Source organism: Lampetra planeri, chromosome 45, assembly GCF_965212315.1.
Source record: "Lampetra planeri chromosome 45, kcLamPlan1.2.h2, whole genome shotgun sequence".
Taxonomy (NCBI): Eukaryota; Metazoa; Chordata; class Hyperoartia; order Petromyzontiformes; family Petromyzontidae; genus Lampetra; species Lampetra planeri.
This window is the reverse complement of record NC_136151.1, coordinates 5,798,224-5,942,402: the sequence shown is the minus strand read 5'-3', so window position 1 is coordinate 5,942,402 and position 144,179 is coordinate 5,798,224. Positions and strand designations below refer to the sequence as shown.

Sequence of the window (144,179 nt, the reverse complement as noted above, 5' to 3'; positions counted from 1 at the left end):
GAGGTAATGCTGACACCTCATGCGGAGTTGGCGGCACAGTATGCGGTTGTGGGGTCAGCCACGCTAGTAAGCGGAGATGGGGGCCGACTGTTTATGTGGATATTTAACCCCCACACTACCCTGGCAATGCTGTGATGGCGCACCACGGTGACACATTTGACAGCCTCGTAGGCGCGCGGTATTTTTCCACGCTCGATCTAGCGTCTGGGTACTGGCAGGTGGAGATGGCAGAGGAGCATTGGCCAAAGACCGCATTTACCACCCTGATGGGACTGTTCGAGTTCCGAGTACTCCCGTTCAGACTCACTAACGCGCCTGCGACATTCCAGCGGTTGATGGAATTGACCATTATTATAACGCAGTGGGCTCGCATGATATTGTTTTTTCCGAGAACAAGGTAGATGCACTGATTGAAGGCAAGACATTAATTAAAATCAACACACGGGGTACTACCCCTTAACACGGTGTAATACGAGCGTAAATGGGCAGGTCGGATGTGACGAAACGGGAGGGAGGAATCAGGGTCATGTGGTAGAGGGAGGAGTCAGGGTCACGTGGGGGAGAGGATTTAGGGAGAGGAACCGGAAGGGTTCGGGGAGGGGAGACGGAGCGACGCGGGAGGAGGCCACGCTGGGCAGTACTGAGAGGGTGGCGCGATCGCCACGTATTGGAGACCTCGGCACTGTCGGCCAGTGGTGTCCGAGCATAGAGGGCCATAGTGGAGCAGCAGTGGGGTCTGCATATCGGGCAGCAGTGGGGCTGCATAGTGGAGCAGCAGTAGGGCTGCATATCGGGCAGCAGTGGGGCTGCATAGCGGAGCAGCAGTTGGGCTGCACAGCGGAGCAGCAGCAGTGGGGCTGCAGCAGCGGGGCAGAACGGTGTGGCTGCCGGGCGTGCGACAGAGGAAACGCGGCCTAAGCGAGGACGCCGTGGGAGCGAGGTTTACACGAACCCAAATAAAGGACAACGGAGATCGACACTGTGGAAGAGTCCTTTATTACAACATTAACAACTTATGGCGGTGGACCACCTGGCTACCTACTCTAATTACACTGGAGTTACAGTGAGGGAAAAAAGTATTTGATCCCCTGCTGATTTTGTACGTTTGCCCACTGACAAAGAAATAATCAGTCTATAATTTTAAAGGTAGATTTATTTGAACAGTGAGAGACAGAATAACAACAACAAAATCCAGAAAAACGCATGTCAAAAAATTGATAAATTGATTTGCATTTCAATGAGGGAAATAAGTATTTGACCCCCTCTCAATCAGAAAGATGTCTGGCTCCCAGGTGTCTTTTATACAGGTAACGATCTGAGCTTAGGAGCACACTCTTAAAAGGGAGTGCTCCTAATCCCAGTTTGTTACCTGTGTAGTACCGTTGAAGAGGCTTGGACACTCGGGGTTGAGGCACACGTATTTATTCCGCAACAGTGGTTACAATCGCGGGCATACAATACTAGAGGGGGTAGCGGCCCCCTCACCCGTCTAGCTAAGAATACACTCCTAGCTATCTCTGTCCTACCTCCTAGTCCTCCACTCAAGAGCTAGGGGAGGCTGACTGGCCCGACACTGGTAAGTCGGGCTACGGTACCCGGAGTCCCAGAGCACTAGCTCTGGTTCTCGGGACCACGCCGCTGGCTCGGTCCTGCGCGGCCCTGACAAGGGCGGCGTCCCAGGGGAGTCCAGGGCTCTAGCTAGACGATCTTGGTCTTCACTCCTTTAGCTGTAACATTGTGTCCCGAGCCCTCTGGCTCACCCCTCTTTATACCCCAACCCCCCGCTGAGGGGTGGGGCCCCCGGGGGATCACAACTCCGGGCCAGCCCCCCAGGCTGCCCGGTGTGGACGTCGCTGCGAGCACCTCCCCGTGTGCTTACGGAGCCCCGCCCACTGTGTTTGTTTCCCGTGTGATCCTATGTATATATAGCCCCTCCGTAACACCCCTACATATATATAGCCCCTCCGTAACACCCCTACATCACCCCCCCCCTACATACCTCGCAGCCGTCCCGGCTGCAACAACAACAATAAAAGTTTATTTACCCCTTGACCCCGCGTGTGCCTCACAATTTTTGAACTATAACGCAACGAGAACAACAAGAAAAACCAGAAAAGCCAGAAGGGAAAATAAGCCGACGCACCCCACCCCCGAATAAATACGAATTCCGTAAAAGCAATGTATATACAAATTCCAGGGAACCCCAGCACACACACAACACACAAGGAACACAACATGCGTACGAACCAATGTGGCAGGAACACACCACCGATGCAGCACACCGTGAACACAACGTGTGAGAAAATAAAAAATAAAAATTCTTCTTTTTTTTTTCCCATCACAAAAGTCTGCGCATTCTTGCGCGCGTCCTTGCCGCTGGCCCGTCACACGGGGCAACCCCGGATGGCGGCCCGCCGGGCGGCAACAGTCCATTTCCGAGTGGGTCTGTTGTCGATGTCTCGGGACCTTCGGCATCCCCCGTCGGGGTTGTCGGGCGTGAGCCCGTCATTCCTGGTGCACCTGGGGGCGGGACAGCCGGCAACACGTCAGGCGAGAGCAACGGAGATGGACCCTTTGAGTCGGTCGACCCCCCGCATGTTTGGCCACGCGTGTGTGGAGTGGGACCTCGCACCGCAACGAAGGGTTTCAGTCTGGAGGGGTGTACAAACCACCGGCGCTTCCCCCATTTGATGCGCACGCACTGAGGCCGCAAGACCTCAACCACCTCGACAGGGCCCAGCCACGGCCGTACCAGTTTTGAGGAGGTCGCGAGTGGTACCTGGGGACAGTGCAGCCATGCCCTGTCTCCCGGCTTCCACTGTAGCACGTGCGCGCGAGCCAGTCTGAGCCGCTCATTAGCTTTCTGCCGCATGTCGGAATTTTGCATGGCCGCATCCCGCGCCTCTGTCAATTTCGCAAGGTTAAATTTAACATGGTCTGCCAATTTAGTTTTTCCCTGCGGCGCGGGGATCTGCAGCTGGGCCCGAACAGGTGGGTCAGGTTCGCGGCCATACATGAGGAAGAAGGGGGAAAATCCCGTCGCAGCATGGGGGGCCAATCTGTATGCTGCGAGGACCCCTTGAATTTGCAAGTCCCAATCGGTCTGTGAGTCCGAAACCTGCTGAGACAACATAGATGTGATGGTTCGGTGCAGACGCTCGACCATCCCGTCAGTTTGCGGGTGATAGGGAGAGGTACGAATTTTTTTCGTGCCCAGGAGCTCACAGACCTGTTGGAGCAGTTTGCCGGAAAAATCTTTGCCCTGGTCGGTCAGCAGCCGCTCCGGAGCACCTTTGTCCAGGACGTATCCCTGGACAAACGCCTCCACGATGGCTGCTGCCGACTGGTTGGCCAGGGGCCAGGCCATAGGCCAGCGCGTAAAATACTCCACCCCGGTCAACAAATATCTATTTCCCCTGGGGGTGGCGGGGAATGGGCCCAGAATATCCAGCGCGACAAGTTCGTTCACTCTGGAGACTCTGATAGACTGCAAAGGCGGGTTTGACTCCCGTGCTGGTGGTTTTCGCTGCGCACACTGAGGGCATGACCCCAACAGATCTGCGACGTCCCTCGTCATGCCCGGCCAAAAAAAATCAAGCTGGAGCAAGGCGAGGGTCTTATAGGTCCCCAGGTGGAGGAGGCGCTCATGAGCGGCCCACACCACCCTACCCCATAACCCCGAAGGGACCACCAGCCGGTGTCGATGGGATTTCCCATCCCAATGCATCAGCAGACCCGTGTGCATTTCCCATGCGTCGGCATCACCCCTCCCCCGTCCAGCATCCCCGACGCGACGATGCAACGCGAGGAGGGAGGTATCCTCCATCTGCAAGCGCCCCCATTCAGTGACAGGCAACCCCAACAGGGAATCTGATCCCTGTTGTGCGATCGAATTCGTCATCGACGCTGCGTCGTCCGCGGCCGCCAAGACCGGAACAGATATTTCAGCGGGATGCCTGCAACGACCCGACCCCAGGAGGCATGCGCATTCGGGGGTGGTTGGCATGCGCGACAGAGCGTCCGCATTGGTGTGGCGAACGCCCTTACGGTACGTGGTTTGAAAATCAAAGTCCTGGAGAACCTCCAACCATCGAGACAATTGTCCCGATGGTTGTTGAACTCGCAGGGCGTACTGTAGTGCCGCATGATCTGTATGGACGGTGAAACGCTGACCATACAGATATGGCCGGTACTGTTGGATGAAATAGACAATTGCCAACAGTTCCTGGCGGGTGACACAATATCGTTGCTCCGCTGGAGACAACACCCGACTGCCATACGCGACCACCCTTTCCACGCCATCAACCACCTGGGAAAGCACGCCCCCAATACCTGTGTTGCTCGCATCGGTGTCGAGCACAAAGGGTTTAGAAAAATCGGGGTAAACCAAGGGAGGGGCTTTAACCAAAGCGTCCCGAAGGGAGCTGAAAGCGGCCTCCTCCTCCTGTCCCCAATGGAAGCGGACCCCCTTAGACGTTAAAGCATGAAGGGGCTTAGCAATTGTGGCAAAATCCGCGACAAAGCGTCGGTAATATGACGCGAATCCAATGAAACTCCTGACCTCTCCCACCGAGGTGGGAGTCGGCCAGGAGCTGACGCACTGCGTTTTGGCGGGATCGGTAGCAATACCTGAGCGTCCGACGATGTGCCCCAAATAACGCACCGATTCGCGTAACAGGTGACATTTTTGGGGTTTAAATTTCAAATTAGCAGCCCGCATTTTGAGGAAAACCGCCCGCAACCTCTGGAGATGCTCGTCAAATGTTCTGCTAAAGACGATAACGTCATCCAAATAAATTAAGCACGAATCCCATTGCAATCCAGCCAAAACCAATTCCATCAATCGCTGGAAAGTCGCCGGCGCCGAGTGGAGTCCCATCGGCAACCGGTTGAATTGGAAGAGACCGTGCGGTGTACGGAATGCAGTTTTAGGCTTAGAATCATCGTCCAGAGGAAGCTGCCAGAATCCCTAAAGTAAATCCAATGTGGAGAAGAATCGCGCTCCAGCCAGGGCGTCCAGCGATTCGTCAATCCGTGGGAGCGGGTATGCGTCGGCAACGGAAATTTTGTTGAGGCGGCGAAAATCGACGCAAAACCGTAACGAGCCATCCTGTTTTTTAACCAGGACGATCGGCGCTCCCCACGGGCTGGTAGAGGGAGAAATGATGTCGGCGGCTAACATGTCATCAACAGCCGATTTGACATGGTCCTTTTCGGCGGGACTTAACCGAAAAGGATTTTGGCGTATTGGCGCGCTGTCACCTGTATCAATATGGTGACGCAGCAGATGGGTACAGCCTAAATCGAATTTGTTCCGACTGAAAACGTCGGAAAATTCGCGCAGCAGGGTTCTAAGTTTTTGACGCTCTAAATCCGACAGGTCCGTCGATCCCGCACAAAGCGCCTCGAGCCACCCTTCATCGGTGTCCGAATGTGGACGCGGCAGAGGGACAGTGCCGACGTGATTCGCGACAGGTTCCTCACAGGGCACCGGCGTTGCGTGAGCAAGCACGGTCCCTTGAGGAACTATCACTGTCTGCGACCCCACATTGAGGACCGCGATGAAAGGGTCCCCGTCCCCTTTTACGATGGTCTGGGCCGGAATTAAATGAGGTCCGCTAACCCCAGCCCTAGATGGTCCCAGCAGAATTCCCTGGTCCCCAATGCCCTTAGCGAAGGGCCGACGAAGTTTGAGAGGCACCAACATTTGTGCCCCTGGCGGTACGCGAACCGTTTTGACGACGAACGCCGGTACTGTCGCGAACGCCGTCCGAGCCGCAGTAGGGGAAGGCAGAAACGCCATGCGTCGCCCCGACGGGAGCTCAATGCAGCCCTGGTCTATTAAAATACGAATCGGCATTTTGCCCAAGAAGTCCGTCCCCAGCAGGCACGGAACCGCCAGCGAGGAGGAAACAAAAATCGGGCCGGACAATTTGATATCACCGATACAAATTTGGGCTCGAATCTGTCCAATGATGCCAAGCGAGCCCCCGTTAGCAGCATAGAATGGGACGTTAACCGGAAGTAAGGGACGGCTCTGGACAGGGAGAATATTGTAAATGAGTTCCGAAATGATGGTCGCCGATGCTCCTGTATCGACGAGGATGCGCACCTCGACCCCGTCAATGTGCCCTACCATGGCCGACGAGCCCGACGACGCAGCCACAACACGATGGGCCAACATGGACCACTGACTGGGTTGGATTTGAGTCCCCATAGTGGTGCGTGTTGGCCCGACGGTGCGCAATGTCGGCCCCCCATTCGTTGCGGTGTGCGAGTGTGTGACGGGTGTGTGCACGGGCCAAACATGAGGGGTGCCGCGACTCGCCGGGTTATGTTGATGGAGCTTGGGAGGAGGAGGGCCGGCGTCCTGTCGAGGCGTCGCCCCGCGCTGCCGAGGAGAGCGGCACCCCGAGGCGACATGGCCCCGGACGCCGCAGTTGTAACAGCGCGGGAGCGCTGGCGGCGATGAGGGACGGTCGGAGCGGCTTGACCCGTCGTGGGCCGGCCGTACACCCGCCCTCTGCTGCTGTCGATGGTCGACGGCGTAGACGTCCTCCGTCGGAAGGGCGGCCGCAGCCACCGCACGCCCGGCCGCCGCTCTGGTGGCCTTCCGTCGCTGTGACAGCAGGTTGGCGTGGAGGAGCCGCGCCGCCTGGAGGGAACCCATTTCAGTGTCCTCCTGTGCAACGACGGCGATGTCCAGGTCGTCCGCAAGCAGGAGGATTTTTTCCGTAACCATCGCGTCCACGCCTTCGTCGTCCATGCGAGGGAAGGCCGTCTTCGCCAGCGCCAGGAGACTCGTACGATACGCGAGGGGCGACTCCTTCGCACCCCGTTTGCAATCGTAAAAGCGCTGCCTGCATTCCGCTGAAGGTCCGTAGACTGCAGCCAGCAACTGCAGCGCCATCGGAAGCGTGGAGCGTTTTTCCTTGGGCGCCGATGTAAGAGCGGCGAGGGCGTCGCCGTCGCGGAGCGCCGGCAGGTGATGACGCGGCAGCCCCTGCGAGGCCGATGTCGGACCCGAGGTTCAGGCCGGCCACGCCCTCAGCAGCTGCAGCGGCGATGGCGGGAGATTCAAAGTTGGCGTCCGTTGAAATGGCGGGAAGGCGCGCCGGTCGGCAGCTATCGTCGGCCCGTGGCGGTCCAGCAGCGCCCAGCCGTGTGATTTGTTCGAGCGTGGCGGCAGCAGCGTACAGCAGCTCCGCCAGCCTCGCGTGAGCCAGCCTCAGTCCGTCTGACGCCGGCTCCCCTTTGTCCCGACGCCAAGGTAAGGATGCGTCCGGCTCCGGCTGCTCGATGCCTCCTGCAGCCGTCTCAGGCTCCACAATATCAGCGGTGTCCTCCGCCTCCGGTACCCCGGCTCGAGCTGTTCGGCGCGTATCCATGTTCGTGGTCGTTCACTTCTGTCACCAGATGTAGTACCGTTGAAGAGGCTTGGACACTCGGGGTTGAGGCACACGTATTTATTCCGCAACAGTGGTTACAATCGCGGGCATACAATACTAGAGGGGGTAGCGGCCCCCTCACCCGTCTAGCTGGGAATACACGCCTAGCTATCTCTGTCCTACCTCCTAGTCCTCCACTCAAGAGCTAGGGGAGGCTGACTGGCCCGACACTGGTAAGTCGGGCTACGGTACCCGGAGTCCCAGAGCACTAGCTCTGGTTCTCGGGACCACGCCGCTGGCTCGGTCCTGCGCGGCCCTGACAAGGGCGGCGTCCCAGGGGAGTCCAGGGCTCTAGCTAGACGATCTTGGTCTTCACTCCTTTAGCTGTAACATTGTGTCCCGAGCCCTCTGGCTCACCCCTCTTTATACCCCAACCCCCCGCTGAGGGGTGGGGCCCCCGGGGGATCACAACTCCGGGCCAGCCCCCCAGGCTGCCCGATGCGGACGTCGCTGCGAGCACCTCCCCGTGTGCTTACGGAGCCCCGCCCACTGTGTTTGTTTCCCGTGTGATCCTATGTATATATAGCCCCTCCGTAACACCCCTACATATATATAGCCCCTCCGTAACACCCCTACACCTGTATAAAAGACACCTGTTCACAGAAGCAATCAATCAATCAGATTCCAAACTCTCCACCATGGCCAAGACCAAAGAGCTATCCAAGGATGTCAGGGACAAGATTGTAGACCTGCACAAGGCTGGAATGGGCTACAAGACCATCGCCAAGCAGCTTGGTGAGAAGGTGACAACAGTTGGTGCGATTATTCGCAAATGGAAGAAACAAAAAAGAACTGTCAATCTCCCTCGGCCTGGGGCTCCATGCAAAATCTCACCTCGTGGATTTGCAATGATCATGAGAACGGTGAGGAATCAGCCCAGAACTACACGGGAAGATCTTGTCAATGATCTCAAGGCAGCTGGGACCATAGTCACCAAGAAAACAGTTGGTAACACACTACGCCATGAAGGACTGAAATCCTGCAGCGCCCACAAGGTCCCCCTGCTCAAGAAAGCACATATACATGCCCGTTTGAAGTTTGCCAATGAACATCTGAATGATTCAGAGGGCAACTGGGTGAAAGTGTTGTGGTCAGACGAGACCAAAATGGAGCTCTTTGGCATCAACTCAACTCACCGTGTTTGGAGGAGGAATGCTGCATATGATCCCAAGAACACCATCCCCACCGTCAAACATGGAGATGGAAACATTATGCTTTGGGGGTGTTTTTCTGCTAAGGAGACAGGACAATTTCACCGCATCAAAGGGACGATGGACGGGGCCATGTACCGTCAAATCTTGGGTGAGAACCTCCTTCCCTCAGCCAGGGCATTGAAAATGGGTCGTGGATGGGTATTCAAGCATGACAATGACCCAAAACACACGGCCAAGGCAACAAAGAAGTGGCTCAAGAAGAAGCACATTAAGGTCCTGGAGTGGCCTAGCCAGTCTCCAGACCTTAATCCCATAGAAAATCTGTGGAGGGAGCTGCAGGTTCGAGTTGCCAAACGTCAGCCTCGAAACCTTAATGACTTGGAGAAGATCTGCAAACAGGTGTGGGACAAAATCCCTCCTGAGATGTGTGCAAACCTGGTGGCCAACTACAAGAAACGTCTGACCTCTGTGATTGCCAACAAGGGTTTTGCCACCAAGTACTAAGTCATGTTTTGCAGAGGGGTCAAATACATATTTCCCTCATTAAAATGCAAATCAATTTATAACATTTTTGACATGCGTTTTTCTGGATTTTCTTGTTGTTATTCTGTCTCTCACTGTTCAAATAAACCTACCATTAAAAGTATAGACTGATCATTTCTTTGTCAGTGGGCAAACCTACAAAATCAGCATGGGATCAAATACTCTGTTCCCTCACTGTAGCTACGATAGACTGGACCCTGCCTTTGGTCCCGGTCCACGTGTTGGTGACTTGCAGGGCGTAGAACATAGAACATAGATTCTGCAGGATGAACAACAGCAGCCAGTCCCTTTAGGGGACCTGGCTTTTATCCTCTGTGGTGGGGCTGGCTCCGCCCTTAGCCACGACCACCTTCTAGAATCCTCTAGCGGGTTCTCGACCCTGACACGTGACCACCCCTAGCCCCCACCTGGGGCCCTTCTGTAGACTTTACCGGTTATTTGTATTATTTGTTCTATGTACATGGCTTTACCGAAAGACCATGAATATGAATAAAAATGTATATTCAAACGAAGAAAAAAGTGGTCGGGGTCAATTAGTTGGGTGGGGGGTCACCAGACATCTGGACCACCCCTGTGCAAAGGCACACAATGGGATGGCCCCCGCAATATTGACAGCAGTTGTTCTTCACCTTTGTTGTCCACTGTTAGCCCCTTTGTTGAATTTAGTTTCAACCGAGTACCGCCCTTGTCTGACCCAACATGGTTCTGAAAAATAAATGCATGAAGAATGAACGTCAATATTTGAACCAATTGTCCATTTTGTGAGGTGTATTCTAACTCGCCAGTAACTGCAAGTGAATACAAACAATCCTACGGACGCTCTGCATGCGTGACGACTTACGAACAGACCTCTGGAAACCTCACTCGTTCATAAGTAGTGGCGTTCTTGTATTCGTTTTTTTGTTGGCAACTTGTCTGCAACATCCATTGCTAAATGGTCCACCTTGGAGGAAGGTTTTGGGGGGTCCTTTTGGAACGATATTAGAATAAGAAGAAACTAAGATTTAAAAATAAACATATAAAGGAATCTACGTTGTTTGCGTTTAAAAAGCAGAAGTTTTGTCATGCGAGTGTCAAAATGAAACTCAAAAGCAGAAGTTTAAATATTGTCTTCTGCTATTTTTTTTATCCTACTGTAAAATATGCTTTTTACATTACAGGGACACTGCTTACTATTTATCGTTTGCATATGACAACAACAACAATAATTAACACTTATAAAGTTGCGAATTGCGTCCGTAGCGTCCCGCCACCAACGCGCCCGCATATGGAAAGCAGATAATAGACAGAGCCTGCACTGTAGACGGGCAGGACTTGGCAGGAGGAGATAAAAGGTGATTTAGCCACCAAGCCACTCACTCACCTACTCACTCACCCATCCATTCACCAATTTACCTAACCATCTGTAATAAAGGACTCTTTCACTAGGTCTGTCTCCGTTGTCCTTTATTGTGGTTCGTACAACTTTGCCCGCACGGCGTCTCGCTCAGAGTCTCCTCCGTCTCCCGCTCGGCAGCCCCACTGCTGCCGTCGCTCCTGCAGACTTGCTGCTGGCTCACTATGCAGCCCCGCTGCTGGCTCTTCTCTCAGCCTCTCTGTCCCCGACCTGCAGCCCCACGGCTGCTCTCTATGCAGCCCTGCTGCTGGCTCTCCGCCTCCTCCGTGCCCGGACACCGCTGGCCAACGGTGCCGAGTCCCGACCTGTGGCGATCACGCCACTTTCCACCTCCTGCCCTGCGTGGCCTCCTCCTGTCTTTATTCCCACACTCTCCTCTAGCCCTTCCGGTTCCTGCCCTTAAAAGCTCTCCTCTCCCCCCACGTGACCCAACTCCTCCCCCCTTTTACGTCATATCCGCGAGGCCGTTCACGCTCGCATTACACCACCCTCCCCCGTAGAGAAAATTCCAGCCGTCCTCGGCTGAAACAGAACAAGTAATGCGAGCGACCACCAACCATCAGCCGTGAACGGACAATGGAGAATACAACGAATATAACAATAACAACAAGAACGAGAACAACAATAATCAGCGAAAAGAAAGGGACTTCGAACGCGTGCGGGTCGCCGGCCCGTCCCAGACGAGCGGCGGCCCCCCTGCAGACCGAGAACGCGACGGGGTTTTAGGAACGACAGGATCAAAACCGCCTGTCGCTATTGGAGGCCCGCCAACGCCAAGGTCCCATTTCCCCGAAGGACCAAAGTCCGGGGCGTCCCGCAACCGTGTCTGTGGTGGGGTTGGAGGGGCGGCGGGGCCAGGTGTCCCCGCAGCCGTGGTAGGCCCACCCAGAGCAGAGTCCTCTGCCTCCTGCAGTGTCACAGCCGGTTTGTCTGTAGAAGGCACGACAGGCGCTCTTGCAGGGTCAACAGGCACAGGCAAGGGTGCGTCGGCAGCATCAGACACCGGCAAGGCAACATCAGGAGATGACGCATCCGTTCGAGGGGCCACGTATGGTTTCAAGCGAGACGTATGGACGTACCAGCGCCGAGATCCGAACCGATCGCGCGCGGACTGCGGGTTAGGAACCTCAATGAGCTTAACAGGCCCCTGCCATGGTTTATGTAACTTAGGGGAGGTCCCTGCTCGCACCTGCGGGCAATGCAGCCAAGCCACGTCCCCCACCTTCCAGGGGCACTTCCCCTTCGAGCGTCGAGCGCAATGTTCGTTTCGGGCCTGGGTTTTGGCAGTAGCCATTCGGGCCCCCTCCCGCGCCTCAGCGATGCAGCGAACGGCGTCCTGAATGTAATCAGGGAGAGGCCTAGTAGGTCCTCTCACTCCTGTTCCCAACTGCACATCCATTGGCGGCACGTTTTCGCGACCGTACATGAGAAAAAACGGAGAATATCCTGTGGACGCGTGAGGCGTCATCCGGTATGCCGAGAGTACTCCAGGGATGTGCAAATCCCAGTCAGCTTGCTTTTCATTAACCGTGTGACACAGAATGGCGGACAGAGTCCGATTTAGTCGTTCCACCATCCCATCCGTCTGCGGGTGGTAGGGAGATGTCCGGATCTTTTTAGTCCCCAGAGCCGCGCACACCTCCCCCAACAATTTAGAAGAAAAATTCCGGCCCTGATCCGTGAGCAGCCTCTCCGGCGCCCCCTTGTCCATGACATATCCAAATAGAAAGGCGTCCGTAATGGACGCCGCCGACTGGTCGGGCAAGGGCCAGGCCATCGGCCAGCGGGAGAGATACTCCACCCCAACTAGCAAGTATTTATTACCCTTAGCGGATGGCGGGAAGGGTCCCAAAATATCCAACGCCACCAACTCGTTAACTCGAGACACTTGAATAGACTGTATAGGCGGCACATATGGGTGTTTAGGCGGCTTCCGCCGGGCACATTCGGGACACGCGCGAACGTGCCCGACGACATCCGTCGTCATGCCGTGCCAGAAGTAGTCTCGCTGCAACGTCAACAAGGTCTTCTGCACCCCCAGGTATAATAGCGTGTCGCAATGCAGAGTCCTAACCAATTCGTACCGTAACAATGACGGTACAACAAGACGCCAGCGATCCTGTAACCCCTCCCTCCACATCAGCAGTCCGTCGCGGAGAGCGGCCCCGGCGTCCCCCCGGAAACCAGTCCCCCCCCTCCCTTAACAGCCCGACTCCGCAGGGTCCCCAACGAGTCGTCAAGCATTTGTTCACGAATCCACACAGCCCGTGGAAGGTTCAAAACCCCATCGGCCGGTCCCGGGCACACTGGAGCCTCAGGCACCTCGACCGCCAACGCAATAGGCCGAGCGGGCTGCTGGATCGGCGTACACCTATGCGTCCCCGACGCGCAAGCGCAAGGGGATCCTTGCGGTAACCTGGAGAGCGCGTCCGCATTCGCGTGACGCGCCCCCTTCCGATGTTGAATTTGGAAGGAAAACTCCTGCAGAGTGTCCAACCATCGTGCCAGCTGGCCAGATGGTTGGTCTATCTTCAGAGCATATTGTAAAGCCGCATGATCCATGCGCACAATAAACGAACGGCCGTAGACATACGGCCGAAATTGGCGGAGAAAATAGACGATAGCCAAAAGTTCCCGGCGAGTGACGCAGTAGCGGGTTTCGGCGGGGGACAAAACGCGGCTACCGTACGCCACCACGCGTTCTACACCGCCTTTGGACTGTGACAGCACGGCCCCAATGCCCGTGTCACTCGCGTCCGTGTCCAGAATGAAAGGGTGATCAAAATCGGGATAGTCCAACGTCGGCGCCGTTGCCAACCGATCGCGCAGGCCCTTAAACGCCGCCTCCTCTGACGGTCCCCAACTGAATTTCCGTCCTTTACCCGTAAGGAGGTGCAGAGGCCTCGCGATCGTTGCGAAATTGGGAACGAACCTACGGTAATATGAGGCAAGCCCCAAAAAACGACGCACATCCCCCACCGTGGCCGGGGTTGGCCAGTCACGGACGCACGCCGTCTTTTCCGGATCCGTGGCAAACCCATCGGCACTGACTATATGTCCCAAATAGCGCACGGACCGTTGCAGTAGGTGACATTTCTTAGGTTTAAATTTCAGATTGGCGGAGCGCATCCTGGCGAACACCGCCTCCAGTCTCAGTAGATGTTCGTCAAATGTGCGGCTGAAGACGATAATATCGTCTAAATATATCAGATATGTCTCCCACTGCAACCCCGTTAATACCAGTTCCATCAACCTCTGAAATGTGGCGGGGGCAGCATTCAACCCCATCGGAAGACAATTAAATTTAAATAGACCCTGCGGCGTACGGAAAGCAGTCTTTTCTCGCGAGGACTCATCGAGGGGAAGCTGCCAGAATCCCGAAGAGAGATCCAGCGTCGAAAAGAACTTTGCCCCCGACAAGGCATCGAGGGAATCATCCATACGCGGCAGGGGGTACGCATCCGCCATGGACACTTTGTTTAATTTGCGAAAATCGACGCAAAATCGCAATTTCCCGTCTTTCTTTTTGACCAAGACTACAGGCGCGCCCCATGGGCTGTTAGACGGAGATATTATGTCCGCAGCCAGCATGTCATCCACTGCTCCACAAACATGGTCTCGCTCCGCCGGGCTCATCCGATGCGAGTTCAACCGAATCGGAGCAGCGTCCCCCATGTCGATATGATGGGAAAGCAGGGAGGTGCGTCCCAAGTCCAAATCGTTGGAGCTAAACACATTGGAATAACTCAACAATAGCGCGTGAAGCGCGGATCGCTGTTCCCCGGTCAGGGAAGAATTTTCGGCGCACAATTCGGTGATCCAGCGATCATATGGGGCCGCAGGACCCGAAACTCCGGCAACCATATCCCGGCGGCCCAGATGGTCCTGGGCCGTGAACGCCGTAGTGGCATGGGCCACGACCGTTCCGGCCGGCACGCAAACATTTTCCGTACTCCCATTAAGCACCTGCAAAAATGGCTGCTGGTCCGGCCGGATAATAGTTTGCGCCCCGACCAGCACCGATCCGGCCGTTATGGTTGCGGACGGCGATAACAAAACCCCAGGCGCTCCTTCCCAACCAGGCACCGGTTTCCGATATCGCAAGGGGATAAGCATCTGTGAGCCAGGTGGAATGTCAACAGATATCTCGGACAGCGCCTGCACCTGGCAGACCGGAGCGGGTCGCCCCCAGGGCAACGGCAAAAATGTAATTTTTCGACCCCCCGGTAATTCAATGCAATTTTGATTAACTCTTATTAGAATGGGCAATTTGGCCAGAAAATCAGTTTCCAACAAACACGGAACCGGCAGGGACCTCGAAATCAACACAGTCCCCGAGGCCGACACCCCCCCGATGGATATATTGGCGTCCACCTGGCCCACAATGCCCATACTTCCCCAGTTCGCTGCTACGCAGGAATCGTAAACCGGGCGCACTGCGCCTGGTGGGATGCCCAACAGATGGAAAATGACATCAGATACAATCGTGGCGGACGCACCGGAGTCCACTAAAATGCGCACGTCCACTCCTTGTATAGAACCCGGCACAGTGGACGAACCAGTAGCGGCCGCAACAACCCGCCGCGCCAATTTACGCCACTGCGTTACCGAGCGACATGGGCCAGTCGGTGGCCTCCCGTTATTAACGACACCCGGTTCGCGCGGCAACGGTGATGAATGAGGTGCCAAGCCTTGCCGGGTGTCTGGTGCGCACCGACTTGCCTGTCCAGGAGGATCCTTCCGCGGCACGTCCGTGGTCGAGGCCTCCTGCTGGGGCGGCCCCGGGATACGGGCCCAGCAATCCCTGGCGTAGTGGCCTTTGCGACCGCAGCGGAAGCACTCGACGTCATTACGATGCACAGCACTCCTCCCATCTCGACGCTCCCGCGTCGGCGGCGCAGATCGCGGCCCCGGTCCTCCGTGGGCCGGCCACTGCGCAGAGGCGGCCGTCAATTCCTGCGGGCCCCCCCCCCCCCCGTCAGGAACGTACACCACCCTCTTGGGATCCCAACCCACGGCACCCCCTTCCACGATGGGCCCCCCCGTCCACGCTGTCACCTGCTTCCAACGGCGCAGATTAAACTGGGCATCCAAACACTTCGCAGCCGCCCGAGACGTCAGCTTCTCATGGCCGCACACCGGCATAGGGATCCCCAAATCTCTCGACAGCTCAAGCATCTTGCCCAAAATCAGGGGTTCCAGTAGGTCAGGCTCCGTCTCAGGGTATGCGGCCATGGCCAATTCCAAGACAGCACCCCTGTATGCCACCGGCGACTCTTCGGGTGCGCGCTGGCGCTGAACGAATCGTCGGTGAGCGTCATCCGGTGGCTCGTACGCATCCGCCATCTCGTCAAAAACCCCTCTCAGTGTCTTCTTTGATGGAACGGAAAAATCTGACCGACTCATCGTCGAGAAGAGTTGGCAGAACTTCCAGGGCCTCTGCGTCACTCCATCTGGCGGAGCGCACCGTCGCCAAAAATCTGCAGGCAAATGCACTCCAATCGCCTCCAATCGAAAATTCTTTAACTGTTGTCAAGTGATGGCTGCGGCTCCTCGCTCCGCCGTCCTCCGCAGACGGCGCGTCGCGTGGCATATTCAAGATGGCGTCGCACCGCAACGTGTCAAAGATGGCGGCTTCCCGCCGTGGAGGGCACAAGATGGCGGCTTCCCGCGGTTCTTCTTCCGCCACGCCCAAGATGGCGTCCTCCCGCCACGTGGCAGAGGGCGCTGGCGGCGCAGGCAAGGCCCTGGTCTGTCGATCACCCTCGGGCCTCCCCGACGCCGTCGCCGGCGTGACGAGGTCGCACAGTTGCGCCAAGACGGTCTTCAAAGTCTCCAGCTGGGCCGCCATCTGTCTCCATCGCTGGTCAGCGTCCTCCGGCGCGGGCAAATCCACCGACGCGGCGACCTCTTGCACCCCGGCCCACCACTCGTTCCCGCTTCGATTTCCTCCTCCATTGTCGGCAGCCCCACTGCCTGAGGAAGGTCGTCGTCGTCGGAAGATGTAGCAGACGATGGTGCGGGGATATTCTTTCTTCTGAGCTGTTTTGACATGCCGTTTCACTTCTGACACCAGTGTAATAAAGGACTCTTTCACTAGGTCTGGCTCCGTTGTCCTTTATTGTGGTTCGTACAACTTTGCCCGCACGGCGTCTCGCTCAGAGTCTCCTCCGTCTCCCGCTCGGCAGCCCCACTGCTGCCGTCGCTCCTGCAGACTTGCTGCTGGCTCACTATGCAGCCCCGCTGCTGGCTCTTCCCTCAGCCTCTCTGTCCCCGACCTGCAGCCCCACGGCTGTTCTCTATGCAGCCCTGCTGCTGGCTGTCCGCCTCCTCCGTGCCCGGACACCGCTGGCCAACGGTGCCGAGTCCCGACCTGTGGCGATCACGCCACTTTCCACCTCCTGCCCTGCGTGGCCTCCTCCTGTCTTTATTCCCACACTCTCCTCTAGCCCTTCCAGTTCCTGCCCTTAAAAGCTCTCCTCTCCCCCCACGTGACCCAACTCCTCCCCCTGTTACGTCATATCCGCGAGGCCGTTTACGCTCGCATTACACATCTATCCACCTACCCACTAACCAACTCATCCAGTCACTCACTCACCCACCCAATTACTTAATCTCCAACTTACCTACTCGCTAACCGAGCCACTCACCCGCGCAAGCACACACTCAGCTACTCGCCCATTCACACACTTACCCACTCACCCACTACACTCCCCCACCCACTAATGCACCCACCCAAGCACCCACTCACCCATGCACCCACACACCCAGGCACCCACCCACCCTCTCACCTATCCACGCACCCACCCACGCACTTACGCACCCACTCCGTGTGTAGCGAGTTCAACTGAGTCGCAGACGCACTGATTGGAGGCAAGACATTCATTAAAACCAACACACGGGGTACTACCCCTTAACACATTAACAACTTATGGTGGTGGATCACCTGGCTAACTACTCTAATTACACTGGAGTTAGCTACGATGGACCGGACCCTGGCCTGGGTCCCGGTCCACGTGTTGGTGACTCTTGCAGGACGTAGAACATAGAACATAGATTCTTCAGGAAGAACAACAGCAGCTGGTCCCTCTCGGGGACCCGGCTTTTATCCTCGGTCGTGGGGCTGGCTCCACCATTAGCCACGATCACCTTCTACCCTGACACGTGACCACCCCTAGCCCCCACCTGGGGCCCTTCTGTAGACTTTACCAATCACTTGTCCTTCGGGGTCAACCAGAGTGCTGTTGTATATGTCGTGTTATGAAATTTTGATAAAAAATAATATTAATTAAATGAAGATTTGTAAATGCGTAAATCTAGGAAAGTATACAAATGTGTGTAATTATGCGCATAAATTATGCTAATTATGTAAATGTTTGCGATTATGGTACTGTGGGCGGTTATGATACTTAGGCTTAGCTTCGCTGCCAAGTGTTGTATCAATCGGGATAAAACAATTATTCTTGCTTAAACATTTATTGATTATATTTTAGTGTGTTATGTTAAGTTTCCAAATTCATATCTCAACGCAGGATAGAGTTCTTATAAATAAGATTGTTATGCATGAACTTAGGAAAGAAACACTCAAACACTTCTGTGTTAAGCAATTTTAATTTTAAACAAAAACATGTCACTCTAATATGCGAACTCTCATGCGTGGAATTATAATTTCCCTCTGTGAGCAACACATTTAACCATCAATGATTGCTTGTTTCACTTTGGCAACCACACATATCATTAATTCCACCGCGTAATGAGCATATCCGGCGACAGGTAGAGTCTTTAAAACAGGCATGCATACAAAAGGCAATAAGCAAATTTTTACATTCCGAAGGCAAAGTATACGTCAATAGATTCATCAGCAAGAATATATTTTTAACGAAATGTCTTGGAACAATGGTGTGCGACGGCGTGCGTGCCCTTTTATGGGAGATTCTTATCTCTGGCTAAGCTTTAATTACTTAATGGGCAAAGTTCTATGACAAAAAGTAGGTTTAACACAATACTGTCTCTCTGTGAGCATGTGGATTCGTGACGAAGGTTTCAAAAGTTTAGTTGACATCGATAAATCTATTGGTCGTTTATGCGATGATAAAAAAACGAAAAAATAACTAAGGCACTTATAAATGACGTATTCTAATCACTCGATGAGTCGCGATGCCTTCATGGCCAGCTGATGGTTCATGTAATATTATAATTAGTCTTCTGATAATTGGCTAGGGTTGATTCGATTGTGTGGGTGGGATGGATAGTCTCTTTGATAAGTTATTGTGTGCGTCTGGAGATGTAGATGTGTGCGTGTGTGGGTTTATGAGTGGGGGGGGGTGGGGATACGAATGGCTTCGAATAATTTCCCTCTCGCTCGGGCATGGCTGCAGTGAGCCGCTTACTTCCACTCTCCACAGCTAGATGAGCTGCGTCGGCACGATGTTGTCCTTGAAGAGGCTCGGTCGCTCGTGTTGGTGGTGCCCGGTGCTTGGCGGCGTTCGTTCACTCGTGCGCTGGCGGCTGGCTCCTGTGCTCTGTGGCCATTCGCTCGTGTGCTGGTGGCTGGCATCTTTGTGCTCTGGACACTGGGTGATGCGGTTGTGCGCGCTCTCCGGCTCTGGTTGCTCTGGCGATGAACGATGAACGATGCTCTCGTTCGGTGATGGCAGACGCTGGGCGCTTTCGCTATTTCACGAGGGATAACTGGAATCTTCGCCAGTCTCACTCGCACTGGAGCGGCTCGGTGTCGCGATACTTCTTCGGTTAGCGTTGAGCTCGCACTGAGTAGCAGGTGCTACTCAGCGAGCACCTTCTTTGTCGGTGGTGATGATCTCCTGCATCGGTGGTGATGACGTTGCTCCTCCGTTGGTGGTGATGATGATGATGATGATTCCGTCGTCGGATAGCTCGCGCAGCACGTCAGCTGTGCAGGTTCCTCACTCTTGTCTTGGTTCCCAGCTGGTGCTGGTCGATGTGTTTGTGTGTGTTAAACACACGGCGCTCTCGCTGACGCTGACACTCTTGCTCTCAGGCGGCTGGTCCAGGCTCTTTCCACTGCTCCGTTCTTCACACGGGCACCCGCTGGTGCCTCTACCGCCCTCACTTCAGGGCTGCGCTGGCTCAGGCTCTTTCACGAGAGTGATAGCTGGAATTTCGCAAGCTTCACTCGCACTTAAACACACATCGTCACTTCTCCCGGCAAGACATGACACCCATCGTTGGGGTCAGTGCCTGCTCCCTCGTGACGGCACTGCAAGCCTGAGCAAGGCTGAAAACCAGACTGAACTGCGTGACGTGCGTTTGTGCTTAAAACTATAACGTGAAACCCCCTCCCCTCTCTCTCTCTGTTCACAAAAAGTACAACTTTTCTTTGATGTTGCTGGCTGTGGGGAGGGGGGGAGTGGTGTGTCCGTGTGTGCATGTGTTTTATTGAGACATCTGTTAAATCTCCTTCCCCAAGCCATCTTTTCATCCGTGGAACACAGATGCCCAACCTGCAATGAAACTTTTTGTGAAAGCCACTTTTCTTGCTCTGGGCGTTACCTTCTTTGTTATCCCGTGTTGCGGGAAGACAAAGACGGTTGTGAGGCTCTCTTCCTATCGAGTACATTACATCTTTGTTAGGTATGACTGACTTATTTCGCCTTTAATTCTTCTAGATAACCATTTGTCTACAACTCGTACTTATTATTTTTTGTTTGTGTTTTATTCAAGATTGCTGATTTTAGCATTACACTGGTCAACAAAAAAAACGTTTCTTTTTCTGGCCTGGACTTTTGCAGCTGTTTTAGACAAATTTCAGGGTGCTGATTCCAAATCTGATCTCAGATTTGCTCTATCACATCTCATTTTTATGCTATCGCCACTCCGTTTTCATTGATTTTACCCGAAATTAACTCTGTCACTTATGATTGCAAGTTGTTGCGAGTCAGTGACTGCTTTAGTGTTAAAATATGGTGCTGTATTTTTAGAATAGTGTGTTTATAATATCATTTTATGTAGATATCCACATTTATTTAATATTTTTCTTCTGCAGGGTGTGATCGAACAATGGCTACAACATCCGAAAGAAGGAAATGCAGTAATGACCCAGATATCTTCTGCTACATCTGTGGCAGCTTCACTTTGCAGGATCAAAGGCACAACATCAATACCTTTGTCAAGAAGGTTTATCTTGCCTACTTTAAAGTACGACTTGGAGACCAAGACAAAAATTGGGCTCCTCACAAAGTGTGTAAACCCTGTGTTGAAACTTTGCGATCATGGTCTAAAGCAGGGGTCCTAAAACTACGGCCTGCGGGCCACATGCGGCCCGCCGAGGACATTTATCCGGCCCGCCGGGTGTTTTTGCCGCCACTGCCTGTCTGTTACTTTTTTTCTACATGAGAAGGACGGTCATTGGTGGAAGAGGGAGCGGAGTTCCCCCCAATCAGACTGCATTGATGGGCAGTGCAGTCTGTATGTCTCTGTGTGGGCAAAGTTATTGCAGGTATATTGCTTTTGTAGCGCTTTGTATATATATATATATATATTGGTATTTTATTAATAGCATTTGTAATGCGGGCGTAAACGGCTTGGGGGGAGATGACGTCATGGGGGGAGGAGTCAGGGTCACGTGGTAGGAGATGGTACAGCGGGGAGACAGGAAGACATCTGGGTCAGTCGGGGGAGAGAAGAGTGGAGACCAAGTTGGGTGGTCACCGTGCCTCAGCCTGGTGGCTGAGGGGCTCCTGACGGCGCCAGCCAGCGGGGTGGAAGAGAGAGTTGGGGATAGAGATGGAGAGTGGCGAGGTCGCCACAGAGGCCACGCAGGGCGAACGTTGGGGAGTGGCGAGATCGCCACACACGGTAAGACTCGGCACCACCAGCCAGCGGTGACCGAGCACTGAGGAACGGGGAGCAGCATGGAGCTGCTGTGAGAGCAGCCGGAACGCTGCACAAGGGGGACCTGCAGCGGAGCTGCAGGAGCGCGAAAGGCTACAGGAGCGAAGGCAGAGGTCGAGCTGCCAAGCGGGGGAGACTCTGAGCGAGGTCCGTGTGGGAAGAGTGTAAGAACCCAAATAAAGGACAACGGAGACAGACCCAGGATCGAGTCCTTTATTACACTGGTGTCAGAAGTGAAACGGCTTGTCAAGACAGCTCAGAAGAAAGAATATTCCTGCGCCATCATCTGCTACATCATCCGACTTACGATTGAGACAGATGGCGCAGCTGGAGACCGGGAAAATCGTGCTGGCGCATCTGTGTGAGCTCACCACGCCGACGACGGCAGTGGGGAGAGCCGATGGTGGTCTGCAGGCCGCCGCCTTGCCTGCGCTGCCAGCGCCATCGGCCACGCGGCACGAAGACGCCATCTTGGGCGTGGAAGGGGAGAAACGGCGGGAAGCCGCCATCTTGTCTTCACCGCGGCGGGGAGACGCCGCCATCTTCAACATCGCGGCGGAGAGGCAGCCTTGCGCTGCCATCTGGAGGTGCCGCGGGGAGAGCAGCCTGCTGTGAGCTGCTGTTTTGCGAGGGGGAGCTGCGAGGAGAGGACGCTGCAGCTGCTGGGGCGGGAGCTTCCCGTCCTGGCTCGGGTGCGAGACAACGGAGCAGTCAAGTCATCGTTCGAGTTCCGCGAGGCGTCTCAAGTTACCACCCTGCTGTCCTCTTCTTGCTGCAGCCCCGGGCGAGTCGTAACGATACACACCCGGCCTTAACACACACCTCACCCATCTTTCGAGGGCCGGGGGGCGATTTTTTGTCATGTCTCGAGCGTGTAGAGCGCGGTTCGGGCTGTGTGTGTGTGTGTGTTCTGGATGCACGCGCTATTTGCTTGTTGCTCGGTGTCAATTAGTGTGTATGAGTGTGTGTTGAGGAGGGAAGGAGAGTCTGCTGTGCTTGCTGAGTGTCAAATTGTGTGTGTGCGCTGCGGTGTGGAGTTGTTATCTTGATGGCGAAGTTAATTATTAACTCGGGAGCATCGGGTATCCTAAGCTGTACCATCTCGTGGGTTACCGCGTGCGACGGGCTTGATTGAAAAATATTTTTTTTTGGAGTATGGTGCTGCGAGATGCTGCGTACGATGTGGTTGGTTGCAAGAGAGAGAATATTTGTGTTGTTGCTGCAATGTTACGACTGGATTAATGGTGTGTTGGTTGCCTGCAGATCTGCTTGCTATTGTGCTTAAATGTACGCGTGTGATCGCGATATGATGACTGCATGTGCTGTTACACCGTTCTGTACGGTTATGGGGTGCGATGCATTGGTTGTCTATTGGGTTTGGGAGTGTTATTAATTGTGCGTACCTGTTGGAAATTGGTAACAAATTCGAGGGGGACCCAAAAATGTGGTTGTATGGGTGTTGTGCACACGAGATTGCGTGTATATTATAGGGGTAATTGAGCTTTTTGAAAATGAGGGTGCGCGATGACGCCGTTGTGGGTGGCTCAGATGTTAATGGTGATGGGGCCGTAAATTGGTGCCAAATGGCGTCGCTCATTCGGTTGATTGCATGCAGCCAGGAGTTGCTTTGCGAGTTGATGTGTGTAACCAATGTGTTTTGGTAAAATATTGGTTAAAATTTCCCCGATGTGACTGCTGTGCGCAGCAAGCTGGGGCTGTGCGTCTATCATTGGTGGGGTTGTTACAACGTGACGGGGGATGCATTTTGTGACCCCCAGCAAAGGGCAGCTGGGGTGCACGCACGGAGAAAACTGGCCACGTGTTCGCACGTTGGGCCGCCATTTTGTGCGCACGCGGGGTATGGCGACGATGCGCTTTGCGCAAGTGGCCGCCATTTTGAGTGCGCGCGAGATATTGCGTGAACGCGCTTGGCGCAGGGGGCCGCCATTTTCAGCGCGCGGGAAAAACCTCGGTGGGGCAAATATTCCATCTGTTATGCCTGCCATTGTTGATTGGGTGATGCACGAGTGGTGGTCACGTCGGCCTATGGCTGATGGCTGACCTGACAGCCTGGAGGCGAAACCTCCGTGGTATGTCTCAAACTAATGGGCCGTGTGCTCATATGGCTCGGGGAGTCATGGTTCAGTTGTGCGGTGGCAGACTGAACCTGGTGTGCCGGGGGCTCACGGGATTTGGGTTAGGGCGTTATTGTCTCTATAAGAGAACATTACCCCGTGGGGGGGGGGGGGTCGTTGGTGTCTGGCCTTGTCGAGGGATTGATCTTCCCTTGGCTATAAAGCGTCAGACTATAAGAGGCTGGTGTGTGTCCATCGCTGATGGGATAGTAAGGGAGGAGCATGGCCGAGTGCTGCTCATCCCCGAAATGGCACTAGCCGAGAGTATGGTAAATGGATGTTGCTGTGGGTTGACGACCACGGTGAGGGTTACGGCGAGTTAAACGTTACCGCTGGGGAGCGTGGCTCTCTCCACGCGAGGGTGTGCGATTAGGGGTTTGTTGGTTTGTTGAGAGTGACTGTGGGTACATGCTGTGTACGTCTGAGGTCTGTGCTGGTCCTCAAGGGAGGACTGCTGGTGGGTAAGAGCAGAATTTTTTTATGTTGTTGTTGTCACGTGTAAATAATATTGTTGTTAAAATGTAAATACTGGGGCATCCATCGCGTTATTTTGGGTAATTATTGGGGTTTTCTTAAACGGGCCGGAATTACATCATCTCCACTACCCTGGGGCCGGGTGGCTGTCGTGTACGACATGCGGATGTGCGTTGTTGTGCTGTGCCTCAGGGGATTGGATTCTCCTTCTCGTCACAGATCTTCGGCGCCTGCCACACTGGGTGTTACCTGGTGTGCTAGCTGGATGAGGACTTGAAGGAGCAATTGAGCGCCCGTTCGTCATTCTGCTCTACCACTTGTTCTTTGATGTTGGACTTGAGCCGAGTGGATGGAACAACAACATGGACACGCTCTAAGACACCACATTTCTGGGTTGTGCGCGTGTGCCATTCTTGCGTGTCGGTTGCCGTTGTTGCGCTTTGTGCTATTATTATTCTTGTTGTTCTGTTCCGGTTCCTGATCCCTCCCCTTTCGTTACTTGCGTTGTTGTTATAATCTCCGTTGTGTCTGGGGGACTCCTGTTTGTGATGCCTTCGCCCGCATTATTTTGTTCTGTTTCAGCCGAGGACGGCTGGAATTTTCTCTACGGGGGAGGGTGGTGTAATGCGGGCGTAAACGGCTTGGGGGGAGATGACGTCATGGGGGGAGGAGTCAGGGTCACGTGGTAGGAGATGGTATAGCGGGGAGACAGGAAGACATCTGGGTCAGTCGGGGGAGAGAAGAGTGGAGACCAAGTTGGGTGGTCACCGTGCCTCAGCCTGGTGGCTGAGGGGCTCCTGACGGCGCCAGCCAGCGGGGTGGAAGAGAGAGTTGGGGATAGAGACGGAGAGTGGCGAGGTCGCCACAGAAGCCACGCAGGGCGAACGTTGGGGAGTGGCGAGATCGCCACACACGGTAAGACTCGGCACCGCCAGCCAGCGGTGACCGAGCACGGAGGAACGGGGAGCAGCATGGAGCTGCTGTGAGAGCAGCCGGAGCGCTGCACAAGGGGGACCTGCAGCGGAGCTGCAGGAGCGCGAAAGGCTACGGGAGCGAAGGCAGAGGTCGAGCTGCCAAGCGGGGGAGACTCTGAGCGAGGGCCGTGTGGGAAGAGTGTAAGAACCCAAATAAAGGACAACGGAGACAGACCCAGGATCGAGTCCTTTATTACACATTTTTGACTCCCTAGGAAACAATGATGTCAAGAAAGAGAAAAATTGACTCGGAGTGTAGGATATTCAAAGAACAGTGGACTTATGATTACTTTTTCATGCAGTACAAGGAAAGAGCTGTGTGTCTGATATGCCAGAATATAGTGTCTGTGTTCAAAGAATACAGTTTACGTCGACACTATGAAACTCAACATAAAGATAAATATGATTGTTTGGTCGGAGAAGTGAGAAAAGATAAAATATTAAAACTGAAAAATACATTAACTCAGCAAAATACTTTTGTGAAGCAGAAGCAGCTAAATATTTCATCACTGCGAGCAAGTTTTCAAGTTGCCAAGCTAATAGCGTGCACTGGCAGACCATTCGTGGAGAGAGAATTTGTTAAAGAATGCCTTCTTTCTGTTGCCAAAGAGACGTGTCCAGAGAAGGCCGATTTATTTAGTACAGTGAGTCTTTCAGGACCTACAATTACACGGAGGAATGAAGAAATGGGAGACAATTTGCATCACCATTTGCAAAACTCCACAAAAAAACTTTCCTATTTTTCCTTGGCACTCGACGAAAGCAATGATGTTCGTGATTCTGCACAACTTCTAATTTTTATTCGTGGGACGAATGACTATTTCGAAGTCACAGAAGAGCTTGCTGCACTGCAAAGCATCAAAGGAACAACTACAGGAGAGGATATCTATAAAAAGGTTTGCCAAACTGTGAATGGTTTGGAGCTGAACTGGGCTAAACTAGCCAGTGTGACAACTGATGGTGCTCCTAGCATGGTGGGGTCTAAGAAAGGAGTAATTGCTCGCATTAACCAAGAGATGGACAAACATAACCATTCTCATCCAATAGCCATACACTGCCTCATCCACCAACAAGCACTGTGTAGTAAATCACTGAAGTGGGACTGTTATGAAAATTGTGGTATCTTGTGTTAACTTCATTAGAGCTCATGCACTAAACCACAGACAATTTCAGGAATTTCTGTCTGAGCTAAATGTTGACTATGAAGATGTTCTGTACCACACAGAAGTCCGTTGGCTGAGTCGAGGGAGAGTTTTGAAACGTTTCTATTACTTACTTCCACAGATTACAGCTTTTCTGCTTTCAAAAAACAAAGAAGTACCAGAGCTCAATGATGCAGAATGGAAATGGCACCTTGCCTTTCTGACAGATGTGTAACGGGTTCCGGAGACACTTGTAGAGGTAACTTCTTTATTACAATCCAACACCACTCCAGCACTCCAACTCTCCAACAGTCCAACACTCCAACTCTCCAACAGTCCTGATACTCTGTTACAGCCTAGGTACACAGCCTAGGTACACAGCCTAGATACTCTACTCTGGCTACGCTCTGGAACTCGCCCTCACAAGGTCGTAGAGTCGGGAGTTCCAGAGTCCCAACACTGGCTCTCACAGCGTCCCAGGGTCCTCCGATGGCTGGTCTTGGGTCTTGGGTCTTGAGCTACGACTGGCCCTGATCGTCCAGGGAGCTCCCCTTTTATGCCTAGTCCAACGAGGGGTGGGGCCGTGTGCGCCACCAGACATCCCACAGAGCACACACAGCCCCCCCCCCCCCCCCCCCCCGTTGGCGGCGCCAAGAGGCTTAAGCGCCTGGGAACCCAACGCCCGGCGCCAAGAGGCTTAAGCGTCTGGACCCGCCTGGGAACCCAGCGCCTGGTGCCAAGAGGCTTAAGCGCCTGGCCCACCCAGGGTCCCAGAGCCCCCAGCAGCCCCTCCCTTCGTATGGCACTACATTACCCTCCTCTATGTAGCCTCCAGCTGTCCCGGCTGTCAATAATTAGAAAGTTTAAATTAACGAAAGGGAGAGAGAGAAAAAAAATACGCGAGCCTCAACAGGAAAAGAAAAGAGAACAAGAAAGCAACCATAAATACCATAACCAACTTGTACAACTTTACACTATATACAAGCATCAATCAACAAAAAGGTGAAGCAATGACACGTGAACAAACGACCCGCGGCACACCTAGCCCTCCTCGGGATCCGCATAGAAACCGGGGAATTAACAACAACAAATATACAGATTCCGACGCGTTGGATGCACAACCAACACCGGTAATCGAACCGAATTCACACAACCACCGCATGGTTGGCAGGGATCTACACCACCCTGCCACCCTCCCATCCGTCAGGTGGTGAGAAGGCGAAGACCAACATGTCTAGCACCCCTCTACACACACTTATCCGGACGTCTGTCTACGTCCCGGGTCGAGAAGTTGTACTTCGGGCCGACCCATGTACTGGGCAAAGAAGTCGCACTTCAGGGCTGCTCCAGTATCTACATTTTAATATATATAAAATTGACATGACACAAACAAAATAAATCTGCCTGCTCCTGTCCAGAAATGGTGTCCGCACGCACGAACCGCATCTCCAAGGCATCCCGTGCTTGCGTCCCAGCAGCCCTCAAAGAGGACTACCACCGACATTACATGTCAACCATTAGCACCCCCCGCCTTTCCAACGTGGCATCTCCATCCTAAAACCGCGCACGTCGGCCATATCGGGGGGGAATTTCTGTATTACCACCCCACCGCCTTTCCGACGCGGCGTCACAATCAGTAGCACGCGTCGGCCATATCGGGGGAACTTCAACCCAGTCTCTCTCCAAGACTCGCATCGCAGCATATAGCTGTACCGACCGAGCTGAGACCCAGTCTCTCTCCAAGAGTTGCATCGCAGCATATAGCTGTACCGACCGAGCTGAGACGACCCAGTCTCTCTCCAAGACTCGCATCGCAGCATATAGCTGTACCGACCGAGCTGAGACAACCCAGTCTCTCTCCAAGACTCGCATCGCAGCATATAGCTGTACTGACCGAGCTGAGACGACCCAGTCTCTCTCCAAGACTCGCATCGCAGCATATAGCTGTACCGACCGAGCTGAGACGACCCAGTCTCTCTCCAAGACTCGCATCGCAGCATATAGCTGTACTGACCGAGCTGAGACGACCCAGTCTCTCTCCAAGACTCGCATCGCAGCATATAGCTGTACCGACCGAGCTGAGATGACCCAGTCTCTCTCCAAGACTCGCATCGCAGCATATAGCTGTACCGACCGAGCTGAGACGACCCAGTCTCTCTCCAAGACTCGCATCGCAGCATATAGCTGTACCGACCGAGCTGAGACGACCCATCGTTCACTCCCTGCACAACATGCACCCTAACAACTGAGAGATACAGTCCCAACGTAACGGGACAACTACACCTGAACACCACGAATCTCCAGCCCACTGTTTCAACGCGCCTCGGAGTGTTTCAATCTCCGGGCCGTCAGGGCGAGCCTACTGCGCCAGACGCACCACAGAGGGTCTCAACCTCCGGGCCGTCAGGTCAAGCCGTCAGCTATTCCATGACGGGACCACACTCTCCTTGCCATGTGAGCGCACAGCCCACTAGGCTAGACATGCCACGGAGTGTTTCAATCTCCGGGCTGTCAGGTCAAGCCGTCAGCCATAGCATGACGGGACCACACTCTCCGAGCCATGTGAGCGCACAGCCCATTAGGCTAGACATGCCACGGAGTGTTTCAGTCTCCGGGCTGTCAGGTCAAGCCGTCAGCCATTGCATGACGGGACCACAACTCTCGTGTTAGACACGCAACACCCGCTGGGCCATCCTGGTCAGGATCTGCACCCCAAGATATTTGAGAGCTAGCATGACAATTCCAAATCCTTGGCAGCATGTCACCATCTCAAGATAAATGCCCCATACAGTCTCTACATCGTTAACAATGACAGCACAAGCTATACATTAACAATCACAAACAAAGCGCAATACAAACCATACATTGTTAACAATCACAAGCAAAGTTTCGCACACACAAAAAACAACACTCACGAGCGAAGCTCCACGCAGTTTACCCAACAACAATCATGACTCCCCGACGACAACGAAGAAAATGTCAACAAAAATCATTAATCCGGAGCGCGTAAATTGACGAAGTGTCAGGGGCCTGGTCTCCCGACCTCCAACCTTTGGCCAGAGCAGCAAAGGCGGCGACCAGCGTGTCGGTCGATGTGCCGGCCCCGGTGCCGGTTACAGTAAGAATGGCGCCCTCACTGTCCGGTCGCAGCGCTGATGACGCGCTATGCTAGGTTTAAGCCAGCTGTCGACCGGCAGTGAAGGTCGCAGCGCTGATGACGCGGCGTTGTTTGATTGGACCACGCTGGGCCCGGAAGTGACGTTGCTCCCAGCGGTCATTGCTCCCCCGGGAGAAGTGACGACACACCCGGAAGCATCTCCCACATCCGTGGGGGGAACGCCGGTGGCGGGAATGGCGGCGGCGGGCTCGGGCGAGCACCGCGCCTCTTCTCTCCCTCCTGCCATCGCCCGCGAGCACCGCATCTCGCCCAGGAGGGAGGCGGTGGCGCAGAGCAGCTCTGCGAGGCGAAGCAGCGCCTCCTCCATCCCTGCTCCCGACGCTGGAGAGGGGACGGTCGGTGGAGCAGACAGCTGCTCAGCCGGCGGTGCAGCGTGGTTGTCGGCCGGCGGTGCGGCGTCGCTGTCGGCCGGCGTTGGCTGCCCCATTGCTGCTTGCTCCTCGACATCGCCGTCAGGACTGAAGGTACGTGGCTTACGTCTTGTCTGCATAGCCACTTCTGACGCCAAATGTAACGGGTTCCGGAGACACTTGTAGAGGTAACTTCTTTATTACAATCCAACACCACTCCAGCACTCCAACTCTCCAACAGTCCAACACTCCAACTCTCCAACAGTCCAACACTCCAACTCTCCAACAGTCCTGATACTCTGTTACAGCCTAGGTACACAGCCTAGGTACACAGCCTAGATACTCTACTCTGGCTACGCTCTGGAACTCGCCCTCACAAGGTCGTAGAGTCGGCAGTTCCAGAGTCCCACCACTGGCTCTCACAGCGTCCCAGGGTCCTCCGATGGCTGGTCTTGGGTCTTGAGCTACGACTGGCCCTGATCGTCCAGGGAGCTCTCCTTTTATGCCTAGTCCAACGAGGGGTGGGGCCGTGTGCGCCACCAGACATCCCACAGAGCACACACAGCCCCCCCCCCCCCCCCCCCCCCCCGTTGGCAGCGCCAAGAGGCTTAAGCGCCTGGGAACCCAACGCCCGGCGCCAAGAGGCTTAAGCGTCTGGACCCGCCTGGGAACCCAACGCCTGGTGCCAAGAGGCTTAAGCGCCTGGCCCACCCAGGGTCCCAGAGCCCCCAGCAGCCCCTCCCTTCTTATGTCACTACAGATGTAACAGAGCTACTCAACAGTTTCAATGTGCAACTTCAAAGAAAGGGGAAGCTCATCTGTGATATGCAATCACATGTCAAAGCATTTGAAGTAAAATTAGGCCTCCTCATCAAACAAGTGAAGGAGGAAAACTTCTGCCATCTCCCCACAACTCAAAATCTGTTAGCAGAAAAACCATTGGTTGCATTCCCAAACAAAACATGTGTGGATTCACTGGAAAAATTGCAAAAGGAGTTCCAATTTAGATTTAAAGAGCTTCAACTCCATGAACAGGACATACAGCTTGTCCGTAACCCATTTTCTATTGACATTGAAAATGTGGATACAATTTACAAAATGGAACTGGCTGAACTGCAGAATTGTGACTCTCTGAAAGACGCATTCAAGTCAAGCAGCCTTCATAATTTCTATGCATCTCTCCCCTCTGAGACATATCCTCATCTCAGGAACCATGCACTCAAAATGGCAACCATCTTTGGCAGCACTTATGTCTGTGAACAGACTTTTTCCAGAATGAAACATTTGAAATCTCCAAGCAGATCTAGACTAACGGATGCACACTTGCATCAATTGTTACGACTAGCAGTGACAAATATGGAACCGGACATTTACCATCTCATTAGCCAAAAGCAGGCCCATAGTTCCCATTGAAATACTGGCAAGTTTGTTGATTTAACTTTACTTGTTCTTCATTTTAAATATTGTATTTGTTCCCATTTTGTTTCTTCACTTCAAAATAAGATATATGCAGTGTGCATAGGAATTTGTTCATAGTATTTTTAACTATAGTCCGGCCCTCCAACGGTCTGAGGGACAGTGAACTGGCCCCCTGTTTAAAAAGTTTGAGGACCCCTGGTCTAAAGGAAAGAATGCTAAGCTGAAGTTTGGTGTGCCAATGGTTTGGAGAGAACCTACAAACCATTTGGATAACTGGTACTTCTACCTTGTCAATGTTAAAGGTTTCAATCAGAAAAACAAACAAGACTTTCAATACCCAGATATCCCATCTGCCAGACGACCAGTTGAGCACTGTGAGGAAATACCTGTGCCTGTATTTACTGAGCTACCAGAGATTGATGTTGAATCCCACAGTTTACCTGCATCTACAGATGATGATGATGCTCAGATCGAATGTACGCCATCTGATGCAGATTGTGATAACATTTTTCTGTTTTGTCAGCCTGAATTGAATTATCTTGTAAGAGATTTGTATTTGCCAAAGCAGTCTGCTGAATTGTTGGCTTCCAGGCTGCAAGAGGACTACTCAGACCTGGCACTAGTGTCTCTTTTTATCGTAACAGAGAAGCAGCACTGCGAAAGTACTTCCATTCAGATGGTCAACTTGTTTATTGTAATGATGTTGAAGGGCTTCTTCTCAATATGGGACTGCCCGCATATGATTCAAGTGAATGGAGACTTTTTATTGACAGTATTAAAAGGAGTTTGAAATGTGTGTTACTTCACAACAGAAATATATATGGTTCAATTCCAATAGGACACTCTGTAAAAATGAATGAAGAGTATGCCAACATCAAGATTGTTCTGGATAGATTGGAATACTATGCTCATGGGTGGCTAATTTGTGTTGATTTGAAAATGGAAAATTTTCTGCTGGGTCAGCAAGGAGGTCACACCAAATACCCTTGTTTCCTGTGCTACTGGGACAGTAGGGCTACATTAGAACACTGGGTTAAAAAGAACTGGCCACCAAGAATCAGTTTGACGCTTGGTGACAAGAAGATCAAGAATGAGCCTCTGGTTGATAGGAATAAAATTGTATTTCCCCCACTGCACATAAAACTTGGGTTAATGAAGAAATTCGTCACAGCTCTTGATCACACTGGAGACTGCTTCAGCTATATATGTTCAACCTTTTCAAGTCTCAGTGCCGAGGAGAAAAAGGCAGGAATATGTGATGGCCCACAAATAAGGACACTCATCAGGAATCCACACGTTGTTACAACAATGACTGCGGCAGAGGCTAGAGCTTGGAATGCATTCTCTGATGTGGTGCGGAATTTCATTGGGAATAGGAAAGCGGACAACTATCGAGAGATTGTGGAGGAGCTGCTCTTGAGTTTCCAAGCACTTGGATGTAGAATGAGCATCAAGGTTCACTACTTACATAGTTACTTGGCCCAGTTTCCAGAGAACATGGGTCACGTGAGCGAAGAGCAAGGTGAAAGCTTTCATCAAGACATTAAAGTTATGGAAAAACGTTACCAAGGCCGATGGGACTCAAACATGATGGCAGATTACTGCTGGTCCTTGATGAGAGACATTCCACAAGCTGCACATCTGAGATCGTCAAAGAAGAGGTCGTTTATGCAGATGTAACATCACTATTGAGAATGACCTTTTTGTATATATTTTTCTTATCTTCATAATTCAATTCTTACATGGTAATATGCATTCACTCACATTTATATGCAGTCACTCTCACAACTTTGTGCTACGGCTCATTAAATGTTTGTTTCATTATTATTGTATATTGTATCTTATCTTATTCTTGTATGGATGTCTTCTTCTTGGTTTTGTCGGTAAAGTAACGTAGAAGGGAAGTAATAAAATAATAAAAATAAAACATAATAAAATAATTCTCATCCTCAGGTGAAAACCAGGTCTGTCGAGGCGACAGCGTCTGAATGAAACAGCACACGAGCTTAGAGCATATATATAAGCTGGGCGCCTTGACAAAGGAATTTGCATATCAAGAGGAATTTAGAATATTTATGGGAAATGCAGGAATGTGATTAGTACTACATATGCATTTGCATTATTCAGGATTAACAGCATCAAAGGAAGAGGATATCGGAAATGCAGGTATGTGAATAGTATTAATTAGCATCAAAGGGAGGGGATAGGGGTAGCATTAATAAAGGGAAGGAGTGTTAATAGAATGTAGCTGCAGTAACTAAAACCAACACGTAAACAACTAAAGCATAAACTACATAGTATCATCAGTATACTTACTATACTCTACAATAAGCTGAGTTACTAACAGTAAGTAATACATTACAATTCTACGTCGTAAAAATTATATAATATGCTTCCATCTAAACTTTATTCTCTTACATCACACGAGTCTACACCGTACTATATACTGCCATAGACAAACCCAACAATAAATTATATACTGTATTGCTATAAACCACCCGATACCTTAGTATCTTTTGGGAAATGCGCAACACGTTCTACTTAAATTTCGATTTAAAGCTTTCGTGACTGCAGGGATTCATCTTCTTGGTTCTTTCGGTAAAGTCACGTAGAAGGGAAGTAATAAAATAATAAAAATAAAACATAATAAAATAAAATAATTCTCACGACGTTTCGGCTACAACGCAAGCAGCCGTCTTCAGGTGAAGAATGAGACACTGCCAAGCTAGAAGCTTATATATAAGCTGGGTTGGAGGTGGAAGAAGAGCGCCTTAACAAAAAGAATGTGCATATCAAGAGGAATTTAGCATATTCATGGAAAATGCGTAGGAGGTGGGCGGGGGGGTTTCAAAGTCATATTATGCCCATGCATTATGCAGGATCAGCAGCACCAAGGGAGGGTGCAGGGAGTAGCATTAACAAAGAAAAGGAATGTTAATAGTATGTAGCTGCAGTTACTAAACAACCACGTAGAAAACTAAAGTATAAACTACATAAAAAACTAAAGTATAAACTGCATAGCATCATCAGTATACTTACTATACTCTACAATAAGCTGAGTTACTAACAGCAAGTAATACATTACAATTCTACGTCGTAAAAATTATATAATATGCTTCCATCTAAACTTTATTCTCTTACATCACACGAGCATATGTAATGTAGTAACTCGGCGGGAGACGACTTCACGGGTAGCACACTCTTTTATTTCACCAAACTCGTTCACAGGTGACTAACACCTACTTAGCTACACGGGTGACCAACACCCACTTAGCTACTCGGCTATCTACTCGGGCGACTAACGCCACTTAGCTACCCGGGCGACTAACGCCCACTTAGCTACTCTGGCGACTAACGCCCACTGAGTTACTCGGGTGACTAACACCCACTTATCTACTCTGGCGACTAACGCCCACTGAGCTACTCGGGACACTCCCTGCCCGGGGTGTCCGTCTTGACTGTGGGTCCCCAGCCCGACCCACGTGGGCGTCGGACCCCGGGTCCCACAGCCTCGCCTCCGAGCCACACAGGGCCCCGGTCCCCACAAGGACGGCGGGACTAGGGGTCTCGGGCACTAGGTCTTCAACTCCGTCTTCGATCTTCAACTGGATAACTTCTCCCTGAGTGCTCTCGCGCGTCCCCCTTTATACCCCACCTGCGGACGTCGCTGCGAGCACCCATCCTATTCGACCAATCACTGGACGCTGGCTACGATCCTGTTTTCCCACATCTCAGCGTGCCTCACCACCCACGCCGCGCCGCCCCGTCATCTGTCACTCCCGGCGCGCGTGTCCATACCACGCCCACAACGCGTGCCCAACCCCGCACCCCGTGCCGCCACGTGATCCATCACTGTCACAGTCGGCGCACGTCAACACCACCACTACATCACCCCCTACCACATAGCTCGCAGCCGACCCGGCTGCTATAAAAATATACAAACCCCCCCTTCCCCCTGTGTGCCCCGTAACACAACAACAACAACAAGAACAACAACTAACGTAACAACACAACACAACGCGAACACTGCCATCCGCAACCATCAACCAATGCCACCACGACAACAGAACAATATATGCAATCCGGCGAGTGACAATACCAATGTGTATGCAGAAAGAAAAATAAACGTATTTTTTTTTTTTTTTTCAACTCGTGCAGCGTCCCATTCTTTCCGAGCGTCCCTAGAACGGGACATTACCCCGGCAGAGGGGAACACCGGGCGAGCTCGGTGTCGAAAAAAAACGTCTTCATGAAAATTTTTGTGCCCTAGCCCGAGTCCGCGTTGCCGGCCCGTCGTACGGCACCAGACGCGGTTGACCATCCGGTGGTGCCGGCAGTTCAGGAAGACATTGGCCAGGCATCGAGGACCCGCGTGTGCCGCGGGGTTCCAGTTCCCGACGGTCACCAGCCGTCAAGCCCGAGGCACCTGGGGGTGGGTCAGGTGGAGACACGTGAGGATCAGCCTGCGACACATCCCCCCCCAAGTCGACGGTCACATCACACGCCCGGTCGTTACGGCACAGAACGGGGTCACACGGTGCCGCATAGGGCTTCAGTCGGGAGGGGTGCACGTACCAACGGCGTTTTTCCCATTTAATCTGTATACTCTGGGGTCGTGCAACCCGCACAATTTCCACCGGTCCCCTCCAAGGTCTCAACAATTTGGGGGACGTAGCCAACGGTGCATGTGGACAATGCAGCCAGGCCTTATCGCCTGGTTTCCAATCGTGCATATGCACCTTCCGCCCATGCAATCTCTCGTTCGCGATTTGCCGAGACCGCAAATTCAACCTCGCCGCCTCCCGCGCTTCAGTCAATTTGGCGATATTAAATTTGATGTGGTCTGCCAATTTTGATTTTGCACGTGGCTGGGAAATCCCCAGTTGGACGTCCATGGCCGGATCGGCCTCCCGCCCATACATAAGAAAAAATGGGGAAAACCCCGTCGCCGCATGAGGGGCCATTCGATAGGCCGCGAGTACCCCCGGCACCTGTAAGTCCCAATCAACCTGATCGTCGCAGACCTGTTGGCACAGCATAGACGTAATCGTCCTGTTCAGACGCTCAACCATCCCGTCAGTCTGCGGGTGGTAGGGGGAAGTACGCACTTTCTTTGTACCCAACAGGTCGCATACCTCGCGCAACAAAACGCCCGAAAAATTCTTTCCTTGATCCGTCAGCAAGCGTTCGGGGGCGCCCTTGTCCAAAACATAACCCTGGACGAAGGCGTCCGCCACCGCTGCAGCCGATTGGTTGGCGAGTGGCCATGCCATGGGCCATCGGGTGAAGTATTCTACACCAACCAGCAGGAACCTATTTCCCCTCGGTGTAGCCGGAAAGGGCCCCAAGATGTCCAATGCAACCAATTCGTTTGTGCGCGAAACTTGAATGGATTGCAGCGGTGGATTAGCCGCCAATGGTGGCGGTTTTCTTTTGGCACACCCTACGCATCCCTTAAGAATGTTCGCCACGTCGTTACCCATTCCCGGCCAATAATAGTCTCGCTGGATTAGGGCGAGCGTTTTGTGAAAACCCAGATGCATGAGTCGTTCATGAGCTGCCAGAACGACCCTACCCCGCATAGCAACAGGCACAACGAGCACGTGACGCCGGGACATGTTGTCCCACTTCATCAAAAGGCCCTGTCTGCACACCCAGGAACCGACCCGCGCATCCCCTACCTCGGGAGCGCCAACTTTTCGACGTAGCGTAAGTAGGGAGCTGTCGGACATTTGGAGACGGCCCCACTCAATGAGGGGCAATGACAACAGCGAATCCCTCCCCGTGGGAGCGTCGACTCCCGGGGTGTCAGTGGCGGCGAGCGCAACTCCCTGTGTCTCCGCCCCCACCCCGAGTGGTTTCCTCAACCGAAGGGGTACCAACATTTGCGATCCCGGGGGCACCCGTACAGTCTGAGTTGCCAGCGCCTGCCTCGTCGCACAAACCGTGCGTATTTTGGTAGGGCTCGTCAAGAACGCAACCCGCCGACCCGACGGAAGCTCAATGCAGGCCTGATCTATGAGAATTTTGATGGGCATTTTGGACAAAAAGTCCGTACCTAGCAAACAGGGAACGGCCAGCGATGATGATACAAAAATAGGGCCCGCCAATTTGATGTCACCAATGCAAATAGTCGCCCGAATCTGGCCGATGATCCCCAGGGATCCCCCATTCGCCGCATAAAATGGCACGTCCACAGGCAGAAGGGGTCTACTTTGGACGGGAAGAATGTTATAAATAAGGTCCGAAATGATAGTGGCCGACGCACCCGTGTCCACAAGCACCCGGACCTCAACCCCGTCAATAAACCCCGTTACCACGGACGACCCGGCCGATGCAGCCACTATCCTGTGGGCCAATTCGGACAATTCGACTGCTTGCGGGCCGTGTACGGACCCCCGTCGCCGAAGTGAACCCCCGGCACCCAGCCGCGAACCCCCCACCGCCAAGCGGCGACCCGAACGTGCCGTGTATGTGGACCGAGCGTGTGAGGTGCCGCGACTCGCCGGGTTTTGTTGGGATGACTTGTGGGCCTGGTCGTCGTCCCGACGTGGTCCCGTGGCGCGCTGACGCGGGGCCCGGCACCCGGCTGCGACGTGACCCCGAAGGCCGCAGTTGTAGCAGACGACGAGGGATGTCGTAGGTTTCGGTTGCTCCAGCTTGCGGGATGAACGTGTGGGCGAACGACCTCCCGTTCTCCACTCCCCCGGACGCGATGCAGCGAAGGCCTGCTCCTGATCCGCAGCTGGCTGAGGTTCGGCGATCGTGGCGGCCAGTGCCGCGTTCCCCGCCAATTTGCAGACGACCGTCGGCTTGCGCTTGAGGACCTCGTACGCGTGAATGCTCGTGGCGATCGCCAGGGAGCAGATATCCATTTCGTCTGCCACATTGATGGGGACCCCCAACTCGTGGGCCAACGCCAGCAGCTGCTCCGTCACCATGGCGTCCTTCCCCTCCTTGTCCATGCGGGGAAAAGCTGCGTCCGCCAAGGCGAGCAGCGCCGTGCGATAGGCGAGCGTCGTTTCTCCAGCCACCTTTCGCCGATCGTAGAACTGGTGGCGACAGGTGGAGGGCGGCCCGAACACCTTCGCCATCAGGTGTAGAGCGGCCTGGAGCGTAGAGCGGGACGACCTTGCAGCAGATGTGAAGGCTGCAAGCGCGTCGTCGTCGAGCATCGCTGGCAACGCACGCAGGGCAGTGGTGTCGGACCACCCCGACATTTCCTGATGAGCGAGGAACCTTCGTCGGAAGGCTCCCCAGTCGCCCCCATCCGCCTTGAACGCCGACAGCGCGGGCAATCTTTGCTGGAGGACCCGATCGTCGTCGACGTCGGAGAGATGTTCCCGCGCTCCGCTGTAGTTGTGTAAAATGTCGGCTCGGTCGTCAGGCGCAAAATGGAGAGCTCCGGCGCGCGCTGATGACGTGGGCTGCGCTGAGCGGAGGTCTCCGGCCACGTGGTGTCCGTGCTTCCCGCCAATCGATGGCGGCCCCTCAAAAACGGCGGGAACTTCTAAACTTTTGGCGCGAAGCGCCTTTTGGCGGGATCCCGCCAGCCTCGCTCCTTCCTCCAACCCCGCAGCCGTTTTCTCGCCCGCTGGAACGGAGATCTCCGCCAAGATTGCAGCGGCGGCGAGCAGCAACTCCGCCAACCGGGAGTGTGCGTCCTGCAGGCTGGTGTCGGGGGCGAGCGGAGCGTCGGCCATCTCTGCGAAGGGCTGCATCGGCGGCAACTCCTCGTCCTCTCCTCCCGAGGTTGGTGTCCCCGGTACGCCGTCGTCTTCCCGACCTCGCTCGTGGGTACGGGTAGTCTTCCTAGTGTCCATTCTTCTTGAAGACAGGTTTACTTCTGACGCCAGTTGTAATGTAGTAACTCGGCGGGAGACGACTTCACGGGTAGCACACTCTTTTATTTCACCAAACTCGTTCACAGGTGACTAACACCTACTTAGCTACACGGGTGACCAACACCCACTTAGCTACTCGGCTATCTACTCGGGCGACTAACGCCACTTAGCTACCCGGGCGACTAACGCCCACTTAGCTACTCTGGCGACTAACGCCCACTGAGCTACTCGGGTGACTAACACCCACTTATCTACTCTGACGACTAACGCCCACTGAGCTACTCGGGACACTCCCTGCCCGGGGTGTCCGTCTTGACTGTGGGTCCCCAGCCCGACCCACGTGGGCGTCGGACCCCGGGTCCCACAGCCTCGCCTCCGAGCCACACAGGGCCCCGGTCCCCACAAGGACGGCGGGACTAGGGGTCTCGGGCACTAGGTCTTCAACTCCGTCTTCGATCTTCAACTGGATAACTTCTCCCTGAGTGCTCTCGCGCGTCCCCCTTTATACCCCACCTGCGGACGTCGCTGCGAGCACCCATCCTATTCGACCAATCACTGGACGCTGGCTACGATCCTGTTTTCCCACATCTCAGCGTGCCTCACCACCCACGCCGCGCCGCCCCGTCATCTGTCACTCCCGGCGCGCGTGTCCATACCACGCCCACAACGCGTGCCCAACCCCGCACCCCGTGCCGCCACGTGATCCATCACTGTCACAGTCGGCGCACGTCAACACCACCACTACACATACACCGTACTATATACTGCCATAGACAAGCCCAACATTAAATTATATACTGTATTGCTATAAACCACCCTATACCTTATACATTTTAATATAACACTATGTATTATTCTACCCACCCTAATGTGTATCACACTGCTATATATTTACTATACAATTACGATACTATATATTACTTTGTACATTGTATTAAGCATATAAATGTTATACTATTTGTTATTATACACTGTACCATTGACCGTCGTGTCAATGGGTGAGTAGTGTGGGGAAACTTGCAGCGGAGCAAAGAATCCATTCCCTGCGGAGAATACAATGCCAGTGAGTGGAACGCGGTCTGAAAGTCACCGTAAACGTGAACACAATCAGTTAAGATCCGAAATGGTTTATTACGTCCTTCCAATGATTGCTAAGCCAGAATCCATCTTCTCGGTTGAAATTGTCTCTGTGTTTGTATATGTGGATCGCCTCATGAACGAATCTCTCATGATAGCCAGATGGCTTGCAGAGAACCTCTGTCTTGGAGAAGTCAATGTCATGTGAGCCCACTGAATTGTAACAGTGATCTGCCACGGCTGAGGTGTTTGTCCTACCGTGTTTCAGGTCTGCTTAGCTATTCGTATATGAGCATAAATTTGCTGTTTTAATTGAAAATGCAATATTTGATATCTCAAAAACCTGATGTGATAGACAAAAACTTATGCCAGATTTGGAATCAGCACCCCAAAATGACCCTAAACCGTTGGAATACCTTATGCCAGAAAAAAGTGTGTTGACCAGTGTTATTATTATCACGTATTTTCATAGGGTTTGCTAACCTTCGTTTCACTGCCTGTATCCTGGGGTTGTGCTGTTTGTTCTCGAGTTATTAATATTATCTGATATCCCGAGGCTAGAGAATTCGTTTTGGCTTAGGAATGACCCTGACTGCCATAATTATTTTTTTTTTAATCAGGTCGCGTAGAAAATAATAATTAAAGGTAACCCTAACATTAGTATTGAATTAATAAACGAGGAGTCATGATCCAGTAGTGTAGATTGTAGCCTGTTTTTTTTTATTGGAGTGAGTGTGAGGATAGATAATGTTCACTTAATCTTGGTCGCTAAGTTTTGGAACTTTGTTAATTAAAATAACCCACAAACCCCGTCTGTTCGGTTTTCGCCATCCTGCTTGTGTGCACAGCTTTGAAGTCCGTGTTACAACGCCCCCTCTCTCTGCCCGTTGTAAGGGGAGGGGTTTATTATCTTTTATGGTTTGTCTCCGGCCTTTTGTTGCGAGCGTGTCACTGCAGCTGCTCGAAAGGGGGGGGGGGCGTTCGTTGTTTGCGCTTCCGAGTGACTATGTGAACCAAAAAAAAGATATTGGCAAAATTATTCTTAATATGAATTTTTAGAAAAAGGGGCATAAATACAACAGGAGACAATGAGGGTATCACGGTGGTTAGGAGATGTTAACTACCTGGCCCCTTATGCAAGAGATACGTGGGTTCGATCCCGACCCTGACCCCTGCTGATGTATATTCGGAGTTGTCGGTGTCTCTCCTCCCGTGGTCGCGTGGATTTTTCTCCGCGTCTTACCTGTTTTTCACTCCACATTTACAAACACGCGTTTAGAGTGTTTGGCTGCTAGACGTTTCCACGTGATGAGCCACATCGTTGAGCTACAATTTGTGGCCAGGTCGCTTCTGAAAAAGAGCTACTTAGCTCGAGTTGGGCCTTGACCGGTAAAATAATAATTGTTTAGTTTAACAAGTACGTGAAACGTGACGAATGTAAGCGCTACTATAATGCGTTCACCAGGCGAGATTGTCTGTGGCAACGCACACAGCCTCACTCCGGCCAGCCGGTCACACCGCTCGGGCTATGGAAGCGACCTTGATGGATAAACACGAATTTCTACCCCACCCCCATTCTGTCCCCAATTGTTGTATCGGTCCACTATCACCAAACAATTTCGTCACAGATGCATGGAAAGAGTGATGGATGCCATTCAGGACAACGGAACAGGATATATAAATATATGTGCAAGTAGAAAGAATAAATAACGCGAGATTCGCGGACGACATAGATGGGATGGAAGAAAGCTGCGTAGTTGTACTGCAGGGAATTGTTCATACCCCGAATGAGTCAGGAAAGGATTCAGGATGAAAGATTGACGTAGAAAAGACAGAGACGATGATGTTAGGAGGGGAGGGCATTGAGCAAGAAGTGGTAATAGAAAGAAGCAAGATTGTGAATGTAAATTAATTTGTATGCTTGGGCAATCTACTGACATGGGACAATGACTGCACCAAAGACACAATAAGAGCGAGGATCACAAAGGCAAAAATAGGAACGGCAGGATGCAATGATATATGAAAAGCCAGCAAATCAGCTACGAGACCAAATTGAACATCTTAAGAACATTCGTGTTCAGTACAGCTTTGTATTCCTGCGAGACTTAAACAATACTAAGAGAGATAAGATATTGGCACTCGAAATGTATTGCTACAGAAAGGATACTGCCTCTAAGTTGGAACCAAAGAGTGAAAATCGTAGAAGTAAACAATTAATCTATTATATTTATATTACCAAGTAAGGCCCACTGAGCGTTAGAGGTCTTCATCATGCTCAACAAAGTTGCTTGTCATGTGCAAATGTATAGCAGCCAAATACTCTAAATTCGTGTTTCTAAATGTGGAGGAAAAAACCGGAGGACCCGGAGAAAAATCCACGCGACTACGGGGAGAACATTCAAACTCCAAATATACAGGTGTCCGGGTCGGGTTCGAGCCCATGAACTCATGCATACGAAGCGAGGCAGATAACATCTCTCCACCTGATGCAGGCCGTATATATTGGGTTTTTTTACGGATCGTATGTATGTTGTTAATGTAGTCAATGTAGTGTCGTGTATTGTAGTATAGTGTAGTGTGTACTGTATAGTAGTGTATCGTGTGTGGTGTGTAGTGTGTGTGGTGTGTAGTGTAGTGTATACTGTGTCGTCGTGTAGTGTATAGTTGCATGTATATTATTGGTTCTTTCGGTAAAGTCACGTACAAGGGAAATAATAAAATATAATTAATATAAAATTTATATTATTTTATTATTTCCCTTCTACGTGACTTTACCGAAAGAACCAAGAATATGAATCCCTGCAGTCACGAAAGCTTTAAATCAAGATTTAGTTGCATGTATGTTGAACTTCTTTAGCACCATACGTAGCCAACCGTGCTTATCGGAGGTTCGTAACACGGTTTTTGTAAATGTGTTGTGTTAGTTGTACCTGCACACCACCGCCAGCGATGCATCACCAAAATGCTGTTCTCATCTCGACCAGGAGGCAGCAATTACCAACCCACCCCAGCTGCATTGTCGATGGTCGACGCACGGCGGTCAAACCACGACTCGACAATGCTCAGAGCTGGACTTTGGACCAAATTAATCGAATAATCAAACTCTGTATGCGTTCATGCCTGGAATTGATAATGATGCTTAAACCATCAACTCGTTTCACTGGAGAACCGCGTTTAATCACAGGCGACTGCTTGGAATTGAAAGCCCGCATCTCAGGATGTGTTATTTTTACGATTGTGATCATGTTCTTACAAAGTCCATTGTTGGCACTGGTTAAAGCCAACGGCGCGAATCTACAGGTACATCTAGACAGGTTTGTGTGACGCGGGGCTTGTTTTTACATTCCTTAAACATCTGAGAACATTCCATGGGTTGCCTCGTGAGGTTTGTAACCCCGTGTAAAGTAATTTTATATCCTTGTTTCTTGTCTCTCTGCGAGCCCTGATACAAATACTCACCACTCAACATCTACACACGACTAACCAGCCGATATCCACAAACATTATTCATCATCTCATATGCACACACACTACTCACCACTCACCATCCACACACATTACTAACCACTCACCATCCACTCACCATCCACACACGACTCACAATCCACACAAACTACTCACCACACACGCAAACTACTCAAAACACACACTACTTACCAGCAGAGGTCGCAATCGGGTACCCGATACCCGTACCCTACCCGATACCCGGCTACCCGTACCCGGCCGCACCAGGGTCGCAAACGGGTACCCGTACGGGTTACCCGTACCCTACCCGATACCCGGCCGGGTACGGGTAAGGAATCAAAACCCGTTTGCGACCTCTGCTCACCAGCCGCCATCCACAAGGGAGAACATCTCGAGAAATAAACCTGTTTCACAGATTTAAGAAGGAGAGAATGAGACCAAGAAAGAACTGCAAAGCATAAACACAGATTCTCGCAGAAAGAAGAGGCAATGACAGAAATGAGAAAAAGGCAGCGTCAACCAACTCGCCCTCGCCTTAAATGGACTTGCTCCTCCCTGCATCCATGACCTCCTTCAACCACGAATATTCCATCAAGATCGTCAAGATCCTCAGCTTGTGCATTGCTCACCGTCCCGCGGTCTCTCGGCTACACACGTGGGGGGTGACGGTGCCTTGGCAATCGCGGCACCTAAACTTCACATCTTGACTAAAGCCGTATCTGTTTAAAATGGCTTTCTCCCTTTAGTGATGTTCAAATCTCATTCTCACTTCTTTCCTTGGGTGATGTTAACTATTTTTGCCTCACCATGCATAGCACCCCGAGAGCAATTGTTAAAGGCGCTTAGTAAATGTAAATTATAATTATTATATTATTATTAAATTACCATTACCGAATTATAATTTAATCAGTATGAATTTATTATTTAATGATTAAAATATTATTGCATTATTATCATCAAAGTATTACAAAATAATTGTTTTATTATTAAATTATTATCTAAGTGTCAATAGGAAACTTATTTAATAATTAAGTTATTAATAGATTAAAATGGAACAAAAATTCACTAACTAATTTATTATTAGAAATTTCCAATAAAATTATAATTATTAAATTATTATTACTTGCCGGTCATGCCAGTTGGTTCCGGGCACGGGGTCTGCAACCTGCGGCTCCGGAACGGCGTGCGGCTCTCTGAGGGACGGCTGCTTCGTGAGACGTTTTTATTTATCACGGACCCCAACCACCACCGTCTCTCGTACTCACACCACGTTGCATTGCGGCTCTTGAAATAATGCGTTGTTGGGTTTTTATTGTATTTACCGAATTGTAAAAAACTAATAAAAAATGTCTCTCCTTCATAATTGTTTTTTTACCCTTTTATCTGGCAACAAAAACTGACACTTTTTAACAAGGAGTCATTTTTACATTGACCACAATACCTGCGATCGAAATGCAAGCAAAAAAGAACTCTGATAATGTATGCACTGTCCTTGAAATGACTCCTTGTAAAAAAAGGTATCAGTTTTTTTGCCAGATAAAAGGGTAAAAAAACAATTATCATATTTTGCTACTAGCAAAGGAGGTTCCAATGATGTATCTCCTTGTTATTTTGGTTTCTGAACCCCCTGGTTTAGGGGAATCGTTTTTTTTTTAACCTTGAATACGAACTGACAGCTGTGTGGTTTGCTGGGCAAAACGCACAGCCTCACCCTAGCGGGAATGTTTTTTTGATAAAGTGACAAACCTTACTCATTGGTTGTTTCGGGTGGTGGCGGGTTTAACGACACTTTTGTATTTAAGCGATCTAACCCAAAAACACGTTTTATGGATAACATTGGTTGCGAAAGCCTACTTAGAATTTGAAATCTTTAATAAGAATTTACAAAGTGCGATTTACAGTGGAAAAGCACAGCCTAACCAATTCCGGTGTAACCAGTCTGTAGGACAAACGATCACCTTTTCCATGGTTACCGTGGGGTTTTTGTCAAAATATATCAATTGCGACTCTTTAAACTTGACACTGTGTGTGTGAATGTGACGCCACGTCTACACAGGTGAGTGCGGGCTGCCGCGTGCAACATTCCAGGGCGCGTCTCGTGGTGTTTATAATTTAGCTGCAGGTGAAGTCGGTTCGTTTCCTTGTTCGTTGTCGCTGCTCTGTGATTTTTTTACATCTCGCTGCGGTGGCTGGAAGATGTTAACTACCTCGCCTGGCATACAGGAGGTCGTGGGGTCTATCCCAAAACTGACGCCTGTACGTGTACTTGGAGTTTGCATTCTCTCTCCCCGTGGTCGCGTGCATTTTTCTCCGGATCCTCCGATTATTCCCTTCACACTTAGAAAAGTGCGTTTAAAATGTTTTGTTGCTAGAAATGTCTACGTAATAAGCCACGTCTGTGAGCTATCATTTGTGGCCAGGTCGCTTCTGAAAAGAGCTTTTACCTCAGTGGGCCTTACCTGGTAAAATAAAATAAAAAAAATTATAGAATCGTCCAAACTCAGCGAGTCCAGAATGTAAAATATTAACATTAACAATAGGTGACGAATATATGGTATAGGTTATTAAGATTTAAATCCTCGATTTTTTTATGCATAATAGGAAAATGGACGGTGAAAGTCATACAGATAGTGAGCCTAAATGAACCAGGATGTTTATTTAACCAGGAGCTGTTCGCTGTGGTCATGGTGAGGCCACCCACCCAGGTACCCAATCACTCATCCGCACTCTCTTCCGGCCACCCTCCCTCCCTACCTCACCGCCTGGTCAACCACCCTACACCCCATCATCCTGCCCATCTGTCTCCCCTCTCAGCAAATAAACCCCCCACTCACTCAACCTCCACCACCACTCACTCGCACCTTCGATTAGCACGAGTGGCTGCGTACACTGTGAAATAAGTTCAAAATACATACTCACCCACACACACACTCAGCGACTCACCGACCTACACACGCACCCACTCACCCACACACCTCCGATTAGCACGGCTGACTACGTACGGTGTGAAAGAAGTTCAACATAATACAATTCCCGTCCACCCAGAATAAAACGGTGTGGTAGGAATAAAAAAAAACTGAAACAAATTTGACAGATGAACAGAGGATGCACAAAGGCAGTCGTTAAAATATTAGCTGATAAAGGTGGAAGACGACTACAGACTGCGAAGCTTAAACAAGCAGGCCTTGTAAGAAAAAAATGGATAAAAACAGGGATGGAAAAAAGTTAACATTAAATCTGAATATTTGTACAAGGAGCGGTTCCACTGTGGCAATGCACACAGCCTGACCCTAACCGGTCAATCAGCCTGTGGGACAAACCATTATCGCGGTGTGCATGGCTACTGCTGCTGCTGCTGGGTTTTGTTTGTACAAATATGAAATTACTTGAGACCGTTCAAAGCTATGTATGTATGTTGAACTTCCTCCACACCGTACGTAGCCAACCATTTTAATCGGAAGTGCAGGAGGACAACTAAACACAAAAATCTGTTTAAGCTAACACAGTGTGTGACTGTAACGCCACGTCTACACAGGTGAGCGCGGCCGCCATGTGGAACACTCCAAGGCATGTCTTGAGTAATTTATATCTTAAGTGTAGGTCATGTCCATTTCCTTGTTCGTCTCTGCTGTGTGAGCAGCTGCTGCGTTGGCTCCTCCATGAGCCGCGGTGAGCGACTGAGTGCGAGTGAAGCCATGGGCTATGGCGAGCGCGTCTCCCAGTGCTGCTCCCTGGGTCTGCCTGAGCTGCTACTCCCTGGGCCTGCCTGAGCTGCTGCTCCCTGGGCCTGCCTGAGCTGCTGCTCATTGGGTCTGCCTTAACTGCTGCTTCCTGGTTTGCTCAGAAACGCTCTCCGTTAGTAAGGAGCCGAAGCTTCTGCAGGAAGCCCTCAACCATCTTGACCCGCTCCTTGAGGTTTTTACCCTTCACCTGCTTGATCAGGTTATTGCCCTGTACGCGAATATGCTGCTTGAGAGAAATAAAGAGTGAAGTGTTAGGTTACATGCACACGAGCGTAGAAGGTGATAGGGTACCCATATGGGCTCCGCCTTGTCACCAGTTATAGCCAACATGTTCATGGAAAAGTTTGAATTTAGACGCCATCCAGACATCCACCCTGCGTCCTTCCCTGTAGAAGAGGTATGTGGATGACACTTTCGTCATCTGGCCACATGGCCTCCCAGCATTGAACCACTTCTTGGACCAGATCAATTCTAGACACCCATCCATCAGATTCACCATGGAAGTGGAGAAAGACGGTAAACTACCATTCTTGGATATTCTGTTTGAGAGGAGACCTGACGGATCCTTGGGACATTCTGTCTACAGGAAAGCCACCCACACAGATTCCTACTTGAAACCGGATTCCCACCACCACCCATCTCAAAATAATTCTCTCATCAAAACGCTATACCACAGAGCCCATGGCATTTCTGACCAATACCACCTGGCTGGTGAATTAAGACATGTACATCGAGCCCTCAGGATGAACGGATACTGTGACCGCACTATCCGCCAAGCTGTTTCTCCCACCACACAGACACAGCCACATGAAACTCCGACAAAAACTATCACGTTATCATACATAGCAGGCGTGACCAAAAAGATCTCCAAAATTCTAAACAAACATAAGATCCAAGTCCGATTCAGTACAGTGCATAAAATCCGTGATTTGATTCCATCTGTGAAGGATGTCGTTCCTGACTTACAGTATCCTGGAGTCTACAAATTGAGTTGCATTTGTGGTGATTGCTACATTGGAGAAACGAAACGTCATGTTTTTAATCGTGTCCACGAGCACAAGTCAGATCTGAAACACGGCAGAACTGATTCTTCGGCCGTTGCCGATCATTGCTACAACTCGGTGGGCTCTCATGAAATTGTCTTTTCCGAGACCAAGGTTCTCTGCAAACCTCCTGGCTACCATCAAAGGTTTGTACACGAAGCCATATAAATATACAAACACAGGCATAATTTCAACCGTGATGACGGTTACAAACTGAGTAATCATTGGAAAGATGTGATTAACCATGCAAAAATAATTTAACTACACTTATTTGCCAATCTTATTTGACAGACAACTATTACAGGTTTACCATGTTTAGTGGTTTTCTCCTTGTCACAGGTTGAGTCACAAACCGTACCTCTCCATAACAAAGGCTCACCCTCTTAAGCCTCACCTTACCATATTACTTGGCCCTTACCTCCCCCCCCCTTCTCCAACCATTATATAAACGGAGTGGTAGCTCCTGCAATCTCTCATTTACTTGATACAGCTGTCGTGGCTGTGACGGTTCCACCTGAAGACGGAAGCTTGTGTTGCCTCCGAAACGTCGTGATTTTTATTTTATTTTACTTTTATTAATTTTAATGTTTTACCTACGTGACTTTACCGAAAAAACCTAAGAATATGAATCCTTGCAGTCACGAAAGCTTCAAATCTACTTATGAGATCTTCACTCAAAACTACTCTAAAGGAGTTGTACACCCCTAGCTGCCACTCCAATTTAGTGGCCTAAAATACAATGTTTCGCTCTGGATGATCGCTGCAAAGTATGATCTGTGTTTTGATTTAGTGTGCTGATCTTAAAGGTGCATTGAAAAATGTTGATACTCCGACTGATACTCCTGCTGTTGTGGAGTGACTCATGCAGCCAGCTATGGCTGCAGAGTTTGGTAGTACATGTTGTTTACGTCGATTATTGTGAAAATTCGGCCACAGTTCCTATGACCACTGTTTCATTGCTTTTATGGATTTATTTTGGTGATTTTCGAAAAAAATTTTGGTTTGGCCATGTTTGTTTGTTGTAGTGTAATGCGAGCGTAAATGGGAAGGCCGGATGTGACGATCCTGAAGGAAGGAGTCAGGGTCACGTGGGAGAGAGGTTATAAGAGGGAGCGCGGAACAGATCAGGGCCAGTTGATGGAGTGAAGAAGCGGGACCACGTTGGGTGGTCGCCGCGCCATCAGCCACGTGGCTGATGGGCGTGCGGGGCACGCGAGAGGAAGGAGTTGACAGAGGAGCGTGCGGGGCACGCGAGAGGAGCATGCGTGGGGTAGCACGGGACTAGCGGTGTGTGAGGGGCTCGCAGAGTGTGCGGGGCACACGTGGCTAGTGAGTGACTAGCAGAGTGTGCGGGGCACACGCGGCTAGTGAGTGACTAGCAGAGTGTGCGGGGCACACGTGGCTAGTGAGTGACTAGCGGAGTGTGCGGGGCACACGGAGCGAGCGGTGTGGCTGGCGGCGAGTGCGGGGCACGCATAGAGAGCGGAGCGGCCACCAGCGAGTGCGGGCCACACGGAGCGTGCGCGGGGCGCGCGGCGAGAGATGACGCTGGTCCGTGGAGGAGACCAGTGGGGTGCAGAAAAGAACCTAAATAAAAGACAAGCGGAGACCAGCAGTGCCTGACGGAGTCGTTTATTACAGTAGTACAGAGTTAGACTGATGGCCTTAATCTAAGTTGTCTTGTGGTTGTTGTTGTTTGACTTGCATCCCACTGGGATTTTTGCACACAGTGTTGGTGTACGGTGTTTTTTCTGCAATATTTTGCTGTCTTTTCTTGGATTTTCTGTTTGCACATAGTCACTTTAAGATGTTATCTTGGTCATGTTTTTGTTTTTTGTTTGTTACGGTTGCACCCGATTCAAGAGCCGAATGGCTCACAGGACTATACCTAATAAATGAAACTTGAAACTTGTAGACATGAGCTCGCACCACGTTTTTATTTATCAACGACCACCACCACCACCACGGTCTCTCGTACGCACACCACGTTTTTATTTATCAAGGACCAGCACCACCGTCTCTCGTACTCACACTACGTTGTATTGCGGCTCTTGAAATAATGAGTGGGTTGGTTTTTATTTTACTTATGGGTTTGTAAAAAAATGAGAAAAAATGTCTCTCCTTGTTGTTTTGGTTGGCGACCCCCCCGGTTTAGGGGAATCTTTTTTTGTAAACCTTGAATACGAACTGACAGCTGTGTGGTTTGTTGGGAAAAACGCACAGCCTCACGCAAGGGGAATTTTTTTTGTTTACGTGACAAACTTTACTCATTGGTTGTATTGGGTGGTCAAAAGTTTAACGACACTTTTACATTTACGCGATCTACCCCAAAAACACGGTGTATGGATAATATTGGTCGCAAAAGCCTACTTATAATTTTAAAGCTTAAATAAGAATTTACACGGTGCGGTTTACAGCAGAAAAACACAGCCTCACCCAATCCGGTGTAACCAGTCTATAGGACAAACCATTACAGTTTTCATGGTTACCGTGGGGTTTTTGTAAAAATATATCAATTTCGACTCTTTAACCTTGACACTGTGTGTGAATGTGACGCCACGTCTACATAGGTGAGTACGGGCTGCCGCGTGCAACATTCCAGGGCGCGTCTCGTGGTGTTTATAATTTAGCTGCAGGTGAAGTCAGCTCGTTTCCTTGTTCGTTGTCGCTGCTCTGTGATTTTTTCTTTTTTACATCTCGCTGCGGTGGCTGGAATATGTTAACTACCTCGCCCGGTGTACAGGAGGTCGTGGGATCGATCCCGGCTCTGACGCCTGTATATGCAATTGGAGTTTGCTTGTTTCTCTCACCGCTGTGGCTTGAATTTGTCTTCGGTCCTCCAATTTTCCCTCCACACTTAAAAACTTGCGTTTAGAGTGTTTGGCTGCTAGAAATGTCGGCATAATAAGCCACGTCGTTGAGCTATGATTTGTGGCCAAGTCGCTTCTGAAAAGAGCTATATACCTCAGTGGGCCTTACCTGGTAAAATAAAAATAGGTTTTATAGAATCGTCCAAACTCAGCGATTCCAGGATGTAAAATCTTAACATTAACAATAGGTGATGAATATATATTTGTTAGGTTATTAAGATTTAAATCCTCAAATTTTTTACGCATAATAGGAAAATGGACGTTGAAAGTCATATAATGAGCTTAAATGAACCACGATGTTTGTTTAGCCAGGAGCTGTTCGCTGTGGTAATGCGTGAGGCCACCCACCCAAGTAACCACTAACTCTACCGCATGCCCCTCCCAGCCACCCTCCCTCCTTACCTCACCGCCTGCTCGCCCACTCTCACGCCATCCTCCTGCCCATCTGTCTCCCCTCTCACCAAATAACCCCCCCCCCCCCCCCACTTACTCAACCACCACCACCACCCACTCACTCGCATCTTCGATTATCACGAGCGGCTACGTACGCTGCGAAATAAGTTCAACATACGTACAACCACCGTCCACCCAGAATAAAACGGTGGCGTAGGAATAAAAAACAAAAACATATTTGACAGATGAACAGAGGACGCACAAAGCCAGTAGTTAAAATATTAGCTGATATAGATGTGAGACGATTACAGACTGCGAAGCTTAAATAAACAGGCCTTGCAAGAAAAAAATTGACAAAGACACAGATGGGAAAAAAACAAGTTAACATTTAAATCTGAAAGTTTCCACAAGATGCGGTTCCATTGTGCAATACACACAGCCTGACCTTTGCAGTCAATCAGCCTGTGGGACAAACCATTATCGCTGTGTCCCTGGCTGCTGCTGCTGGGTTTTGTTGTACAAATATTATATCACTTGAGACCGGTCAAAGCTATGTATGTTTAACTTCTTCCACACCATACGTAGCCAACCGTGCTAATTGGAAGTGCAGGGGAAGGACAACAAACTAAACACAAAAATAAGTTTTAGCTCACAGTGCGTGACTGTAACGCCACGTCTTACACAGGTGACCGTGGACGCCGTGTGGAACATTCCAGGGCGTGTCTCGAGGTATTTATAACTTAACTGCAGGTGAAGTCAGTTCATTTCCTTGTTCGTCTCCGCTGTGTGAGCTGCTGCTGCGATAGCTCTGTGTGCCGCGGCGAGCGACTGAGTCCGAGTGAAGCCATGGGCCATGGTGAGCGCGTCTCCCAGTGATTGTGTAGACAGTGAGCTGAGCTGCCCCATCTGCCTGGGCACGTTTGCTGCCCCTCCACGCTGAGCTGCGGCCACTCGTTCTGCCTCCGGTGTCTGGACGGTGCCTGGGAGAGAGCGAGCAGCTTCAGCTGCCCGCAGTGCCGAGCGGCCTTCCCTGAGCAACACCAGCTGAAGAGGAACGTGGCGCTCGCCAACCTGGTGGAGCAGCTCATAGTTGGAGAGAGGATGGCTGCAGTTGTTTTCTGTGATGGCTGTGGTGACAGGACGACTCCTGCAGTGAAGACCTGCCTCAGGTGTGAGACTTCCTTCTGTGAGTCCCACCTGAAGCCTCATCTGAAAAACCCCAAGTTGATGGACCACGTCCTGGTGTCTCCCATTGTCAGCCTGGAGGAAAGACGATGCAAGAAGCATAAACAGGAGCTCATGTTCTACTGCAAGCAGGACGCGAGCCTGGTGTGCATGGCCTGTACCATTACCGAGGAACATAGAGGGCATGATGTCGACACACTGGAAGATGAGCATGATACGCGGAAGGTGAGCACCTCAGTGTGTGAGAATGGGATCGCTTCAGTTCAAGGTAGCCATTCATTAGGAAGGGACAGGAGTTTGAGTGTAAGGAGGAGGAGGGTGGTTCTCTGTATGCAGTTATGTTATGTTTTTTGTTTGCATTATGACTGCAGGTATTGTGGTCTATGCAAACATGACTCCTTGTAAAAAGGTGTCAGTTTTGTTGCCAGATAGAAGGGTAAAAAAACAATTATCATATTTTTTACTGGAAAATGAGGTTCCAATGGTGTAAATGCTTCCCCGAGCTCTCATCCTCCGATGGTGCATTGCCTTTGAGTTGTGCGCCTTTTGGCGTCATCTGGTCCAACCCATGTGAGACTAGGCTCTAAGGAAAGCTGTCTCGGGTGTGGACCAATCAACTTCAAGGACAGTGCATACAGAGTTATGTTTTTTGTTTGCATAATGACTGCAGGTATTGTGGTCTATGCAAACATGACTCCTTGTAAAAAGGTGTCAGTTTTGTTGCCAGATATAAGGGTAAAAAACCAATAATAATATTTTTTACTGGCAAATGAGGTTCCAATGGTGTAATTGCAGAGCTGTTGTGTTGAACGATCTTGTCCCCGTCCCCTGATGTGGCCTCTACCATACCAGGAGTCGAGCTGACAAATTTTCAACTTCCACATCTCATTCAATCAAAAATACCAGGAAGTTATTCTCATCACTGAGCCTTGCCTACTTGATTACATAATGTTAAGGCAGTCCAGCCTGACAAACTGAGCACTCTTCTGGTGGACAATTATAGAGTCATCTCTGTGGAGTGCTCCCTGTGGAGTGTGGCTGAGAGGGGGCCACTCAAGGAGTGGAGTCTCCTCTGGTGACTTCATCTCTTGCAGAGTGAAGTCGGAGCAGAGACGCGAGTGGTGGAGGAGGAGAGGAAGAAGATGGAGGCATTCGTGGGACAGATAAAGGCCGCTCGCAAGGACGTAAAGGTACCACGCGTGGGCTCTGTTATCTTGTGACCTTCACCCTCCGTGGAATCTGTGACTTCCTGTGAGGACAACTCCGTAGATTCAAGCGAGGCGTCAGTGTAATAGGAAAGAGCAATACATGATGTAAATTGCTGCTTGAATATGGATATTAAAATGCATCGTTTATGACAAAAAGTTAATTTCTAGTACCACTGTAAAGCCGTATACGGGATAACTCGAAATACTTTTTTACGGGTTTGATAAAATGAAAGTGCATGGGGCAACGATTGTATTGGATTAAAAACTAACACTTAAAACAAGTAAAGATTGTGATAAAATATAATATAAAATCTTAGCTCTTTAATTCTAGAACACAAGAGATGACTTGAAGAGATATTACAGGTAATGAAGGGAAAACGTCTCGTCATGCATCCAAACATAGAGACAGTGCGTGGACTAGCAACCACGAGCGGTTAACTTCTGGTGTGAGAACATTATTGGAGACGAGTGGTAACAACAGAGACAGTATATATGACTAGTAACCACACCAGGCAAGGAAACAAAGAGGGGAACGAGGGAATCTTCAGAAACCTGCGAGAGAGTTTGAGAAGCGGGCGTGGGCCATGCTGGAGGATAAAAGGGGGCAATAAGCGGGGTTCCGGGCTGCCGTGGGGATCGGGGTCGACTCTGTCATCATTGTCATTGCTGCCGTCACTGCGTCGTCAGTCATCGCTATATAGTCCGTCGTTGCTGTATAGTCAGCCGTCGTTATGTCCTCAAGTCGTGACTGTGTCATCGAGTCAACGCTGTGAAAAGGTCAAGAAATAAATAAACCCTCTAAAGTCAGTGTCTCCAACGTCATTACACAAGTGAAGTTGAGTTGGAGAATAGTTGAACCACTTCTTTAATTCACCAATGCACAGCAACACTCGTTCCAAACCAACCCCGAACACATGTCCCACAGCCCCTTTTAACCTCTCCGCCCTTGCTCCCAATACACATCCACGTCTGGTACGCCTCTGGACCGGGTGACGTCATTTGTCCTTTAACCTCTGACCCCCGTCCAGCGTATTCCCGAGCATGTGATTGGTGCATATTCGTAAGAGCGGAGATGTCATGTCTGCTTGGTGCATGGTTCGTGTGCGTAAGGGTGGCTCACAGATCCCTTACATCACCCCCCCCCCCCCACTTCCTTGAGACCAAGCCGTCCTCGGCTCAACAAATGTATGCCTCGGCCGTTCAAAACCAACTGCGGCCGGGCGTATGCAATCCAAACGATAACAAAAATTGAGTGCAATAAAGCAGTAACATAACACATGAAAAAAAGTAACACAACACACGAATGAAATAGTGCAATGAAGCAAAAGTAACAAGACAATTTCCCCCTCTGTCTCCTTGTTAACAAGAGTGCCGCCTCTGTCGCCGACCTCCCCCATTATCCGATCCCTCGACCGAACACAACAGGGTTGCACGGATGTCCGTGTCCACAGCTGCGACGAGGCGGCGTGAGCGTGAGCGGGTCACGGGCCCCTGTCCTGTGGCCAAGTCCTCTGCTGCCGCTGTGTCTTCAGCCACGGACGGCGACGGGACCCGTGCTGGCGTTCCGGTCACCTGTAGTCCTGTAGGATGGGCAGTGTCTGCATTGTCAGTCGGTCACATAGTAGGCTGTGAGTGTGACAACCTCTTCCCACCTGGCCGAACTGACGATGAAGGTGGTGAAGGTGACGATGCTGGTAGGGGCGGCTCGGACGCGACGTAACGTTTTAGCCTCGAAGGGTGAACGTACCACCTACGCTTTTTCCCATCTGAATGCGAACACACTGAGGTCGCAATATCTGCAGCACTGTGACCGGGCCCTGCCAGGGCCGGTACAGCTTTGCTGACGTCCGCAATGGTACCTGTGGGCAGTGCAGCCAAGCCAGGTCACCCACTGTAAAGGGATCCGCGACCGGCGGCTTAGCCCGCAAGCGCTCGTTCGCAACTTGCGTCGATGCGGATGCTGCCGAGGCCGCCTCGCGAGCCTCGTGCAAATACTTGAGCGAGTGGCATAACGCGACTGGCCAATCTCCCACACGCAATGGGACAGGGCACAATTGTGCCTCAATTGGAGGGCTCGGCTCGCGTCCATACATCAAGAAAAATGGCGAATATCCCATTGATGCATGCGGCGCCGAGCGATAGGCCGTCAAAACCCCAGGGATGTGCAAATCCCAGTCTGTCTTCTGGTCATTGACCAAGTGACGACACATCCCCGAGATGGTGCCGATTAAAGCGTTCCACCATCCCGTCTGTTTGTGGGTGGTAAGGGGACGTCCGCACCTTTTTGACACCCAGCATGTCACACACCTCCTGCAACAGTTTGGAGGAAAAGTTCCTGCCCTGGTCCATCAGCAGTCGCTCCGGAGCCCCCTTGTCAGCGACATAGCCATTTACAAAGGCGTCGGCTATGGACGCCGCCGTCTGGTCGGCCAACGGGCAGGCAAAGGGCCATCGTGTACAGTATTCCATCTCCACCAGTAGGTATCTACACCCTCGAGGGGTGGCGGGGAAGGGGCATAAGATATCGAGGCCCACGAGCTCGTTTACCCGGGAAACTTTAATGGACTGCAGGGGAGTGGTTTGCATGACCGGCGGGGGCTTCCTGCGTGCACAGTCTGCGCACGCCACTACCCGATGGCGGATATCGGTGGACATGCCCGGCCAAAAATAGCGAAGGCGTAGCTCTGCCTCGGTCTTACGGCTACCTAGATGGGGCAACTGTCGGACGTGAACATCTGAGCACAGCTGACTCCGCAGGGAAGAGTGCACCACCAGAACTTTCCGGTTCAAAGTCACATCCTAGTGCATCTGTAATAAAAGACTTGACCACGATATCTGGCTTAGTGTCCTTTATTTGGTTCGGTTTCTGTTCCCACACGGCTGTCCTTTATTTGGTTCCTTCCTCACGGTGCCGACTCCGCTGTCGCTCCGTCACCGCCAACAGCCCCGCAGTTGGTCTCCGTCGCTCCCGTAGCTCCTTAGCAGCATCGCTGCTGTTACCCTCACGCAGCCCCTCCGGCTGTACTCGCTGCAGCCTCCACTCTGGGTCACTCCCGTGGACTCTGACAGCCTCGTTGCTGTCTCTCTCTCTGTCGCTCCCATAGCTCCTGGCAGCCTCACCGCTGTCTCCCTAACACAGCCTCCCTGGCTGTACTCGCTGCAGCTTCACTCCCTCCAGTAGCCCACTACTGTCTCCAGGGTTGGCCACCGCTGGCCGACGGTGCCACCCCTCCTTGGTTCGCCCTACGTGGCCTCACCCTTTTCCAATCTCTCTCCAACTCCCCTCTGCTTCCGGTTTTACCGCTTAAGGACCCGAACCTTCCTCCCACGTCACCTGACTCCACCTCCCCGTGACGTCACATCCGGAAGGTCGCTTTCGCCCGCATTACACCACCCTCCCCCGTAGAGAAAAACCCAGCCGACCTCGGCTGAACAATACCAAACCGTAATGCGGCGAACCGACCTTCCCCACCAAAGGACACAAAGCATGCAATATAACAGTAAGAACAACAACACAAAGTAACATCAACGAACGTACGAGAAGCGTGCAATAAATACGACAGGAAGAACAAGAAAAACAACACAACATAACAATCAACGAAACGTAAGAGATTTAGAACGTGTGCGGGTCGCCGGCCCATCCCGGACGGTCGGCGGCCCACCCGCAGAGCGGGAACGTGATGGAGTTTGAGGAGTGACAGGGCGTAATCCTCCCGTCGCTGTTGGAAGTCCACCAACGTCCCGTATCCCTGAAGGATTAGTCTCGGCCGTGTCCCGCGAATGTGCTTGCAGCGGGGTCGGAAGGGCTGCAGGGCTCGAAGTTCCCGCAGACCTGGCAGGCGCCCTCCGAGCAGGGCCCCTCGTCACCCGCGGTGTCACGGCCGGTCTGTCTGGAACAGGCACGACAGGCGCTCTAGCAAGATCAATGGACGCAGGCAGGGGAGAGTCGGCAGCAACAGACCCCGGCAAGGCAACATTTGGAGATGACGCATCATGTAGGGGAGCAACATATGGTTTCAAGCGCGACGTATGAACAACCCAGCGGCGAGATCCAATCTGAACGCGCGCTGACTGTGGGTTGGGAACCTCGATGAGGCGGACGGGCCCTCGCCAAGGTTTGTGCAATTTAGGAGAGGTTCCCGGTCGCACCTGCGGACAATGGAGCCAGGCCAGGTCCCCAACCTTCCAGGGGCACTCCCCCTTGGAGCGTCGAGCATACCGCTCGTTCCGGGCCTGGGCTTTGGCCGTAGCCACGCGGGCATTCTCCCGCGCCTCCGTGACCCGGCGAACCGTGTCATGAATGTACTCAGGGAGTGGTTTACGAGGTCCCCTCACCCCTGTTCCCAATTGCACATCCATCGGCGGCACGTTTTCCCGACGTTACATAAGGTAAAACGGCGAATAACCTGTAGCCGCATGAGGCGTCATCCGGTACGCCGAAAGCACCCCAGGGATGTGCAGATCCCAATCTGATTGTTGTTCACTCACAGTATGGCAAAGCATGGCAGACAATGTCCTGTTTAGCCGCTCAACCATACCATCCGTCTGCGGATGGTATGGGGATGTCTGTACCTTCTTAGTCCCAAGGCCCGCGCACACTTCCGCCAATAATTTAGACGAGAAATTTCGGCCCTGGTCCGTGAGGAGTCTCTCAGGCGCCCCCTTGTCCATAATGTACCCAAACAAAAAGGCGTCGGTAATGGCCGCGGCCGACTGGTCGGGCAACAGCCAGGCCATCGGCCAACGGGAGAGGTACTCAACCCCAACCAGCAAGTATTTATTACCCCTCGCCGATGGTGGGAAAGGTCCCAATATGTCCAGTGCCACCAATTCATTAACCCGAGACACCTGAATAGACTGGATAGGCGGCACGTAAGGATTTTTAGGCGGCTTACGTCGGGCGCAATCAGGGCACGCGCGCACGTGCCCTACGATATCTGTTGCCATGCCGTGCCAAAAATAATGACGTTGCAACGTCAACAAGGTCTTCTGCACACCTAGATGTAAGAGCGTGTCACAATGGAGAGTTCTAATCAACTCGTATCGCAGGGACGTTGGTACCACCAGACGCCAGCGTTCCTGGAACCCTTCCCTCCACATAAGCAGACCATCTCGGAGAGCGGTTTCCGGCCCCACAGCCGTACTCGGACTCCCATTATCCCCCGCAGATCGCTTCCGCAAGGACAACAAGGACTCATCCATCATCTGTTCCCGAATCCACACAGACCGCGGCAGATTCAAAACCCCGTCAGTCGGTCCCGGTTCCATCGGAGCACCCGACTTCTCGACGGCCAACGCAACCGGCTGAGGGGGGGGTAGAATCGGCGAACACCGATGCGTCCCCGACGCACATTTGCAAGGGGCACGCCGCGGCAATCTGGAAAGTGCGTCTGCGTTCGCATGGCACACCCCCTTCCGATGGTGAATTTGGAAGGAAAATTCCTGTAGCGTGTCCAACCAACGCGCCAACTGGCCAGATGGCTGGTCCATTTTAAGTGCATATTGCAAGGCCGCATGATCCGTACGCACAATAAAGGAACGACCGTAAAGGTACGGTCGAAATTGCCGCAGGGAAAAAACAACAGCCAGAAGTTCTCTGCGAGTGACACAATAGCGGGTTTCCGCGGGAGATAAGACCCGGTTACCATACGCCACGACGCGTTCTACACCCCCTTTAGACTGAGATAATACCGCACCAATACCTGTGTCACTCGCGTCTGTATCCAGAATGAATGGTTGATCGAAATCCGGATAATCCAATGTTGGGGCCGTAGCCAATAGATCGCGCAAGCTCCGAAAGGCCGCCTCATCCGGCTGTCCCCAAGCAAACTTTCGTCCTTTACCCGTAAGGAGATGCAAGGGCCTCGCGATTGTCGCAAAATTCGGCACAAATCTTCGATAATACGAGGCAAATCCCAAAAACCGACGAACATCCCCCACGGTGGCCGGAGTCGGCCAATCCCGGACGCACGCCGTCTTTTCCGGATCCGTGGACACCCCCTCAGCACTCACAATGTGCCCCAAATAACGGACGGACCGTTGCAGTAGGTGGCATTTCTTTGGTTTGAATTTTAAATTCGCAGAGCGCATCCTCGTGAACACTGTCTCCAGCCACTTTAAATGTTCATCAAATGTGCGGCTGAAGACAATAATATCGTCCAAATATATAAGACATGTCTCCCACTGCAACCCCGTCAAAACGAGCTCCATCAACCTTTGAAACGTAGCAGGGGCCGCATTCAATCCCATCGGAAGGCAGTTAAATTGAAATAACCCTTGCGGCGTACGGAATGCGGTTTTCTCCCGTGAGGACTCGTCAAGGGGAAGCTGCCAAAATCCCGAAGAGAGGTCCAGTGTAGAAAAGAACTTAGCCCCCGACAATGCATCAAGGGAGTCGTCCATACGCGGCAGGGGGTACGCATCTGCCACCGATGTCTTATTCAATTTCCGGAAATCAACACAAAATCGCAATTTGCCATCCTTTTTCTTAACCAAAACTACAGGAGCGCCCCATGGGCTGTTAGATGGCGATATAATGTCAGCAGCCAACATGTCTTCCACTGCCCCCCGAACGTGTTCTCGCTCGGCAGGACTCATCCGATGCGAATTCAATCGAATAGGGGCAGCGTCGCCCGTATCAATATGATGGTGAAGCAACGAGGTGCGCCCCAAATGCAAATCATCGGAGCTGAACACATCCGAATACGTCAATAACAATTTACGAACCGCACCACGTTGATCCATGGACAGGGAAGAATTTTCGTCACATAAATCAGCAATCCATCGATTATCCGAACCCCTTGGCTCGGAAACACCAGCAACCACTCCCTGGCTATGCGAACAATCCTGAGTCGCAAATGCCGTAGTGGCATGTGCCACAACAGTACCAGCCGGAACACGGACGTTTTCCACACCCGCATTAAGCACCTGTAAAAACGGTAATTGATCCGGCCGGACGATGGTCTGTGCCCCAACTAACGCCAACCCGGTTGTTATCGTGGCGGACGGTGACAACAAGACCCCAACTGCTCCTAGCCGATCAGGCAGGGGCTTCCGATACCGCAAGGGAATAAGCATCTGTGAGCCAGGTGGGATGTCCACAGATGCGACGGACAGCGCCTGCACTTGTGCGGCCGAAGCAGGTCGCCCCCAGGGCGACGGCAAAAATGAGATTTGACGGCCACCCGGCAATTCAATACAATTCTCATTAATTTTGATCAAAATGGGCATCTTAGCCAAAAAATCGGTGCCTAACAAACGAGGAACCGCCAAAGATCTTGAGATTAACACAATGCCCGAGGCCGACACATCCCCGATAGATATTTTAGCGTCCACCTGGCCCACGATACCCATGCTACCCCCGTTCGCAGCGACGCATGACCCGTAAACCGGACGCACGGCCCCCGGTGGGATGCCCAACAGATGGAAAATGACATCCGATATAATAGTCGCGGACGCTCCGGAGTCGACCAAAATGCGCACGTCCACCCCTTGTATAGACCCCGGTACAGTGGACGAACCCGTAGCGGCTGCGACGACTCTCCGTGCCAATTTGCGCCACTGCGTCAGCGAGCGACAAGGCCCCGTCGAAGGCCTTTCTTTAACAACGACATTACGGACCGCACAACGAAGGTGATGGGTGAGGTGCAAAGCCTTGCCGGGTGTCTGGTGCGTGCCGACTTGCCTGTTTCGGAGGTTCCTTGGTCGGCTTCTCTGTCGATGAGGCCTCCTGCTGCGGCGGACCCGGGACGTGGGCCCAGCAGTCCTTGGCGTAGTGGCCCCTCCGCCTGCAGCGGAAGCAGTCGACATCGTTGCGCCGAAGCGCAGGCCTTGCATCCCGACGGCCCCGTACCGGTAGTGTAGCGCGCGGGCCCGGCCCACCGCGTCCTGACCATGGAGCAGAGGCGGCCGTCAGCTCCTGAGGGCCCCTCTCATCCGGCACGTAGACCGCCTTCGTAGGGTCCCAACCCAGAGCGCCACCCTCTGCGACGGGCGCCCCCGTCCACGCCGTAACTTGCTTCCACCGACGGAGGTTAAACTGCGCGTCCAGACATTTAGCTGCCGCCCGGGAAGTGAGCTTCTCATGCCCACACACAGGCATGGGGATCCCCAGATCCCGAGACAGCTCAAGCATTTTACCTACGATGAGAGGCTCGAGCAGGTCCGGTGGCGTCTCTGGATATGCTGCCATGGCCAGCTCCAGCACCGCACCCCTGAATGCCACGGGCGACTCCTCGGGTGCTCGTTGTCGTTGAGCAAATCGCCGATGCGCATCGTCAGGTGGCTCGTAAGCGTCGGCCATTTCTTCAAAAACTCCACGTAAAGTCTTATTCTTTTCGGCCATTATGGAACGGAAAAATCGAACTGATTCGTCATCCAGTAGAGTCGGCAACACTTCTAAGGCCTCAGCATCGGTCCATCTTGCAGAACGTACCGCCGCCAAGAATCTGCAGGCGAAAGCGCTCCAATCGCCCCCGATGGAGAATTCTTTAACTGTGGTAGGATGGCGACTCCGACTCCTCTTCACGCCGTCCTCCAACGATGGTTCCTCTGGTGGTAAATTCAACATGGCGTCGGCCCGCGGCGTGGCCAAGATGGCGGTTTGGCGCCGCGGAGCGCGCAAGATGGCGGCATCGTGCCGCGTGGCTAATGGCGGCGGCAGGGCAGACAACGTGGCGGTCCGTGGCCCCCTTCTGCTTCCTCCGTCGTCGTCCTTGGCGTGACGAGATGACACAGCTGCGCCAGGACGTCCTTGAGTGCCTCCAGTTGCTCCGCCATCTGCTGCCATCGTGGATCCGATGATTTTGGCGGGCCCGCTCCCGCGGCGACATCTTCAACTCCAGTCCCCGTGCTCGCTTCAGCAGGGCTCTCCTCCACCACCTCAGCAGAATCCATGGTTGGAGGGAGGTCGTCGTCGTCGGACGAAGAAGCCGATGCTGGCGCCGGAATAATTTTCTTTCTTACTTGCTTCGACATGCCGTTGCACTTCTGACACCAGTGTAATAAAAGACTTGACCACGATATCTGGCTTAGTGTCCTTTATTTGGTTCGGTTTCTGTTCCCATACGGCTGTCCTTTATTTTACTTCCTTCCTCACGGTGCCGACTCCGCTGTCGCTCCGTCACCGCCAACAGCCCCGCTGTTGGTCTCCGTCGCTCCCGTAGCTCCTTAGCAGCCTCGCTGCTGTTACCCTCACGCAGCCCCTCCGGCTGTACTCGCTGCAGCCTCCACTCTGGGTCACTCCCGTGGACTCTGACAGCCTCGTTGCTGTCTCTCTCTCTGTCGCTCCCGTAGCTCCTGGCAGCCTCACCGCTGTCTCCCTAACACAGCCTCCCTGGCTGTACTCGCTGCAGCTTCACTCCCTCCAGTAGCCCACTACTGTCTCCAGGGTTGGCCACCGCTGGCCGACGGTGCCACCCCTCCTTGGTTTGCCCTACGTGGCCTCACCCTTTTCCAATCTCTCTCCAACTCCCCTCTGCTTCCGGTTTTACCGCTTAAGGACCCGAACCTTCCTCCCACGTCACCTGACTCCACCTCCCCGTGACGTCACATCCGGAAGGTCGCTTTCGCCCGCATTACACATCAACAAACCTTCCCACATGAGGAAAAACTTCCCTGATGTCGGGAGATTGTCAGCGCGTGCCATCTCTGCCAGCCGGCAAAATGGTGCCAAAGATGCGTCTGCCTGCTGCCGGTCCCTCCATTCCCGTAGGGTGAGCCCCAAATCACTATTAAGTGATACCGTTGGCCCCGGCCGGTCCATGTCCCCGGCGGAAACCAGTCTATAGTGCGCGGATCTGTCGCCGCAAGCGCACTTATCGGGGGCTGCCAGTCTGGACAAAGCATCGGCGTTCGTATGCCTGACTCCTTTCCAATGCACCACCCAATGTGTACTCCTGCAGGTGCTCCAACCATCGGGCCATCTGACCGGTCGCTTGGTCAATGCGGAGCGAGTACTGCAATGCCACATGATCCGTCCGAACTGTGAATTCGCGGCGGTACAGGTAGGGCCAAAACTGCTGCACAAAGTGGACGACGGCAAGCAGTTCATAATCAACGTTTTTGGGTTTAGATCGCGTTTTTCATAAATTTGTCGTAACCCTCCACCACCCGACACGGCCAATCAGTAAAAAAGTGTCACGTTGACAAAAGACAAATAGTTCACTGCTTTAGCCCACCGGTGTGTTGAAGCGTGAAACCACAACATTTACAATTTGAGTATGACGTTTCGCTGGTAATTGCATCCAGCATCATCGGGCAATTCGCCAGAATGGTGAGGCTCTGCTGTGTCTCCCGTTCTTATAGAGAGCAGCAGCAGGGTGACGTCATCATTAACTCATTAACTCGTCAGGTGCAAAGATTTGAGGGGGGGTTATTGTAATTTTATACTAGATTAGTAATCAGGCTATTGTTACGATGCGAGTTGTAGATTAGTAATCATTTGGCATGTGTTTTATTGTGATTATGCTACATTAGTAATCAGTTAGTGTTTGTTTCCCTTATAAGGAATTGTAATGTATCTTATTTAATAATACGCTTCCAGGCCACACTAAGCCTGTAGCTGTCTGAGCGATTAAAGTTATTTCTGTTTATCTCAATTTCAATGGATTATCTAATTAGTCTTTGCCAGTAGTAACTAGTTTTACACAATACTTCAACGTTGTAAAAATCAATTGAGTGTCCCTGTTGGCATGCATGTTCTGCCACTGCCAACAGTTGTGTTTGCGATAGTTTAATATTTCTCTGGTGTTCTTTTAGTCTTACACTAACGTTACGCCCTGTCTGTCCAATATAGCATCTGCCACATACACAATTAATCCGATATACACCTTCTGTTGATAATTTAGGTAATTCGTCTTTAGTGCACGTTACTAGTTATTGAATTTTGTGTACTGTACCAAATCTTACTGTAATGTTTTGCTTTTTGCAAAACACGGGCTAATTTGTCAGTTACTCCTGAGATAAATGGTATTTTTATTGTTTTGATAATCTGATCGCTTTCAGCAGTGTTGCTTTGCGATCGTGATTTGGCATTTAGTGCTCTGTAAATTTGAGCATTATTGTAGCCATTCTGTCTTAGTGCTTCTTTAACATGTTTAATCTCTCTCACTAGACTTTCACCATCTGACACTGTTTTAGCCCGATGTATGAGCGTCTTGATGAGAGAGGATTTCTGAGCTGGGTGATGATGCGAATCTGCATTCAGATAGGCATCAGTGTGCATTTGCTTTCTGTAGACGTTGTGTGTTATTCTACCATTTAGGCCATGCCCAAGTAAAATATCTAGGAACGGGAGTGTGTTATTCACCTCCATTTCCATGGTGAACTGAATGGCCGGGTTTTGTGCATTGAGATGATTTAGAAAATCGTTAAGTGTATCTTTACCATGTGGCCAGACAACCAAAGTGTCATCCACATATCAAAACCAAAAGGATGGTTTTAATGTGCTCGAGGCAAGTGCTGTGGTTTCAAAGTTTTCCATGTACAAATTTGCTATAGCAGGAGATAAAGGAGAGCCCATTGATGCTTTTTTTACTGATTGGCCGTGTCGGGTGGTGGAGGGTTACGACACATTTATAAATAACGCGATCTAAACCCAAAAACGTTGATTATGAATAATATTGGTCGCGAAAGCCTACGTGTTAAACTGGCAAGCAGTTCGCGGCGCGTGACGCAATACTGCTGCTCGACCTGCGACAAAACGCGACTTCCATAGACAATGACAACCTTTTTCCCCTCCTGAATCTGGGAAAGAACGGCCCCGATGGCCACGTCACTCGCACCCGTGTCCAGCAGGAAGGGAATCGTAAAAGCGGGGCATGCCAGGGGCGGCGCTTCTGTCAACCACTGGCGCAGTGTCAAGAACGCATCAGTCTCTGGCTAGCCCCAATGAAATGACTGTCCCTTCGCCGTGAGTGCATGCAAGGGCTTAGCGATGGTTGCAAAGTTCTCGACGAAACAGCGGTAATAGGAAACAAACCCCACGAATCTGTGGACTTCAGGCACGGACGTGGGTATTGGCCAATAACGGACGCACGCCGTTTTGTCGGGATCCATCGCGACCCCCGACGCATTTACGACATGCCCCAAGTATTTAACGGAGGAGCGAACCAAATAGCACTTGGAGGGTTTTAATTTGAGCTTGGCGTCCCGGATTTTTGAAAACACCTATCACAACCGGGTTAAGTGCTCCTCGAATGTGCGAGCGAACACGATCACATCATCGAGATAGATGAGGCACGACTCCCACTGCAATTCAGCGAGCACCAGCTCCATCAATCGCTGGAAAGTGGCAGGAGCCGTCTGTAAACCCATCGGCAAACAGTTGAATTGAAAGAGACCTTGAGGCGTTCTGAAAGCCGTTTTTGGTCTGGATTCGGCATCTAATGGTAGCTGCCAGAATCCTGCCAAAAGGTCTAGCGTGGAGACAATTTTTGCTCCTGCGAGGGCATCTCACGAGTCGTCTATGCGCGGGAGCGGGTAGGCGTCCGCCAAGGTAACTTTATTAATCCGCCTGAAGTCAACGCAAAACCGCAAGGATCCATCCGATTTCTTAACCAATACAACCGGTGCCCCCCACGGACTCGTCGATGGCGATATGATGTCTGACTCAATCATCTCATGCACTGCCTGCCGCACATGCTCCTTTTCCCTAGGACCCATCCTATAGGAGTTCTGCCGAATGGGTGGCGCATCGCCTGTGTCGATTTGATGCTCCATCAGCGTCGTGCGACCAACATCGTAAGGACCCTGACTGAACACGTCGGCAAAGTCGCTCAACAAAGTCCTGAGCTTCTCCGCTTCCCTTGCCAACAGATCTGTGTTCTGTGCTAGGAGCGCGTCTATCCATGCCGTGTCCTCTGCGCCGACCGACAGGCCGTCCAATTGCACATTGTTGACGGTGTGCGCCTCAGGGTTCGAATGCATGGGACTAACATTTGCGAACAAGGTCCTCTCCTGAATTGTAATGGGGGTGTCGGCCGTGTTGAGGACCTGCATGAACAGAGGCAGATTTCTGCGCACGAGAGTGTCAGCTGCTGCTAAGCAATGGCGACCCACCACCAACGATACTGCGGAGACAATAAGCGGTGCATCCGACCAAGAAGTGACGAGCGGGGTGCGATATCGGAGCGGCACCAAGGCCTGTGCACCAGGCGGGATCGAGACCATAGTCCTGACCAGCGCCTGAACTCGTGGAAGCTGCTTCAGTTCACCGTCTGGGCGCAAGAAATACAAGTGACCCCCTGACGGGGTCTCGACGCAGCCTTCGTCCGTCAGAATGCGCAGGGACAAGAGACCCAGCAGGTTCGTGCCCAGCAAACAGGGAACAGTGAGCACACTGGAGACGAGTACCGGAGGACGTACCTCCAGCTCTCCGATGCGGACCGGCACTACCACTTGGCCCACTATCCACATACTTCCCCCATTTGCGGCTATGTACCTGGCCTGCACCGGCTTGAGACGACACTGTCCCTCCGGTAACAAGTCAAAGATACGCAGGGATATGATGCTGGCCGACGCACCCGTGTCGACCAACACGCGGACGCGAACCCCTGCCACCGAGCCTACCAACATGCACGTCCCCCCCGTGGTCGCCACCACCCTTCTGGCCAACTGACGCCACTTTTTAACCGTGTCCGGCCACGGGCCTGGACCATCAGCGAGAATCCAAGCCGCCGCCCATGAGGAATGAGATGCGTGATGGGGTGAACATGGCGTGTATGGTTCCGGCCGGGTGTCCGAGGTGTCAGCACTCGCCTGAGTCGGAACAGCCGCAGACCGAGGCTGACGATCCCGGCTGGTTATCCCCGACGCACTCGTCCTGCTGTGGCATCCGCGAGCAATATGTCCCTCCCGGCCATAGTGGTGGCAGATGATGTTGTCGTTGACCCGAGGATGATCTCCTGTCTCGCGAGGTGCCCATCGCCGGGGTCAGTGCTCCGCTTCTGTCCTGAAGACCAGGAGCGATTTGGATGCTTCACGCTGGCGGTCTTGAAACCTCTGGCGCACCCCGGACGGAGGATCGAACACGTCCACCATCTCCTTGTATACACCCTGCAGGGTTCCTCGTTTTTCAGCTGGAATCCGGTCGAACAACACCAGAGCGGGGTCGTCCAACACAGTGGGCAGCATCGTCAGGGCTTGCTTCTCCATTCATCGCATTGCCCGGGCGGCCGTCTCTAACCAGCGGACGAAAGCGCCATTCTCCCGATCTGGACGCGAACTTCTGTATCGCGCCCAGCTGGCGGCGCCATCCTGATCCTTCCTCTGCATGCTGCCTCGGCTGAGGTTCCGGCTGCATCTCGCCCCCGGTTGCCGCTGCTGTCGGAGGATCTCGGGAAGACAGACTCGAGTGTTCTCCCAGACCCCGCGCGGGATGCACGGTCAGTGGCGTCGCTGATGCTGCTTTATCCCCGGGTAGATGTTGCGGAGTGCCTGGTCGGGAAGGCTGACTGTTGGCCCGGTCTCCTCGCTGGGGAGGTGTTGCGGCTGAGGTTCCCCCTGCTCGTTCGAGCTCAGGACCCAGCCGGTTAAGCAGTGCGGTGACTGCCTTCAGCAACAGATCCATCCTCTGATCCCTCGAGGATGATCTGCGGTGGTGGCGGCACTGTGTCTGCACCGCTGGGTTGGTAGAGGAAGGTGGCCACACGGGACGAGCAGCTGCGACGGATCTCGTCCATTCCGTTTCGGAGCAGATCTCGTCCTGGGCACCTAGAGTGTCTTCTTGCTGTGTCTCCCCCCTTGGGTTCTTGCGTCGGTTGAGGCGAGACATCCCACTGCTGCCACCAGATGACGAGGAGTCGGTGAATAGTTGAACCACTTCTTTAATTCACCAACGCACAGCAACACTCGTTCCAAACCAACCCCAAACACACGTCCCACAGCCACTTTTAACCTCTCTGCCCTTACTCCCAATACATATCCATGTCTGGTACGCCTCTGGACCGGGTGACATCATTTGCCCTTTAACCCCTGACCCCCGTCCAGCGTATTCCCGCGCATGTGATTGGTGCATATTCGTGAGAGCGGAGATGTCGTGGTGCGTGTGCATAAGGGTGGCTCGCTGATCCCTTACACAAATATAAAGTAGACAATGCATACATAATGAAATGTTAAAACTGGTTTCACTTGCATTGCAGTTTGCGTTCATTGTGATGTATTAATTGCTGAATCTTGGTGTCGTGCACATAAGGCAACCGATAATAATGCAATTGCGTATACTTTTAATATTTCTGCAAGGAAATGGGTCTGAGCCTCGTTGCTATCAACCGCATGGATTTATATTCTAACCAAATATATGACATACAACAGAGCATTGCATCATGTAGAGAACTTGACGCCTTTGACCAGTGTAGCTTACGACGGAGACTTCACATTCACTCTGCGAGCTTTTCTCAAATACCGGAGTCCATCGATGAACAGCATGACAGCCACTGTCTGAAGCAGTCACAGCCAGGAGGATCTGACTCTGTGGATACATTACATAGGCTGACATGTTGGCACATCACACCAGAGCTCTGCGTGGAATCATTGATGGCCTTCCTCGTGTAATGCGAGCAAGGATTGAAGGGGGGCAGAGTCTGGGTCACGTGAGGAGAGGGAAGAGTTAGAGTCACGTGGGGGAGAGGATTTAGGGGGAGAACCGGAAGGGGTTCGGGGAGTTTAGACGGAGTGAAACGGGAGGAGGCCATGCTAGGCAGTACGGGGAGAGTGGCACGATCGCCACGCATCGGGAGACGTCGGCACCGTCAGCCATCGGTGTCAGGACGCAGAGGGCTAGCGGGCTGTGGAAGGCTAGCTGCAGAGCGGAGCAGCAGTGAGGCTGCAGAGCGGAGCAGCAGTGGGGCTGCAGGGCGGGGCAGCAGTGAGGCTGCAGAACGGAGCAGCAGAGTGGCTGTGGAGTGATCGTCGGAGGAGACGCGGGCCTGAGCGAGGACGCCGTGTGAGCGAGATTCTACGAACCCAAATAAAGGATAACGGAGATCGACACTGAGAAAGAGTCCTTTATTACCTTGGTGTCAGAAGTGAAATGGCATGTCAAAACAGCTCAGAAGAAAGAACGTCCCTGCACCATCTTCTGCAGCATCTTCTGACGACGACCTCCCTCCAGCGGTGGCGCTACCGACGATGGAGGGGGGAAGCGACGCTGGTACGAGCGACGGTCCGGGTGTGCAGGACGTTGCCGCTTCGGTGGGTCCATCCACGCGAGTGGACGCTGATGAAGGATGGCGACAGGTGGCGGCCCAACTGGAGGCACTGAAGACGGTGTTGGTGCAGTTGTGCGACCTTGTGACGCCGGCGACGACTTCGGGGAGGCCCAGCGGGGAACAGCGGGCCGGAGCCTTGCCGTCGCCGTCAGCCCTCTCCACCACGCGGCACGAGGACGCCATCTTGGGCGTGGCCGCGGAGGAACGGCGGGAAGCCGCCATCTTGCGCTCTCCACCGCGGGGAGCCGCCATCTTGAACACGTTGCGGAGTGACGCCATCTTGTCGCTGCCGCACGAGCCACCATCAACAGAGGACGGCGGAGCAAGGACCCGCAGCCGTCATTTAACAACTGTTAAAGAGTTTTCCATCGGCGGCGATTGGAGCGCGTTCGCCTGCCGATTTCAAGCGGCTGTATGATCCGCGAAATGGACGGACGCGGAGGCCCTGGAAGTCCTACCAACACTTCTCGACGACGAGTCCGTCAGGTTCTTCCGCTCCATCAAGGCCGACAAGAAGAGGACGCTGCAGGGTGTCTTCGAGGAAATGGCGGATGCGTATGAGCCTCCGGACGATGCCCATCGTAGATTCGTACAGCGGCAACGGGTGCCCGAAGAATCGCCGGTGGCATTCCGGTGTGCCGTTTTGGAACTGGCGATGGCCGCATATCCCGAGACGGAGCCGGATTTGTTGGAACCCCTCGTGTTGGGCAAGATGCTGGAATTGTCTAGAGACTTGGGGATCCCCATGCTGGTGTGCAGCCATGATAAGTTCACGTCCCAGGCTGCAGCTAAGTGCTTGGATGCTCAATTTAACCTCTGACGTTGGAAACAGGTGTCAGCTTGGACGGGGGGCCCCATCGTCGACGGCGGTGCTACGGGGTGGGATCCTAAGAAGGCGGTCTACGTTCCTGACGACAAGGGTCCGCAGGAGTTGACGGCCGCCTCCGCCCAGTGGCCTGCTCGGGGGGGAACGGGGCTGAGGTCCGGGCCGCCGACGCGGGAGCGTCGGGACAGAGGGGGTGCCGCGCGCCGAAACGACGTGGAGTATTTCCGCTGCGCCGTAAGAGCCACTTCGCCAGGGATTGTTGGGCTCGCATCCCGGGGCCGCCCCAGCAGGAGGCCTCGATCACGGACGTGACGCGAAAGGACCATCAAGGACAGGCAAGTCGGTGCGCATCAGACACCCGGCAAGGCCTGTCACCTCATGCATCACCATCGCCGCGCGGTCCGTGTGTCATTAACAACGAGGGGCCGCCGATTGACCCGTGTCGCTCGCTGATGCAATGGCGGAGATTGGCACGGCGGGTGGTTGCGGCCGCTACTGGGTCGTCCACTGTACCGTGTTCTATTCAGGGGGTCGAGGTGCGTATTTTGGTGGACTCCGGTGCGTCCGCGACCATTATTTCGGACGTCATTTTCCATCTCTTGGGCATTCCGCCAGGGAGAGTGCGACCGGTTTATGATTCGTGCATAGCGGCGAATGGGGGAAGTATGGGCATTGTGGGCCAGGTGGACGCCAACATATCGATTGGGGGGGGGTGTCGGCTTCAGGGACCGTTTTGATCTCTACGTCTCTCGCGGTGCCCTGTTTGTTGGGGACTGATTTCCTGGCAAAAATGCCCATTCAAATAAGGATTGATCAAAATTGCATTGAATTACCGGGAGGTCGGAAAATTTCGTTCTTGCCGTCGCCCTGGGGCCGGTCTGCCCCTGTTTGGCAGGTGCAGGCGCTGTCCGAGGTATCTGTTGACATTCCACCTGGTTCGCAGATGCTTATCCCGTTGAGATATCGGAAACCAGTGCCTGGCGTTGAGGGAGCGGCGGGGGTTTTGTTATCACCGCCCACGGCTATAACGGGCAGCTCGGCGCTAGTTGGGGCACAAACGATTGTCCGACCGGGCCAGCCTCCGTTTTTACAAGTGCTGAATGGGAGTGCGGAGAATATTAGCGTACCGGCCGGAACAGTTTTGGCTCACGCCACGACCGCGTTCACGGCCCATGACGACCGGGGCCGCCGGGACATGGTAGGGGGGGTTTCGGGGCCCACGGGGCAGGATGATCGATGGGTTGCCGAGTTGTGCGGGGAGAATTCATCCCTGACCGGAGAACAACGGTCCGCGCTTCGCGCGCTGTTGCTAAGCTATTCCGACATGTTCAGCTCGGATGATTTTGACTTGGGACGCACCTCATTGCTTTCCCACCACATTGATACGGGGGACGCCGCTCCGATTCGGTTAAACTCGCATCGGTTGAGCCCGACAGAGCGGGATCAGGTTCGCGGTGCAGTGGAGGACATGCTGGCCGCTGACATAATATCCCCTTCTAACAGTCCATGGGGCGTGCCGGTAATCCTTGTGAAGAAGAAAGATGGGAAACTGCGATTTTGCGTCGATTTTCGAAAATTAAACAAGGTGTCCGTGGCAGACGCATACCCCCTGCCGCGTACGGATGATTCCCTCGATGCCTTGTCCGGGGCGAAGTTTTTTTCAACGCTTGATCTCTCCTCGGGATTCTGGCAGCTTCCCCTGGATGAGTCCTCGAGGGAAAAGACGGCTTTCCGTACGCCGCAGGGCTTATTTTAGTTTAATTGCCTTCCGATGGGCTTGAATGCGGCCCCCGCCACTTTTCAGCGGTTGATGGAGCTGGTGTTAACGGGTCTGCAGTGGGAGACATGTTTGATTTATTTTGATGGTGTCATCGTCTTTAGCCGCACATTTGACGAACATTTACAGAGATTGGAGACGGTGTTTGCTAGGATGCGCTCCGCCAATCTAAAATTTAAACCCAAGAAGTGTCACCTACTGCAACGATCCATGCGTTATTTGGGACACATAGTCAGTGCGGACGGGGTGGCCATGGACCCAGACAAGACGGCGTGCGTTCGCAACTGGCCAACCCCGGCCTCAGTTGGGAACGTACGTCGCTTCCTTGGGTTCACCTCATATTATTGCAGGTTTGTTCCGAACTTTGCTATGATCGCTAGGCCCTTGCACCTCCTTACGGGGAAGGGTCGGAGGTTCAGTTGGGGACCGCCGGAGGAAGCGGCGTTTGAGGGCCTACGCAATCGGTTGGCGACGGCGCAAGACATTGGACTATCCGGATTTTGATCGACCTTTTATTCTGGATACGGACGCTAGTGACACCGGGATCGGGGCCGTTCTGTCACAGTCCAAGGGCGGCGTGGAACGCGTGGTAGCCTATGGTAGCCGCGTACTGTCCCCGGCGGAAACCCGCTACTGCGTTACACGCCGCGAACTATTGGCTATTGTCTATTTTCTCCGCCAATATCGGCCGTATCTATACGGCCGTTCGTTTATTGTGCGCACGGACCATGCGGCTCTGCAATATGCCCTGAGAGTTGACCAACCATCTGGCCAACTGGGACGATGGTTGGAGACCCTGCAGGAATTTTCCTTCGACATTCAATATCGAAAGGGGTCGCGTCACGCGAACGCGGACGCGCTCTCCAGATTACCGCAGGGGTCCCCTTGCGCTTGCGCGTCAGGTACGAATATTTTTACGCCGGTTCAGCTACCCCCTCAGTCTGTCGTGTTAGCTGTCGAGGTGCCTGAGGCTCCGGTGTGCCCAGGACCGGCCGATGGGGTCCTGAACCTGCCGCGCTCGGTATGGATTCACGAGCAATTGCTTGATGACTCGTTGGGGGCTTTACGGAGTTGGGCTGCGAAGGGAGCAGTGGGACTGCTGTCCGGTGGGACGCCGGGGGCCGCTCTCCGGGATGGGTTGCTCATGTGGAGGGAGGGGTTGCATGACCGCTGGCGTCTGGTGGTACCGTCGTCGTTACGGTACGAATTGATTCAGACTCTGCACTGCGACACTTTATTACATCTTGGGGTGCAGAAAACTTTGTTAACATTGCAGCGAGACTACTTCTGGCATGGCATGACGACGGATGTCGTCGGACACATTCGGGCGTGTCCCGAGTGTGCCCGGCGTAAGCCGCCTAAAAACCCATGTGCCGCCGGTGCAGTCTATACAGGTGTCTCGGATCAACGAGTTGGTGGCGTTGGATATTTTGGGACTCTTCCCGCCATCCGCTAGGGGCAATACATTTTGCTGGTCGGGGTGGAATATCTTTCCCGCTGGCCGATGGCTTGGCCATTACCCGACCAGTTGGCGGCGTCTATCACGGACGCCTTCCTGTTTGGATATGTACTGGATAAAGGGGCGCCGGAAAGGCTACTCACGGATCAGAGGCGAAATTTTTCTTCTAAATTGTTGGCGGAAGTGTGCGCTGCTCTGGGAACCAAGAAGGTTCGTACGTCTCCTTACCACCCGCAGACGGATGGCATGGTGGAACGGCTTAACCGGACGCTGTCGGCCATGCTATGTCACACGGTTAACGAGAAACAAGCTGATTGGGATTTGCACATACCTGGGGTACTCTCCGCGTATCGGATGATGCCTCATGCGTCCACAGGGTATTCTCCATTTTTTCTAATGTACGGCCGCGAGAATGTGCCGCCGGTGGACGTACAGCTGGGTACGGGGGTGAAGGGTCCTGTTAAGCCTCTCCCCGAGTACATTCAAGACACTGTTCGACGCGTCACCGAGGCACGGGAGGGGGCCCGATTGGCTACTGCCAAGACTCAGGCGCGAAACGAACGTTGCGCCGGGGCTCGACCGGTAAATGCCCCTGGCGAGTGGGGGACATGGCCTGGCTGCACTGCCCGCAGGTGCGGCCGGGGACCTCCCCTAAGCTTCACAAACTAGGGCAAGGGCCGGTTAAGCTTATTGAGGTCCCTAACCCGCAGTCCGCGCGGGTTCGGTTCGGTTCGGATCGCGGCGCTGGTACGTCCATACATCTCGGTTGAAGCCCTACGTGGCCCCGCGGACGGATGCGTCATCTCCTGATGTTGCCTTGCCGGTGTCTGTTGCACCCGACGCACCTCTGCCCTTGCCTGTTGACCCTGCAAGCGCACATGTCGTGCCTTCTACAGACAAACCAGCCGTGACGCAGGCGGATGAGGCGAATCCTGCTCTGGGTGGGCCTACCACGGCGACGGGGACACTTGACCCCGCTGCCCCTCCAATCCCACCACAGACACGGTTGTGGGAGACCCCGGACTTGGGTCTCTCTGGGGAACGGGACCTTGGCGTTGACGGGCCTCCAACAGCGGCGGGCGGTTCTAATCCCGTCGCTCTTAAAACACCATCGCGTTCTCGGTCTGTGGGGGGGCCGCTGCCCGTTCGAGATGGGCCGGCGACCCGCACGCGTTCCAAACCCCTTTCCTTTCGTTGATTGTGTTCTTGTTCTTGTTGTTCTTGTTATCGTTGTTATATTCTCCGTTGTCCGGTGATGCCAGATGGTTAAAATGTTGCTCGCATTATTTTATCATATTTATTGCAGCCGGGGACGGCTGGGTTTTCATTGGGGGGGGGGGGGGGGGGGTCGTGTAATGCGAGCAAGGATTGAGGGGGGGCGGAGTCTGGGTCACGTGAGGAGAAGGAGGAGTTAGGGTCACGTGGGGGAGAGGATTTAGGGGGAGAACCGGAAGGGGTTCGGGGGAGTTGAGACGGAGTGAAACGGGAGGAGGCCACGCTGGGCAGTACGGGGAGAGTGGCGCAATCGCCACGCATCGGGAGACGTCGGCACCGTCAGCCATCGGTGTCAGGACGCAGAGGGCTAGCGGGCTGTGGAAGGCTAGCTGCAGAGAGGAGCAGCAGTGAGGCTGCAGAGCGGAGCAGCAGCGGGGCTGCAGGGCGGGGCAGCAGTGAGGCTGCAGAACGGAGCAGCAGAGTGGCTGTGGAGTGATCGTCGGAGGAGACGAGGGCCTGAGCGAGGACGCCGTGTGAGTGAGATTCTACGAACCCAAATAAAGGACAGCGGAGATCCACACTGAGAAAGAGTCCTTTATTACACTCGCAATTGGAGATGGCCCAGGGGCAGGCAGAGGCTGACCTGGACGCACACAATTGAGGCCGATCTCAGGCATTCTAATCTAGGTGACCTGCTCTTGGCATGGAGTGGAACCCAGGACAGGGTTGCCCGGTGATGTATCATGAGCATCGCTACACACCGGCCTGCTAACTATTGATTTGTATCCTCCATCGAGTCACCTTGTGATGGTAATCATAATTTACACCAGTTTAGCACTTTTGCGACTAATATTATCCAAAATTTAGGTTTCTTGGGGTTAGATCGTGAAAATATAAATGTGTCATTAAACCCACCACCACCCAACATAGCCAATTAGTAAAATTTGTCACATAAACAAAACATGCCAATTAGTATCTAGTTCAGTACACCGGTTGGTTGGAGAGTAAACCCACAACATTTACAATTCAAGTATGACGTTTCACCGATCATTTCAACCAGCTACATCAGGCCACAGCCAAAATTGTGGAGAAATCCTCTGGTTTCGGTGTTAAATAGAGAGATAAATGCGATGTCATTATTTGTGAGCTAATCAGTTGCGAAGACCAGGGGATGGGGGAGGGGTTCATGTATTTATACAAATTACAATTTTCCATATTATTGGTTGGGTTATTCACAGTTAATCAACAGACATAATTTCCATGTATGTACATTATGTTTGTACATAAAAAACCTCTTATGGATCATTTACACCCTTTGAGAAACCAGTGTAACATTGAGGCCTTTCCACAACCGACAAGCAAGCAGATTGCTTAACCATACTTTATCATGCTGGTCAATGTGGGTTGGTGAAGACAGCCCAGCACCCATTCATAAATTACTCACCAAACAGTTTGATGACCACCACACCACCACTGACCTACCTGGTGATCACCATCATGACGATCCATGGGCAGATAGCCCGTAATGTCTACTGCCCATGTCGTCTTGATTTCCACTTTCCTCTCTCAGTCCGTGTTGGACTAAATCTTCAATTATTGCTAAGGTGTCAGGCGCAGGAACCTTGGTGAACAGAGAAACTACATTAAAGCTGATGATAAAATTATCTGCGGACAGTGAAATGCCCTTGATTAGAGAGACCAAGTGAGCTGAGTTACGTACTGCCGAGATAGTCTTGGCAGTGAATAGAAGCAAGGTAACAGACAAAAAACGGGCCAGTTGGTAGGTAGGTGAGTTGATCGTAGAAACGATGGGCCGAAGTGGAGTACCTTCTTTATGGAATTTAGGAAGACCATATAATCTGGGTGGTCTAGTAGCAGGTTTTAGGGAGAGCCATTTGAATGGTTCGATTAGAGAAGTCGAACTGGTAATGATATTGTTGGTTTTTGTAGCCAGGCGGTTAGTAGGATCTTTGTTGATTTTGGTGTAACTGCCATCATTAAGAAGGTCCTGGATTTTGTTGTTGTATATGGTTTTATCCATGATGACAGTAGCATTGCACTTGTCGGCCGAGAGGATGAGTCATCTCTCCTTTTCAATTTTTCGAGTTCAGAGCGCTCGTCTTTGCTGATATTGTTATTTCCGAGACCAAGGTACTCTGCAAACCTTCGGGCTACTATCAAAGGTTTGTTCAAGAAGCCATCTAGATATATAAACATAGACATAACTTCAAACGATAATTCTAGATTTGAAGCTTTCGTGACTGCAAGGATTCATATTCTTAGGTTTTTTCGGTAAAGTCACGTAGGTAAACATTAAAATGATTAATTTTAATGTTTTACCTACGTGACTTTACCGAAAAACCCTAAGAATTCAAACGAGAAGATGGTTACAAATTTAGCAATCATTGGAAGGATGTTATTAACCAGGTTGTTTCCTTCATATTCGCATCTCCAGTTTCTTCAGCCTCCCACTCCCAGCCCCGCCCACTTCCCCCCACTGGCATCACGTCTGCTCATCCCCTAACGCTCTCGCAGCGCTCCCCTCCCCCTACCCCCCCTCTCTATCTGTCCCCCCTTGCTCCTCCCCTTTCTCTTACCGATATATCCTCTTGTCACGGCAGCCCTCTCACCCACTTCAGCAAATGTTTCTTGCTGTGGTTGTCGCACCTGATGACGGATGCTTGTGTAGCGCCCGAAACGTCGGGATTTATTTTATTTTATACCTACGTGACTTTACCAAAAGAACCAAAGAGTATGGATCCCTGCAATCACGAAAACTTCAAATCTAGATTGGTGCTTTTACCGATACCCCAATGAAGCCCTCATATATTGGTCATCTGAAATAAATAACGCTGATGGGAACGCATCCCCATATATACAAGCGCCGATTCGACAAGCGCTCACTTCTTCAGGAAGCATATTGATCATTTATCGAGGTCTGCCAGTACTGATAAAATCATGCAGTCCAAAAAGGCCTTGGGGCCAATACATTGTGTACAAAATACTTTTATTGGTGATGTGCAGAGACAAATCTATGAATAAGGTAAATCGTGTGCCTATCTGTTTTTGTAAATAACTTACAGATCCTCACCAATACACTTCTGGACGAAGGTTCCGCAACATCGTTTTGATCATTGAGGCTAGTTGGCCATACTTAGTTACGCGGGTCAGTGCAGGTTGGTGAAGGTAGAGTCAAGCACTGGTTCATATCTCACTCATCACACAGTTCTCTAATCGTGTTGGAGGTTGGGGAGGGAGCCCAGCCTAGGCTGAGGGGCAAGGACACTCCAGTAATGTGGGGTAGTATCAGCAGCGTGGAAGGACGCGTCGTCAAACCTAGTTTTAATATATGGTAATTTTAGGGAGAACAGGTTGTGACTGGGAATTTCCGGAGTTAGGAGGTCCTTGCATATTTGGCGGATTTGTTTAAAAGGAATATTAGGATGAAGACAGCCTATTGGTGGTCTCTAAACTTATCCAGAGGTGACAAATTGCATAATGTGCTGATATGGAGGCATCAAGGTCAGAGGTGGGCGGCCAGGTGGTATAATGGTACAGAAGGCTTGGCAGTCGATGATGTCACAGGAGTCAAAGGTGAGGAGGATGGCAGCTTGGACTACATGAAAATGGAGCCGAGGTGAGACAATGTGTTTATATAGAGGATTTCGTTTATGTTTTTTTTTTTATCTTACTGGCGATATGATCAATGTTAAGGGCAAGATAGCACCTAGATACCTCTAAACCTGTTCAATGGGATGTGAGTCCACAGAGAAGAAGGCAGGGGAAAAAAAGGTTTGGAGTAACTGGAAAACAATGTGACTTTGGTCTTAAAGCATGGAATACGAATTGATAGAATCCATCGCACACCCCTTGCAGGATTCCATGGCCCAGACCAAGGCTTTCATCTCAGGGGAGTTCACCCGCATGAGGGCGACGCTGGATGAGGACGAGATGGCGACGCTGGACCGCGTGGACGTGAAGGGGAGCGAGCTGCTGTCCCAGATCGAGGAGAACATCGCTCATTACGAGCGCGAGATCAGCGAGCTGCAGGCAGCAGCCGCGCGCCTGCGCGCTCTGCAGGAGGAGAGGGACTCGCTCACGTTCCTGCAGGTAGAGTGCTTGCGGAACCAGGGCGAGTGTCCCAGTTCACGTGTTCATTATGGACAGTCCTCGACTTCCCAACACAACTCGTTCATCAGCCCAGTTCGTAAGTCAGAACACAACAATGTCCTCTATTTAAATGCCGATACAGTCGGTGTTATGAAATGTCTTATAGCTCAACAAAAAATGGAAGTACTGTTAAACTAATAAATAAGAATAAATATTGCACATTATCATGTAACACTGTCAAATAATTGTATAGTATATAACACGTAAGATAAAGCGATAGAAATTAGAAAAAAAAATCGGTTTTATTTTCACTTACCTTGAGTTCTGATCCTGTCTTGCTTGTTGGAAGGGGGCGCAATGAGTCACTACAATTGAACACACACACACACACATGGGTCACGCGCAAACTCACACACGAGACAAATATACACTGACAGACACCACAAAGACACACACACGGGGCATGTGTGCACACACACAGACGTACACACACAGACACACTCCAATGACAACAATGTGCCATAGAGCCTGAACAGACTGTTGTAGAGGAGCAACGATTAAGGCCGGCACGGCACACGAGGGAGTGAGTGGGGAACACCACGACCGGCCACCATTGACCACTATTGACTCCCCAGTGTCGATGTTTACACACCGAATCAGGTACTCATTTGAGGCTGAGTCAACGTAGGGGAGGCCCAGCGCCAATTCATATAATTGCCACTGGTGTTGGTTGTGAGGGTGAATAGAACTCGTGTTACCGGGTTGATAGTGCAGCGCGCTAACCATTGCACTACCACTCCCCACACAATAACAACAACCGCCGTTCGCCACTAAGTGGCTGTAACATCACCACGGCGCTTGTGCTAGGTTATGTCCACGTTGAGGCCACGTGAAGTGTTGAACATCTGCCGGCAGGAGGTCACGGGGCAAACCCAGGTGCCACGGGTGAACTAACTGAGATGACTGGCTGATGCACCACCTGTGCCCCCTACTGTGCCAACTTGCTGGGCATTAGCCACCCGGCACTCCGCTGGTTGTTGTGAGCGTCGGTTATCTGCCCTCCATTGTTTTGGAGGGCCACTGCCTCCAACTGCCCAGTAGAATCCTTCATGAGCCTCTTCCACAGAGGCCAATCTTAACACCGCTAGTACCAGTCATCAGCAAGTCCACTCAGCTCCACATCCTCTTGTACCACATCACTCCATCTCTTCTCTAGCTCGTGACTCACCCGTTTAGCCCCCCCTATACGGCCAAACAAAAGATGTTTAGGCATGCGGTCGCTGGGCATATGGTCTACTTGACCCAGCCTTGCCTGCCAGAGGAGCTCACCGATGGGACTTTGTCCAGATCTTTCAAGGATTCGTGAGCTCCTCACACAATCCAGCTTGGCTAAACCCAGAATGGATCGTAGGCAGGCCAGCCTAAATGTTTCTATCTGGCGAAGATGTTCCATTAGGAGGGTCCACGTTTCGCAAGTGTAGAGAAGGGAGGGCATGACTGTGGCCAAGAAGACCTGAAGCTTCGTGTGGAGCGACAGACCAGGTAGCTTCCACACAGTGTTACGCAACCGATGTAAAGATAATACCGCTCGACATGTTTGCCCGCGGGCGCACACACATGAACACACACTCACTCCGAGGGTGCAGCTGACGCATTACATCTCGCAGAGGATCGCTCCGCTGAAAAAATAGTTCTGTCGTTTAGTTTGCCAGTGTGAGTTCGCATTTTAAGTCAATGTAAAATATATATATTTCAAGGAAGCTGTTTCGTAAGTGCCGGTGTTCGTAAATCGAGGAATGTCTGTGCATGTATTAATGTGCCACATGTGATGTATCACAAAGCACAGGATAGCACAACTTGTACCTTCAACACAACCTATAGCCCATGCGTTTTGAAATTAAACGTCGAATCAAGTTCACCAACGTGGATTTGTATATTCTGACAAAAATGAAAATTACCGCTGAATTTTCAAAGAATAAATAAACGATTAACAAACAAATCCCACGAGTTAATTAATGGTTGGTAATGTATGCAGATGTTGGCATTAAAAACCGTAACAGCATGGTCCTGTAATTTACCACAGATTGAGGCTACTTGATGCAAAATTTTGATCATTCATGTAACCAAATATAGACCAACATTTAGTAAAACTGAAAAGAGAAGCACCTTTAACATCAGTAAAGTTAGAAGCATTTGTTGTTAAGCACCGACTGCTGATGAGTCTCAGACATGTGAAACCAACCCAGAGATTGATCATTATTTTGAATGTTGTGTCACAATCACTGCGACTCGATGTCGAGTGCTATGGACGCCTCTTGCCCGTGACATCGGGTACCATGTGGTCACGGTTTTAGAGGCCACACTTTGCTGATGAGAACCATCGAGTCCGAACGAGTCCCCGGCTTTGCCTTATTTACAACCAACAACACTGGATACGCGAATGGCTGAGCGCAGCCCAGATCATCGTGTCTACCAATCACCGTGTGGTTAACGTGGCTGGAGGTGAACTGACTCGCGCCCCCTGCCCTGTGTCTGACTCCTGCAGGTTCACCTGAAGGAGACAAACCGGTATGGACTCATGAACTTGCACAGATTCACACACTGGGTGATGCCGTGTGTGTGATGTGTGTGTGAGTAGATGATGTGTGTGTGAGTGAATGATGCTGTGTGTGATCATGCTGTGTAAGGCACTTGCTCTGCGATGGTGTGAATGATGCTGTGATGATGATACTTTGATGGTGCTGTGTGTGTTAGTGCTGTGTAAGACACGGGCTGTGTGAGTCACTGCTGGTTCTGCTCTCACAGGAGAGACGCTCAGAAGGGAACTCCACCTCCATCTCCCAAGGAAGAAGACTTCGCCTCGATAAGAAACCAGCTGGCGTTCATGTGTGAGTTCCACGAAGTCTTGTCACGTGTGCGTGTGTATTATTGCGCGTATAATTGTGCTCGTACATGTTGCAGAGCGGAAGTGTAGTGGTTAGCATGCTCCACTATGAATCCGACTACCCGAGTTCGATTCTCACTCACAGCCAACACCAGCGATGCATTATCTGAACCCGTCCTGGGCCTTCCCTAGGTCGACGCAGCATCAAATGAGTACCTGGTGCGGTGTGTAGTAAACATCACCACTGGGGAGACAAACGCGGCCGGGCGTGGTGCTGGCCACCAACCCCCTCGTGTGCCATGCCGGCGTTCATATGTGCTTGCTTACAGCACTTACCCAAAAACTCTGTTAAGAATATACGTGGGTATCTTTTTTTTGTAATAGTGTCTGTATGGATAAATGTTGAACTTCTTTCACACCGTAATAAGCCAACCGTGGATGAGCGAGAGCGAATACGGATGTTCAGTGAAGATGGGATGGTTTGTGCAGAGATACAAACATGGACACCAACAGGCCATGGCTTGCATCAGTTCAGAACCAAATCTGGACCTTTCCTAGGTCGTTTTAGCCTTAATGAGTACCTAGTACATCTTGCAAACATCGGCAAAGCAGAAACACAGGCAGCCTGCGGGATTCGTACGGTTCAATGATGAAGCCTATGGCTTTTAGAACGAGATGAAGGTAATTTTAGGAATTTAATGGTTGATTGTTAATACCCAAGGATCATAATCCAGACGAAGACACTTTTAAGATTCGTAGGCTTCATGTCAAGAGCCTGATGCTCAGAGTGTCAAACTAAGGCACTTTTAGAATTCTTAGGTTTCCCAGTTAATGGTTGAGGCTCACAGCCAGACTAATTCATAACCTTGGTCAACCTTGTCTATCATTACAATGATAGACATGATGATGGTGATGTATTCCCTGGACAATAATATATCGCACACATGAGTGTAATTCACTATTACATGAGCTCCATTGATCTAACACGTGTGAATTATCCAGTGAGGATGCTGTTTGCCAAAGTAACCATTGTAGCAGATTAATCTATGACTATAAGTCTTATCTGTAATGGATGTCATGACCAGACTAGAGCGAGACGACATCACCGTTGTGATGCATAGGGTTCATTGATAATGCCGGAGGCTCATATCCAGACTAAGGCAGCCTTCGGATTCTCAGGATTCATTCATAATTCTTGAGGCTGCTATATCCCAAATTAAGGCACCTTAAGGATTATTGGGGTTCAAGGTTAATACCCGAGGCTCACAGAGTTAGACGGGGGTATAACTTTGACTGATGAGGTGTATCACTGTACATACATACAGATACATTACTATTACTCATGTATTGCAATACCTCTACGTTGACATACAGCACACACACGAGTGTAAAGGAGTATTACATGAGCTCTATTAACACTACATGTGTGTATTAATGAATGCGGATGCTGTTGCTATGCTGTGTGAGTGTTTTACACAGAGACGCTATGGCTGAGATTCTGAGGATTCATTATTAGTAATTGAGGCAGCGTGATACAGACTCAGACACAGTTAGAATTCATAGGGCTCTATGTTAATGCCTAAAGCTCTAAGAATCAAAGGCACCTTTAGGATTCTGTGTTAATATTCAGAGGTTAATCAGACAGCCAGCCATGGGCTTGACCTTGGTTGACCGTGTAAATCACTACATAGTGACGACACTACACTATCACACACACGAGTGTACATCACTACACCATCACATACACGAGTGTACATCACTACACTATCACACACACATGAGTGTACATCACTACACTAGCACACACGAGTGTACATCACTACACTAGCACACACACGAGTGTACATCACTACACTATCACACACACACACGAGTGTACATCAACACTATCACACACACACACACACGAGTGTACATCACTACACTATCACACACACACACACGAGTGTACATCACTACACTATCACACACACACGAGTGTACATCACTACACTATCACACACACACGAGTGTACATCACTACACTATCACACACACACACGAGTGTACATCACTACACTATCACACACACACACACGAGTCTACATCACTACACTATCACACACACACACACACGAGTGTACATCACTACACTATCACACACACACGAGTGTACATCACTACACTATCACACACACACGAGTGTACATCACTACACTATCACACACACATACACACGAGTGTACATCACTACACTATCACACAAACACACACACGAGTGTATATCACTACACTATCACACACGATTCTAGATTTGAAGCTTTCGTGACTGCAAGGAATCATATTCTTAGGTTTTTTTCGGTAAAGTCACGTAGGTAAAACATCAAAATTAATGAAAATAAAATAAAAACAAAAACAAAATCACAGATTTTGTTTTTTGTTTTTATTTTATTTTATTTTCATTAATTTTGATGTTTTACCTACGTGACTTTACCGAAAAAAACTAAGAATATCACACACGAGTGTACATCACTACACTATCACACGAGTGAGCAGCTGGTGCGGTGTGTAGACGTCACCACAGGGGAGACAAAGGCGGCCAGGCGTAATGTTGGCCAACCCCAGCCCCTTGTGCGCCGTGTCGGCCTTCACAGCCACTCACCAAAAGCACTTGCTGCTACAATCCGTTAACGGTTGAACGGGAGATCGTTGTGTTTGTTGTAAACACACGGACGCTACGGCGTGTTGAAATCCACGCTGCTGATGCTGCTGCTGCGATCCACTGCCCCACCTCCTGGCACCTCGCAAAGCCCCGCAGGGGCTGGGCCTGGGCAGGGCTCGCACGGGCAGCCACCACCACCCTGCCTAGCAGGTGCTACAGGCTGCAAGGCCACGTGGCGGGGCAGTCACCACCCTGCCTAGCAGGTGCTACAGGCTGCGGGGCCACGTGGCGGGGCAGTCACCACCCTGCCTAGGAGGTGCTACAGGCTGCGGGGCTACGTGGCGGGGCAGTCACCACCCTGCCTAGCAGGTGCTACAGGCTGCGGGGCCACGTGGCGGGGCAGCCACCACCCTGCCTAGCAGGTGCTACAGGCTGCGGGGCCACGTGGAAGGGGCAGCCACCACCCTGCCTAGCAGGTGCTACTGGCTGCGGGGCCACGTGGCGGGGCAGCCACCACCCTGCCTAGCAGGTGCTACAGGCTGCGGGGCCACGTGGCGGGGCAGCAGATGGCAGGGCAATGCTCATTATGAATTGCTCTATTGTAGTGTACGTACATGTTAGTGCCCGAGTGCTGTTGTTATAATGGTGCTGTTTTTACACGGCTACTGTGATTATCGTTACTGCAGATGGACGCTCACCAACTTTGGACCCAAACTCGGCCCACAACATCCTCCAGATTTCCTCGGACCTCAGGACGGTGACGCAGACCGCTGTCGCCCAGGGTCACCCCGATTACCCACACCGCTTTGATCGCTGGCCACAAGCCCTGTGCTCCGACAACTTCTCGTCTGGTCAGCACTACTGGGAGGTGGACATGGGGGGTGTGGTGGGGATTTGGATGGTTGGAGTCGCGTACGGGACGATCGCACGGAAAGGGAGTGGTAAAGAGTGCAGCCTTGGAGGGAACGACTCATCCTGGGTTTTATGTAAAAATAACAACAGCTGCTCAGTGCGTCATGGTGGTGTAGTGACCTCAGTGCCGGTGAGGGATCCTCTCCGGAGAGTCGGGTGTCACCTGCACTTGGAGGCGGGGCTGCTGTCGTTTTACCGCGCCAACTCCATGGAGCTGTTGCACTCCATCCACCACTCGTTTAGTCAACCGCTCTACCCCGCACTGAGTGTGTTGGGTGATGGTAACTCAGTGAGGATTCTGGATCTGAGTCGTGCGTCCTGAGAGCACGAAGTGTGAGTAGCGCAGAGAAACGGACACAACGCACAGACTTACGCACACAAAGACACAGATACCCCGTGCAGCCGTAACAGGCTTTTGGGGCAAGTGCTGTCAGCGAGCACCTATGTAGGCCGGCACATCACTCAAGGGAGTGGGTGGCCAACACCACGCCCGGCCGCTTTTGTCTCCCCAGTGTTGATGTTTACACACGTTACCAGGAACTCTACAGGCTGAGTCGACCTAGGGGAGGCGCATGACCCGTTCACCAACACCAGTGACGATTATCAGAATCGGTCCAGGCTCTCCCCTAGGTCGACTGAGCCTCAAATGAGTACCTGCTGCGATGTGCAAACATCGCCACCGGTGAGACAAAGGCGGGTCGGGCGTGGTGCTGGTCACCGACCCCCTCGTGTGCCACAGTGCTGGCCTTCATAGGTGCTACTAGCAAACAGCACTTGCCCCTACAGTCTGTTAAGGCTACACGGGGGATAATTTTCTTTGGGTTAGTGGGTTGGTCTGTATGCCTTTGTATGTGTGTGTTTTGTTATTGTGTCTGTGTGTGTGTCTTTGTGTGTATGTTTGTTTTGGTGCTGGCCACCCACCCCCTCGTGTGCGAGAGTGACAGCCTTCACAGGCTCTGCTACTTGCTACGAACAGCCCTTTCCCCAACAGTCTGTTAAGACTACACACACAGACACACACAGATAGACAAACACACTCACATACATACAAACACACAGACACACAAACAGATAGACACACGTACATACACACAGATACATACATACACACAGATACATACATACATACACATACATACACTAATACAAAACACAGATACACACAGATATACAAAGACAAAGATCCCCCGTATAGCCTGAACAGACTGTTGGGGGATCTTTGTCTTTAGTGTATAGAGGGGCATGTGCGTAGCGTGGGATGGAGCGGTGGTGCAGTGTTTAGCGCACTGGTGGGGGAGGACGCGGGGAGCCAAGCTTCTCTCTGACGTCATCGTCCCTCGCACCGCGCGCCGCGTGGCGCTCAACGCCGAGAGGGCGGAGCTCCACCGCGGGTGTGATGAGAACACGCGTCACGTGACACTGCGGGGTGGCGCGCGCCGTTTCCGCTCGGTCACTCGCTCGTTGGGCGATAAACCCGAGGTGGGAATCGGATGGCATCACTAGGGGGAGAACTACTCGTGGTCTTTGAGCTGGGCTAAATATTTTTGTGATAACCAGGGGTCGAGTGACTCCTCCACCCACCCAAAGCAGTTTTATTTTACAGGGCATAGAGAGAGAGAAGCCACACCTAGTAGTAGGAGGAGGAGATCTTTCACCAACAATATTATTCATAATAAAAGTTTGTTTTTATTAGTATTTTAATTATCTGCTCTCAGACTTAGACTTGGACCTGCAGCAACAACCTTCGATTCATGGGATAATGCCTCCCTCGGCTGATAAACATGGGAACTGTCCTTTGACTTTGAAGTGGGTTCAAGTAAGTAAGCGCCTGATATATATCTAGAGTGAAGATCTACCTTCCACTACAACACGACTAATATTGTCTCAACACGCATTAATAATACGCAGACACTGTGTGTTATTACAGAGAGAGAGACACTGCAAACTCCAAATATATAGCAGCCGTCAGGGTGAGAATCCAACTCACGACTTCCTGCATACTAGTCGAGGGAGTTAACATCTCCTAGCCACCACGGCGCCCCTCCCTAACGTGAGACACCAATCCGGTGTGAATCCAACCTCGAGTCTCAGGCTGTTTAGCAACGCGTAGATGATTTGAGACGCATTGCTTATATCGTACCAGTTGTGTACTTGTGTGAACGCTAATCGCATTGTGCTCTGGGCTGTGGGTGAGATTTATATTTGCTTCATTGCTGGCATGGGGTTGACTTGTTTTGCTTTTTTCATATTTGTGACCCAGGTCACTCTTGTCAATGAGATTCATCCTGGTCTCCTGAGTTCTCACCTCGTTGAACTCAAATTCAACTCGACTCGATCTTCATCAGCATCAGCAGAAGTGTCATCTGCAGCAGAATTAGTAACAGCAGCAGGACCTACAGCATAAGCAGCGGTAGCTCCATCATTAGCATCATCATCGTCAGCATCAGGAGTAGTACTAACAGCATAAAAAATAATATAAGCATTTTCAGCAGCAACAGAATTATCACCATCAGCAGTAGAAGCAGCAAAAACAACAGCAATCACTCTTGCAGCCGAGACTCATCCTGGTCTCTTGAGTTCTCACCTGGTTAAACAAATCGACTTTAACACGTAGGCTTTCGCGACCAATATTATCAATAATAAAGGTTTCTTGGGTTAAATCGCGTAAATATAAACATACTTGATTGTGTTCTGGGTTACCTGTGAATTGGAATCACGTTGTATTGTGGGTCAAGGATCAAAATATTCTGGGTGAATAAAAATAAAATCTGAAAATTATTTTCAAGATTGTCATCCAGGCTAGAATGTTTCTCTCTCAGAGCTGAGCCTGACTGCCTTGTGTTATATCACGCGAGATTAAAGCCGGTACGATTTGGAAATCTACAGCATACGCCTTCACAGGTAAGTGCTGTCTGTAGCATTGGGCCAAATTCTATGGCGTGTCTCGTGGTATTTATAACTGCACACTCAGTCAGTTTGCTTGTTCCTCGTCACGATGAGCTATGATGATGAACTGATCCCGACTGATGGATGATGATGAAGAGTATGATGATGATAATAACAATGACTATGCTTGGTAATGATGACCACCACCCACTCACCTGCACCCAATACTCTCCTACCCGATACCTGTCACTCCTTCACGCACGACTCACCCAGTCATCTACAGAGACCCTCCCTCCCACCTGCCCACACTCACACCTGCTCGGCCATACACCTGCCCATCCTGCCACCCGTTCCTCCTACCCTCCCACCTTCCCACCCGCTCGCCCACCTTCTCGCCTGCCCACCCTCTCACCCGCCCACCTCATGCATATTCAAGAGTGATTACCGGCTGATCTCCCTCCCACCTGATTGCCTGCAAACCTGCTCACTCACCCACCCACACAAAGATCCCCCGTATAGCCTGAACAGACTGTTGGGCAAGTCCTGTTAGCGAGCACCTATGACGGCTGGCATGGCACAGGAGTGGGTGGGTGGCCAGCACCAAGCCCGGCCGCCTTTGTCTCCCGAGTGGCGATGTTTATACTCTACACCAGGTACTAATTTGAGGCTGAGTCGACCTAGGAAATGCCCAGGACCAGTTCAGACAATCGTCAGTGGTGTTGGTGGTCGTCAGTGGGAATATAACTTGGGTCACCAGGTTCGTAGCACAGTGCACTAACCACTACAACACCAATCTCCACCCACCCACACACCTGCTCAACCACCCACATGATCACCCTCCTACCCTCTGACCTGATCCCGTTAAGTTAGGAGATGATTTGTCAAAAACAACAATATTAAGTTGATTCTTTTTAAAGACAATTTTAATCAATTTTGCTAAAATAAATCCAGAACAAATAAATGGCAATGATAGAGACGACATAATAAAAAAAAAACTTTAATAAGAATGTTTTACAAGGTACGGTTTGGTGCAGAAATCCAACGAGCCTCACCAGAGCGGACGACATCAGTCCAAGGGACAAACCATCACCGTTTGCCTAGCCACTCTGGGTTTTGTATAAATCGCGACCCGTAAACCCCAACACCGCGGTGTGAATGCAACGCTCCTGTCTACGCAGGTGAGAGTCGATTTGTGTCTTGGTTCGTCGCTGCCGTGTGCACTCCTGGGACAGCGTCTTTCAGCCACAGCGAGCGGCTATCGGTGAGAAGCCACTGAGAGTCGTGGCGAGCGCAGCTCCCACTGGGAGCGTAGCGAGTGGACCTGGCTCCTGTCTGGAAGTGGTCAAAGCCGACCGTGTAACGTGTCTCACGTTGCGTCTAGACATCTGCGTGCGATACGATGCTCGAGTGTCTCGTGAGGTTTGTAACCTCGTGCTAAGTAATGTTGGCTTCCTTGTCCGTAATAAAGTAGGGCACTGATAAGGGGTTGACAGCTCTGCATACCCACACCATGTGCTAGATCTGAACTGTAAACAGTCAACGGCGAGGTTATTGTGAGAAAATGATGAGAAGTAAACTCCTCGGTTTTTTCGGTAAAGTCACGTAGATAATGTTTTACCGAAACAACCAAAGAGTATGGATGCCTGCAGCCACGAAAGCTTCAAATCAAGAATGATGTCGTCAAAGTAAAAAGTCACATCGGTAATAAATCGCGCCTAGTGAATTGAAAGAGACATTGATGAGGCGTCAACCATTAATGTTGTACAACAACAGCAGCAGCAGCTGCTGTGCGTCAACGAGCTGCACCACCCGCACGCCGTTCGCCACAACGCGCTACAGACGCAGTCCATGGCTACACGGAGCCAAGGCGAATTCGTCGCTGCACTCCGACAACAAAGAATGCGGTGGATAAAGCAAAGTACTTTCTGGCAATCACCCGAATGTCAACAAGACGCAGGGAACTACTAACTTTTATATTTATATATACTGTAGATGTCCATATTGCAGGTTGATTGGGTTAGATGGTTAACCCCCAATAAAACTGTATAATGGATCCTGGTCGCGAAGGCTTTACGTGTTAAACTACTGTGGATGTGTTACGGTGATGTGTTAACTTTCCTTGTACTTGCGCTACTATCATGTTTGTGAACTGTTTGTTGTAACGTTCTTACCCCGTGCCCCGACTGGACGTCTTTTAAAAAGAGCTTTACAGGTCATCGGATTCCTCCTGCAGTATAAATATTCCGATTCTGATGTACGTCAGTCCAAAGATGGCAAATAAACATCTGTGATAAAAACAAATTGCGTTACCGGTATCTGCTTTGATCCACATTGCTCACCGTAGTTGCTGGGATGTTCGGAATGTACCATTCACTCAGCGGGGGGGGGGGGGGGGGGGTAGCAACAATATCGCATTAACTTTTACTTTAAAACATAAAAAACAAGACACAGAATTATAAAATCACTTCAACTCTTATTGTACAATGATTAATAAATTACAACCTGAATCGACGGAATATGGTAAAATAATAGTGGTTGGTAATGGTTTCTCTCTCCGTGGGTGATAGCGGAAAAAATATTTTATTCAATTGTAATTAAATTTTAAAGTTTGTTTAAAACATGTTATTGTATTTCAACATTTATATATAGAAACACTTTTTTTCGTGTAAATAACACCCGCTTGTAAATGTTGTTTTGGCCAATCAACAGGCAGAAAAAATGTAGCATTAGCGTGACACACGCACACACGAACTACGCACTTGTATTATAATAGATGGATGAGTTATCAATGCGTCTGTGTTTGTATCTAAATGAGAGAGTGTAACTCACACCACTGAGTAGCTAAGCGAGTGCGTGTTCACACATTCGCGTATTATCACTGCAGGGCAGCTATAGCACGAAGTGGATATTGCACGAAAACGTGACAATCGCAGTTGACCGGCGATATAAAATAAAAACTTTAATTTAAGAAAATCATGATCAGCTACAACCTTGTAGGCACAAAAGGCCGTATCGACACTTTACGTGGATGCATAATAAAAACGGAGGGGGGGGGGCAATGAGTGTACCACGGTGGCTAGGAGATGTTAACTTCCTCTCCTCGTATGCAGGAGGTCGTGGGTTCGACCCCGATCCTGACGCCTGCTGCTGCATATTTGGAGTTGTCGGTGTCTCTCCTCCCGTGGTCGCGTGGATTTTTTTCCGCGTCCCTCAGTTTTTTCCTCCATATATAAAAACACGCGTTCAGAGTGTTTGGCTGCTCGACGTTTCTACGTGATTAGCCGTTGAGCTACCATGTGTGGCCAGGTCGCTTCTGAAAAAGAGCTATTTAGCTCGAGTTGGGCCTAAAATAGTAAAATAAAAATTGTTTAGTTTAATAAGTACGTGAAACGTGACAAATGAAAGCGTTACTATAATGCGTTCACCAGGCGAGACTGTCCGTGGTAACGCACACAGCCTTACTCCGGCCAGCCGGTCACACCGCTCAGGCTATGGAAGCGACCTTGATGGTAAAACACAAATCTCTACCCCCACCCCCTATTCTGTCCCCAAGTGTTGTATCGTTCCAATACCACCAAACAACTTCGTCACATGCTTGGAAAGAGTGATGGATGCCATTCAGGACAACGGAACAGGATATATAAATATATGTGCAAGTAGAACATAATTAATGCGAGATTCGCGGACGAAAAAAGATGCGTAGTTGTACTGCAGGGAATGGTTCATATCCCAAATGAGTCAGGAAAGGATTCAGGACGGAAGATTGACGTGGAAAAGACAGAGACGATGATGTTAGGAAGGGAGGGCATTGAGCAAGAAGTGGTAATATAAAGAAGAAAGATTGTGAATTTAAAATAATTTGTATGCTGGGACAGTCTACTGACATGGGACGGCTGCACGAAAGACACAATAAGAGCGAGGATCACAAAGGCAAAAGGAGGAACGGCATGATGCAATGATATTTGAAAAAGCAAGCAAATCAGCTACGAGACCAAACTGAACATCTTAAGAACATGCGTGTTCAGTACAGCTTTGTATTCCTGCGAGACTTAAAAAAAATACTAAGTGAGATAAGATATTGGCACTCGAAATGTATTGCTACAGAAAGGATACTGCCTCTAAGCTGGACCCAAAGAGTGACAATCGTAGAAGTAAACTCTGAATCTACTATATTTATATTACCAAGTAAGGCCCACTGAGCGATATAGCTTTTTATCAGACACGACCTGGCCACACATGATATCTCAACAAAGTTGCTTATCATGTGGAAATGTATAGCAGCCAAATACTCTAAACGCGTGTTTCTAAATGTGGAGGAATAAACCGGAGGACCTGGATTAAAATCCATGCGACTACGGGGAGAACGTGCAAACTCCAAATATACAGGTGTTAGGGTCGGATTCGAGCCCATGAACTCATGCATACGAAGCGAGGCAGATAACATCTCTCCACCTGATGCAGGCCGAATTTTTGGGGTGTTTTTTACGGAACGTATGTATGTTGTCAGTGTCGTCAATGTAGTATAGTGGTGTCGTGTATCATAGTTTAGTGTAGTGTATAGTAGTGTACAGTCGTGTATCGTGTGTAATCTATAGTGTGTATCGTGTGTGGTGTAGTGTAGTGTATAATGTGTCATCGTGTAGTCTATATTAGTGCTGTATAGTTGGATGTATGTTGAACTTCTTTCGCAACATACGTAGCCATCCGTGCTTATCGGAGGTTCGTAACACGGTAATTATACATGTGTTGTGTTAGTTGTACCTGCACACCAACGCCAACGATGCATCGCCAAATGCTGTTCTCATCTCGACCAGGAGGCAGCAATTACCAGCCCACCCCAGCTGCATTGTCGATGTTCGACACACGGCAGTCAAACCACGACTCTACAATGCTCAGAGCTGGACTTTGGACCCAATTAATCGAATAATCAAACTCTGTATGCGTTTGTGTTCATGCCTGGAATTTTTAATGAGGCTTAAACCATCAACTCGTTTCACCGGAGAACCGCGTTTCATCACAGGCGACTGCTTGAAATCGAAAGCCCGCATCTCAGGATATGTTATTTTTACGATTGTGATCATGTTCTTACAAAGTCCATTGTTGGCACTTGTTAAAGCCAACGGCGCGAATCTACAGGTACATCTAGACAGGTATGTGTGATGCGGGGCTTGTTTTTACATTCCTTAAACATCTGAGAACATTCCATGGGGGTGCCCCGTGAGGTTTGTAACCCCGTGTAAAGTAATTTAAAATCATTGGTTCTTGTCTGTTGATTTAAAAAAATACTGTATTCACCACTCACCATCCACACACTACTCACCATCCACACAAACTATTCAACACACACACACTACTCACCAGCCGCCATCCACAAGGGAGAACATCTCCCCCAACAATAAACCCGTTTCACAGATTTCAGAAGGAGAGAATAAGACCAAGAAAGAACTGCAAAGCGTAAACACAGATCCTCGCAGAAAGAAGAGGCAATGACACAAACGTGCAAAAGGCAGCGCCAACCGACTCGCCCTCACCTTAAATGGACTCGCTCCTACCTACATTCATGACCTCCTTCAGCCACGAATATTCCATAAAGATCGTCAAGATCCTCAGCTTGTGCATTGCTCACCGTCCCACGGTCTCCAGGCTACACACGTGGAGGTGCGTTGGCAATTATGGCACCTACACTCTGGAACTCGTTGCCTTTCGAGGTCAAGGGGATTTCCGAGACACCGCTCATCTTCACATCTCCACTAAAGCCGTCTCTGTTTAAAATGGCTTTCTCCCTTTAGTGATGTTCAAATGTCCTTCTCACTTCTTTCATTGGGTGATGTTCACTCTTTTCCATATTGCCATGCATAGCACCATAAGAGCGATTGTTTATGGGCTCTTTGTAAATGGGAATTATTTAATTGTTATCAAATTAGGACCATTAAATCACAATTCAATTATTATTAAATAATTATTAAAATATACTTTGTAAATTATAAAAAAAAGCAATTGTACAGTATTATTTATTTATTATTCAAGACTTTTTTTTATTACCGCTATTAAATTTGGAGCATTAAGTTATAATTTAAATCAGTATTACAATATTGTTATTTAATCATCATTATTTATCATTAAGTAATAATTATAAAATTGTTATTATTAAATGATAATCATTCAATAATTCTAAAATTATTACGATTAAATTATCATTACTTGACGGTTATGCCACTTGGTTCAGGGCACGGCGTCTGCAACCTGCGGCTACGGAGCGGCGTGCGGCTCTTTAAGGGACGGCTGCTTCGTGAGACGTTTTTATTTATCAAGGACTCACCACCAGCACCGACTCTCCTACTCACACCACGTTGCATTGCGGCTCTTGAAATAATTAGTTGTTTGGTTTTTATTTTACTTACGGGTTTGTAAAAAACAAAGAAAAATGTCTCTCCTTGTTATTTTGCTTTCTGAACCCCCTGGTTGAAGGGAATCGTTTTTTTTTACCTTGAATATGAACTTACAGCTGTGTGGTTTGCTGGGCAAAACGCACAGCCTCACCCTAGCCGGAATGTTTTGTTTACGTAACAAACCTTTCTCATTGATTGTGTCGGGAGGTGGCGGGTTTAACGACATTTAATATTTACACGATTAACACAAAACACGTTTTATGGATAATATTGGTCGCGAAATCCTACTTAGAATTTGAAATCTTGAATAAGAATTTACACAGTGCGGTTGACAGTGGAAAAACACAGCCTCAACAAATCTGGTGTACAATCTGTAGGGCAAACCATCACCTTTTTCGTGGTTACCGTGGGGTTTTGATAAAAATATATCAATTGCGAATCTTTAACCTTAAACCATCAACTCCTTTCATCGGAGAACCACGTTTAATCACAGGCGACAGCTTGGAATCGAAAGCCCGCATCTAAGGATGGCACTGGTTAAAGCTAACGGCGCGAATCTACAGGTACATCTAGACAGGTATGTGTGATGCGGGGCTTGTTTTTACATTCCTTAAACATCTGAGAACATTCCATGGGGGTGCCCCGTGAGGTTTGTAACCCCGTGTAAAGTAATTTAAAATCATTGGTTCTTGTCTGTTGATTTAAAAAAATACTGTATTCACCACTCACCATCCACACACTACTCACCATCCACACAAACTATTCAACACACACACACTACTCACCAGCCGCCATCCACAAGGGAGAACATCTCCCCCAACAATAAACCCGTTTCACAGATTTCAGAAGGAGAGAATAAGACCAAGAAAGAACTGCAAAGCGTAAACACAGATCCTCGCAGAAAGAAGAGGCAATGACACAAACGTGCAAAAGGCAGCGCCAACCGACTCGCCCTCACCTTAATTGGACTCGCTCCTACCTACATTCATGACCTCCTTCAGCCACGAATATTCCATAAAGATCGTCAAGATCCTCAGCTTGTGCATTGCTCACCGTCCCACGGTCTCCAGGCTACACACGTGGAGGTGCGTTGGCAATTATGGCACCTACACTCTGGAACTCGTTGCCTTTCGAGGTCAAGGGGATTTCCGAGACACCGCTCATCTTCACATCTCCACTAAAGCTGTCTCGATTAACCCAAAACACGTTTTATGGATAATATTGGTCGCGAAATCCTACTTAGAATTTGAAATCTTGAATAAGAATTTACACAGTGCGGTTGACAGTGGAAAAACACCGCCTCACCAAATCTGGTGTACAATCTGTAGGGCAAACCATCACCTTTTTCGTGGTTACCGTGGGGTTTTGATAAAAATATATCAATTGCGAATCTTTAACCTTAAACCATCAACTCCTTTCATCGGAGAACCACGTTTAATCACAGGCGACAGCTTGGAATCGAAAGCCCGCATCTAAGGATGGCACTGGTTAAAGCTAACGGCGCGAATCTACAGGTACATCTAGACAGGTATGTGTGATGCGGGGCTTGTTTTTACATTCCTTAAACATCTGAGAACATTCCATGGGGGTGCCCCGTGAGGTTTGTAACCCCGTGTAAAGTAATTTAAAATCATTGGTTCTTGTCTGTTGATTTAAAAAAATACTGTATTCACCACTCACCATCCACACACTACTCACCATCCACACAAACTATTCAACACACACACACTACTCACCAGCCGCCATCCACAAGGGAGAACATCTCCCCCAACAATAAACCCGTTTCACAGATTTCAGAAGGAGAGAATAAGACCAAGAAAGAACTGCAAAGCGTAAACACAGATCCTCGCAGAAAGAAGAGGCAATGACACAAACGTGCAAAAGGCAGCGCCAACCGACTCGCCCTCACCTTAATTGGACTCGCTCCTACCTACATTCATGACCTCCTTCAGCCACGAATATTCCATAAAGATCGTCAAGATCCTCAGCTTGTGCATTGCTCACCGTCCCACGGTCTCCAGGCTACACACGTGGAGGTGCGTTGGCAATTATGGCACCTACACTCTGGAACTCGTTGCCTTTCGAGGTCAAGGGGATTTCCGAGACACCGCTCATCTTCACATCTCCACTAAAGCTGTCTCGATTAACCCAAAACACGTTTTATGGATAATATTGGTCGCGAAATCCTACTTAGAATTTGAAATCTTGAATAAGAATTTACACAGTGCGGTTGACAGTGGAAAAACACCGCCTCACCAAATCTGGTGTACAATCTGTAGGGCAAACCATCACCTTTTTCGTGGTTACCGTGGGGTTTTGATAAAAATATATCAATTGCGAATCTTTAACCTTAAACCATCAACTCCTTTCATCGGAGAACCACGTTTAATCACAGGCGACAGCTTGGAATCGAAAGCCCGCATCTAAGGATGGCACTGGTTAAAGCTAACGGCGCGAATCTACAGGTACATCTAGACAGGTATGTGTGATGCGGGGCTTGTTTTTACATTCCTTAAACATCTGAGAACATTCCATGGGGGTGCCCCGTGAGGTTTGTAACCCCGTGTAAAGTAATTTAAAATCATTGGTTCTTGTCTGTTGATTTAAAAAAATACTGTATTCACCACTCACCATCCACACACTACTCACCATCCACACAAACTATTCAACACACACACTACTCACCAGCCGCCATCCACAAGGGAGAACATCTCCCCCAACAATAAACCCGTTTCACAGATTTCAGAAGGAGAGAATAAGACCAAGAAAGAACTGCAAAGCGTAAACACAGATCCTCGCAGAAAGAAGAGGCAATGACACAAACGTGCAAAAGGCAGCGCCAACCGACTCGCCCTCACCTTAATTGGACTCGCTCCTACCTACATTCATGACCTCCTTCAGCCACGAATATTCCATAAAGATCGTCAAGATCCTCAGCTTGTGCATTGCTCACCGTCCCACGGTCTCCAGGCTACACACGTGGAGGTGCGTTGGCAATTATGGCACCTACACTCTGGAACTCGTTGCCTTTCGAGGTCAAGGGGATTTCCGAGACACCGCTCATCTTCACATCTCCACTAAAGCTGTCTCGATTAACCCAAAACACGTTTTATGGATAATATTGGTCGCGAAATCCTACTTAGAATTTGAAATCTTGAATAAGAATTTACACAGTGCGGTTGACAGTGGAAAAACACAGCCTCACCAAATCTGGTGTACAATCTGTAGGGCAAACCATCACCTTTTTCGTGGTTACCGTGGGGTTTTGATAAAAATATATCAATTGCGAATCTTTAACCTTAAACCATCAACTCCTTTCATCGGAGAACCACGTTTAATCACAGGCGACAGCTTGGAATCGAAAGCCCGCATCTAAGGATGGCACTGGTTAAAGCTAATGGCGCGAATCTACAGGTACATCTAGACAGGTTTGTGTGATGCGGGGCTTGTTTTTACATTCCTTAAACATCTGAGCACATTCCATGGGGTGCCTCGTGAGGTTTGTAACCCCGTGTAAAGTAATTAACAATTGTTGTTTCTTGTCTGTGAACCTTGATACAAAATATTCACCACTCATCTACACACTACTCACCACCCAATACCCACACACTACACATCTCATATGCGCACACTACTCACCACTCAGCATCCACACACATTACTCACCACTCACTATCCACACACACTACTCACCACTCAACATCCACACACTACTCACCATCCACACACACTACTCACCAGCCGCCATCCACAAGAAAGAACATCTCAACCCGGGAATAAACCCGTTTCACAGATTTCTAAAGGAGTGAATGAGACCAAGAAAGAACTGCAAAGCGTAAACACAGATCCTCGCAGAAGGAAGAGTCAATGACACAAACGTGAAAAAGGCAGCGCCAACCGACTCGCCCTCGCCTAAAATGGACTCGCTCCTTCCTACATTCATGACCTCCTTCAGCCACGAATATTCCATCAAGATCGTCAAGATCCTCAGCTTGTGCATTGCTCACCGTCCCACAGTCTCTAAGCTACACACGTGGGGGTTGGCAATCGCGGCACCTAAACTCTGGAACTCGTTGCCCTTCGAGGTCAAGGTGACTTCCGAGACACTGCTCATCTTCACATCTCCACTAAAGCCGTCTCTGTTTAAAATGGCTTTCTCCCTTTAGTGATGTTCAAATGTCCTTCTCACTTCTTTCCTTGGGTGATGTTCACTATTTTCTGCATTACCATGCATAGCACCCCGAGAGCGATTGTTTAAGGGCGCTTAGTAAATGTAAATTATAATGATTTTATTGTTATCAAATTACCATTACTGATTTATTATGTAATCAGCAGTAATTAATTATTTTATTATTAGAGTCTTTGCATTATTATCATCAAAGTATTACTACATAATTGTTTTATTATTAAAAGATTATTTAAGTGTCAGTAGGAAACTTATTTAATAATTAAGTTATTAATAGATACAAATGGAAAAAAATAGCTAAATCTTTTTTTATAATGATCAATTTCCAATTAAATTATTATTATTACTTGCCGGTCACGCCAGTTGGTTCAGGGCATGGGGTCTGCAACCTGTGGCTCCGTAGCAGCGTGCGGCTCTTTAATGGACGGCTGCTTCGTGAGACGTTTTTACTTATCACGGACCACTACCAGCACCGTCTCTCGTACTCACACCACGTTGCATTGCGGCTCTTGAAATGAGTTGTTGGGTTTTCATTGTATTTACCGAATTGTAAAAAAATTTACCCGTGAAAACAAAGTTTTTCACTATAAATCCTTTATATGCGTGGCGGCTAGAGTCCTCTCGTCCTCTGGCTTGAGATGGCTGCCACCTATGGGTCAGATGAATGCCTGCCACCATTAAGCAATTGGTAATTAAATATATTTTTCTTTTCCCTAAAACGTGTAAAATTTTGTAAAAAAAATTCACGCAAATACACTGTCACGCACAACGAGTCTGTGTGCAAAATGTCAGCTCGATTGGATCACGGGAAGTGGGTCTAGCTGCTGCTGCTGCTGCTGCTGGGTTTTGTTTGTACAAATATTAAATCACTTGAGACCGGTCAAAGCTATGTATGTTGAACTTCTTCCACACCGTACGTAGCCAACCGTGCTAATCGGAAGTGCGGGGGAAGGACAACAAACTAAACACAAAATAAGTTTTAGCTAACACAGTGCTTGACTGTAACGCCACGTCTACACAGGTGAGCACAGCCGCCGTATGGAACATTCCAGGGCGTGTCTCGAGGTATTTATAACTTAACTGCAGGTGAAGTCAAGTTCATTTCCTTGTTCGTCTCCGCTGTGTGAGCTGCGCACAGAACAACGCGTCAATTATATTCAACATCTCACGATATTATAAACACAAAGTATTTTTGTTGAAATATATTTTCTGAGGCACAGTGAGGAACTATTCTGGGTGCATCCTCGGGTCATGGCGAGCGCAGCTCCTGCTGAAAACGTGGACCGTGAGTTGACCTGCTCCATCTGCCTAGACACGTTTGACTGCCCCTCTACGCTGAGCTGCGGCCACTCGTTCTGCCTCCAGTGTCTGGAGGACGCCTGGAAGGAGACAGACTCCTACTGCTGCCCACAGTGCCGCAAGACCTTCCCTCGACGGCCCCAGCTGATCAGGAACGTGACACTCGCCAACCTCATAGAGCAGCTGCGAGTGACTGAGACCATGGCTGCTGCTGCTGGTGGTGTTGTTGTTTTCTGTGACCACTGCCCAGAAGGCAAGACGCTTGCAGTGAAGACCTGCCTCAAGTGTGATACATCCTTCTGCACAGAGCACCTAGCGCCTCACCTGGAGAAGAAGAAGTTTAATGATCACGTCCTGGTTTCACCAGATGTGAACCCTGAAGCACGCAAGTGCAAGAGGCACAACGAAGAGCTCAAGTTCTACTGCAAGCAGGACGTGAGCCTCGTGTGCACAGTCTGTGCCATCGCTGGAGAACACAGAGGGCATGATGTCGACACGCTGGAGGACGAGCATCAGACACGGAAGGTGAGGCCCGCATGCCGACAGTGAGAACCACTGAGGTGCAGCAAAAAAAACACGCATTGAGATTTTTTGGCTGTTATACATTTCCACAGGATAAGCCACTTTGTTGAGTTATAATTTGTGGCCATGTCGCTTCTGAAAAATAAATTGATACCTCGGTGCGATTTGCCTGGTAGGATGGGGATGGCTTAATTGTATGTGTATGTTATTGGGTGATTTGTTTACCTTTCTTGCACTTTGCACTACTATCTTGTATTTGTATAGTTTGTTGTAACGTTCTTACCCCTACTGGAGATGTGAAAAATAGCTTTATAGCTCATCTGAATCCTCCAATATAAATACATATACTGATTCTGATACCTCTACATTAACTGATAAAAACTGTCACCTGGGATTTATAAAAACATATCATACAACGAACATCACCGTGTGTTGATTCTCTCTCCACGGTCCCTTGCCGTTTAGTCTTATTCAGTCAGTCCAGGCAGACTTCCTCACCACTCTTCTAGTGGCAATTATAGAGCCATCACTGTGGAGAGCTCCGTGTCGAGTGGGGCTGAGAGGGGACGCTCAGGGAGTGGAGTCTCATCTGGTGACTTCGTCTCTTACAAAATGGAGTCGGAGAGGAGACACGAGCGGTGGAGGAGAAGAGGAAGAAGGCGGAGGCGTCCGTTGGAAAGATGAAGGCCGCTCGCAAGAACGTGCAGGTAACGCGCGTGGACTCTGTGACCCTGTGACCTCCACCCTGCGTGGAGTCTCCCTGTGTGTGTTTGTGGAGTTGACCTCACTGTGAGGCCCACTCAGTAGACTAAAGTAAACTGTTAGTCTTGAGTCAGTGTGTAATAACTGTGCAGGATATTGGATTTTACTGGTAGGAACGAAGTGAACCAGCATACAATAGATGATATCGTCCGTCCGTCCATCCGTCCGATGTTCCCTTACTGCAAACACTTGGCATGACCCTACACAAACCTTTAGACTCAGTGAGGCTTTCCTGGCTAAACAAGTGTAACATTCCCTCATAATTCCCTCATATAGCTTTTAATTAAAACATTTAAATTGATGAGGTTTTCCTGGCTAAACAAGTGTAACATTCCCTTATAATTCCCTGAGATAGCTTTTAATTAAAACTTTTAAATTAAAATTTAACTCACAGCGGCCTAAAGCCTACAGCTAGGCCTAAAGCCTAGAACTAGGCCTCAAACTCTCCCTTCGTATCGTACCCCTGCGTGTATGAAAGGGAGTTAATGTTTAACAATGTTACATTCCCTGATGTTTTTTTTAATAGAAACATTTATATTTAAAGCTTTTACATAAATAATTAAAACATTTAAATTAAAAATTAACTCACAGCGGCCTAAAGCCTACAGCTAGGCCTAAAGCCTAGAACTAGGCCTCAAACTTTCCCTTCGTATCATCCGATTAGGTGTAGCAACATCGCCCCCTACTGAAAATACTTGGCAGGACCCTACAAAAACCTTTAGACTCAGTGAGGCTTTCCTGGCTAAACAAGTGTAATAATACATTATGTTTATATTCTTTGGTTATTCGTTCCTACCAGCCCCCCCGCAGGGTCCTGTTTATGGAAATGTGTGCTTGAACTGTAAACAAATGAAACGTTTATAGAAAAAAAAGCGTTCTTATCTCGTGAGACTGCAAAGCACTTCGCAGCATAATTCGAATGACTTGCAATGGCCGAGATAAAATAGCAGAGTATGGAGCAACGACTATATTGAATTAGAAACTAGAAATTAAACGAGGGAAGATGACCATTAAATATGATAGGAAATATGCGTTAAATGCTAGAATAGACACAAGAGACGCGACTTCAAGAGAGTAAAGGGGATGCTGGAAAAACACCTTTGCTCTCATGACACGCACCCAACTCAAAAGCAGACAACGTAGAGTCAATGACTATTTCAAACATTTTAAATGTAATGTGCACGCGTCGTGATGTATTAGTGATTAACTCTTTTGGAGTCGTACATTTTAATGGTAAGGATTATTACAAAATTGCGTCTACCTTTAATGCCTTTTACGATATTGCTATGTGCCGGTTTATGTTGGTGCATGCATACGTATTCATTGTAACACAAATCCTTCTGTAAAACAGGGCATACAGTCAGCTGGTGATATGAATAATTTCCATAAAATATCCATGTTGTGGAGAATATTAGTAACAAAAACAAATAAGCAGATAATAGGTCTCCATCATATACCTGCCTCTGTATAAATTATGATAAAAAATGTACAAATTCCTTCAGCCCCACTAAGTGAGAGTGCATTTTTACAAAAGTATTGATTCCGCAGTCTTCTGGGAGTGCATAATGTTGTCAGCATTGATTCAGTAGAGGCAACAATAGACTGGTTTATGTATCATAAATTTGCGTCCAACTTGGATCCATATCATAGAGAGAGGGTCCTTATCTATAACATCTGGCAGCTCACCTGCATTGATTCAAGCAAGCCTGACTGCATGTCAAAACAGCTCAAGAGTTTTCTTGTACAGAATGAATACAGGCAGACCTAACTTAGCACGACGCCATAGAACACTCATTCATTGTAGCGCTCATGGGCCTGGAGAACATTTTTACAAAAATAGAAAATCAAAACATATCTATCTAAATATAAACGGCTAAGGATGACTCCAAAATCTCAGCTCGCTTCCAAAGACCGGTTCCTGGATCGTCTGCTTTGGCTCCTAAGACGGTGTTTCAACTCTGAAGACTATGGATGAAATATCCACGATGTATTTAATGAATAATGACATTTAAGCAATATTCGTGTCGCCATCTTCAGTGTAAAATTTCAACGGTTTGAATAATTTCAGATTTTATTTTTATAAAAGGATTCATTTTACAACTGTTACATACCTCATCAAAATACCAGGAAGGCAATATCCATGATGTATATTTTTGAATAGTTAAACGTAATTATTATCTTTAATACACATACATAGATGGATCCGACAATGATGCTCTTTTAAATATAGATAGATGAGATGGTGGGGCACTCATAACGTGATAGTGATGGATCGAGGTAGACGACAATATTACAGATAGCGGAGAGGAAGATGAGACATCAGAAGAAATAAACTTATGATTAAACACTGACCGAAATCTACATGCACAAAAAAAGAGGAAACGAAACAGCAGAAGAAAAAGCCGACAAATAAACTAAAATAGAGAGAGAAAGGAAGCCAAAAGGAGAAGATTAAATTGTGAAGTGCCCAATGCCAACAACCAAGAAATATGTGTAGAAGTCGAGGAACATAATATTGTTAATACAACAATTGAATGAACATTATGTAAAGCAATATATTGGACCATTGAACTAAATGCATTAAAGAAATAGACAAAGTGCTGTCGTGATGGTAAAATTTTTGTCTGGAACCTTTAACAGAAGCACATGAACTATTAAAAAAAGTTATTGACAGAAGTAACACCAGAAGCACGAAATTACTGAGATCATATCAGAGACTGCAATTCTGCTGGAGCTTTTGCATCGATGGAAGCTAAAATGAAGGCAACTCCTGGACCTGGACCTTACTGTTTGGGAATGCACGGTCAAATGTATCATATGGTGTATCCATTATACGCAACACCGACAATAAACAGGATATGGACAGTTATATATTTTTGACTTAGTAGAAGCAACTGCAAAACGATTAGATAACGAATTAAACAGAGGCTATAGTGAAATTGCAATGCTACTGGACTAAATTTAACGAATACCGAATCTATTTGCCGAATACTATAAACAATTCATAAAATTACTAAAACCAATCCAACTATGAAAGTAAAAACGGTATTCATCGGATATCCTGAACTAGACCTATGAAGACGTAACCCCCCTACATCCAAGACCGAAGTTGCTGCTAAATTTGTCGAAGATGATGGTGAACCTCTTGTTGAACAGGATATTTATATTTATTTGGAAGGTGATACTTGCAAAACTATATCTCCTATGAATAGGAACTGTGACCCGATAGTTTATCCAATATTATTTCTATACAGAGAAAGTGGCTGGCATTGGGAATTGAAACACCTTGAAGAAAGCAAAACGAAGAAGAGATACACAACTGCAATATTATCAATTTAGGTGATTTATCAGAAATGAATTCAACAAGCTATACTTGAGTGGAAAACTTTTCCAGCATACGTTGTTGATGCATACGTTAAAACAGAGGGTGCACGATTAAACAAGCTAAGATACAATCAAAAGGAGTTACGCATAGAACAATATAGAGGAATGTTGGATGTTGTAAAAGCGAGAGCTGAAGATCAGGCCTCAAGAGCAGGGCATATGATTATTTTCCCATCTACAATTCAAGGAAGTCCAAGATATATGTAGCAAAACTATCAGAACACAATGGAAATAGTGCATACATTTGGAAAGCCGGACCTATTAGTAACCTTCACATGTAACCATACTTGGTCTGAAATTCTAAACGCAATGTCTACGACTAAAAGACCAGAACATCAATCTGATATAATTGTATGAGTTTTGAAAATCAAACAGCATGAGTTACTTGGTGACATTTTGAAAATACATATATTTGGTGTTGTAATCGACTACATCTATGTTATATAATTCGCGAAAAGTGCACATATGTTGCTCACACTTCATGCTAACTCAAAGCTTACACCCAACAATGATATCGACAAATATGAGAGTGCTAAACTTCCTAACAAAGAAATAAACCCGAGACTATTGTAAATTGTAACTAAATGTGTGGTACATGTGTAAGGACAGTACGGGGTGATGTAGGGGCAGTAGAGCTGCCCGTGGCCATGGTTACTGCTTAATGTAACAGGAACAGATGGGGTCACGTTAGAGTAATGTGGGACCTAAGTGGTTGCTAATAATGAATGATGCGACAAGATTTTACAGGGTCGCGTGAGTGAAAGCACGGGACCGAACGGTCGTAAATTGTAATAAGGGCAGAGACAGACAGGGCCAGGTGTGGTGAGAGAGGGTTCGGGAATAGGGGCGTGGCCGGGTCATGAGGGGGATAAAAGCCGGTGTTAAGTGGGGCTCTGGGCTGCTGTTGTGGGGGAACTGCCGCCGACGTCGTCACCTTCGAGCGGGTCGTCTTCATCATCCTGGAGTGGGCACCTTGTAATCTTGGAAGGCTAGAGTTATGTTGTCTCAGAATAGAGTTACCTAAGTTACCCAAGTGTATATAGTCACTCGCGGTTACTCGTTAAGTTTGCAGTGAGTCGGCAGACTTTATTCATAACAAATATACATATAACTGAACAAGACCGTGTCTCTGAGAGCTACATTACACATGCACCCTGTGAAAATATTAATTCAAAATCGCCCTACATGAAGGAAGGAACTTGCTGTATTGGGTTCCAAAAATAGTTTATTGAACAAACCAAAGAGAACTTCAATGAATATCCGATATACAGACGAAAGAAGGAACAGCTCAAATTGGAAAATATGCTCGATGGATAGTTCCTCATAATCCGTGGCTCTCAAAGAAACCCAATGCGCACATCAATGTGGAAGTGTGCATCTGTTTAAAGTGAAACATATCTAAACAAGTATGAATATAAAGAACATGATACTGAATCCGTTAAACTCCAAAAAGAGTCAGCAAATGGTGTTCTTGAACATGAAGAAACACTTACCTTTTATGATGGAAGATATTTGAGTGCTCAAGAAACAACATGGCATTTAAATGAGATCACAATGTCTGAAAATCACTCAATTATACGATTAGCTGTTCAAATGCCAGGTCAGGAACAAGCAATCTTTCATTAAGGTCGTGAATACGAAGCTTTATGTCGAGAACTGAGAAAAAAATATGTTTCTAGCATGGTTTAAACTTAACAAATAGATACAGAAGCAAGAGCTATGGACAACATAGAAATACAGAAACGTTATACTTTAGACAAAACTACTGGACAATCGAAACAACTTTTGAGAGTAGCAAATGGTGTCATGAGAAGGATGCCGATCGTAAAGCATTCAAAATAGTAAACGTTATTATTTGTGCATGCTACTAACACGTGATGCTGTAGCTGAAAGGTTTCAAGATCTCAAAACTGTAAATGAAATAGAATACGACACATTCCAACGAGCCTGTCAACAATGTCCGTCTAAAGGACGGTAAGATGTGGCACGACACTCTTAATAAAGCAAGTGAAACAAGAATTACAATCTATTTGAAAGTATTTTTTGCGTTAATTTGTGGCTTTAGAGAACCATAAAATCTATCGGAACTTTGAGAAAGGCATAAACAATAATTGAGGAAAAACTTGATCAGACAGTACTCAGAAGAAACCGTGCCACTGTATGCTCTTGCAGAAATCAATTAACTATTAGAAGCGTATGGTCTAAATTTTCAAATATTAAAGCTGCCCTCAGTCGGAATGCTGCCAGTATCTCTGAATTAAGAATACTTCGACATTTCAGCAGAATAGGGCATATCGATTCTAAATGCAGAAAAACTGAACAAAGATCAGCGCCATGATGTTGATACATTACACTATGTAACACAATTTTTGCTCCTGGGTAGTAAGTGTTATTTCGTAATTGCTTATGTTTAAAAAGAATAGAAAATGGCTATTATTCCCCACAAACTTTGCTTTTGTGACCAGGACAATAATATGTAGAAATTTACCTATTTTCAATGAGAAAACGGGCAAATCTTTATGTTCACATAAAGTCAGAAAAAACAACATATGATTCAAAATTAATATGTATTTCTACTAAAGTAATGCAACATTTATCACAAAATATTTAGGAGTAGGTTTTAGAGATTTACGATTATACTGTAAATTGCTTTCACGAATCGGCCCCCTAATGAAGTCTCCCATCATGTTCTCGTTATTCTGTCCTTGGTAGCGGCGTTCAAAGTCCAGTATATCCTGGTGTAAGCGCTCGCCTTGCTTCTCCGAGTACGGTCCCATGTGCTCCTTGAATTTATGAAGATGAGAATCAAGGATATGGACTTTGAGGGACATCCTACAGCCCATTGTGCAGTAGTTCTTCACCAGTCTCAACCAGCTCCACGTAGTTTTCGACCTTGTGACTGCCCAGGAAGCCACGAACCACTGCGACAAAGCTGTTCCAAGCCGCTTTCTACTTACTAGTGAGCTTCTCGGGGAATTCATTGCACTCCAGGATCTTCTTCATCTGTGGTCCGACGAAGACACCAGCTTTGACCTTTGCCTCAGACAACGTAGGGAAAAAGTCTTGGAGGTACTTGAAGACTGCCGAATCCTTATCTACAGCTCTGACAAATTGCTTCATAATGCCCAATTTGATGTGCAGTGATGGCATCAGCACCTTATGTGGGTCCACCAGTGGCTCCCACAGAGAACTCGGTCCGCTGTGGCCAGTCTCACCTGTGGTAGTGTGCCTTGGTGTCCCTGCTGTCCCAAAGGCAAAGATAGCAGCGAAACTTGGTAAAACGGCCTTGAAGAGCCATCAGGAATGCCACCTCTTTGAAGTATCCGATGACCTCCCAGCCATACTCATCATATTTCAAGGCATCCAGCAAGGTATTGATGCTGTTCAAATCCTCTTTAAGGTGCACCGAGTGAGCCAGGGGAAGAGACGGGTACTTGTTACCATTATGGAGCAGCACGGCTTTGAGGTTCCTGGATGAGCTGTCAATGAAGAGGCGCCACTCATTCTGGTTACAGGCAATTCCTATTGCCTTGAACAGACTGGCCACATTGTGGCAGAATCAGAGCCCATCTTGACGGGTGAAGAAGCTGCAAAAAGGTTGGTGATGCTTCCTCTGATCTGCGACTTGCACATTTTCATCCAACAAGTTCCACTGCTTGAGCCTAGACGTCAAAAGATCGGCATTGGACTTGGTGAGACAAAGATCTCTGATCAAGTCGTTGAGGTCTTTTTGGTTGGGGTAGTATGGGTTTCTCTCCTCAGCTCCACCTCTGAAATTGTCATCTGGATCTATGTCTTCCTCGCTCTCTGACTTGCTGCTCTCTTCTAAAGACGGCTGCTCTCTCTCCTTAGGAGGGGGTACGGGGAGCACATGGCAGTGTGGCACCGGGGCGATGGATGAAGGAAGGTCCAGATAGGTGTAGCAGGTGCATTCTTGCCAGTCCGACATTGGGAAAGGTCCATCATGCAGAAGTAGTAGTTGCTTGAGTGGTCATGTGAGTTCCCGCCAAATTTTTGGGATAGCAAACTTCTTGGCTCTCTTTTACCCTCTGTACCATCCTACAAACATTTATTTCACTCATTACTAATGTGTAACAGATTCTCACAACATTTTTCACGTGATATATTTTTTCAATAACATTGCAAATTGTAAAACATTTTTATATTAAAAACTTTAACAATTTTTTTAATTCTAACATTTTATAACATAAAATTCCGAACAACAATTGTCCATCTTACCTTCAAGAGTTTTTTTTTGCATTGCTCGCAGGTAAGATGAGGTGCCCAGGGTTTGTCTTGATCCCCGACAGGCATGCTGAAATATGCCTTGTAGGCCTCACACATCTTAGCAGATTCTTCCACAGAGTACTTTTTCGCTCATCTTGATAAATTTGCCGCAGACATAGCAAAATGCGTCTGCCGGATGCTTGCAGCATCTTGATGCCATCTCAGACTAATGCAGATATGTATCCACTTTGGCAGCTGGAACTAAACTGAACTGATGGGCTTAAGGCCCCTATATTTATACTACTTTTTTATTACTGGAAAGTTCTAGAATGTTTTAGAAGTTACTACAAGTTTGCTCAGCAATGACTATATCTGGAATTCTCATTGAAAATATGTAAATTTCAAAATATCAATGTCCTGGTCACAAAAGCAAAGTTTGTTGGGAATAATATCCATTTTCTGTTCTTTTGAGGTATAAGCAATTAGGAAATAACACTTACTACCCAGAAACAAAAATATTGTTACATTGTTATCAAACGTGGTGTACGGTGATTCAGATGATATCACTAAAAGTTTTTTTTGGATGGTCCTGGTGGAATGGGAAACACGTTCGTATACTCAACACTACTTCATACTAGAGGAGATATAGCAACACCAGTTGTGTCAACAGGAATACCAGCAAAACTATTAGCTGGATGCTGATCTGCTCATTCATTCTCCAAAATCCCTTTGAAAAGAACTGCAACATTGAATTGCAATCTAAAGCCAAACAAGAAACCAGAAATCTATTCCAATCGAAACTAACAGTCTGAAATGAAGCACACACGTGTGTCAGGTGGTTTTTAGATTATTGGGTGATCGAACTGTAAAATGTAAACCATTTTAAGGCAAGTCCTACAGGTTACTTTACGTGGTTCACGGCCTCTTACTGTTGCAAGCTGTATAAAGAAGCATCGTTTTGGGGGAGAATTACAGGTACTGAAGCTGCAACAGAATATGCGAGCTCTGGAAAGTAAAAAGGAATTTGTGGAATGGCTCCTGAACGTTGTTGATGGAAAAACAGGCGATACATTTGCGCAACGATGACATTGACTTGTCTACGATCACTCCATAAGAGCTTAAAGGAAGAGCAATACTGAGTGTTACAAATGGAGACTCTCTTGATCTCAACAATAAAGTACTCAGCTATATTAATGGAGCTGAAGTGGTTTTCAAAAGCATGGATACTATTGTGTGTGATGATACTGCTGATAAACTTGTATTTCGGAATAATTATTAAAGTGTTACTCCAACTGGAATGCCTCCTCATGAACTAAAACTTAAAGTAGGAGCCGTCATCATGGTTTTTAGAAATCTAATGTCATTGTGAGGACTACATAATGGTACAAGACTCAAATACAAACACGCATAATCAAAGCAAAAATGATCGGTGGAGCAACCTCAGAGACGGTACTTATTCCAAGAATACTACTCATTCCATCAGACACAAATTTACCATTCAGATTCAAATGCTAACAATTCCCCATACGATTGGCTTTTTCAATAACAATCAATAAGTAACAAGGTGAAATGTTTGATAAAATATGCCTTTACTTACCTAAGCCATTTTTTAGTCAGGGACAATTACATCTTGCTCCATCAAGAGTCATATCATGTGATTAACTTTGTGTAGTGTCGGAAAAGAACCCAGAAATTGACAATTGTGTCCTTAGATAAATCTTTGATGTAAAACATAAGTTTAAATAAACGTGAATGTTTAATTACGATCTGCTAGATCGGTGAATGTGTTGCCGGGTACAGGTAGTATCATATAAAGCAGTTTAACACGTAGGCTTTCATGACCAATATTCATTATAAAGATTTTTGGGTTAGATCGCGTTATTTATAAATGTGTCGTAACCCTCCACCACCCGACACGGCCAAATAGTAAAAAATGTGTCACGTTTACGAAAGACAAATAGTTCAGTACTTTAGCCCATCGTATAAAGCACTTACGAGTGAGAACACGCATCAGTGCTGGCCGAGGAAAGGTACCAACCCCCAATCATTCGCTCAGCCAATGAGAGCGACACACACTGAGCCAACCAGACCCCACTCCCCGTGATTCGATTATCACGATTTGTATTACATTTTTAAAACAATCGATTTAGTTTTTTATGTTAGCCAGGTGAGAACTAACTCGACCAGGATAAAGTCCCAGGTTCCATCTAAAATAAACCTGACCAGAGATATGTAGACTGAAAGTTACCGCTAAAATAACGGAGGTCCTGGAGCTCTTCTCTGAGAATGACCCCGGACTGGGAGCCCAGCAGCTCCTCCACCTTCGTCTCCCACTGCTGCCATGGTAGGAGTACAGTGTTATGCACAGTACGTCATACTTAATGAGGTTATTATAATAAAAAAAAATCCTATAATAATGTTTACTATCTCTTAATAATTGGTGCTTTTACCAAAACCCCAATGAAGCCCTCATATATTGGTCATCTGAAAGCAATAACCCTGATGGGAAAACATCCCCATATATACAACGGTATGACCCCTTTTAGCACTGATTCGATAAGCGCTCACTTCTTCAGGAAACATACTGAGCGTTTAGTGAGTTCTGCCTGTAATTATAAATAATGCAGTCACAAAAGGCAATGGGGTCAATAGATTGTGTACACAATACTTTTATTGGTGATGTGCAGAGATACATCTATGAAGAAGGCGAGTCGTGTGCTTATCTGTTGTTGTAAATCATTTACAGATCCTCACCAATACACTTCTGGATGAAGGTTCCGCAACATCGTGTTGATCATTGAGGCTAGTTGGCCATACTTAGTTGCGTGGGTCAGTGCAGGTTGGTGAAGGTAGAGTCAAGCACTGGTTCATATCTCAATCATTACGCAGCCCTCTAATCGTGGTGGAGGCTGGGGAGGGAGCCCAGCCTGGGCTGAGAGGCAAGTACACTCCAGTAACGTGGGGTAGTATCAGCAGCGTGGAAGGACGCATCGCCAAACCTAGTTTGAATATATGGTAATTTTAGCGAGAACATGGAGGTACTTTTGAGGTTGCGACTGGGAATTTGCGGAGTTAGGAGGTCCTTATATATTTGGCGGATTTGTTTAAAAGGAATCTTAGGATGAAGACAGCCCAGTGGTGGTCTCTAAACATATTCAGGGGGGATAAATTGTAGGTGATACAGAGGTTGCAATAATGTGTTGATATGGAGGCATCAAGGTCAAAGTGGGCAGCCAAGTGGTATAATGGAACAAGAGACTAGGCGGTCGAAGATTTCACAGGAGTCAAAGATGGGGACGATGGCGGCTTGGACTATATCAAGATGGAGCCGAGGTGAGACAATGTGTTTATTTATAGAGGATTTCGTGTATTAAATCTTACTGGCGATATGATAAATGTGAAGGGCAAGATAGCACATATATACCTGAAGTTATCGACCTGTTCAATGAGATGTGAGTCCAAAGACGTAACGTGGAAGCAGGGAAAATAGGTTTCGAGAAACTGGAAAACAATGTGACTTTGGTCTTAACAGCATGGAATATGAATTTATAGAATCCATCACACGCCCTTTGCAGGATTCCATGCTCCAGACCAAGGCTGGCATCTCAGGCGAGTTCACTCGCATCAGGGTGACGCTGGATGAGAACGAGAGGGCAGCTCTGGATTGCGTGGATGTGAAGGGGCGCGAGCTGCTGTCCCGGATCGAGGAGACCATCGCTCATTACGAGCGCGAGATCAGCGAGCTCCAGGCAGCAGCCACGCGCCTGCGCGCTCTGCAGGAGGAGAGGGACTCGCTCACCTTCCTGCAGGTAGAGCACTCAGGGATCCAGGGCGAGTGCCCCAGTTCGCGTGTTCATTGTTTGTAAACGTGGCACATGCGCTGCAACACAAAACAATATAACGCCACGTGCATTGTCAATACAAAATATAGCCCATGGGTTCTAAAATAAGCGTAGAGTCAAGTTCACCAACTTGGATTTGTATATTGTAATAAAAATATGAACTACCGCTGAATTTCAAAAGAAGAAATTTACGATTAACACACAAATCCCTTGAGTTGATTGGTTTGTAATATATGCAGGCATTGGCATAAAAAATTGTAACCTCATCATCCTGTAATGTACATAAGATTGAGGCCACTTGACAATAAACTTAAATGATTAATTTCCACCAAATGTATACCAACCATTAGTAATGCTGATAACGGAATGGCTTTTAACATCAGGAAAGCCAGAAGCAGTTATATTTCAGCACTGACATCTTAGGAGTCTTAGAAAGTTGAAACCAATCCCGAGATTGCCTGTCTCAACAAATGTTCACCCTGCTAAATTATGGACTCTGGTAACGCAACGCTCTGGTTGTAATTCACTCTCGCAGTGGATCATTATTTTGAATGTTGGTTCACAATCACTGCAACTCGATGTCAAGTACCACAGACACCTCTTGCCATAATATCGGACACCAAGTGGCAACAATTTTAGAGGCCACACCTTGCTGATGAGAGTAATTGAGTCATAACGAGTCCACGGCTTTGACTTGATTACAACTAACAACACTGGGATATGCGAATGGATGAGCGCAGCCCAGCTCATCGCGTCTACCAATCACCGTGTGGTTAACGTGGCTGGAGGTGAACTGACTCGCGCCCCCTGTGTCTGACTCCTGCAGGTTCACCTGAAAGAGACAAACCGGTATGGATTCATGAACTCGCACAAATAAACACACGGGGTGACGCCTTGTGTGGAATATGGGCTGTGTGATGATGATGTATGATGATCATGCTGTATGATGATGTTGTGTTATGTTGTGTGATGATGTGTGGCATGATGCTGTGTGAGATGATGCTGTGTAAGACAAGGGTTGTGTGCTGTGATGCTGTGCGCAATGTTGCCGTGTGTGATGATGCTGTGAATGATGATGCTGTGTAAGACACGGGCTGTGTGTGTCACTGCTGGTTCTGGTCTCACAGGAGAGACGCTCAAAAGGGAGATCCACCCTCATCTCCCAGCGAAGAAGAAATCGCCACGATCAGTGCCCTGCAGGGAGCTGTGGTCAACCTGCTGGCGTTCATGTGTGAGTTCCATGTGTCTTATTGTGCGTGTAATTGTGCCTTGTGTGTATGTTGTGGAGCGGTGGCATAGTGATTAACGTGCTACAATATGAACCTAGCGACACAAATTCCATTCCTGTTCACATCCCACACCAGTGACGATTTTCTGAACCGGTCATGATCCTCCCCTAGGTCGACTCAGCCTCATATGACTACCTGGTGTAGTGTGTTAAAACCACCACTAGGGAGACAAAGGTGGCCTGACGTGGTGCTGGCCACCCACCCCCCTCATGTGCCATACGGGCCTTAAAGTGCCACTCGCTAACAATTCTTGCCCCTACAGCCTGTTTGGGCTATACGGGGGGTCTTGCAATTGTGTCTGTTTGTATGCGTATGTGTAGATGAGCGAGAGTGAGTATGGATGTGCAATGATGATGGGATGCTCTGTGCACTGAGCTACAAACATGGTTGCCTACACGTGATTCATGGCCATGGCTATCATCAATGGTGAGTGGATTCAGAACCAATTCTGAGCCTCTGCCAGATGAACCCTTGGCTTAAACGAGTACCGGGTACGTTCTGTAAGCATCAGCACTGCGGACACAAAGGCGGACTGCAGAATTCATATGGTGAAATGGCTTTTATAACTACAGCAATATAAATTGAAATAATGTTGTGGCTTGGCTCTCCAACACACCGGAGTGCTGTACTAGTGACGAATTGGCATGTTCTGTTTACGTGACAAACCTTACTAGTTGTCTGTGTCGGGTAGTGGCAGGTTTAACGACACATTTATATATTTACGCGATCTAACCCCAAAAAACCTCTTTTGTATTACATACACTTAGGGTTGATTGGTAATGCTTCATGTCAACAGCTTGATGCTCAGAGAGTCAAACTAAGGCATTTTTAGTATTCTTAGGTTCCCCAGTTAATGGCTGAGGCTCACAGAGCGAGAATAAGGCATAATATTGGTCAACCTTGTCTATCACTACACTGCATGTGCAAACATCAACATTACGACTGTAATGTATTCATTAGACAATAATATATAGCACACACACGAGTGTATTTCACTATTACATAAGCTCCATTGATATTACATGCGTGTATTATCCAGTAAGGATGCTGTTGGCCAAAGTAACCATCGTAGCAGATGAAACTACGAGTATAAGTCTTCTCTGTAATGGATGTCATCATCAGACTCGAGCCAGACTAAATCATCGTAGTGATGCGTAGGATTCATTGTTAATGATGTAGGCTCATATCCATACTAAGGCACCTTAAGGATTATTGGGGTTCTATGTAAATACCCGTGGCTCACAGAGCCAGACTGGGCTATCGTTGTGGCTGACCGCGTGTATCACTGTGCAAACAGATACATTGCTATTGCCCATGTATTGCAATACCGCTACGTTCACATTCAACACACACACACGAGTGTAAAGGAGTATTACATGAGCTCTATTAACCCTAGACGTGTGTATAATTGAGTGAGGATGCTGTTGCTATTCTGCGTGTGAGTGTTTTACACAGAGACACTATGGCTGATATTCTTAGGATTCAATATGAGTGCTTGAGGCAGCGTGATACAGACTCAGACAGTTAGGATTCATAGGGTTCCGTGTTAAAGTCTGAAGCTCTCAGCATCAACGGCACTGAGTCTTTGACACACACAAGCTGTGGCTGATATTCTTAGGATTCATTACACTGTGTAATAAAAAAATGTCCGGGGCAGTAAGTGTTATTTTTCTTTGGTTTTTTTCGGTTAAGTCACGTCTAAAAATAAAATAATAAATTAAAATAAAATAACATATTACGACGTTTCGATTGCAACACAAGCAATCATCATCAGGCATAAAAGAAATAGCAACAAAAACAGACATCACAACGGCACACAGAGAGAGGACACAAATCGGCACAAAGAGAGGGGTCGTTTCTGTGACGGTCCCTTAAATATAGAGAGGAGGGGGTGGGGACGGGGAGAGGGAGAGGGCGGAGAGAATCACGCATATCAATGACTGCGCGCCAACGTACTTCTATTGTAAGTAAACTGAAAACGCGTTACTGGAGCGCAAGCCTGAAAATTAGGATACAGGCACACGAAAATTAAATAACCTAGTAAAATATCGAAATGTGATGTAATACAACACAGAGAGTCGGTTAACACAAAATTAACGTATAGCCTGGTTGATTACGCGTTTCAAAATTTGCTAAGTTAGAATTTTAAGTGTTATTTTATAATTGCTTATGCCTCAAATGTACACAAAATGGCTATTCTTCCCCACAAACTTTGCTTTTGTGACCAGGACAGTGATATTTTGAAATTTACACATTTTCAATGGGAATTCCAGATAGATTCAGTGCTGAGTAGTAACTTGTAGTAACTTCTAGAACATTCAAGAAATTTCCAGTAATAAAAAAGTAGTATAAATACAGGGGCCTTAAGCCCACCAGTTCAGTTTATAGTGGTACCTCGGTATGCGTCGTTAATTCGTTTTAGAAGGTAGGACTTATACCGAAAATGACGTATACCAAACGAGTTTTTCCTATAAGAAATAAAGGAAAAGGAAATAATCCGTTCTAGAGTATAAGACATTATATTTAATATGGCATAATATACATTAATGGGGTTGTATAAAATAAGAATTAGACTTAACGTATTACTAAAATGCATACATGAATTTAAATAAATGCACACACGAGTGTACATCACTACACTATCACACACACACACACACGAGTGTACATCACTACACTATCACACACACACACACACGAGTGTACATCACTACACTATCACAGACACACACGAGTGTACATCACTACACTATCACACACACGAGTGTACATCACTACACTATCACACACACACACACGAGTGTACATCACTACACTATCACACACACACGAGTGTACATCACTACACCATCACACACACACACGTGTGTACATCACTACACCATCACATACACACGAGTGTACATCACTACACTATCACACACACACACGAGTGTACATCACTACACCATCACACACACACGAGTGTACATCACTACACTATCACGCACACACGAGTGTACATCACTACACTATCACGTACACACACACGAGTGTAAATCACTACACTATCACACACACACAGACGAGTGTACATCACTACACTATCACACACACACGAGTGTACATCACTACACTATCACACACACACGAGTGTACATCACTACACTAACACACACACACGAGTGTACATCACTGCACTATCACATAAACACACCAGTGTACATCACTACACTATCACACACACACACACACGAGTGTACATCACTACACTATCACACACACACACGAGTGTACATCACTACACTATCACACACACACGAGTGTACATCACAACACCATCACATACACGAGGGTACATCACTACACTATCACACACACACACACACGAGTGTACATCACTACACTATCACACACACACGAGTGTATATCACTACACTATCACACCCACCTCGTGTGCCGTGCCGGCCTTCACAGGTGCTCACCAACACCACTTGCCTCTACAGCCTGTGAAAGGTGACACACGGGAGATGTTTGTGTTTGTTGTACACACACAGAGACGCTGCGGCGGTGTTGATATCCACGCTGCCGCCGCTGTGATCCACTACCTCCCACGGGCACTTCCGCACAGTGGGGCTGAACGATGAATCGATTTCAAATCGAAGTCGCAATTTGAAACAATGCGATTAGCAAATCGCAAAGCCTGCGATTTTTTGCGATTGAAAAGTCCTATTACTTTCTTATTGGAATTGTTTATATATTTTTATTATTAGAACTTTATTTATTTATCTTGACAATTGTTCTATATTTAATTGTTCTTTTTCAATTAAAACATTTTAATAAATACATGTTGGAAGCAATTCATATCTGTTAAGTTCTCATCCTTGCATTATAATAGATAGAGCAGTTCAAATTTTGATGGTATCATGTGGTAATGCTGCATCACATGTTGTACATCTGTAATATTGTAAATTACGGCGGGAGACCACTTGACGAGTAGCACACTTTATTAACACTTGTCCTTGCCACAATAACACGTGTGGTCACTACAGCTCACGCTACACGTTCCACCCGGCAACACACACACGGGCTCTCCAGCCCCGTAGCTTCCAGGGGAACTTACAGACCCACCCCAGCTTGGGTATGGACCACGACCACTGGGTCCCGCAGCCGGCCCTCACACGGACGTCCGGCTCCGGGTCCCAAGGTCCCGCCTCTGAGCCACACAGGGTCCCGGCCCTTACAAGGACAGCGGGACTAGGTGTCTCAGGGCCCTATCTCTTCCTCCTCTGTCTTCCGTCTTCACTGGTTACCAACTCCCCGAGCGCCCGCGCGCACCGCCTTATATAGCCCTCCGCTCCCGAGAAGACGGAGCCTATGCGGACCGCGATGTGACCACCCACCCTAGTTGACCAATCACCACGCGCTGCCACACGATCCCTTTTTCCAGCGCGTGTCAGCACCACATAACCAATCACCACGCGCTGCCACACGATCCATCACTGTCAGCGAGCGTCATCACTACACAGCCAATCACCACGTGCTGCCCCACGATCCCTACTGCCAGCGCGTATCACCCCTAGACATCTATTGAACTGCAGCTTGATTTTAAAAAATGTAGATGTTGGGGCAGACAAACGCACCGCGGTACGGTACTTCTGTGCTCTCGCCAGCTGCGCCGCCTGCCTTCGCCAACGCGCGGTGACCGGCGTGGTGAAGTATGGTCAAATATCCCCCGCGACCCGCACGGCTTAGGGAGGCCCTCATCCAGCAGCGGATTAACAAAGTGCCCGTTACATGTCATCACACCGATAGCTACGCATTACAACGTTGTATAACAATGCTCATTATGAATAGCTCTATTGTAGTGTACGTGCGTGTTAGTGCACGAGTGCTGTTGTTATAGTGGTGCTGTTGTTACACGGCTACTGTGATTATCGTTACTGCAGACGGACGCTCACCGACTGTGGACCCAAACTCGGCCTACAACAAACTCCAGATTTCCTCGGACCTCAGGACGGTTACGTGGACCGATGTCTCCCAGGGTCGCCCCGATCACCCACACCGCTTTGATAGCTGTGCACAAGCCCTGTGCTCCGAGAGCTTCTCGTCGGGTCAGCACTACTGGGAGGTGGACGTGGGGGGTGCGGGGAGCTGTGCGGTTGGAGTCGCGTACGGGACGAACGCAAGGAAAGGGGGTGGTAAACAGTGCTGGCTGGGACACAACGACTCATCCTGGGTTTTACGTAAATATACCACCAGCTGCTACGTGCGTCATGGTGGTGTAGTGACCGAATTGCCGGTGAGGGATCCTCCCCGGAAAGTCGGGTGTCACCTGCACTGGGAGGCGGGGCTGCTGTCGTTTTACCGCGCCGACTCCATGGAGCTGCTGCACTCCATCCACCACTCGTTTAGTCAACCGCTCTACCCAGCACTGAGTGTGTATGGTGTTGATGGTAGCTCAGTGAGGATTTTGGATCTGAGTCGTGTGTCCTGAGAGCACGGAGTATGAGCAGCGCAGAGGAACGGGCACAACGCACAGACTCACGCACACAAAGACACAGATCCCTCGTGTAGCCTTAACAGACTGTTGGGGCAAGTGCTGTTAGCGAGCACCTATGGGGCCGTCCATAAATGACGTCACACACGTAGGGGGGGTGAGAAATGTGACGTCACATCAAAATGCGCAAAATAAAATAAATATAAACAACACGTTCTACTTAGTTAAATAGACTTTTTAATAAATGTTTTCTCCTACAACATCAGAGTGCAGCGCCACATTAAATATGCACTACAATGACAATAGTTTAAAGCATTTGAGGCATGTTTTATTTTTTTTGGGGGGGGGGCAGAGCTTTGTGACGTCATATTTGAGGGGGGGGTCTGACTTTTGTGACGCCGTGTGACGAAGGGAGGTGGGGTCAAAAATCGCGTGACGTCATTTATGGACGGCCCCTATGAAGGCCGGCACAGCACACTAGGGGGTGGGTGGCCAACACCACGCCCGGCCGCCTTTGTCTCCCCAGTGGTGATGTTTACACATCGTACCAGAAACGTTTTTTTCAGGCTGAGTAGACCTAGGGGAGGCCCATGACCGGTTCACCAACATCAGTGACGATGATCGGAATCGGTCCAGGCTCTCCTCTAGGTCGACTGAGCCTCAAATGAGTACCTGCTGCGACGTGCAAACATCGCCACTGGGGAGACAAAGGCGGGTCGGGCGTGGTGCTGGTCACCGACACCCTCGTGTGCCACAGTGTTGGCCTTCATAGGTGCTACTAGCAAACAGCACTTGCCCCTACAGTCTGTTAAGGCTACACGGGGGATAATTTTCTTTGGGTTAGTGGGTTGGTCTGTATTCCTTTGTATGTGTGTGTCTGTGTGTGTCTTTGTTACTGTGTCTTTGTGTGTATTTTTATTTTAGTGCTGACCACCCACCCCCTCGTGTGCGATAGTGCCAGCATTCACAGGCGCTGCTGCTAACAGCCCTTTCCCCAACAGTCTGTTAAGACTACACAGACACATACAGATAGACACACGTACATACACACAGATACATACATACACACAGACACACTCTCACACAGATACATGCAAACACAGATACACAGATTCAAACACACAGATACACACAGATATACAAAGACAAAAATCCCCCATATAGACTTAACAGACTTTTGGGGCAAGTGCTGTTAGCAAGCACCTATGAAGGCCCGAACGGTACACGAGGGGGTGGGTGGCCAGCACCACGCCCGACCCGCCTTTGTCTCCCCAGTGGCGATGTTTACACAATGCACCAGGAACTCATTTGAGGCTGAGTCGACCTAGGGGAGGCCCATGACTGGTTTACAAACATCATTGATAGCGATTATATGAATCGGTCGTGGGTCTCCCCTAGGTCGACTCAGCCTCAAATGACTACCTGGTGCGATGAGTAAACATTACCCCTGGAAATACAAAGGCGGGTCTCTCCCAGGCTGGCCTTCATAGGTGAAACTCACTAACTGCACTTAACTCAACAGTATTTTAAAGCTATACAGGGGATCTTTGTCTTCGGGTAAGTGGGTTGGTGTGTATGCCTTTGTGTGTCTTTGTTATTGTGTTTATGTCTTTGTTACTGTGTCTGTGCGTGTCTTTGTCTTTATGTGTCTTTGTTATTGTGTTTGTGTCTTTGTTACTGTATCTGTGCGTGTCTTTGTGTCTTTGTTATTGTGTTTGTGTCTTTGTTACTGTGTCTGTGCATGTCTTTGTCTTTGTGTATTTCTGGGCGTGGTGCTGCCTACCCACTTCCTCGTGTGTCACAGTGCCGGTCTTCATAGTTGCTACTCGCTACTAACAGCACTTGCCCCAACAGTCTGTTAAGGCCACACGGGGGTATCATTGTCTTTAGCGTATAGAGGGGCATGTGTGTAGTGTGGGGTGGAGCGGTGGTGCAGTGGTTAGCGCACTGGTGGGGAGGGCTGGGGAGCCAAGCTTCTCTCTGACGTCATCGTCCCTCGCACCGCGCGCCGCTCAACGCCGAGAGGGCGGAGCTCCACCGCGGGCGTGCTGGGAACACGCGTCACGTGACGCTACGGGGTAACGCGCGCCGTCCCCCTCGCGGTCACTCGCGCGTTGGGCGATAAACCCGGGGTGGGAATAGGATGCCATCACTTGGGGAGGAACTACTCGTGGTGTTTGAGCTGGGATAAATATTTTGTTATAACCAGTGGTCGAATGACTCCTCCCCCCCACCAAAAGCAGTTTTATTTTATAGGGCATAGAGAGAGAGAAGCCACACCTAGCAGTAGGAGGAGGAGGAGATCTTTCACCAACAATATTATTCGTAATAAAAGTTAGTTTTTATTAGTATTTTAATTATCTGCTCTCAGACTCAGACTTGGACCTGCAGCCACAACCTTCGATTCATGGGATAACGCCTACCTCTGCTGACAAACATGGGAACTGTCCTTTGACTTTGAAGTGGGTTCAAGTGATTAAGCGCCTGATAATTATCTAGAGTGAATATCTACCTTCCACTACAACACGACTAATATTGTCTCAACACGCATTAATAATACGCAGACACTGTGTTATTACAGGGAGAGAGACACTGCAAACTCCAAATATACAGCAGCCGTCAGGGTCGGAATCCAACTCACGACCTCCTGCATACCAGTCGAGGGAGTTAACATCTCCTAGCCACCACGGCGCCCCTCCCTAACGTGAGACAACAATCTGGTGTGAACCCAACCTCGAGTCTCAGGGTATTTAGCAACGCGTAGATGATTTGAGACGCATTGATTATATCGTACCAGTTGTGTAATTGTGTGAACGCTAATCGCATTGTGCTCTGCGCTGTGGGTGAGATTTATATTTGCTTCATTGATGGCATGGGTTTGACTTGTTTTGCTTTTTTCATTTTTGTGACCCAGGTCACTCTTATCAATGAGACTCATCCTGATCTCCAGAGTTCTCACCTCGTTAAATTTCAATTCAACTCGACTCGATCATCAGCAGAAGTATCATCAGCAGAATAATTAGTAACAGGAGCAACAGCATCAACAGCAGTAGCTCCATCATTATCATCATCGTCAGCATCGGCAGTAGAACCAGCAGCATCAATAATGATAGAATGATTATCAGCAGTAACAGAATCATCAGCAGCAGCAGACACAGCATCATTATCATCACTCTTGCAACGGAGACTCATCCTGGTCTCTTGAGTTCTCACCTGGTTAAACAAATCTACTTTAACACGGAGGCTTTCGCGACCAATATTATCAATGATAAATGTTTATTGGGTTAGATCACGTAAATATAAATAGACTTGATTGTGTTCTGGGTTACCTGTGAATTGTAATCACATTGTATTGTGGGTCAAGGGTCAATATGTTCTGGGTGAATAAAAAATAAAATCTGAAAATCTATTGTTAAGTTTGTCATCCAGGCTGTGAATGTGACTCTCATAGCTGAGACTGACTTGTGTAAACATGTATTTTTTTGGGATGGTTGCTGTTGTTTTGTTTGTATAGATGTTATATTAAGGGATATTAAACCCTGGCACAGTTAGTAAATCTACAGCTTACGCCTTCACAGGTAAGTGCTGTCTGTAGCCTTGGGCCACATTCCATGGCGCATCTCGTGGTATTTTTTGCTGCACTCTGTCAGTTTGCTTGTTCCTCGTCATCATGAGCTATGATGATGAATGAATCCTGACTGATGGATGATGATGAAGAGCACGATGATGATGATAATGACGACGCTTGGTAATGATGACCACCACCCACTCACCTGCACCCAACACTCTCCTACCCGACACCTGCCACTCCCTAACCTACTACCCCCTCAGCCGTCTACAGAGACCTTCCCTCCCACCTGCCCACACTCGCACCTGCTCGGCCATACACCTGCCCATCCTGCCACCCTCCCACCTGCCCACCTCATGCTTATTCAAGCGCCCATTCCCGGCTGATCTCCCTCCCACCTGATAACCTTAAAACCCGCTCACTCACCTACCCGCACAAAGGCAAAGATCCCCTGTATAGCCTGAACAGACGGTTGGGCAATTGCTGTTAGCGAGCATCTATGAAGGCCGGAATGGCACACGAGTGGGTGGGTGGCCAGCACCAAGCCCTGCCGCCTTTGTCTCTCGAGTGGTGATTTTTATACTCTACACCAGGTACTCATTTGAGGCTGAATCGACCTAAGGGAGGCCCATGACCGGTACAGACAATGCTCATTGGTGTTGGTGGCCATGAGTGGGAATTGAACTTGGATCGGCAGGTTCATAGCACAGCGCACTAAATACTGCAACACCAATATCCACCTACACACACCTGCTCAACCACCCACACGATCATCCTCCTACCCTCCCACCTGATCCCCCACTCATTTACATGTGAAGTTCGGAGATAATTTGTCAAATAATTAACAATATTAAGCTTAATCTTTTTAAAGACAAATTGAAACTATCATGCTCAAATAAACCATGAACAAATAAATGGCAATCTTTATCTGAAAAAAATGGCAATGATAGAGACGATATACTTAAAAAAAAAACTTTAATACGAATTTTTTACAAGGTACGGTTTTGGTGCAGAAACCCACAAAGCCTTACCATAGCCGACGACATCAGTCCAAGGGACAAACCATCACCGTTTGCCTGGCCACTCTGGGTTTTGTAGAAATCGCGACCCGTAAACCCCAACACCGCGGCGTGACTGCAACGCTCCTGTCTACGCAGGTGAGAGTCGATTCGTGTCTTGGTTCGTCGCCGCCGTGTGCGCTCCAGGGACAGCGTCTCTCAGCCATAGCGAGCGGCTATCTGTGAGAAGCCACTGAGAGCGTAGCGAGTGGACCTGGCTCCCGTCTGGAACTGGTCAAAGCCGACCGTGTAACGTGTCTGACGGTGCGTCTAGACAGCTGCGTGTGATACGAAGCTCGTGTCTGTGACCTTGATCAACTGAGCACATTTCCATGGAGTGTCTCGTGAGGTTTGTAACCTCGTGCTAAGTAATGTCCGCTGCATTGATCATCTCCGATGTTGTGAGCCTCGAGAGTGTTGATGGTTAATTATTTTAGCTGGAATGTCCCTTGATTGAACTTCTCATTCGCAAGGGTGTACAGGTTATCACGGGACATAAGTATAAATGAGAGAGGGTAACTCACACCACTGAGTAGCTAAGCGAGTGCGTGTTCACACATTCGCGTATTATCAATGCGGGGCAGCTATCACACGAAATGGATATTGCACGGAAAAGTTACAATAGCAGTTGACCGAAGATATAAAATACTAGCAGGTGTACCCGTTCTAACGCACGGAAATAGTTTCGTCCATCACAGATGTGGCGTCAAAGCTCACTTGCCGTGCAATAGATTATATCCACTACCCCCCCCCCCCCCCCAAAAATACAAGTCTATTTTTATACTTTTTATATTATGTACAGTATGGAAGCTACCTACATGCCAAATTTAAAGTTTTTAGCATGTCGGGAAGTATGCTAAACATTTCGAACAAACACACATATCCACAAATTTCCATTATATATAAAATAGCTTTCCTACCCGGCTTCGCCAGGGACTTGTATTGTTGGCTTGGATTATTACACGGCCTACGCGGAGGGTGGGGGGGATGCGTGACGTCAGCAGGCACAAGCTGCCGCACTCACTTGCTGTGCAAAATATATCCATTATTGCGCCCCCCCCACAAAAAAAATACAAAAGTATATTTTTAGGCTTTTTGCATTGTGTACAATCTGGAAGGTACCCACATTGTAGCATGTTGGGAAGTATGCTAAACATTTCGAACAGACACACATATTCACACATTTCCCTTATTTATACAGTGAGGGAAAAAAAGTATTTGATTTCCTGCTGATTTTGTACGTTTGTCCACTGACAAAGAAATGATCAGTCTATAATTTTAATGGTAGGTTTATTTGAACAGTGAGAGACAGAATAACAACAAAAAATACAGAAAAACGCATGTCAAAAATGTTATAAATTGATTTGCATTTTAATGAGGGAAATAAGTATTTGAACCCCTCTCAATCAGAAAGATTTCTGGCTCCCAGGTGTCTTTTATACAGGTGTAGTGGTGATACGCGCTGGCGGTAGGGATCGTGTGTCAGCGCGTGGTGATTGGCTGTGTGTGTTGGTGACGCGCGCTGACAGTGAGGGATCGTAGGTCAGCGCGGGGTCATGGGTTATGTGGTGGTGATTGGCTGTGTGTTGGTGACGCGCGCTGACAGCGAAGGGATCGTGTGACAGCGCGTGGTGATTGGTCAACTAAGGTGGGTGCTCACATCGCGGTCCGCATAGGCTCTGTCTCCTCGGAGCGGAGGGTTATATAAGGCAGTGCGCGCGGGCGCTCGGGGAGTTGGTGACCAGTGAAGACAGAAGACAGAGGAGGAAGAGATAGGGCCCTGAGACCCCTAGTCCCGCTGTCCTTGTAGGGACCGGGACCCTGTGTGGCTCAGAGGTGGGACCTTGGGACCCGGGGCCGGACGTCCGTGTGAGGGCCGGGCCGCGGGACCCAGAGGTCGTGACCCACGCCCAAGCTGGGGTGGGTCTGTAGGTTCCCCGGATGCTACGGGGCTGGAATGCCCGTGTGTGTGTAGCCGGGTGGAACGTGTAGCGTGAGCTGTAGTGACCACACGTGTCGGGTGGAACGTGTAGAGTGAGCTGTAGTGACCACACGTGTCGGGTGGAACGTGTAGCGTGAGCAGTAGTGACCACACGTGTTATTGTGGCAAGACAAGTGTTAATAAAGTGTGCTACCCGTCAAGTGGTCTCCCGCCGTCATTCAGAATACTACAACTGGCGTCAGGAGTGAAACAGTCTTCCAGGCATGGATACCAGGAAGACTCATCGGACTCACGAGTGTGACCGCGAGGAAAACCACGACGACTCGGGCCAGCAGGCATCAGGGGGAGAAGAGGAGGAGATGCCGGCACCACAGGACCCCTCATGGGCGCCCAACGAGCGGCTGGGGGCTAATGCCGGACTCCGCGAGGCGCACTCCCGCCTGGCAGAGCTGCTACTCGCCGTGGCGTCCATCCTGGCGGATATCACCACGTCGGGAGGAGCGAGAACGTCGACGGACATTGAAAAGACTCGCCTCGCAGATTCCCGCCAAAATGACTTTGAAGTTCCCGCCATTTCTGCCGAGCGGACATCTATTGGCGGGAATGGCGAGCAACACGTGGCGGGAGTCCTCCAATCGCTGCCGCTTACATCATCAGCGCGCGATACGGGCCGCCATCAGCCACCCACCATAGGGGCCGCCATTTCGCAGACCGACGGTGCGGCGCGGGAGAGTCACGTGGCAGAGGACGACATCATTTTCCAGCAGCGTCGTCCCACGTTGACAGCCTTCAAGGCGGAAGGCAGGGACTGAGGCGCATTCCAACGTAGGTTTCTAGCACATCAAGAGATGTCGGCCTGGTCCGACGCTACGGCGCTGCGGGCACTGCATGCCATGTTGGACGACGACGCGCTCGCGGCCTTCAGGTCCGCACCGAGATCGGACCGCTCCACGCTCAAGGCTGCGCTGGGCCTCATGGCCAAAGTCTACGGACCACCTTCGGCCTGCCGCCACCAGTTTTACGAGCGACGGAAGGCGGACACGGAGACCGCGCTCGCCTACCGCACGGCGTTGTTGGCTTTCGCCGACGCCGCGTTCCCTCGTATGGATGAGGAGGGGCAGGACGCTATGGTTTTGGAGCAACTGCTGAAGTTGGCGCCTGACCTGGGGATCCTCATCAACACGGCCGACGAAGTCGACATATGTTCATTGCGTGTTGCAACGAGTATCCAGGCGCACGAGGTCCTGAAGCGGAAACAGGGGGTCGTCTGCACTGCTGCCGCGGTCTCAGCTCCGGGCCCGGTGGTCACCGAGCCCCAAGTCATTCGCCCACAGGAGGAGGCGTTCGCCGCAGCACGACCGGGGGATTAGAGGTCGGGGGGTCGTTCGCCTCTGCGATCGACCCGCAAGCTGGAGCAACCGAGACCTCCGACGTCCCTCATCACGTGCTACAACTGCGGCCTCCGGGGCCACGTGGCGTCCCGGTGCCGCGGTCCACGTCAGCGCGCCACGGGACCTCGGCTGGACGACGACCAAGGCCCCAAGTCGTCCCAACTACCCCCGCAAGTCGCGGCACTTCACATGCTCGGCCTACTTGCACGACACACATGGGCCGTCGCTTTGCGGCGGAGGATGTGCGATTGAGGGTCGGGGATTCGGTTCGGAGAGGGGGGTTCGTTCGGGACCGGGGAGACATTAAATGGTCTGAGTTGGGCCACAGAATAGTGGCTGCGTCGGCCGGTTCGTCGGTCGTTACGGTATTCATAGACGGGGTCGAGGTCAGGGTGTTGGTGGACACGGGGGCGTCGGCGACTATAATTTCCGACCTCATTTATAACATTCTCCCCGTCCAATGTTGACCTCTGCTTCCGGTGGACGTGCCATTTTACGCGGCAAATGGGGGCTCGTTGGGTATTGTCGGGCAGATTCGGGCGACCATTTGCATAGGGGATATTAAATTGGCGGGACCTGTTTTCGTCTCCTCTTCCTTAGTGGTTCCTTGTCTGTTGGGCACAGATTTTTTGGCTAAAATGCCCATTAAAATTCTCGTGGATCAACGTTGTATTGAACTGCCATCGGGTCGCCGTATTTCATTTTTATCTAACCGTACTGGAATACGGACGGCGTGCGCTACGATCCAAGTGCTAGCGACACAGATGGTGCACGTGCCCCCGGGTTCGCAGATGTTGATTCCCCTCCGGTTGCGGAAGCCATTGGGTGGGGAGACTGCGGGACAGGGCGCGCTTTTGGGTCCATCGAATAGAGCTGTCGGAGGTCTGGATTTGGCGGTGGCTCATACGTTGGTTCGGGCTGACGGGGACCCGTTCGTTATGGTTCTAAACGCAGGTTCGCGGCCAGCCGTTATTCAGCAGGGCACTGTGCTTGCTCACGCGGCACGGCGCCCTGCGGAAGAGCGCCTTATTGCGCATGTTGATCCCGTCCCGGCGCAGGAAATTCTATCGGGTGATGACCTCGAATGGGTCGATTCGCTGTGTGCGGACTCCAAGGATTTGTCAAGGGTGCAATTGGGTGCACTGCGGGCTTTGCTGATCGAATTCTCCAATGTGTTCAGCAAGCACAAATATGATATTGGGTGCACGGACCTGTTATGCCACCACATTGAAACAGGCGATGCGGCACCAGTCAGGCAGAATCCCTTCCGGCTGAGTCCTGCCGAGAAGGAACACGTTCAATCGGCCGTCAATGACATGCTGACGGCCGACATCATTTCGCCCTCATCCAGTCCGTGGGGAGCACCTATCGTTCTGGTTAAAAAGCAAGACGGGTCCTTGCGGTTTTGTGTAGATTTCCGTCGCCTGAATAAAATCTCCGTGGCTGACGCGTATCCGCTCCCCAGAATGGATGAGTCCCTGGACGCATTGTCCGGTGCGCGATATTTTTCTACACTTGACTTATTGTCGGGATTCTGGCAGCTGACACTCGACGACGAGTCTAAACCTAAGACAGCATTTCGGACCCCAGGGGGCCTGTTCCAGTTTAATCGGTTGCCCATGGGACTCCACTCCGCTCCCGTGACGTTTCTGCGCCTTATGGAATTGGTTTTGTCGGGTCTGCAATGGGATACTTGCTTAATTTACCTAGACGATGTCATTGTTTTCAGTAAAACTTTTGAGGAACACCTCCAGCGATTAAGAGGGGTGTTTGTGCGGATGCGATCGGCTAAATTGAAGTTTAAACCGGCTAAATGCCACCTTCTTCGAAAATCCGTGAGGTACTTGGGCCACATTGTCGATTCTTCGGGGATCTCTACCGATCCCGCGAAGACGAACTGTGTCAGTTCATGGCCAACGCCCACGTCGGTTTCTGACGTCCGCAGCTTCATTGGTTTTGCTTCCTACTACCGCCGATTTGTTGAGCATTTCGCCACCATTGCCAAACCCTTGCACACTCTAACGGCCAAAGGAGTCAAGTTTCGATGGGGGCCAGAGGAGGAGGCCGCGTTCTGCTCCCTCCGGGACGCCTTGGTGGGTACCCCGCCCTTACGTTACCCTGACTTTACAAGTCCCTTCTTGCTGGATACGGATGCTAGTAACACGGGCATTGGGGGGGTGCTCTCACAGGTCGTTGGGGGAGTTGAACGGGTGGTCGCCTATGGTAGCAGGGTTTTGTCGCCTGCGGAACAGCGCTACTGCGTCACACGTCGCGAGTTGCTGGCTATTGTTTTTTTTGTACAGCAATTTAGACCTTATCTCTATGGCCGTCATTTTACGGTCCGGACGGACCATGCGGCGCTTCAGTATTCATTGAGGGTCGCTCAACCCTCGGGCCAATTGTCACGGTGGTTGGAAGTCCTCCAGGACTATCAATTTATGACCACTTACCGTAAGGGGTTGCGCCACACCAACGCGGATGCCCTGTCGCGGTTGTCGCCTCGTCCCGAATGTGCGTGCTTGATGGGGTCGGCGCGCTGTAAACCGCCAAGTGCTGTACCCGGGAGTGAGTTGGTCGCGGCCGCGAATGCGCCGATGGGTGACGTTCCCGCTACCCCTGCGGGAGGGGACTCGCTACTCTCACTGTCTCTCATTGAGTGGGGCCGACTCCAAATGGCTGACAGCTCCCTGCTCGCGTTGCGTCACAGGGCGGGGGGTCCCGAGGAGGGTCGAAAGCGAACTGGCTCCTGGCTGCTTAAGCAGGGCCTGCTAATGAGAAGGGACAATATGTCCCGGCGGCACGCACTCGTCGTGCCTTCCGCTATGCGGGGCAAAGTTGTCCTGGCCGCACACGAACGCCTCTTGCATCTGGGGGTAAACAAAACGCTTGCTCTGCTCCAGCGTGACTATTATTGGCCTTGGATGGGGAGCGATGTGGTCAATATACTGAAGGGGTGTGTGGATTGCGCCAAACGGAAACCACCGCCCGTTGCGTCAAATCCACCGCTGCAGTCTATTCAGGTCTCGCGCACTAACGAGCTCGTTGTGCTGGATATTTTGGGGCCTTTTCCAGTCACGCCTAGGGGTAACAAGTACCTGTTGGTTGGTGTGGAATACTTTACCCGATGGCCTATGGCGTGGCCACTCGCCAACCAGTCGGCGGCGGCTGTGGCGGACGCCTTTGTCCAGGGCTACGTCCTGGACAAGGGGGCTCCCGAACGCTTGCTGACCGACCAGGGAAAGAATTTTTCGAGTAAATTGCTGCAGGAGGTGTGCGACCTTTTGGGTACTAAGAAGGTGCGTACCTCCCCGTACCACCCACAGACTGACGGGATGGTGGAGCGACTCCACAGGACTTTAACTTCCATGTTGTGCCAGCAGGTGTGCGAGGCACATGTTGACTGGGACTTGCAGGTCCCGGGGGTCCTCGCCGCGTATAGAATGGCCCCCCATGCAGCTACGGGGTTTTCCCCATTTTATCTGATGTACGGTCGGGAGGCCGACCCGCCCATGGAAACTCAGCTGGGACTTTCTGCGCTACGACCTAATTCCAAATTGGCCGAACATATTAAATTTAACATTGCTAAACTGGCCGAGGCACGGGAGGCCGCACGGCTTAATTTGAGGTCTCGGCAAATCGCCAACGAGCGCTTGCGTGCACGGAAGGTGTCCGTGCACGATTAGAAACCGGGCGATAGGGCCTGGCTGCACTGCCCTCAGGCACCTTTGGCTACGTCGCCTAAATTGTTGAGGCCATGGCGGGGACCCGTGGAGGTCGTGCGGGTTGCACGCCCCCAGTGTGTTCAGATAAAATGGGGAAAGCGCCGTTGGTACGTTCACCCCTCCCGGCTGAAACCGTTCTCGCCTCCATATGGCCTTCCTTTGTGTCGTGAGGACCGAGCATGTGACGTGACCGACGACCCGAGGAGGGAAATGTCTCCGCCTGATCCTCACATGTTTTCGCCTGATCCGCTCCCAGGTGTCTCGGAACTGACGGCTGCCGACCACCGGCGACCGGATTCCCGCGACACGGCCGGTCCTTCCAGGCCCGAACCGTGCCTTCCGGGGCTGCCGGAGCCACCAGACGGTCGTCAGCGTCCCGTCCCGTACGATGGACCGGCCAGGCGGACTCGCGCTAGGTCGCGCAACTTTTCCTGACCAAATAAATGAGGTGGGGACGCGGGCCGACGCTGCCGGAGCGTCTCGTCACTACGTTACCCGTCCGTTCGACCGCTCTATCACCCCGTTCAAGGAGCGAGCAGAAGGGGGATCGGTAGTCCAGGAGACACTGGACACGTCTGTTTTTTTTTCGGAATAACTTTTATTGTGTTGCTCGTCGGTTTGTACATAGGTTGTTGTTGTGTTGTGTTGTGTCGTTGTGTTGCGTTGTTGTTGTGTTACGGGGTACACTTGGGGAGTGGGGGTTTTGTTGTTGTTGTTGTTGTCGTTGTTTAGCAGCCGGGCCGGCTGCGAGCTATGTGGGAGGGGGTGATGTAGTGGTGATACGCGCTGGCGGTAGGGATCGTGTGTCAGCGCGTGTTGATTGGCTGTGTGTGTTGGTGACGCGCGCTGACAGTGAGGGATCGTAGGTCAGCGCGGGGTCATGGGTTATGTGGTGGTGATTGGCTGTGTGTTGGTGACGCGCGCTGACAGCGAAGGGATCGTGTGGCAGCGCGTGGTGATTGGTCAACTAAGGTGGGTGCTCACATCGCGGTCCGCATAGGCTCTGTCTCCTCGGAGCGGAGGGTTATATAAGGCAGTGCGCGCGGGCGCTCGGGGAGTTGGTGACCAGTGAAGACAGAAGACAGAGGAGGAAGAGATAGGGCCCTGAGACCCCTAGTCCCGCTGTCCTTGTAGGGACCGGGACCCTGTGTGGCTCAGAGGCGGGACCTTGGGACCCGGGGCCGGACGTCCGTGTGAGGGCCGGGCCACGGGACCCAGTGGTCGTGACCCACGCCCAAGCTGGGGTGGGTCTGTAGGTTCCCCGGATGCTACGGGGCTGGAATGCCCGTGTGTGTGTAGCCGGGTGGAACGTGTAGCGTGAGCTGTAGTGACCACACGTGTCGGGTGGAACGTGTAGCGTGAGCTGTAGTGACCACACGTGTCGGGTGGAACGTGTAGCGTGAGCAGTAGTGACCACACGTGTTATTGTGGCAAGACAAGTGTTAATAAAGTGTGCTACCCGTCAAGTGGTCTCCCGCCGTCATTCAGAATACTACACAGGTAACGATCTGAGATTAGGAGCACACCCTTAAGGGAGTGCTCCTAATCTCAGCTTGTTACCTGTATAAAAGACACCTATTCACAGAAGCAATCAATCAATCATATTCCAACTCTCCACCATGGCCAACACCAAAGAGCTCTCCAAGGATGTCAGAGACAAGATTGTAGACCTACACAAGGCTGGAATGGGCTTCAAGACCATCGCCAAGCAGCTTGGTGAGAAGGTGACAACAGTTGGTGTGATTATTCGCAAATGGAAGAAACACAAAAGAACTGTCAATCTCCCTCGGCCTGGGGCTCCATGCAAGATCTCACCTCGTGGAGTTGCAATGATCATGAGAACGGTGAGGAATTAGCCCAGAACTACACGGGAGGATCTTGTCAATGATCTCAAGGCAGCTGGGACTATAGTCGCCAAGAAAACAGTTGGTAACACACTACGCCGTGAAAGACTGTAATCCTGCAGTGCCCGCAAGGTCCCCCTGGTCAAGAAAGCACATATACATGCCCGTCTGAAGTTTGCCAATGAACATCTGAATGATTCAGAGGACAACTGGGTGAAAGTGTTGTGGTCAGATGAGACCAAAATGGAGCTCTTTGGCATCAACTTAACTCGCCGTGTTTGGAGAAAGAGGAATGCTGCCTATGACCCCAAGAACACCATCCCCACCGTCAAACATGGAGGTGGAAACATTATGCTTTGGGGGTGTTTTTCTGCTAAGGGGACAGGACAACTTCACCGCATCAAAGGGACAATGGACGGGGCCATGTACCGTCAAATCTTGGGTGAGAACCTCCTTCCCTCAGACAGGGCATTGAAAATGGGTCGTGGATGGGTATTCCAGCATGACAATGACCCAAAACACACGGCCAAGGCAATAAAGGAGTGGCTCAAGAAGAAGCACATTAAGGTCCTGGAGTGGCCTAGCCAGTCTCCAGACCTTAATCTCATAGAAAATCTGTGGAGGGAGCTGAAGGTTCGAGTTGCCAAACGTCAGCCTCGAAACCTTAATGACTTGGAGAAGATCTGCAAAGAGGAGTGGGACAAAATCCCTCCTGAGATGTGTGCAAACCTGGTGGGCAACTATAAGAAACGTCTGACCTCTGTGATTGCCAACAAGGGTTTTGCCACCAAGTACTAAGTCATGTTTTGCAGAGGGGTCAAATACTTATTTCCCTCATTAAAATGCAAATCAATTTATAACATTTTTGACATGCGTTTTTCTTGATTTTTGTTGTTGTTATTCTGTCTTTTACTGTTCAAATAAACCTACCATTAAAAATATAGACTGATCATTTCTTTGTCAGTGGGCAAACGTACAAAATCAGCAGGGGATCAAATACTTTTTTACCTCACTGTATGTAGTGCCTGAAATATGCACCATGCACGGGATACGGGGGCACGTGCGCGCAGAGTATAGTGGGGGCATACGAGGTCGAGGTTGTTATGGTCGTCAAGGCGCGAGGAGGAGGCCAGAGACGGGTAGGGGGCAATTAAGGACACAGGGCAATGATTGGCTGGGATTTGTTATTGTCAAAACGCGACGCCACGCTGTCTGAGGACAGTAACAAGTGGTAGGGGGCGATTAAGGACGCAGGGCGCTGATTGGCCGGGAGGTTGTTGTTGTCGCTAAGTGGCGCCGTGTTGTCTGGAACATGGGGCAGGTGCCAGCGGGGGCTGGGGGCGAGGGGCGTCGCGGGGGACGCCACCTAATTAATTAGAGATTAATTGGCTTGGGGATAAAGAGAGGGGTTTTGGAAGGAGACAGGAGTTCGCGCCTGGGAGGAGAAGAAGGATGTCGGAGATGAAGCAGCGGAGCCAGAAGCAGTGGAGAAGTACAGGGTAGCAGTGGAGAAGTATAGGGTAGCAGTGGAGAAGTATAGGGTAGCAGTGGAGAAGAATAGGTTAGCAAAGGAGAAGTATAGGGTAGCAACAGAGAAGTATAAGGTAGCAGCGGAGAAGCCAGCAGAGGCGGCTGGAGTGTGACGGGGAAGCCAGCAGAGAGCAGCTGGGTGTGACGGAAAAGCCGATAGAGACGCAGCTGAGTGTGACGGAGAGAGTGGAGAGGAGAGTCGACAGAGAGAGAGACACGGAGCGAGCGAGGCCGGCGGAACGCGGCGAGCGAGCGGAGAGCGCACTGGAGGAATGTTGATCGGTGTTTGCGAAATAAAGTGACGGAAGAAAAGCGAGAAGCTCTCGTGTCGAGTTCAGCACTACATATAGATCTAACCTATAAAAGGCATATTTTGTCCGTCTGTCTATTTGCGTACGCTCACTTGCGGGGGATTTGGCTCTCGGACCGTGGGGTTTACCGAGAAAATGTTTTGCCGGGAGGCACGCCCCGAGCCCCACGGTGGGAATAGGCATTTCCGTTTTTTCGTCCCTAAACTTTAAAGCGGTTTAATGATCGATTTAGTGCGATTTATCTTTATTTATTTACTTACTTTTGCCCACCGGCGCGCGACAAAGCACGCCGTTGCGCATGCGCGAGACGCTGACAGAGGGTTGCCCCTGGAAGCTCGCCGTCGCTGCAGGGTGGACGCCATTTCTCACTCGCGTTAAAAATATGCACATGCATTAACACGCGACGCTGAGGTAAATTCATCAAAGTTTCACGTCCTTTTCTCTCCCCCCCCCCACCCCAATGCGTGCAATTACTATTATAGGGTCGGTAGATAATAAAATTATAGCGATTAGACAGTATTATTGTAGCGCCAGGGGGTGGGGTAGCGGCCAAGCCCCCAGCCTCGGCTGGTTGGGGAATCTAGGGGAGGCCGGAGGCTCTGCACAGTACTAGGCCTCAACACCCCACACTTGTCAGGCGACGACTTTGTGCGAAATATCCGGCGTTGCCCAGGGGAAAAATATATTTTAAAACTTCTGAAAACTTTAAAACATAACATACCAATGAAAATAAAACTAAGTAAATAAAAATTAAACCCGAGTGCGCCAAGAATCGATTCTTTAAATGTAGACTGTACAAATAGTTAAGCTGGGTGAGTGTACTGGCAGTCTATAATGCAGACTGTAGCCTGGTTATTAAGCTGGGTGAGTGTACTGGCAGTCAGTAATGTAGACTGTAGCCTGGTTATTAAGCTGGGTGAGTGTTCTGGCAGTCAGTAATGTAGACTGTAGCCTGGTTATTAAGCAGGCTGAGTGTACTGGCAGTCTATAATGCAGACTAGCCTGGTTATAAGCTGGGTGAGTGTACTGGCAGTCAGTAATGTAGACTAGCCTGGTTATTAAGCTGAGTGAGTGTACTGGCAGTCTATAATGTAGACTGTAGCCTGGATATTAAGTAAAGTGAGTGTACTGGCAGTCTATAATGTAGACTGTAGCCTGGTTATTAAGCTGGGTGAGTGTACTGGCAGACTATAATGCAGACTGTAGCCTGGTTAACCAGCTGGGTGAGTGTGCTGGCAGTCAGTAATGTAGACTGTAGCCTGGTTATTAAGCTGGGTGAATGTACTGGCAGTCAGTAATGTAGACTGTAGCCTGGTTATTAAGTAAAGTAAGTGTACTGGCAGTCTATAATGCAGAATGTAGCCTGGTTATTCAGCTGGGTGAGTGTACTGGCAGTCAGTAATGTAGACTGTAGCCTGGTTATTAAGCTGAGTGAGTGCACTGACAGTCTATAATGCAGACTGTAGCCTGGTTATTCAGCTGGGTGAGTGTACTGGCAGTCAGTAATGTAGACTGTAGCCTGGTTATTAAGCTGAGTGAGTGCACTGACAGTCTATAATGTAGACTGTAGCCTGGTTATTAAGCTGGGTGAGTGTACTGACAGTCTACAATGTAGACTGCCTGGTTATTAAGTAAAGTGAGTGTACTGGCAGTCTTTACTGTAGACTGTAGCCTGGTAATTAAGTAAAGTGAGTGTACTGGCAGTCTATAATGTAGACTGTACAAATTGTTATTAAGCTGGGTAAGTGTACTGGCAATCTATAATGCAGACTGTGGCCTGGTTATTAAGCTGGGTGAGTGTACTGGCAGTCTATAATGTAGACTGTACAAATCGTTATTAAGCTGGGTTATTGTACTGGCAGTCAGTAATGTAGACTGCACAAATTGTTATTAAGCTGGGTGAGTGTACTGGCAGTCTATAATGCAGACTGTAGCCTGGTTATTAAGCTGGGTGAGCGTACTGGCAGTCAGTAATGTAGACTGTAGCCTGGTTATTAAGCTGAGTGAGTGTACTGGCAGTCTTTAATGTAGACTGTAGCCTGGATATTAAGTAAAGTGAGTGTACTGGCAGTCTATAATGTAGACTGTAGCCTGGTTATTAAGTAAAGTTAGTGTACTGGCAGTCTATAATGTAGACTGTACAAATTGTTATTAAGCTGGGTGAGTGTACTGGCAGTCTATAATGTAGACTGTACAAATAGTTATTAAACTGGGTGAGTGTACTGGCAGTTTATAATGCAGACTGTAGCCTGGTTATTAAGCTGGGTGAGCATACTGGCAGTCTATAATGTAGACTGTAGCCTGGTTATTAAGCTGGGTGAGTGTACTGGCAGTCAGTAATGTAGACTGTAGCCTGGTTATTAAGCTGAGTGAGTGTACTGACAGTCTATAATGTAGACTGTAGCGTGGTTATTAAGCTGGGTGAGCGTACTGGCAGTCTATAATGCAGATTGTAGCCTGGTTATTAAGCTGGGTGAGCGTACTGGCAGTCTATAATGCAGACTGTAGCCTGGTTATTAAGCTGGGTGAGCGTACTGGCAGTCTATAATGCAGACTGTAGCCTGGTTATTAAGTAAAGTGAGGGAACTGGCAGTCTATAATGTAGACTGTAGCCTGGTTATTAAGTAAAGTGAATGTAATGGCAGTCTATAATGTAGACTGTACAAATTGTTATTAAGCTGGGTGAGTGTACTGGCAGTCTATAATGCAGACTGTAGCCTGGTTATTAAGCTGGGTGAGTGTACTGGCAGTCTATATTGTAGACTGTACAAATAGTTATTAAGCTGGGTTAGTGTACTGGCAGTCTATAATGTAGACTGTACAAATTGTTATTAAGCTGGGTAAGTGTACTGGCAATCTATAATGCAGACTGTGGCCTGGTTATTAAGCTGGGTGAGTGTACTGGCAGTCTATAATGTAGACTGTACAAATCGTTATTAAGCTGGGTTATTGTACTGGCAGTCAGTAATGTAGACTGCACAAATTGTTATTAAGCTGGGTGAGTGTACTGGCAGTCTATAATGCAGACTGTAGCCTGGTTATTAAGCTGGGTGAGCGTACTGGCAGTCAGTAATGTAGACTGTAGCCTGGTTATTAAGCTGAGTGAGTGTACTGGCAGTCTTTAATGTAGACTGTAGCCTGGATATTAAGTAAAGTGAGTGTACTGGCAGTCTATAATGTAGACTGTAGCCTGGTTATTAAGAAAAGTTAGTGTACTGGCAGTCTATAATGTAGACTGTACAAATTGTTATTAAGCTGGGTGAGTGTACTGGCAGTCTATAATGTAGACTGTACAAATAGTTATTAAACTGGGTGAGTGTACTGGCAGTTTATAATGCAGACTGTAGCCTGGTTATTAAGCTGGGTGAGTGTACTGGCAGTCAGTAATGTAGACTGTAGCCTGGTTATTAAGCTGAGTGAGTGTACTGACAGTCTATAATGTAGACTGTAGCGTGGTTATTAAGCTGGGTGAGCGTACTGGCAGTCTATAATGCAGATTGTAGCCTGGTTATTAAGCTGGGTGAGCGTACTGGCAGTCTATAATGCAGACTGTAGCCTGGTTATTAAGCTGGGTGAGCGTACTGGCAGTCTATAATGTAGACTGTAGCCTGGTTATTAAGTAAAGTGAATGTACTGGCAGTCTATAATGTAGACTGTACAAATTGTTATTAAGCTGGGTGAGTGTACTGGCAGTCTATAATGCAGACTGTAATCATAACAGGTACCACCACAGCAGTATGCACTGCTGTAATCATAACAGGTACCACCACAGTCAGTATGCACTGTTGTAGTTGTAATATAGTAATTACGGCGGGAGACCACTTGACGGGTAGCACACTTTAATTAACATTCACTTAGCCACAACGACACGTGTAGCCAACTACAGCCTACGCTACGCATTCCACTCGGCTACACACATGCGGGCTCTCCGGCCCCGTAGCTTCCAGGGGAATTCCCAGACCCACCCCGGCTGGGGTATGGGTCCCGACCACTGGGTCCCACGGCCGGCCCTCACACGGACGTCCGGCCCCGGGTCCCACGGTCCCGCCTCTGAACCACACAGGGTCCCGGCCCTTACAAGGACATCGGGGCTAGGGGTCTCAGGGCCCTATCTCTTCCTCCTCCGTCTTCTGTCTTCACTGGTTACCAACTCCTCGAGTGCTGCTGTGCATCGCCCTAAATAGTCCTCCGCTCCAGGGGGCGGGGCCTATGCGGACCTCGATGTGGACATCTGCCTGCGGACCGCGATGTAGCCACACCCGACCCGCTCTCACACGATCCCCCCCCTTGTCAGCACGCACCCCCACTACACCACGCGATGTAGCCACACCCGACGCGCTCTCACACGATCCCCCCCTGTCAGCGCGTACCGCCACTACATCACCCCCCACTACGTAGCTCGCAGCCGTCTCGGCTGCTAAACTCCCTCCCAGTGTGTGCCCCGTAACACCAACAATAACAACAACAGTACTACACTATAACACAACACAACACAACCACCGCGAATCCCGTAACAATCCGAACACGCCACCGTAACAAGAAACACACAAAAAATATGTACAAACCGACGAGTGACAACAATAAACTACATACAAGAATGACCCGTGCAGCGTCCCTTCATTACCGCCTGCCCCTTAAACGGGACATTAGAACGGACAGAAGGGGGATGCTGAGACGAGTTGACACCGCGGGACCCCCTCTCTCCTCCCTTCAGGAAAAGTGTCATGTCTTAGCACGAGTCTGCCTGGCCGGTCCGTCGTACGGCACCGGACGCGGTTGACCGTCAGGTGGCTCCGGCAGTCCAGGAAGGCACGGGGCAGGTATCGGAGATCCGTGCGTGCCTTGGGGGTCCGGTTTCCGACGGTCAGCAGCCGTCAGGTCCGAGCTACCTGGGAGCGGGTCAGGCGGAGACACGTGAGGATCAGGTGGTGACATGTCCCTCCCCAAGTCGACGGCCCCCTCACATGCTCGGTCGTCAGGACATAAAGGGAGGCCATGTGGCGCCGCGAAAGGTTTCAGACGGGAGGGGTGAACATACCAACGGCGTTTTTCCCATTTAATCTGAACGCACTGGGGTCGCGCAACACGCACGACTTCCACAGGTCCCCTCCATGGCTTCCGCAATTTCGGGGACGTAGCCAACGGTGCATGCGGGCAGTGCAGCCAGGCCCTATCGCCTGGTTTCCAATCGTGCGTATACACCTTTCGTGCACGCAATTTCTCGTTAGCGATCTGGCGAGACCTTGAATTTAACCTCGCAGCCTCCCGTGCTTCAGCCAGCTTAGCGATATTAAATTTAACGTGGTCGGCCAATTTAGAATTCGCACGCAGCTCGGAAATACCCAGTTGGGCATCTATGGGCGGATCGGCCTCACGACCATACATGAGAAAAAATGGGGAAAAGCCCGTCGCCGCATGGGGGGCCATCCTATACACCGCGAGGACCCCAGGTATCTGTAAGTCCCAGTCAACCTGATTGTCGCAAACCTGTTGGCACAACATAGAAGTAATCGTTCTGTGGAGACGTTCAACCATTCCATCAGTCTGCGGGTGGTACGGGGAGGTACGCACCTTTTTCGTACCCAACAAGTTGCACACCTCGCGCAACAAAACGCTCGAGAAATTCTTTCCCTGGTCAGTCAGCAAGTGTTCGGGGGCACCCTTGTGTAATAAACGACTGGACCACGATGTCTGGCTCAGTGTCCTTTATTATTCGGTTCGTGCTGTACACCCACACGGCTGTCTTTACTCTGTAGCTTCTCCACGGTGCTGACTCCAATGTCGGCCCGATCCACAACAGCAGCTCCGCTGCTGTTTCTCTCACACAGCCCCCCTTGGCTGTACTCGCTGCTGCTCTTCTCCCTCCGCAGCTCTGACAGCTTCTTGCTCTCTCTCTCTCTCTCCGCAGCTCCTCCTGGCAGCCACACCGCTGCCTCTAACAAGCAGCCCCCTCTCTCTCTCTCTCCGCAGCTCCTCCTGGCAGCCACACCGCTGCCTCTAACACGCAGCCCTCCTGGCTGTCTCCTCTGCAGCTGCACACCACTCCGCAGCTTCCTCTTATCTTCGGGGTTGGCTCCCGATGGCCGTCGGCGCCCCCCCCTCTCCACACTCGCCCGCGTGGCCTCACTCTTTTCCGCTCACACCCCGACTGCCTTCCCCTTCCGGTTTACCCGCTTAAGGCCCCGAACCTTTCCCCCCACGTCACATGACTCCACCCCCCGTGACGTCACATCCGGAAGGTCGCTTACGCCCGCATTACACCACCCTCCCCCGTAGAAAAATCCCAGCCGACCTCGGCTGACCAATAGCAAATCGTAATGTGGCGAACCGAGCTTCCCCCCCTAAAGGACACTAAGCATACAATGTAACAGCAAGAACAACAACGCAATTAACAGCAACGAACGTACAAAAAGCATGCAATAAATACAACTGTAAGAAAAAAATAACAAGACAACAACAATCAACGAAACGTAAGCGATTTGGAACGTGTGCGGGTCGCCGGCCCGTCCCGGACGGTCGGCGGCCCACTCGCAGAACGGGAACGCGATGAAAGTCGAGGAATGACAGGGGGTAATCCCCCTGTCGCAGCTGGAAGTCCACCGCCGTCCCGTGTCTCTAAAGAGTTAGTCTTGGGCTTGTCCTGTGACCGTGCCCGCAGCTGGGTCGGAAGGGCTGCAGGGCTCGAAGGTCCCGCAGACCTGGCAGGCGTCCTCCGAGCAGGGCCCCTCGTCCCCCGCAATGTCACGGCCGGCCTGTCTGGAACAGGTACGACAGGCGCTCGAGCAAGATCAATGGACGCAGGCAGGGGAGAGTCAGCAGCAACAGACCCCGGCAAGGCAACATTGGGGGATGACGCATCATGTAAGGGAGCAACATATGGTTTCAAGCGCGACGTATGCACAACCCAGCGACGAGACCCAATCTGGACGCGTGCTGACTGTGGGTTGGGAACCGCAATGAGGCGTACGGGACCATGCCAGGGTTTGTGCAATTTCGGCGAGGTCCCCGGACGTACCTGTGGACAATGAAGCCAGGCTAGGTCCCCAACCTTCCAAGGGCACTCCCCCTCAGACCGTCGCGCATATCGCTCGTTCCGGGCCTGGGCTTTGGCCGTAGCCACGCGGGCATTCTCCCGCGCCTCCGTGACTCGGCGAACCGTGTCCTGAATGTATTCAGGAAGTGGTTTACGAGGTCCCTTCACCCCAGTTCCCAATTGCACATCCACCGGCGGCACGTTTTCCCGACCATACATAAGGTAAAACGGCGAATATCCTGTAGCCGCATGAGGCGTCATCCTGTACGCCGAAAGCACCCCGGGGATGTGCAGATCCCAATCTGATTGTTGTTCACTCACGGTATGGCAAAGCATGGCAGACAATGTCCTGTTCAGCCGTTCAACCATACCATCCGTCTGCGGATGGTATGGGGATGTCCGTACTTTCTTAGTCCCAAGGCCCGCGCACACTTCCGCCAATAATTTAGAAGAGAAATTCCTGCCCTGGTCCGTGAGGAGTCTCTCAGGCGCCCCCTTATCCATAATATACCCAAACAAAAAGGCGTCGGTAATGGCCGCGGCCGACTGATCGGGCAACGGCCAGGCCATCGGCCAACGGGAGAGGTACTCAACCCCTACCAGCAAATATTTATTACCCCTCGCCGATGGTGGAAAAGGTCCCAATATGTCCAGTGCCACCAATTCATTGACTCGAGACACCTGAATCGACTGGAGAGGCGGCACGTAAGGATGTTTCGGCGGCTTACGTTGTGCACACGCAGGGCACGCGCGCACGTGCCCTACGACATCTGTCGCCATGCCGTGCCAAAAATAATGACGTTGCAACGTCAACAAGGTCTTCTGCACCCCTAAATGTAAGAGAGTGTCACAATGGAGGGTTCTAATCAACTCGAACCGCAAGGACGTTGGTACCACCAGGCGCCAACGTTCCTGGAACCCCTCCCGCCACATAAGCAGACCATCTCGGAGAGCGGTTTGCGGCCCCACAGCCGTACTCGGACTCCCATTGTCCTTAGCAGACCGCTTCCGCAAGGACACCAATGACTCATCCATCATCTGTTCCCGGATCCAGACAGACCGCGGCAGATTCAAAACCCCGTCAGCCGGTCCCGGTTCCATCGGAGTGTCCGACTTCTCGACGGCCAACGTGAGCGGCTGAGGGGGGTTTGGAATCGGCGAACACCTATGCGTCCCCGACTCACATTTACAAGGGGCGCGCCGCGGTAATCTGGAAAGTGCGTCAGCGTTCGCATGGCGCACTCCCTTCCGATGTTGAATTTGGAAGGAAAATTCCTGTAGCGTGTCCAACCAACGTGCCAACTGTCCGGATGGCTGGTCAATTTTAAGGGCATATTGCAAGGCCGCATGATCCGTACGCACAATAAAAGAACGACCGTAGAGGTATGGTCGAAATTGCCGTAGGAAAAAAACAACCGCCAATAGTTCTCTGCGAGTGACACAGTAGCGGGTTTCCGCAGGAGACAAGACTCGGCTACCATATGCCACGACACGCTCTACACCCCCTTTAGACTGTGATAACACCGCCCCAATACCTGTGTCACTCGCGTCCGTATCAAGAATGAATGGG

General features: G+C 49.9%; 2 protein-coding genes across 2 annotated transcripts; both read left to right on the top strand.

Moving 5' to 3' along the window:
- Nucleotides 1–79,162: 79,162 nt before the first annotated feature.
- LOC144733079 (uncharacterized) lies at nucleotides 79,163–82,152 on the top strand. The gene is made up of 2 exons (XM_078614818.1): nucleotides 79,163–79,508; nucleotides 82,054–82,152. The coding sequence occupies exons 1-2, from the start codon at nucleotides 79,233–79,235 to the stop codon at nucleotides 82,129–82,131; spliced, it is 354 nt and encodes a 117-aa protein (XP_078470944.1). The 5' UTR covers nucleotides 79,163–79,232; the 3' UTR covers nucleotides 82,132–82,152.
- An 18,376-nt stretch (nucleotides 82,153–100,528) lies between these two features.
- Nucleotides 100,529–120,391, top strand: LOC144733086 (E3 ubiquitin/ISG15 ligase TRIM25-like). Its single transcript, XM_078614825.1, has 6 exons — nucleotides 100,529–101,228; nucleotides 101,837–101,934; nucleotides 113,176–113,409; nucleotides 114,269–114,291; nucleotides 114,570–114,673; nucleotides 119,660–120,391. Exons 1-6 carry the CDS (start codon nucleotides 100,658–100,660, stop codon nucleotides 120,205–120,207), a joined length of 1,578 nt encoding a protein of 525 aa, XP_078470951.1. The 5' UTR covers nucleotides 100,529–100,657; the 3' UTR covers nucleotides 120,208–120,391.
- The last annotated feature ends 23,788 nt before the right edge of the window (nucleotides 120,392–144,179 follow it).

Bases quoted from the DNA above. Each gene is read 5' to 3' on its own strand.
- LOC144733079 (XM_078614818.1), top strand. From the start codon at position 79,233: ATGGAATACGAATTGATAGAATCCATCGCACACCCCTTGCAGGATTCC. The intron at 79,509-82,053 runs GTAGAGTGCTTG...TGACTCCTGCAG, and splicing joins ACTCGCTCACGTTCCTGCAG to GTTCACCTGAAGGAGACAAA.
- LOC144733086 (XM_078614825.1), top strand. From the start codon at position 100,658: ATGGCGAGCGCAGCTCCTGCTGAAAACGTGGACCGTGAGTTGACCTGC. The intron at 101,935-113,175 runs GTAACGCGCGTG...CGCCCTTTGCAG, and splicing joins CCGCTCGCAAGAACGTGCAG to GATTCCATGCTCCAGACCAA. The intron at 114,674-119,659 runs GTGAGTTCCATG...TCGTTACTGCAG, and splicing joins CAACCTGCTGGCGTTCATGT to ACGGACGCTCACCGACTGTG.